Here is a 144,179-nt window from a genome sequence, read left to right on the forward strand (position 1 = left end):
CAATTCGCAGAACTGCCAAATAATAGAACTGTAAAGGAGTCAATGTCCGATCATTAATTCTTGTTTTGGGGCGTTATTTTTATTTTGTTCTTTTCTTTTTCTTGGTTCCTTTTTTTTTGTTGTTACGGACAAACTCCCAAGCACCAATGACCAAAAGAACAAAAAAACGAAAATTTTTAACTTAGTTTGCATCGTTGCCCGATCCTGGAACATCATCCTATGTAAATTAGACAGTGCGGAGCTACACTGGATGAACAATTAAAAGCGGAACAGCCAGGACCAAAAGGAGAGAGAGCTTCAGGTGACCAAGGTGGTAAACGTCAGTGATAAGTTCGAGGAAAGTGTGTTTGGCTGTACACTATTTTTAGCTTGAGGAGGAGATAAAACGTTTTCTTTATTATGAGAAAGCTGTACAAGATTTTGATATTGTCTGTGGTTTGTGGAAATTATTAGTTTTAAATAAAGTCCTGGTCTGGTACTTGCCTCATTATTAGAACCTAGTTCGATTGACATTCAATTCGCAGAACTGCCAAATAATAGAACGAGCAATTTATTAAAAATTGTTTCTTGCAAATTGCAAATTTTATAGCAACGCCGCGTAACAAAAAGACAAGGAACAACAGGAAACGGTGACGAGAAAACAATTGATTTGTTTTTTTATTGTAGCGAAAATGCCACCCACTTTGGTTATTAAATTAACACATTCCTTGCCTCGAGTTACCACCAGTTACATTTATTATATGGCACAACACGGCAATTTTCTCATAAAAAGTTCTCTCGGGAGAAAGCTAACATCTAACTAGAAGCTAGTTTCCCGAGGCACTCATGTATAAGGCAATGCAATACGTGGGCAATATATCAAGAATTTCCAATTTCTCCCAGGAAGCACTCGTGTATGAAGCTACGCAACACAGGGATCGGACAAGGGTTCTTCTTGACAGATCGCTATTTTTTTGTGTTGCCTTATATCATCAATGCAATCACACTCTCGCCGTATAACGTGCAAACAGCTGCTGTGTTTGGTTGTATTATTGATTAATTAATAAATAAGTAATTAATTCGCTTGTGCCACTAACTATAGGTGGCGTATGAATCGACTAAGATGGCTGCCATAAAGGGTATAGCGTGCCTGTCAACATAGAAATTACAAATGCGAGTCACTTGTGTGTTAACTTTTCTCTCTATAGTGAAAACGTTTTATCCGCATTCTTGTCCGATATAAACAACTACGAAATCAACTAGGATTAATACCATAATGATTTCACTTTGTGACATTTTAGAATATGTGGGTGATAGAAAAAGATGTCTTATAGAAGGAGAGGAAATGCTAAAACAGATAATTTGCTGTGGCATTAAAGAAAAAATATATAAGACAGATGACGACGATGGTTGCCCAGTCGAAATAGAAGTTTTCGCTCTCTGCTTATCTAGTATTGTTTCAAAGAAACCTCACGAAATTACGTTAAATATCAAATGGAGTTCAGAACTCAATAAATATTTGATGACATCTATAAAGTGTACTTGCATAGCAGGAGAAGCAGGATACTGTAAGCATTCAATAGGGACACTGCTTCATGTAAACAGGTAAAACACTCAAATATTTAACTAATAGGTTAGTTGTATTGGCATGAAGATATAAATAAGTACTTTTCTCTTGCAGGTATGGTAATACTTTGGAAGATCTGAGTTGTACTGATCTTGAGCAGTATTGGAGCAAAATGTCAAGCAGGTCTGATGGGAGATATGGAGCTTGTAAAGTTGAAAATTTGTGCCATGTCCAGACAAAGGAAACAGAAATTCTTTCATTAAATGAAAGCCAAAGAGATGCTATCAGAGAACGATTTTTTCAAGAGTTGCCTGATTCTGCTTTAGCAAAGCATTCAATTGGAAGAAAATGCTTAGTAGCCAAAGCTGTACAAAGTTCAGCTGATAATATTGCACCACATTGGTCAATATTAAAAGTAATTGAACACTGTATGGACTGTAATAAATATTTGCCTAATATAAGTGATCATCTTATGCCTATTCAGGATTCAATGTACTACAGAGAAAATATATACAAAAATAAGAGAGAGATAGAAAACATTTGCCACTTGACAATGGAACAAAATAATGATTTATGGAAGAAAGAAAGAAGTATTAGAGTGACAGGATCAGTGTGCTATGAACTATATACTTATGGAAGGAGGAAAAATGCAGACTGGGAAAAGAAGTTAACAAATATATTTAGAAGCAAATTTAAGGGAAATGAAAATACAGAGTATGGTAAAAAGTGGGAAAAAACAGCACTCACATTGTATGGAACACTCTATGGTTGTGATGTCAAACAGTTTGGTTTGATAATTTCACCATTACTGACATGTTTTGCATTTTCTCCTGATGGGATTGTATTTAACGATGAAAAACCTATCAAGCTGCTTGAAGTAAAGTGCCCCAAAATTGGTGCAGAAAAATCTGCAGAAGAAATGGTGCAATTTCTTAAGTATATAGTACACGATGGGCATGGCAATTACAGCTTAAAAAAAAATCACAAGTATTATGGACAGGTACAATTAGGTTTGGCTATATTAAATTTAAATTCATGTGATTTTGTAATATTCAGTAGTAAAGACCAAACCCTTAAAACCCTTGAAGTTTTAGCAGACTATAGTTTTATTTATAAATTGACAGAAAAGCTACTAAATGATTTTACCAAAATTATTTTTCCTTACCTATGCAGTCATAATTCTTAAATACAATCTTGCTTTTTCCATCAGAAATCACTTTTAGAAGAAAATACACATTACTTTGAATTTTATTAACTTATAACAATATTAGCACCCAATTAAACAAATTAAAACAAAGTCATTTTCTTTTATTCAGTATTTTATTCATAATTTGCAAAAAAAGATATTTTCTTACAGATTTATGCAAAATAATTATAGAGAGTTAAGTACTAATAATTTTATAAAACATGTTATGTTTTGTTTTGGAATAAAATATTTTGTCCTAACTAGTGTTTGAGTTCTTTATCATACAAAAATTGAAAAACAAAAATGAGTAAGCCTTATTAACTATAAGATTATAAAAACAGTATTAAATTGCTGTTTAATACTGCTTCATTATATAGGGTCAAAATGAAAATGCTCACACCACTCTTCAAAATTTGTCATCACCCAATATTGGTCTAGATAAATTTACCACACCACAAATAATGGTTAGAATTTTGTCAATATGTGGCAGTAAAGTCCAGTCTAATTTTTGTTTTAAAACAGCAAATAGTTTCATTCTCTGAATAGCACGTTCAACGTGTACCCTGGCCTTTGCTATTTCTGCAGTCTCCAGTGCATCATGCTTACTTAACTGATTTTGCTTTCTTACAAACGGTGGACGTACTAAACCAATAGCTCTAGCAGAACAAGCATCTTCTATGTGAAAACCTTTATCTGTCATTACTTGATCTGCATAAGGATCCAGTAAATTTAACAAATTTGATTCCTCAAATATGGCTTTGTCAGATGCCCTACCTCCATATGCTTTACTTAAATAGGTGATAAGACCAGATGGGGCAATTCCAACTAATACTTTAACAGTATGCTTACCATAGTAATGGGAATAAGTTAATATTCTGCAACTAATACACTTTGGTTTTTCAACCAAAACTTCAGTGCAGTCCAAAATCACACGAACTTTGCTGTATTTTTGAAAGCACAAAGGTAAGTTTTTCATTATCTCTTCTTTGGAAGGCCACACAATTGCAGCACCTAATACTTGACTCAGATAAGCAATAATATTGAAAAATATTCTTCTACATGTTGTCATGGAAATTTGAAATAAAACTGAAACACAAGCAAAGGGCAAGGCCAGTTTTAACTTCATCATAACAAGAACAATTTGGACTTTAGTAGATATTGTAGTAGGCTTATAAGCAGTATTGTTGGACTGCAACTCACTAACACAGGCAGAGATGGTATCAAGCATTTTAAAACTGTTTAAACCTGTGAGAATATTCAATTCATTGTCTGATTTTATTAAGTCAAACACAGTAAATTTTAAGGTTGAATCTAAAAGTGTATTCACTTGAATTCCTTTTTCCATCAAAATATCCCTCTCCTCCTGAATGTTGGATTTTTCACTTAAATTTAAGAGTGCTGTAGCTGCATCTTTTTCTGCTTGTGATACTGATGTCATATCTTCATCCTCCTCTATTTGTGATGTCATTTGTTGATCTGTGCATGCACAGCAGTCAATAGATGATTTAGACCAGGATGTACTGGGCTGTGACAATTCCAAAATGTTGGTGTCATTATTAGATTGATACGTAGATTTTTCCTTGATAGTTTTCTTATTTGCCGGTTCCAAACCTAAAAATTTAGTGATTTCAATCATTATAAGATCTTGTTTTGGTATAGCGTTATTAAAGAAATGCATCTGACAAAATTAAGAAACAAACCTTTATTCCGTATTTCTTGTCTTTTTTGGGCACGAATGGACCTTTGCTCAGCAATCTGTTTTGAGGTGGTTGTATCAAACTTCCTTATCGGTATGTTTTTAGTCGGATACGAATTAGGTTTTAAATAATGCCGAGCACATGGTAAACCTATGAAAACGTAAGTACCATATGTGATAACAGTTAAAATATACTTATAAGAAATGTTTTTATTACCTGGCAAATAGTAATCGTCTTTGTCAAAATGCAAACTGCAAACGTACATAGATTTCGTTGATTGCTTTCCTAACTTTAGTTTTATTTCCCACTTTTTTCTCAGTAATTTATCTTTTGGGAATGTGTGCATATGTACTGAGTTTGATGTACCTTTAGACTTGCATCCAAATACACAGCAATACTTATTATTTACCATTGTAGGTTAAATACTTTCTAATTCTTACTGTCCACAGACATACATTATACCCATAGTAGTCGCCATTATGTAGTTCGCGCTAACACCGGTAGATGTCAGATCGATCGTTGGCACAAGCGAATAAAACGAAACTTAAAGTTAAATTAATTAATGCTTGTCATATTTTCCGACCACTAGATGACGCTTCTACAAGTGCGTGCAGGAAGCGACTAACACTTTACTTCATGCATTCCTTGTCAACATTATAACTCTAGAATGAGTTGTCCGATCTTGATGAAATTTTCTAGGACGACTCACCATCATTCAAGAATGAACTGATTAAAATTTCAACTCTCAAAAATGATCCATACTGAAGAAAAACGCGATATTCTTTTTGACCCCTATCTCCAGTTCTACAAAAATGGATCATTTTTGAAAGTTGAAATTTTAATCAGTTCATTCTTGAGTGATGATGAGTCGTCCTAGAAAATTTCATCAAGATCGGACAACTCATTCTAGAGTTATAATGTTGACAAGGAATGCATGAAGTCAAGTATTAGTCGTCACTTCGTTCCGACAATTAATAAAATCATTCGGTCACGCAATCAATGGCCAATTAGTACAGATTGCACGCGATAGATGGGCACTTTTCCATCTAAATTCTCCAATTGTCCATCTTGCATTAAAGTGCCCCGAAAGTGACGATGTCCATCGGAGAGAAAAGCTGCAGTTGTCTCCAAGAAGAAACAACTTGATCCCTGGTAGAACACGTGTTTTACAGTAACGAATACACGTATTATATATTTGAATTTTTGAACATTTTTCGTTTTTAAGGTATTAGGTTCACTTTTCCTAAATATGTCGAAAGCAATGAGTCCAGTACTCGTAATGACAGTGACAGATGTACGACGACGTATGCAAACTCACATTAACGTAGACATTTTTTTACACGTAAAATAAATAAACAGTTTATCAGTAAAACACAACCAAAAGATTATAAAAAGTTTCAAGTTTGGCATAGGTGTAGTAAGAAAAAGTCACGGCGTTGACCATTTTCGTCAATTTTTATAAATTTTTTGTTTACTGTTTATTTCTTTTGTTAGTTTCTTTAAAATGTCAACAAAAGAAGAAGAAGAAAAAAAAAAGATCCGCCGAGCGCCTCTAGTGGCGAGTATTCTTTCCGGCAAGTGGCACGTGATACGAAGAGATGGCGGCTGCCGTAGGTTCCAGGGAGATGAAAGTCGTTCCTGTGTTGAGAGGAATTTTCAGAGAATTGAGAAGAGCTACTAAAAAGGTGAGTGAAACTTTACCTTTCCTTACGTAAGATTTTCTAACTACAACGACCGAACTATCGCAGAGTTCTTATTAATTAAAATACTTAAATACTTAAAACCCACCAAGGGAAACTATAGAACTTTCTGCAAAAGGAATATTTTATAAAACTCATAAAATTAGAAAACAGTTTCAAAAATACAGAAAAGCTTGAAACATTTTTAACCAGAATTTTGCCTTTAACTTGGTTAGCGAAATCTCAAAACTCTTAAATCAGTACCTCAATTCACAATCACTTTCTGCATCTCACAATTAGTTTCTGCACCTTGCAAATAGTTTCATCACTTACTCTGCTCGGTTAATGTTACCCATGGTTCCAAGATGGCGGCTCGTCTCCGATTCCAGCAAATAGAAGAAGGGAAACAGTGGGGATGCACATTCTAACCTTACACTAACCTATTCTAAGGTAGAAGTTTATTTTATCGACACCAACGTTTTTCTTCTTAATTATATTTATAATAGAGACATACATGCTAGACATGTTTAAAACACATCGAATATATGAAGGGCAACTCATTTAAAAAACGCTATAAACAAAAAATCATAGGACTACTTACCGACTGTGCACCGCCATCGCTTTAGCTTGTTTTGGTCGTGGAGCTACACATTGGAGGGCGGACGCGCACACAGCGTGTCACGTGACCTGGATTCGACGTCAGTCGCTCACGTGACTACAGCTCTGACGCGTTTCCGGACAACTTTTTCTTGTGGCGGAAGAATTCGTTCTGTTTGCACTATACCTCGCAGGCGTCACGTGATAGAGTAAAGACACCCTACGGTGCCCACATTAATAGCGGTGCTTCGCTGGGCTGCTGTTTGTAGACATTTGCGAACGACGGTGAAAAAAAAGAGACGCCCGTAATATCGTAATCTATAATTTTAAAATATGCGTTTTTAGAGAGAAAATTTAAAAGATGGGTTCCAATAGCATCCAAAGTAACTGCGAAAAAAACTCGAGATGACACTTATATATATTGACGCGCGTTTTCACAACTTGTAAATTTTCATTCATAAAACTACATAATGGACACAAAAACCCGCGTGGACAGCCCGCGGACCAGTTTGACGAACTTTGCTTAGTTACGCTTCCGTAACACCGTAACATTCTATAACGAAATTCACAAGCTAAGGTTTGACAACGACGATTTATTTTTCGAGATTAACTTGTTAAAAAGAGAACAATCAAATTACTTTAAAATTCAGATTAAATGTTTATAACTATAAATTTATAAACACGTATGTTTTACATAGCCTAACTAATCCTTTAAATTTAAAAATGTAAAGTTATATAACAATAATTTATATGTAAGATGTGGATCAATAGGCTACTACATAAAGACTTTTCTGTTTGGTAATGTTTTACTTAAAAACAACAGACGCAACACGCGTCAGAGCGAAGTTCTCGCACCCAGTTTTTTTTTTTTTCATTCCAATACCTTGCGGACCAATACTTTTGTGAATTAAAATAAAAGTAATGATAAGGCGGATCACAGTTTGAGTACGTCCAGTTAGACCGCCAGCGACTTTCTTTTAATTTCTTTTATGAATCGCATATTATAAAATAAGTTATAGTTATCATAAACAAATCAATTTATGATTGATAATGTTAAAATTAAAGATGTATAAATGAAATAAAAAATGACGACTTCCTGAATATCGTGTAATTCCTATTCGACTGATATAATAAATCTAGTTTAGAACGTGGATAAGAATATGCCGACAATAAAACTATTTCGTTACTAAACAGTACACGTTTATATTTCACCTAAAAAAGATAAAAGTAATAGGAATTAAAAAATCTAAACATGGACTAGCCCAATGAATATTGTAATTAATATCTTAGTTTGGTAAGATACAACTTCACTCACGGGAACAATGCGTAACGAAATTTCATATCGGTGATCGAAAAAATTACAATTTTGGCTAGGAAAAGGTGGAAGGAGTAAAACTCACATTTTTATTTAAATATCGTAAATAGGCAAAGTAATTAAAAACTGATTCAAACATGTATTAAGTGGCAGACAATACACGACTCGAACGTAAGAAGTTACACGATACTGTTTGTTATAATCGTGCCGTCAAACCAAGAAAGCCAAATCAAGATGCCTTTCCTATTAGTTCAAAATCAAAATACGTATATGATACTTTTTTTATTTCAAAGGATGACAATGACGAAGAGAAATGACTCGTCAACACAGAATTATTTTTAAAAGAGCGTCTTTTTAAAAACACGTTATTTTATAAAGTTTAGTTATTTAAAATGCGCAATGTAGATCTTTCTCGCTAGACTTATTATACCATCAATTAGAAACAGGACAAGCTTTAGAAAATCACATTTTTTCCCCTAGAGTATGCATTTTTCGAACTTCGAGTCCCTTATCAACTCTGTCATGTAACTGTTTAGTTGCACTGTTACAAAATTTGTAAAATTTTTTAACTTACATGGTTATGAGAAGCACAGAAATGGTGACGATTGATAAAATACAGATGATAATTATTAATTTATAGGTATTTGCTATCGCAATAGTTAAAATGTTAATGATTTACAAGAACAAACATGCGCACGAGAATTACGTTTTTCTGTTATTCAGAGGTTAACTAAAATCCCATTCGAGGTCTTGCCTAATCGCATTCCTAAGCTTGTAAATAAAATTATTTTTATAAAATTTGACCATACGGGAAGTGTTTAATGTGAACGTTATATTGTAATTTATCTTCGATCGTTACGTATACAGTATTTGTTGTCAGTTAATTCTTTGATGAAATTGGTATCAGAATATTGCGGGTGTAACTCGTAATAATAATATCGTCTGCTTGGATTAATTAAAATATTTTCTTTTGAAATTATTTGGAAAAATAACTTGTTTTCTTACACCCCATAGCTACCTGTCAATCTTCATTACAGACTCTTTATAACGTTTGAGTGGAATCCTTTGAAGGTCCACTGACAGTTTTACAAGTTTTGGGAATTTGAACTCGACTAATTAGACGCCTAAAATGTGTAAAATATTTGAATAAATACATCAATTTCCCAGCTTAAGGAAGTATGCAGCAAAAATTCCAACGTTATTTTCTACATAAAGCAGATACTAGCTCAGCCAATAATTAGTCTAATTCACAAAACAACACCTGCCACTTTTTTAAAAAAGTATCACCAGTGGAATCATTTTTATTTTCGTTTTTTTTACTTCTTATTCCCACTATAACGATTTTATTGTATATTTATTTATTTATATTACCATGTTCTTTCTTTTTGTTTTTATTTTTTATTTTTGTCCGTTACTAATGGTTTGAATTTTTTCAAATAATTGTATTCTTTTAATGGAATGATAATGTTCCTTTTTTCGAAAGTTAAAACCTGAAGATGGCTTCTTGAGTAAGCCGAAAACGTTAGTTTTCTCAATAAAATTGTCTCAGCTATAAGTAAATGTGTTGTTTTGTGAATTAGATTATTTTCTACAACTTTTTCATGTGAATAGTTTTTCGTAATGAATTTAGTAAGAATTAAAACAAGAAACCGGCTAGCAGACACATCGAAAATAATTTAAAACTAGCAGTGACTAATATTTAACCAAACATTTCTGATATATAACGTTTACATCATTTCTAGAAGCTAAATTAAGTACAGTATATGTTTATTTATTTGTTTATTTGACTAAACGACATTATGGCCATTGGCTTTTTCCAAGTGTCGACAAAAATACATATACAGAAAATAAACAATCAACAAACAAAAAAAGAACAACAAAAATAAATAATACACAAAATTAGACATCGTTCAATTTTTTAACAACTTGTTTAAATTGCCCATAAGTTCTCAGATCTTTATATGCTTTTAAAGAATTCCAGTTATACATCAGTCGGTAGATCGGTGCATCTCGCCAAAACAGTGCTAAACTCTTGGTAGAATCAAATTTTTTTTTTTCATTGACAGTTATAGTTAGAGGTCCTAAGGTGTTTATTTAACTTATCACTTATTATATAAGTGATGAGTTAAGATTAAGAATAATATTAGCTAGAATCTTATACTAAGCTTAAGATTAAGAATAATTACTAATAACTAAGCTTCTGAACTATAATATAAGCCAAACATTCATTTAAACTTCAAAAAAATGTTTGAAATATGAATATATATAAGATTTTTTCCTGCCAGCCAGAAGCTGTATCCCATATGGAAATACCATATCGAAGTTTGGTTCCATACAAGCGTGATATAAACGCAAAAGAGTCTCAAAATTTATGAAACTCAGTATTCTTTTTAATATTCCAATAAATCTAGATAAAGACAATGTTAGATTATTTATATGATTGTTCCATCGTAATTTATCATCAATTTCAATACCGGAATGTTTTACGGTATTAACTCTTTGAATACGTTTATTATTAATTCTTACTTGTATATCATCTAAGTTGACTTTTTTGTTCTTATTTGATAAATAAACATATTTTGTTTTATTCTCATGTATTCTAAAGTTATTATTCACCATATATTTAATTAATTTAGCCAACAATAAATTCATGTTATTTTTAATTAATTGAAGATTCCAACCCGCATAGGTTATAACAATATCTTCTGCCAACAATATATTATTATTTTCGGGAATGGTTTCTATAATGTCGTTTATATAAATATTAAAAAGCAGCTATGCTAATTTATGATTACATATTAATAAATAATTGCGATTTACTGGCATTTCTTTTTTCTCTTTTCTCTCGTTTGGAGCCCGCGTTAGTTCAAAAGTTTTTAAATACGGCCGTTACATAGAAAAAGGTTGCCCATCCCTGATTATACTAAATGATTAAGTATAAGAAGCGCGTATAAACGTATTAAAGTACGAACTTAGTTTTATTTTATTTCATTCATTTAGAAAATATTACATTTACTGCAGAAGGAGAAATCTTATTTCAGATAGAAAATAGTTAAGAAAATTTATTGAAACATCAAATAAATACATTTTAAAACAGTTTTAGACGTTACTAGTAAAATTTCATTTCATAATATAATACTGTAAATATTCTTCGATACAATTATGTAAAATTTTAGATTAACACTGTTTTATTTACAAGTTTAATAAGGGCGCTTTCGTGGATATCTGATTAATCACAATTAAGTGTTGAGACTTTGAAAGCCATATTATGTGTGAAATATAATTTAAACTCTTGCGAAAAATTTAATGACATTTTAAACGACAGCAATCTACTAAAAAATTCACTCGACTGAGAAATATGCGAAAAAAAAGAGTTTTTAAAGATTTATAATAGTATCTAAATTTATTATATTTGTAAATTTTACATACATTGAAATTTAAAAAAATATAACAATACAATTTTTGCGTTCTTTGATAATAAAATTTTGATCTAGAACAAGTTTTTTCAAGAAGACAACAACTTCCTACTCCCCCGTCAATTTTGTCCCGCTTCACAAATCTTAAAATCTGGTCACCTTAAAGAAAATAGAACTTAAATTTCATTACTTTATACTCCATTTACACTCATTCTGAAATGGATCCCCTGCTGAACTGTAAATGGTCAGCTACTTCTACCTAAAGAGAGAATTACTGTCACGTGTGTCATATGTACTGTACAGCTAGAATAGTGATAGTTGAAGAAAATACTTTAATTAATCCAAGCAGACGATATTGTTCCTTGTTCATTTAGTATAAGGCCTACAAGTTTACTAACATCAGTAGTATTAGGGAGAGAGACTTTGGGATAATTTGTTAAACTTTTAAGACTTTATAACTTTTATTCCAGTATCGCTCAACATTTCGGGGGAAAGACGTCCACCAGGGGCTAAAAATGGCAAAAACCGTTGAATCGTTCGAGCGTTTCTAGGATATTTGTATTCCAAAAGCTCTCGTAGACATTAAAACCACGCCCATTTTTGCTGCCCCTTCGGATATACTTCACTGCGAAATGTGAGCGAGCGTTTTTAGAATACGCCGCGCCGCGCCGAGTCTTAACGATGTTTTCTCTCTTTACGATCTCTCTCTTAAGAGAATCAATATTATTTTCTTTATTTAAGAGAATTAATATTATTATATATATATAACTTTAATATTTTTTTTCTCTTTCTTTTATTTATTTTTATATTTTTATTTTTTTATATTTATATATTTTTTTATTTTTAAGTTTTGGTTTTGTTTTTCCTCTTTCTTTTATTTATTTTTATATTTTTATATATTTTTTATTTTTTGGTTTGGTTTTTAAGTTTTGGTTTTGTTAAGCCGGCGCCATCTGTCGACAAATTAATTTGACACAATTTTTTCTTCTCCCTTGTTCTTTTTATTATGAATAAGAGCAAAAAGTTATAATAAAAATGATTACAGTAATAATAAAATGAGAGATACATTTTTCTTCATTACAAAAAATTATAATAAACATGATTACATTAACAATAAAAAAAGGGATACATTTTCATCATTACAATAATTAAAAAAAATCACTACATTTACAAAATAAAGGATTACAATAATATTTGTTTTTCTGATATTTCAAACATTCTCTCCCTAGAAATAAGAACAAAAAAAGTTATAATAAAAATTATTACAATAAAATGATTACATTTTTTTTCATTACAATAATTAAAAAAATAGCTACATATACGAAAATAAGGATTACAATAATACAAAAATGATTACATTTTTTCATTTTTAAAATAGAAATTATATGAATAATATTAAAAAGACGATAGAAAAGTAATCTAAATACCTAAGAAGAAATCGAATAATGTCCGTAGGATAGCATGTCTATTCCGTTACTTAAAATATATTTTTTATCATAAAAAGCTGAAAGAGAGATTTTATTTTGAAATTGTGTCGTAATTACATGGTTCTTACTTATTATTTGCGTTTGTGTATGTCGAAATTGTTTTTTCTTAAGTAGTGTTTCTTTATAAAGATCGTGGTAAAAAGTTTGTTTAACAACTGATTTACTTATACCTTTCGCTGTTTTTTTTTTCAATACATTCTCCCGAAATTGAATACATTTTAGCTTTTAGACCGATAAATTCCGAAATAGCCAGGGAGTTCGCCTCATCTTTGAAATAACCTAATTTATTTTTATTTTCTTCGGAGAATAACGGATGATCCGATGGATAGTTACTAAAATCGAATATGTTGGCCAGATTGTGTTTAAAATCAACATAGACATCATCCGTATGAATTTCTAATACTAAAGAATCGGTGTCCGTATACAAGAGCCTAACCCTATCTTTATAATAATTTTTAAATATTTCGTAATATGTATAATACATATGCAATTTACTTAACTCTAAAACACAAAAGCCTATATATAGTGGCTTATTCAGTAATAAATTTGTTCTCTTTAATCTGAAAATGCCACACTCTTCGTTTATTATTTGGAAACTCTCTAGCGCGGGATCGTTTACATATTTTTTACATTGCTTTTTATCCAATCCCGCTTTTAAATTTATTTGTTTACGAACGTTTTGCATACATTTTCCATAAAAACTGTTATTCATTAATTTAAAAAAATTTTTGTCAAACTGGCTTTTACTGGCTTTTCGTTTTTCATTATTAAAATAAATATATGGTTTTAAATATGGGGATTGTTTAAATGAAAGTATTCTATAGATTTTTTTTAAAATTAATCCTTCTTTTAGGTAATATTTTAAGTTTCTATAATGTATAATATAATGAAATTTTTTTACTTGTATTTTTTTAAAAGTATTTGCTAATTTTTCAGAAATAGCAATTCCCATTCAAAATATTTATCACGTGCGGCCAAGAATTTCTCCGGCAATAAATATCCCATCAAAATTATCCATAGAAGTTTTCAAAAAAGAATCCATTTATTTTCAAGGAAAAATATATTCAAAAATTTTAAATTTAAACGCTTCCTTTCAAAAGGATGTGATTATATTACAAGAATGTTTTAAAAAACTAATTATTTTAATGGGTGGAAAAAAAATAATTTTATTTGAAGAATAAATGGTAAGTTTTTTCAAAAACTTTATATAAATTTTAAATAATAGATGTAAGAATATTCCGCAAGATTTTTTCGAGGCGAACAAAGATGAATGTCTAGACATTAGGTCAATTTAAATTCTTTTAGTTTTTTAATATTTGAAATAAATTTAAGCTTTCTACGACTAACTTTTTTTATAATTTTTTAATACGCTTTTTTTATAATTTCAATCTTAAACTTCTTACCTTCGCGGTTGTTGGCGATACATCGGTTAATCCTATCGATCGTCTCTTATATTTAAAAAACAATTGTAAGTCTAAAAGCAACAGTTGCATTTTAGACACAATGACTAGACATCTTTCTTTGTTTGACAATCTTCTTTGTTTCGAAAAAGAAGAACGACTAACGCCCTCTGCTTTTTTTTTCTTGCAGATTTTCCTTACAATCTACTTTTAATTTTTAATTTAAACTATTTATAATAAAAATTTTTTTAAAAATAAATATACAACATAATATTTATTGTTTTTTTTAGACACATTCGACGGAGATCTCATCATTTTTTCATCTATTTTTATGTAACAATTTAAGCATTTGTTATATAATTTTGTAATATCATTTTTTTTTAATTATTATAATTCATTTTGTTTTTAATTATTATAATATCATTTGTTTTATTTTCAAATAAAAAAGAACAAGAGAGAAAATTGTGTTGTTTATTTAATCGTCGTCGCGACACATATTTGTTGACAGATGGCGCCCAACCAAAACAAAAACTTACAAAAATAAAAAAATATATAAAAATAAAAAAAATATATAAATATAAAAAAATAAAAATATAAAAATAAATAAAAGAAAGAGGAGAAAAAAATATATATATATCGTAAAAGTATCGATAAAAACCAAATAGCAAATGGCGCGATCCGATTAGCGACGGACGGTTCGCGCTGTTTGTTATTTTTTTAATCGGTTTCGAAATTTCGAAGGAAAAAAATAATTTAAAAAGAAAATGAAGTTTAATATTTTGCCAACAGATGGCACCTTCGAGACTTAACAATTTAATATTTTGCCAACAGATGGCATTGGCTTAACGAAAAGAAAAATATCTTAAAGTTATTATATATATAATAATATTAATTCTCTTAAATAAAGAAAAAAATATTGATTCTCTTAAGAGAGAGAGATCGTCGTATTGTAAAGAAATCTTAAAACATAACGAAAAGAAAAATATATTAAAGTTATATATATAATAATATATAATTCTCTTAAATAAAGAAAAAAATATTGATTCTCTTAAGAGAGAGAGATCGTCGTATTGTAAAGAGAGAAAAAAAATCTCTTAACAAAAAATATCGGCGGCGTATTCTAAAAACGCTCGCTCACATTTCGCGGTGAAGTATATCCGAAGGGGCAACAAAAATGGGCGTGGTTTTAATGTCTACGAGAGCTTTTGGAATACAAATATCGTAGAAACGCTCGAACGATTCAACGGTTTTTGCCATTTTTAGCCCCTGGTGGACGTCTTTCCCCCGAAATGTTGAGCGATACTGGAATAAAAGTTATAAAGTCTTAAAAGTTTAACAAATTATCCCAGAGTCTCTCTCCCTAATACTACTAACATCATTAAAAAAAACTATTTTTCCCTCAATGTATTCTCTATGTTTTGCTTACGAGCAATTCGTGAAAATGTGTCATTTTTGTTATTTCCTGAGTCTACACAGTACAAGAAAAATTTATCTGCGCAGTTTTCGAAATGGACTCGCATTATGGTGCTTGTATATGTAAATATTTATGTAAAAATGAATTATGTAACATAATACATGTTTTGCGTTACTTCATGCTGTGTTTGTATTCCTTTCTTAAACGTTTAACCGTTAACAGAAATATTAAAAATATACACTACTTTTTCTACAAAATCTCTTTTAAAAGAGTAATTCTCTAGAAAAGATTTAAGGATGCTACAACCACAAGTAAATGATAAGATTTTACTGTTTGTTTTAGGATTGATTGTCGCTTAACGCGTTCAGAAGTCTTTCATTTATCCGACTTTATTCGACTCTAAGCAGTAGGAAAAATTTCCAAGTTTAAAGATTTGTTTTTAAGCCGGCGTTACTAAAAAATGAATAACCAAACTTGTTTAGATATCGAGCACAACTTTTACCAGGAAAACGTTTTCGTTACATTAGGCATTAAGAATTCAGCCAAATATCTAGAAAGGTTACGTTATTCGTTCTTTAAATACATCCGGGTTGGCAATTTTCTGTCGACTACGTTACTTCCGATTTCTTTCAATATGGAATCATTTTTGTATACCTTTTGGTGTTAAAAGCTGCAGATATTTGCGTGTTTAATTGAAAAGTCTGATAAGAAATAAAATTTGTGCGATTCATAAAAGAAATTAAAAGAAAGTCGCTGGCGGTCTAACTGGACGTACTCAAACTGTGATCCGCCTTATCATTACTTTTATTTTAATTCACAAAAGTATTTGTCCGCGAGGTATTGGAATGAAAAAAAAAACTGGGTGTGAGAACTTCGCTCTGACGCGTGTTGCGTCTGTTGTTTTTAAGTAAAACATTACCAAACAGAAAAGTCTTTATGTAGTAGCCTATTGATCCACATCTTACATATAAATTATTGTTATATAACTTTACATTTTTAAATTTAAAGGATTAGTTAGGCTATGTAAAACATACGTGTTTATAAATTTATAGTTATAAACATTTAATCTGAATTTTAAAGTAATTTGATTGTTCTCTTTTTAACAAGTTAATCTCGAAAAATAAATCGTCGTTGTCAAACCTTAGCTTGTGAATTTCGTTATAGAATGTTACGGTGTTACGGAAGCGTAACTAAGCAAAGTTCGTCAAACTGGTCCGCGGGCTGTCCACGCGGGTTTTTGTGTCCATTATGTAGTTTTATGAATGAAAATTTACAAGTTGTGAAAACGCGCGTCAATATATATAAGTGTCATCTCGAGTTTTTTTCGCAGCTACTTTGGATGCTATTGGAACCCATCTTTTAAATTTTCTCTCTAAAAACGCATATTTTAAAATTATAGATCACGATATTACGGGCGTCTCTTTTTTTTCACCGTCGTTCGCAAATGTCTACAAACAGCAGCCCAGCGAAGCACCGCTATTAATGTGGGCACCGTAGGGTGTCTTTACTCTATCACGTGACGCCTGCGAGGTATAGTGCAAACAGAACGAATTCTTCCGCCACAAGAAAAAGTTGTCCGGAAACGCGTCAGAGCTGTAGTCACGTGAGCGACTGACGTCGAATCCAGGTCACGTGACACGCTGTGTGCGCGTCCGCCCTCCAATGTGTAGCTCCACGACCAAAACAAGCTAAAGCGATGGCGGTGCACAGTCGGTAAGTAGTCCTATGATTTTTTGTTTATAGCGTTTTTTAAATGAGTTGCCCTTCATATATTCGATGTGTTTTGGACATGTCTAGCATGTATGTCTCTATTATAAATATAATTAAGAAGAAAAACGTTGGTGTCGATAAAATAAACTTCTACCTATTCTAATAAATTACCATAATTATTGCCAACAAAATTATTAGAATAGGTTAGGTTAGGTTAGAACGTACAGTACGTCCCCACTGTTTCCTTGCTGGAATAAGACGAGCTGCCATCTTGGAACTATAGGTAACGTTAACCCTCTGCTCTATCAGCCAGCCAGAAGCATGGCGTAGCAAAGCACCAGGTTTGGTGTCGTCGTGGGAAAACTAAACCTCAAATGATAGGGGATAGTGTAGTGATATGCAGTTAATGTAAAATTGTAAAAGAAGCTGGTTACGAATTATTGTCAACCAGTTACTTGGTAGGAGCATGTTGCAGTCGGAAGGCAAACTTGAAACGTCGGCCTTCTACAGTTCATCAGAATTAAAAACATTAGTATCCGGATGCAGGGCCTGCTCCAGCGGTTACGTCGCCCCTGACAAAAAGACAAATTGCCGCCCCTTAACACGTTGACTGCCACGTGACTTTTTAGGATTCTGTTGTAAAACGCCAACTTAATTTAATTATATTATATTATTAAAAACTCTAATCAGAGTATATAGTAATAATCAAATAGCATATAAAATGTGTTTTTCTTAAAATAAAGGTATTACGAATTATCTCGTAGTTGGCTTATGTAACAGAAAGCTCTTCGCTAAAGCCAAACTACGAGTTAATTCGTGCACAGACACGATTCGTCCTGTCACTTCGCTACAGCCAATCGGAGATGTGCGTCTAAATTCATTAGTAATAAATCGGATATAGAGGCGAGCACATCACATTTACGTCTTTTTTGAGAGTGTTATTTTTTATTTATTTTTATAATCAAATTATAAATATCCCAAAATGGATAAGAAAAGACCACTGACTAAAAAACAACTTGATTACTACACTAATCTAAGTGATTCAGAATCTGACAAAATTTTTGGTGAGGATGGGGGAGTTTATTTGGCAGCGAAATGGTCCTGTTACTGTATGTAAATGGAAAGACAAACGAGAAGTCCTTACCATTTCAAACATGCACGTTGTTGAAATGGTAGAGGTGTTCAATCGCAATGGAAAATGTTCGATGAAACCGAATATAATTCGAGATTATAATCATGGAACGTCTGGCATTGACGATCAGATCAAATGCTATCGTACTACACAGCTCTAAGAAAGACTATTAGATGGCTCAAAAAGGTTGCATTACATATTATAGAAATATATATACATAATGCGCACAAACTCTTTCAAAAAGCAACTTCTTCTAAAATAAAACTTATGCTTCTCTATAAGCTAACTTATGCTTCTCTTTTTCTCTAAAATAAAACTTATGCTTCTCATTATGACGAATGCTTCTCTAAACTAAAAGTTTAGAGAAGCATTCGTCAAAGCGTTGATTGGAGAAGAGATTCAACCAGTTTCAAAAAAAATTAAATTGCAGAAGCTTCACTATTTACAGAGTATCCCATCTACTCAGAAAAAACAACATCCGACAAAGCCATGTCGAATTTGTACCAAAGCTAAAAAACGCCGAGAAACGCGTTATTTCTGTCCAATCTGTCTTGAGAAGCCAGCCCTTTGCGTAGAAGATTGTTTTAAAAATTATCACAAACAATAAAAATATCGTTTTGCTTTTGATTTTGAATAAACATTTTATAATATTTTCTGTTCGTTTAAATTTATATTTTTGTTTTATAAATTATCACAAACAATAAAAATATTGTTTTGCTTTCGATTTTGAATAAACTTTTTATGATTATATTTTCTGTTCATTAATTAATAAATGTTCTGTTCATGTAAGCCAAACTTGATTTTTTGTTCTTGCCCCTGAAGCTATCTATTCATATTTACACTGATATACTACGAATTACATCGTAGCTGCACAAATATGGCAAGGAAACAAACTACGATATAACTCGTAGGTGGCGTCCTAGGCAGAAACGGTAACTACGAGTCATCTCGTAGATGGCAGTCAACGTGTTAAGAATATACCATATATCTCGGCGGATAAGACGACCTTCAGATGAGATGAGGTATAAATTGTCGAAGTTTTATAGTTTTAGCTTATATCTGTGCTATAAGACGACCCCAAACTATCAACGGCTTATGAATTTAGTTTAGATCAGTGATCATCATCTGAATAATAATACTGTATAGTGTATATGGAATTATGTCCTATTTGTAATTTTTCAAATGAACAAATTTATTTTCTTGCATCTGGCAGCACTGCCTTACGATTGTTGCAAGTATTCGCACTGATTCGGCATTCGGGTAATGACCTTGACTCTCCACAAAAATGTCGTATGGGCTATTCTATTTTGTGTACATATCCTACTCTCTATTAGTAAGTAAATACAGTTTGTCCGTTTTTTTATAATGGTTTCAATTTATATAAATTTCGATCTAATTTTTGTATCTGTCCGATAAGACTACCCTGGATTTTCGGGGCCTTTTTTTAAGATTCAACTATCATCTTATCCGTCGAGATACATGGTGTATGTAATAATTATATATATATATATATATATATATATATATATATTTTTTTTTTTTTTAAATAAAGGTACATATTTTTTATTTTCAATAAAAATCAAATCATTTTATTTAGATTTTAATAAAAGCATATATTTGGAAAGAAACATATAACATAACATTGATAATTAAACAGTACAAAACAGTAGAAATTAATTAAGAAATATCTGTACCTAGCAACAAATTGTTAACCATATATTTTTTTACATTTTTAAATGCTATTAAAAATGTATTATTTCACAAACAATCAAAATGCCATTATTTTGAAAATAAAACAAGGTAACATCAACTCCGCTAAAATCACAAAAAACTTTTCTTTTCTTACTTTCAGTTCTGCAAGCTTTTTTATTGCATCTTTTAAATTTACTTGATCAGCAATTTCATGCTCAATTGCCAACATGGCCAAACCATTAAGACGATTTTGTGTAGTAGTCAAACATAAAAAGTTCTTAATTTTAACTTAGAGAAACTCCTTTTGCTACTTGCTACAGTTATTTTGTTAGCAGCACAGTTATATGTTAGCAATATTCTTAAAGCAATAGTAAGATTTGGGGCAAAATTTAACTTTGTAATTAAGCTCAGGCTTTTTTTTTTTGCCCAAAAGCACAGATACTGCTGAAATTTCCTCTGCTAATTCTACCCCATTTATGTCAACAGAATCACCATCAGTTAAAATGCATTCTAAATTCTTAGTGTTTTAGTAGCATTTCTTTGAACATGATATTTAAATCATATATATTATATAAGAATTGAAAATAGTTACTATGATTACTAAGTTGTTCAAATCTAGTATCTAGTGCATTTAGTGCTTGATTGATCGTAAAATAAAAAAAAATTATTTTATACTTTTCTTTTGGATCTTTGATGGGTTCTTTGCATCAATAATAGTTTCATTGAAGGACGAATCCGATCAAAGATTCTTAAAAAATATTTTGCAGTTTTGTAAAAGATCAAGTGCAAAGGCTAGATTAAAATCTTTTGTTTGCATCAACTTGCTTATTGGATTAATGGAATTTCGTATTTTATGCCAAATAACTAATGAAGACCAAAACTTAAATTGTTTAATACAATTTAATAAACCCGAGGCCTCGTCTCTTATTAAATTATCAATTTCTTGGTTTTCGTAAATGCTTAGCAAGGCGTCGTATACATCTCCCAAATGAAATCTCAAAGGCTTTAAGGTCTCTATCCTACTCTCCCATCTAGTGTCACTCAATGGTTTCAAAGTTAAACCTTGAACATGTTTTAAAAGTATTGCCCGTCGAAAAGTAGATGCTGAAAAAAATAAATATATTTTTTGGACCATGTTGAAGAAATTAGCAGCTTCCAAGGATGCTTTTGCCATATCATTAACAAGAAGATTGAGAGTGTGGCTACTACATGGAACATAGAATGCTGGCGAATTATATTGTTTAATTCTAGATTGCACTCCTGCTTTATCGCCCCTCATATTGGACCCATTGTCATATCCCTATCCTCTGATATCCTGCAGATTTAAACCCAAGTCATTAAGTTCACCAATTATAATATCAGACATTTGTTTTCCTGTGGATCTTTCGACTGGTAAGAAGCCTAAAAAGCTTTCATTAATTTTAACTTCAGGTCAAATTTATTGATTGAAACATATCTGATTACAAGAGTCATTTGCTCTACCTTACTAATGTCAGGAGTACAGTCTAAAATTATGGAAAAATATTTTGATTTTTTTATTTCATCAATAATATGAGACTTTCCACTTTGATGCAACAGATCTATTATCTCATTTTGTATATTTTTCGCGAGATAGTGAGCTTTAGTCTCTTCTTTTTTTAGCACTCTACGGATGTGCTCTTCCGTAATGGGATCAAATTGAGATAGCAACTCAACTATTTTTAAGAAATTATCGTTTTTATACTCGAACAACTTGTCGCTTGTACCTTGAAAAGCCAGACCACTTTTACCAAGCATTTTAGTAATTGCTACGATTCTTAGAAGCACCTCGTTCCAATGGTTTGTTTCGGCATTAATAATTCTTTGAGAGGCCGCATCTATAGTTTTACAACACTTTAATCTTAGGTTCATTTCTAGCCATGATTTTTGGAAATTTCATGCTCTTTTAAAGTTTTGCTGAGGTGCTTCCAACTTTTAAAACCCTCCCTTGGAAGAGAAGTTTGTAGAATGCTTTCTGTGGGAGTCACATGTCAATTTTTTCAATGCTTTCATCTAGTGATGATAGAGTCAGAGTGTCGTCAGTTCCAATTGATTTAGAAACTTCGTCCATTTGTTTGTCATCATCATCCTCTGATGATTTTGTGTTTTCTTTTATAACCAAACTTGATGTTGGATTCTCAGAGTCGTCATTTGTTTTGGTACACCTCTGGATATAATTTTTTAATGCGCCAGCTTGTTTTTGCCTTTCGGCTTCCTTTTCCAGCCTTCTTTTTTGTACTGGTAACCAGACTGTTTTCTTTGACCATTTTCTTTGACATTCTGGGAGAGACACGCACATAACTCAAATTAAACAATGTAAACTATAAAATAATAATTAAAAAAATAAAGATTTATCCTTGTTCAAAATAAGCTAAAACCGTAATTACCAACTTCAAAATTATATTCTGTCAATGGACATAAAAAATATTTGTGGCTTACACATAATATTTTTCGTATCTTGTGAATGTAAAGAAAGTCTAGTGTTTTTATATATGTATTTTATAATAACAAATATTTCAGCAAACCATACATAGTCATTAAAAACAATTTTATAATTTTTGATTTTGAGATTTTATTCAGTTCAATTATTCAAATATATTATTCTAAAACGAGTTTTATTGAAGCAACGAACTTAATAAATATCTTATATTATTGATGGACCACTGTTTGCCGATCGTTGATGTAGACCATTTAGTTCCACTAAAAACAAACTCGTTTTTGGAATTCTATAGCAAGTTTTTGGAGAAATATATTCTCCATTGTTTCTTTTAATCAATTTATGAAATTCTATAACGTTATTTGTCAATTCCTCATCATTGCCTATTAACTCAGAGATGATCATATTATTCTTTTTTAATTTGTTATGAAATGAATCTAACAAAAAAGATTGCATAGAAAAATTGTCTGTACATACTGTTTTAAACTTTGTTAACTCTGCAATTTTCTCTTCTATATGAGTCAAATGTTCTTTGTGCTCTTTATACAAATTATTTTACCAATTGAATTTTGATGACAGTTCATCCAACTTACACAAAATAGTTTTAAACTGTTCTTCAAAAAAGAGAAATTTCTCAGAGATTGGAGAACTCGCTTCCTGAGATGATAATCTTTGAGACAAGATGTCTTTAATACCAGTTCGCTTGGAGATCATCAACATGTACCAATGAATGACGAACCTTTACCATGGGGGAAGGAGGAGTACGAGACATTGGTTCAGGATTCTGTTCCACACCTCCCCTCTCCAATAAAATAAGAATTAACATTAATGATGATAAGTCAAAAAAATGCATTTTAAGCCAAAAATTAATTAATTCTTTCAAATTCTGACTAAATAATATAAGAACACCAAGTTCAAACCTTCAAACCTGATTTTAAAAAAATGCACCAGCAGCTTGGCTGAACACACCAAATTTAAAAATTTAGTCGCAAAGCAAATGAATATATGCACATAGATTTTATTATATGTACTGTACCCCTTTATAGATTCTTATATTTTATAGGAAAATGTCCACAAAAGTCAATTCCTGTACAGTTGAACACACAATTTTGATTCACACTCTCGTAAGGTAGATCTAAAAGTTGCTCAGAAATGACTGGTTTAGGCTTGAAGCAAGTAATACATTCATGAACAACCTTTCTACAGAGCGATCTTCCATTTAAAGGTGATAATTTTGCATTTGTCAGAAATTTTAGGCACCAAGCCATGATTCGTTAAAGTTTAATAAGTGATGATATTTCAGAAATAACAGGAAATTCTATGCTTATGCCAACACTATAAGTAGCATGTTTACGCTCCTCATTTAATGCTGCATTACAAATAGGTATATTATTGGTGAATGGGATGTCATTGCACAGTAGCCATTCCGGGCCATTCCACCATAAGTCATGTGCATAAATTTCAAAGGCTAGAAGTCCACGTGATGCACAATCTGCAGGATTTTTCTTTCTGTCAATGTGATTTTAATTTTCTGCAGTCAAAATAGATTGCATCTCTGATACTCTGTTGGTAATGAATACTTGCCATCTAGAAGGATCAACCTTTAACCAAGAGAGCACTATGGTTGAATCACTCCATGCAAATATGGAATTAATCTCAATCTGAAATGCACCTTGTATTGCTTGTACCAGATGAATCAATAAAACTGCTGCACACAGTTTCATTGTTGGAATTGAAATAGGTTTTAATGGTGCTACACAAGTCTTCGATGTTAGCAGTCTAACCCAAACGTCAGATTCGCCCGATTGCACATAAACAACTGCTCCATAGCCCTTCTCTAATGCATCACAAAATGCATGAAGATCAATGGTTGTGTAATCGGGTAACAGTGTTTTTCTAGGAATTTGAATGGACTTTAACTGGTCCTAATTCTTTACAAATAATCTTCCATTTATGATCAATAAACTGAGGCACAGGTTCATCCCAAGATATTTTAAGCCTCCAGATTTCTGTAATATTAACTAAGATGTTACATCTTGGTTAATATTACAAAGGGGGAAATCCATCCCAATGGGTGAAATAACCTTGCAATAGATGAGAAAATTGTTTGTTGAATTATACTGATGATGATTGAACTCAAAGTTACATACAGAAATATCCTCTTTGGGATGCTACTCTAGACCCAGAATTTTTATCACTTTAGTTCCACTAGTTGCATGAGACATGCCACCTAAAGAACCACAATACACATCCTTTAATATTGATGGTTCACTTGTAAACCATTTGTGGAACTCAAATCCACCTCTCCCTAATAATTGAATTAATTCATTAATCATTCTTAATATATTTGTCAACTTAGACATTAATTATTGATAGGACTGTTAAACTGGTGTTAGGTGTTTATGCAAAATTGAGTGAAAGTTCTTATAGAAAACAGACTTTCTTTATTGAGCCTCCTGTCACATATTTTCATTTACAACAGTGTTTCGGGCTATCACGCCCCTCTTCAGCAGGATTACAATGGCTATAAGTTTAAACTATAAATAACAAATGAATAATCAATAAATTTAACCACTAAAATACTAAAATTAATGTATACAATATAAAAAGCTTACGAAAAACAAGTATCCAGCTTCTGACAGTAATGGGCTTTTTGATGGTTTTTTTTTATAAAAAGGTTCATTATCCCAATATAATAATTAAAATTAAATTTTAAGAACTAAAAACAAATGTAAAATTTGTAAAATACGGTTAAAAGGAGATGTTTTACCTTTACAATGTTCTGCTATGATTTACAATACTTTCGTGTGTTGAATGCACCATCGTATTTACTTGCAGTCGTTATCAAGAATGGCTGTCCGTGATTGGTTAATTATTCTGCCTAAATTATTGTTTATTCTATTTTTTTTCCGTTTAATATTTATATGCTCATATAATTGCCTCTTAAAATTATTTGGTTCTTTTTTCTTTATGTTAATTGTACCTAATTTTATTTGGCAACCGTATTTATTAACATGTTCAGCTACGGAAGAATTTGCGTAATTTCCTTTTATGGCGCGTATGTGCTCCTTTATTCTTATTCCCAATTTACGTTTGGTCTTTCCTATATATGTTTTACTAAAGCTACAGCTGCAATTAAAGGAATAAACTACCTCTTTTTCATTCATTAAATCTAGTTTTTTGTCTGACTTAGAAATAATTTATTTAAAAGAAATCTATATTATATCAGGAACTAAATTTACTATATCTTTTACTCAATTTTGCATAAACACCTAACACCAGTTTAACAGTCCTATTAATAATTAATGTCTAAGTTGACAAATAGATTAAGAATATAAATAAGGACAATAAGGCAATAATAATAATTCATTAATCAGTTCATTACCCATTTCAGGATTGTTTACACCAGTTAACATGTCATCCACATAGAACTTTTGCAATACTATTTTTGCAGCTCTCGGAAACTACACTATCATCAATCACTAACTGCTTCAGAGCTCTTGTAGCCAAATATGGGGCTGATGTAGTTCCATAAGTAACAGTGTTAAGACAAAAGGTTTGTATTTGCATTTCTGAACACCCTCTTCAAACTATTCATTGAAAATCACAATCCTCAGATTTAACCTTTACCTGTCAATCCATCTGCTTTATGTCAGCTGCTGTTGCAATATTATGACAACGAAATCTTAAAAGAATACTAATCAAATCTTCCTGGGTTTTTGGACCAATCATTAAATTTGTACTGCCATCAAACACTATCAACTTGATTCCTTTATTATGTAATGGTGAAGGATATAATAATGTTGATTTTCTAAGTCTCTACAATTAAGTGAGATTAACTCCATGTGTCCTAAAGATAAATATTCCTGCATAAATTGTCGGTACTGATTGTAGATGTCTGGCATTGTAGCGAGTCTCCTTTCTAAACTGTAAAGTCTACAAAGGGCAGTAACATGAGAATTGCCTAATGCCTTTCTTATTGAGTTTAAAGGGTAAGGCAACATAATATCATTCGTGATCATCTCTCCAAACATTTTTCTCAAACTGAATTTCACACCACCTTTCCTTGCTACCTAATAATCGAGATGAGGGAATATTTTTGAGTTCCCAGAATGACCTTACTAACACATCTGTATTTACATATGAATGATTCACCACAACTCTGTTGGGCTCATAAGATTCAAAGATCGCCTTGCCTGAGATAATCCATCCCAATTAAAATTTAGAGCTTCTAACGATCGGATACACTCTGTAATTGAGTCAACAATATTTAAAATCTGTACCATATTTTCATAATTTAATATTAGCAAACTCGATATCTTCTTAATTAACAAGACTACCAATTCTCTTGGAAGGAAAGTAGTTCCTGAGCAATTTCGATCACAAATGGACAGGGATTGTATAAGTTTTAAAGCGTCTCCTCTTAACGAATACTTTAGATACTGTAGTTTCTGTGCACCTGACAATTTTCCATTGTTTGTAATAACTACTTGGAACAGGTCACTGAATGAAAGCATTCTTCAAAACTGCCACTAAATGACGGCAATGTCAATTTAGGTAATTCTAATCTGATATTTCACTAGCTTTATCAACACTGGATATACTATTACTATTCTTCAGTTTTAAATTTGTTCTATCACTAATATCAACTCCTCAATTGAATCTTGTGCTTCTGGTAAAAGAGAATTTGCCGAGTTTGGCGTTAAAATAGTTTCTTTAGTATTAACACAAGCAAAGGAACTATTTTAACGCCAAACTCAGCAAATTTTCTTTTACCAGAGCTATTTAAACCTTGGCGTGAGTTTTTAAATTTATTTTTGCTTGAATCTTGTGCTGTTTCACTTTCCTCTGTGGGATTCAAAGGTCACCTTGCCTGAGATAATCCATCCCAATTTTGAACTCCACTTAAGTTGTATTGAATATTAAAATGCCTAAAAGAAACATCACACTAAAAAATAAAAATTAAACAGATTTTAGATTGTTTTAAACGTAACTTTTCTGACATTTATTACGGAGCATGACCTTGCAATTTTGGAAAAAAGCTTGACTGTTTCTTTTTCTAACTTTAATTACATTCAGAAAGGTCTTAATTTGTATTTAGAAGTCGAGTTATATCATCAATTTTATATACATTTTGTATAAACTCAACCTGCTTTTAGTCTGAATCCTAACTGTGGTGCTCCTAGCAAGCAAAAGTGGCTCTACGCAGAAAATTCTGCTCTGCTTCCCAGCCAGTTTATCTAGTAACCGTGATAATATGAGATGGAGCATAACCACTTACCTTTAGACGAAATTACTTGATTAAACTAAGATTTTTTTTTTTTTTTTGTAAATTTTTATTTCAGAAACCATTATCCCAAGAACCCGCATACCGGTATTTAATGGAGTTTACTCGCCGTCATAAAGTCACCGATCAACGAATCTGCCGGGCCGAGATGGAATTACGTTACATGGCCTCTACATACCATAGTTATTTGAGCGGCATCAGGAAACATCAGGTAAATACATAATAATAATAGTTTTTGTCGATAGTGATGCAATAACCAAGTCAATCATTAATATATGGGGTGGGTGGAAATCTAGGTATCAAGAAATTGATATAATCTTTGTAATAATAATGCAACGATGATAAAATTCCGATGGTGGCGTGGATGGTACCCATGCCTACGTTGAATTTTAAGGTGTGCATCCATGTTTCCACTCAATGAGGTACATGTCAAATACTTCTCATCACCTTTGCATTAGAAATATAGAAATTACAGCAATTTCTCAATGTCGATACATCGAGAAATGATGTAACTTTCTTAAAACTCTGGAATTCGGATAATTTATTGGCCAAAGTGCACACTTCCATTAGATTTTATTTAATTAATGAATTGATTTTGTACTTGCATTGTTAATAGTAATATAAAAAATGTATGAATAAAAACTGAAATAGCGATAGTTTTGTATTATTTTGGTTGAAAAATGCCGAAATATTGACGTAACTTTTAAACCATATGAGCAAATCTGAGAAAGAAGTACTGTTACGGCATCTTTAAATTCTTGAGATGAGAAACCCATGGGAAAAGAACTACCTCTTGGCTTATCACTTACGTGACAACCCGATTTGATTTGTAGTGCCAAACTATCTACCAGATTATTTATTGGGCCATATTAAAGGCTAATTTAATAATTACATATAAAGCAATTTGGCTAGAGATAGGTGGTTAGGTCACCGTCTCATGATAAACTACGAGACAGCGCCCAAAAATAATCCGGTGGATTGCTCGGCACTCCAAATTTTTACAGATTCAAAACCATTTGCGCGATCTGCTGTTTTAAAAGTTGTTCAAATTAGCTGAGGACAAGCCTTGAAAATCTTTGTTTAGTGAAAAATGATTTTGACTCTAAAAGAATCGTTATTTCCATACTTTTAAGAATGAATTCGATGTGTGTTTCAAACCAACAGCTGGATTTCTTTATTGGGCCATTAAGGCTAAATAATTACTAAGTAAAGCCGGTTCGTACTGGCATACGAATTGCCGGTTCGTCTCCTTTTGGCAAGTGTTTGACCGGTTCATTAGGAGTCTAGAATATCCCGAATATAATTATAAATAAATAAAATTGCTGTGTAATTAGCCCAAGAAAGGGTTCCAGCTGCTTGTTTGATATTTGAAGTAAATTATTCAGTCGATTGTATTTACAATTTATACTGTTTTTAGGTAGTGTTTATCATTCATTTTTATACTTAATAAAAAACAACATTGTTGCAGGAACTTCTCGATCGTTATCACAGTCGAGGCGAAAGGAGTGTAGAAGAGACTGCTTCGATGGTGGGATTAGGATTGCCTTCCAAGGAAGACCCTCGCTAATTTGGATACAGGTATTATATTCCACTGATATTTCAAATATTGGATAATTTTAATGACATATAAATGATATTTTTAATATGGTAGAAACTGCTCGTAACCATTTCGAGATCCAAGTGATGGTAAACTGATAAAATTTAACAATTGTACAAATGTTTACCAATAAAGGACAATAAATTTGAAGTTAATTTACACATTACTTAAATACAAAAATATTTAAATTTATTGTCCATCATTAATTCAGAACATATTGTTAATAAAATTCTTGCTTGTGTCAAATGAATTTGCCTGATTTTGTGCTGCATACCATTTCAAAATTTGTAAACCTATTGATTTTACAGTTTTGTATATTCTGGATGTCGGTCCGACAGTTTGTGCAAAGAATTTTAATATTGTTGTGTTCTGGTTTCCTAATAGATTAATGCTTCTGATATTCTGTGTATGTATACTTGAAATGGTTAAAATTTGAATATTTGAGAACACGCACAAATAATAAGATGACGACGATAACTGAATTTCCGACTATGAGAAACGATCGTATTCCCTCTGTGTTTTTATAAAATCGATCGGGATCTAATAACGGCAATGCAAGAAATTGTCGTCTGTGACTGAGCGGCTCTGGTCATTTGATCGTTCTTCTGTTTGGCATACTGTATAATTCTTTTTCCGACTGCCTAGTCTGTTCTATTTTATGAGGATTTTTTCTAGAAATGGGCTCGGCATGTACCGATTGTGGTTATTTGTGTAAGTGGCGATGCTGTCAATTGTGGTTTCTGTGTACTGGGCAATCGAATAAAAGTAGAACCTGTGAAAAGTGGCACAAGGAGTCTAGTAACGCCACAAGTCGGTGGCAGCTATGACCAACATAGCTCTGTCACGGCATCCCAAACTTGGGCTGCATTTATATAAATATTTGAGTTTCTAACACAGAACAATGTTGCAATAGACAGTGTTTTATAAAATTGCAGTGTATTTTAGTATTGCTTTGCATACTAACGTTTTCGAGATTGTATTGAGAAGTCGAGACGTGACTTAAATTTCTTCTGGGGATATTGGATGTAAATTGGTTTCTTGGTTTTAGTTTTTCAGATTTCACTATTCAATAATTTTTAGCGCTAACTTTGAAGAAATGCATACTTGATGGCCACATCTCTCAACGAGATCGAGACAAGTTTTAATTGCTATTGTGTGCCGTTCTCTGTAGATTAATTATTATAGTTTTACCTGACTCCAAGAGTATTGCTTATTGTAATGTCGAATATTCAAAATACCATGTAAAAATGGATGAATGACTTTGTATATTTGCAATTTGTTTTTCTATCTTTGGCAGGATTTTTAATTAGTTTTGCCATCTGTCTTCTTTTGGCCATCTGAGAGAATATACCTTTTATATATAGTCTTAACAGAACACTAGCAATAAAGTCACGATACTCTAATGCCAGGTTAGATAGGGTTCGAGTGCTTAGTAAAAATAAATCGATCTGTGTATTTTAATCATTGTTAATGTAATTATTTTGCGCTATATTTTTTAGTAGTAATTTCATTATACCTACCGTCAAAAGTAGAACAGATTCCGCAGTGCACCGTACATCTTTAGATTTACAGTTAAGAAATGTCACCTGGCAGTGTTGGAGATGAGAGTGCGCGTGCCTTACAAAAGCTTCCGTCCATTTGCCTTAGAAAGGATGCACTAATTATTTTGTTCTGTGATTACTCAAGCATTTGTAAGATTAAATGTGAAACAATCAGACACACAAAAGTAAATTTTCTACATATATATATATATATATATTTATATATAAATACAAACAATCATAATGTACCTGTACAAATATTACATTGTTCTTAGGCGGGGGAACTAATCCTGTATCGTCGATGGGTTCTTGCCGCTCATGAAAAAAACAACAGAAACATGGCATGGTCTCTTCCGTCAAATTATTAGATGTGTCTTAGAAAATTTTGGATCAAGGATGCCAAATAAATTTACACTGGCAACAGAAGGATCCCGAATGCTACTGTTAACAAACTTGTTTTTGAATATGGATAATTATGTTTAAAAATGTAAATAAAATGAACTTTTAATAAATTAATGGCAGAAAAATAGATATATGAGCTGTACATTCTATACAGTTGGGGAGAGCTGTCGCGATATCTTCTAAATGATGCTGGCCGGTAGTTTGTCGAATGTCTCGACTGATTTTTTCGAAAGACTGCTCCTCCGTCTGGGCACTGTGCTCGACGCATGACAGAGGGCATCTGGGCATCCACTGTGCAGCAACAGGTCTTGAACTTCCTGCCATCCGGCATTCCGGGCATGTGCCAACGGCGTTCTTCCTTCTGAATCCGTCGCCCTGACATTTCCGTTATACTGCAAGAAACAATGCTGATAACCGTGTGAACAAAATTAAATCTTAATTCGAACTGAATCTTACCCATATTAAAAGCTGTGTTATCGCCAGATTTCCCAGGGAGGCTGCCAAATGTAGCGGTGTTCTCTGGTCGCGCGAACTGATCGTTGCGTTCACCTGTTCGGAATTGGTGGTGTGAGCCAGTATCGAGGCCACAGCTTTTGCGTCAGATTTACAAACGGCATCGATCAATTGCTAGAAACAAAATTAAATGTGAAAAATGTAAATGATTGCAAGCATATTTTGATATATGGGGTTATTCAAAGATCTCTGGGGTTTTAAAAAAGGTGGTACAAAGAAACTGAAAATCTTGTTTTTTAATGACACTGTTCCAGATGGTGGCCATTGCAAGAGAAAGCATTTTTCGTCCTCCAGTTCCACATGAGCAAATCAGCAACCATTGTTCCATGTCTTTTCTGAATATGGCATGCGAACAGAATAAGTCAATTTGTGCATGGTATATGCAATTGAAAGAATCTGACTGCCTTTGCAACAGGCATCCGTCTACCATTGACAGAGGTGGAGTCAAGGCAGTGGTGTTACTGACACTGCCCATCAAGATCTTTGAATGCCAAAAAATACTGCACGAAGGATTATTTACAAGTATTTACAATTGAATCTATACTGACTGTAGCTTCAAGCACCTGTGGATCACGACCTCCATATTGTTTTCCAGGGCCTGCTGGCTGATTGGTTTTAAGTGATGAATACTTTTCAGTTTGTTCTACTGCTCACATGGAAAGTGTAACCTTATATGACATGTTTAATTTTTTCAATGTGTTTTGTGCCATTTGCATAATGTGATTTACAGGCTATTGTTGTTTGTGGAAGCCACAGTAATTGAGATATCATATCAATCAGTGTCAACAGGTCAAGACATCACAGCTACAAGATAATTTATATTTCTTATTCCAACAAGACAAGTGCCTCTGCATTTTTGTCTTGAGGTATGCATCGAAGCAAGTGGGGATCTGTCGCAACACTGGATTGGACACGGGTGACTGACGGCAACCGATGGCTGTTGCACTGACCTCTACAAATGCCAGACCTAAATTCTTGCAACTGTTTCACTTGTAGGAACATTATGTACTGTCCATGGGCACTCACTGCAACATTTGCAGATTATTTTATGACCTTCAAATGTTGCAGTGCATATTTATTATATTTACCGAATAAACCAGAGAATAGAAAACTATGACTCTGGGAAATAATTATAAGGTTTCAATTTCCAAACCTCTTGCCCTTGGTTAGAAGGCCCAATCCGGTGGGAGAAAATGACCCTTCTGTGCCACAGTGGCTGTTTACTGCTGCTATCTTCTGACACAGAATGATCCAAAGACTTGTAGAATTGATACTGTCACATTACAACAGGTGTGGGACGAACTAGAAAAGGTCACACAACAGACATTGATGCAGTACAGATGTTCAAGTTCAACGTGCACTGTTAGAAGCCAAAAATCTTTTGCAGTTGCTGCTTTAATTGCTACTTTATTAAATGTACAGTATTTCGACACAATGTGTGTGTAGTTGTATTGTAAAGCCCAGAGGAGTTTCTTTTGACTAACCCTATATACCGCCCCATTATTATAGAGAGTTGGCGAACATTTGTAAAAAGTGGTCGAGCATCGTTGCATTAAACGAGTGCTGCCATGCCATCAACAAAATGGTTTTTCTCCTGACTATTTTGTAATGTAAGTAATGTCCCTGCTCTTGCTTTTCATGAATGTTTTGAAATTATCGCATAAAGCAGTTTAATATTATAAGTTTTGTCTTCGTTGCCATCCATGCTATTTGCAAATCTAGAATTATTTTATATAGATTAATATGAAGGGTCTTTTCTCTTTGTGGAAATGCAGTTATTGCAAAATATTGTTTCAGCTTTAAAGAAAAGAATTTGACATTGCTAAGATAATCTACATTAAAAAAATTCAAACTTAATTCTTACCTGAGAAATAGGAATGGAGGAATTGAGAGGTGCCAGAAACTCTTTGAATTCGTATTTAGCTCTAATCCATCTTTCCTTCTCTTCCCTAAAATGAAATTAAGTTTTATCACAAAAATATATTTAATAAAAATTCTGTTTGCACCGCGCGTGCTCGTCCATGGATAAATTTGATCCGAACGATCCAGAAGACGTGGAAATAGTTTGGAATATTGCTTTGTCCAAAGCAGAGATGCATAAAGACAAATTATATGCAGTGAACTACATAGAAGGGAGGGAAGAGCATTGAAGAACAAAATGGTGACATAATTTTCTAAAGAATAACTTATTATGGCTTTTAGCATTAAAAAAAACCTTAATGTTTTACAATATTTACAGATAAAGGTTTTTTTTTTTTTTTTGTCAGGGACTAGAAGATGCAATGGTCCAAAAGAATGCCCTCAACATTTTGTCATTTACCTGGAGTTTGAGGTACATCAAAAGAATGTGAGACCTCATTGGAATACTGGAAATATTTTTTCACAGATGAAATGTTAGAAATTATTATTATTCAAAAGACAAACAGGTACATTGACGAGATAAGAATTGTACAGATGCAACAGAAATGAAATCTCTTATTGGATTCTTTTTTTGACTGATTAGTTTGTTGTTTTTAGACAAACATAAAAGATTTATGGTCCATAGATGGCACGAGAGTCAAACTCTAGATTCATTATATCATTATTTTGGTTCCTTCTCGGACAGGAAACAATTCGTTTGAAGAGGAAAAAAGCCTGAAGAGCCTGTTTATGCAGCTCTGTTTGACTTCGACAAAAACTAAACAATCGTATTGTACTGTACATTCCAAAGAAGAAATGCATAATTTTGATATGGAGCATGCATTATGATGCCAGACTTGCAAAAAATGAGATTACTATCTATTATAACATTCATAAGGTGATGAGATGAGACAACCAAAAATTACATCATAGAAAGAATAACTAAAAGATGGCTGATGGTCACATTTTTTATTCAATATTGAACATATAATTTGATAAAATCTTTTATCTGTGCTCAATTCCTTCATAATCAAAAACAAAGAAATTAGCAAGGAGCATTTACATAAACATTTAAACACAATCTCTTTTTTGAAGTTTATCACAAGATCTACCTTCCAGTTTTCAGGTATCATGCACAACCTTATATTTATAATTGGTTGTTCATAAGCATGAGGTAGAGTCAAAAATAAACAAGAATTTTCAAATATCCTGGTAACAGCACAAAAAGATACAATTCCAAATGTTTTGCAAAGTATGCAAATGTGTTGGCATGCATACACTACCTGGTGCAGTAATGTACTGTACAGTACATGCATAAAACTCTGTGTCAGTTCAAACTTCTGAATTCTCAAACATTGTTTGCTTTTTTGTAATGGAACAATGAATTAACATAATTTTACTAAAAACTGGGTAAGACTGATAATGCTTAGGGAAGTACATAGTGACAGAACTGTTAAGAAGGTATAGGAAATCTACAGAAGATGATCCACATCCGGGCAGACCTACCATGGCATGAAACAAACTACTACCAATGATTGATCAGATTTGGAAAGAAATTAGATGCAAATAGTTCACTTTTTTGGCCGGATCATCATTTTCCATCATTTCACTCACAAAATCTATCACCATCTCAAAATACATCGTGTTTACTAGGCAGGCATACAGATGGACAATCACTTCTTTACAAATGAAGGATTATCACTGGGGATGAAATACGGTACTTTCTGTATGACTCACAAATAGGAAGGTGCCATCTCACCATGTCAAAATAAGTATCAATTGGACACAATATAAGAGCTCAAAGTTTTCGTGTATGAACTCGTCTTCAACAAGAGGGTCATCTCCTAAGGTTGCACAGTTAATAGACATAAATACTGTAGAATAGCAATCACAGGAAGAACTGTGGGCTTCAAAATCTCATGTGTTTCACCACAATAATGCACCCTTGAGTCAAGCCTCCCTTTTTGTACAGCTTGAAGTAAGTATCCCTTTGGATAACTTGAAATGAAGGAACATCATTTCAAGTTATCCAAAGAGGTGCAGCTTGCTTCATTGATGTGACCCAAGGAATGCAAATCCAATGAAAAGGCAAAAGAGAGTTTTGGAATCATTTCCAGGCACAATACGAGTAGTTGGCAGAAGATTGTTGCAGAATCAATTGTTACTGAGCTTATAATAAAACAACTCATTTTTCTCGTTTATTTTTGACTCTACCTCTTACTGTATATCATAATTCCATCCTCAATATGCAGAGCAGAAAAAACATCAAGAAACAAATGCAATTGCCATAGAGCTTTTGTCTTTTTCTTCAATTGATTTATATGCAATGGAATTGAAAATTATATGTCAAATCAGCTTTTGATTTTGAACTGAATAATAAATAAGACACTGTACATTCAAATCAGGAATACTTACAATTTCTTAAATAACCTAGAATACGGTGAAATAATACTCAATGTTTTAGGTATCTGAGCAATACGTTGTGCGCACTTCCGAGTTAAATAACAGGGAAAAACAAAGCAGTTTCAGAATGAATAAATGTTCGAGACAAGTAAGGCATTGGCCTGCCACTCCAGAAACCCAGGATTTAATCCTGTCAATCGAAAAATCTCAGGAACTTTTTATGGGCTTGGAAAAAGGCCATTGTAAGGTAGGAACAGAAAACCACAAGTTTCGGTCACTTTTCTCTGTCCTTTTTCATGAATGCTGATACATTAGATGCCACCGTGTCCGCTTTTCCCATATCATTTGAATTGTGCCAATTAACTTGTCATGTGCATAAACAGTCAAGTAACATTGAACTTTGGTTATGGCCCTCAATATGTCTAACACTTTGTCTAGTGTGTCCCTGGGCAGAAACAGTATCAGAAAATTTTGAAATTAGGGTCCACTGGAATAATTTTTTAGATTCCATAAACTGCAATAAATTCTTTAAAAGTTGTGTTATGCAAAGTGGATCTCAAGAACAGAACCTTAAATATTCCATCTATAATAAATTGCTAACAGAGATAGCTGAAATGGAACTGTCCAGTGAGTCATAAATACAAAATGGCCACCAAAGGACATTTTTTTGTTGTTTCATTTTGTGCCAAACGACTGCTGGATTAAATCGGCTACTTTATCACCAAAGTAGCTCGATTTAATCTGGCAGTCGTTTGACACATTACTGAAATATCGGGCTTTGGGATGTTTATATATGTTTTGTTTCATTTATCAAGTAATAATGTGTAATGACCAGTGTCAGTGCTACCATTTAGGTAAACTTGGCACTTGCCCAGGGCACAAAATTTCAATCTATGCTTTATTCATACTTCACTAAAATATTAAATTGTGATATATCATTTAGGTATAGAGAATTTTCAAATTAATTAAAAAGGCTCTGTTTTTAGAAGGATTACATATTGTATATTACTTTTAAAATGAAATTTTAAATAAAGCATGCCAAAATAATTTTTAAAGATCTCCAATTTGTGAAAAAAAGGGTGCAAAATAACCTGGTACTGTCACATGTTTAAACTCCAAAAGTTTCAATTATCAACATTATTAAAAGCTGATAAATTTCTGGCATAATTCCTAGAGAATTTAGAAACTGCATGATTGATGCATGAACTTGGATATAGTTTCAAGTAGGATGGGCAGGAATATAGTAGCATGGCAGTGTTTCCCATGCTAACACACTTTTGTCACTTCACTCGAGTTTAAAAGTAAATAGTGGAAAAAAAATAAAAAGAATGTCAAAAGCAATTGACCACTGGACGAAACAGAAAAATGAGCACATCAAACTTAAATACTACATTATGTGAATAGCCATGAGGTAAAGAACAAAAATTTAATGCTTGTTTTTGTTAAGCCTCTTTTTTTCTTCGTGCAGTGCATAAAGAGATGTAGATATGAGTAGTCATTGGCACTTTCCATCAATTAAGAAAAGCATGCTCCGCAATACAGAAGCAAACCTTCGTTAGGGATTCTCCCACCAATGAAGTTTCATAGATAGAATCAAAGTATTTTCAAATAACAAAACACTTAAATACCAAAATCCAGTGAAAAAGAAAAAACTTACAGTAAATTCTCCTTGCCAATCATAGATTTAACCACAGTTGAGAATATGTGGGAGCATCGGGCTTCTGCCAGTAAGTGGCTTATGACCACAACTCTAGCCACACATGTCACTGATTCCAATGTAATGGTCCACTTTGACTAAGCCTGCCTCCTACATCATACCGACAAGATGTAACTAGAAGAAATGTGGCAACTGACTTCAAAGAGATGGACTGCGTCCTCCCAGAGTGGAATAAGTTCTAGGATATCTACATCATACAACCACAAATTGAAAGTAGTTCTATTTTTTTGAACCTATCGTTCCAAGCTCTGTAGTCCAACAATAACCACTTGATGCAGGAGAAAACATTTGTCACTGTAAATTTTTTTCTTTTTTGCTGGATTTTGGTATTTAAATGTCTTGTTACTCAACATATCCAGTTTTATTGTTGTCAAACTGATGCATCTTCAAAAGTGAAGACTGGGAAAATGATAATGAAGAATCGATTACATCTGTTACATTATATTAAAATGAAATCAAAGTCCAAACACGCAATGATGGTGAAATACTTCTATTTGTTCTACTACCATTACTAATTTTTGATATTAAACGAATCTTACCTGCTAGAATTAGGTGTAGGTTTGGCTTTCCCTCGCGTATTTCCTTCCCAAATACCATTGGTAACAGAATTCCCAAGAGCCATCATGACGCTGACATGTTCAGGACTATTAAAATTTTAAGAACTTAAACAATGGCTTGAAAATTTGGACTAGAGAGCTAGTAAACCAAAAAGTAACTCACGGCCACTCATCGAGATCCAGGGACCTGACTCGAGAAATGTGTGAACCTAAATTTCTGTGAATTCCGGAACATTCTATACACATTAGAGCACCGATGTTCAGGCTGGCCCAGTCAGGATCTGTAAAATTTTAAATTTATGCGTAAATATTTGGTTAGTTTGTAAAATTATATAGAGACTGCAACAATTGCCAATAAGAAAACTATAATGCTATTACGCAGATATACATAGCGTAATTAAATAATATATGTAACGTAAAATACAAGGACCAGTCATTTAATTTGCAGAATAATGCATCATTCTCCTTGGTGTCATACACATCTATTTCAAACACGACAAATTGTCAGAAGATACTCTTATCCTGCCATCACATGATTTCCAGAATCCATTGTTTGTGGCAGGATTTGACTCGATTGTAATGGTGCCACAAACACTAGAAGTGCATGCTCTAGTGTGGTCTATTATTGTTTCAATAGAGAAACCACTTCATGTTAGCAAGTACTGGCTGATTAGCATGATAGTCTCCCCGAAAACCTTAGTGAGAGCCATTCCTCAAACAAATGAAACAAGGCCTGCTTCAAAACAATTGTCAATGACAGGCTATTAATAAAAAACTTAGAAACAGAAATCGATCGGTACCTATGGAGGCCATTCACAAGATTTCAGAGACAGCACAGCATATTTTCCCAGAAATTTATGTAGGGAAAAACATGGAAACGATTCCGTGAATTAAATGATCAGTCGTCGTATGAAACTTACTAGCGGAATCACAGTCGACACAATATCTGTTTCCCGATACGGCAGTTCTGATCGTCTGAATGGAAGCCACATCCACCGTGCTGTTCAACCGAGACTGAAATAAACAACACTTTTATTACTTGTGGAACAAAAATATTAAAATGTTTATTTATTTATTTAAGTTTAAGTTTGACTGTAATATAAAGCAATGATGTTGAATTGAAGTATGGTGCTAAACTCAAATAATAAGAATTATATGAGCTCCTTAAAGCCAAAGTGGTGTAAGTCCATTAAATGCTGTTTTGAGATATAAAGACTTTTAGTAGAATAGTAGTTGAAAATTCCAGAGTACTAGCAAACAAAAATTTTCCCACCCCATGTGTTCAAAACTGATTGTTTTAACCCATGTATATGTTTTTTGCCCTTATCCCCACTTTATAAGTAAGTTATAAGCACTTAAACTGACTTACACCACTTTGGCTTTACACAGATTGAGGGTATGGTTCAAGAATGAACTTGCATAATCAAAAAATTAAAATAAAAAATATATATTTAAAAAAAGTATATTACGTCAAAAATGATATAAATCAATTTCATCTAGTTAGATATCAGCCACAACAGTTTCTGCTATTCAACATCCCTAGTATCATCAGCAAGCAGTGGTCCATTGTCTTCAACAGAGTTAGAAGTGTGAAGGTTTAAATAGTATGTTTGATGGATAGGGGGAATGTAGCCAAAAGGTCTTGCATATCTTTTTTTTTCCTCTTCTGTCACAGACCTTGATCCATTGTAGAGTTGAGACAAAGGTACATTTGCCAGTGATAACGGCAGTCTTAGTATTCCTGTGGTTTGATGTTTAGCTTGAAAAATGCCTGCTCATCAGACATACAATCTTTTACAAGGAGAACATATGGATTGGATTTCTGATACCTAATCCATTGCATCCTTAGCCATGAAACTGGATGGTTTTCTTCATCAAGCTTTCTCTTGGTAATGGTTTTTTCCATATTTTGTGTAGCTAAAAACTCTTTGCCAGACATCACAGTAAGATGGAGAGGATTCTTTTTCCTTGCTTTTGTGATAACTCGATACCAGTCAGAAGGGCAAAAAATCTGTTGACTCTTACTGTACAGTTCAATTGAGCCAAAGTCTGAGTCATTTGGAAGGTAGGAATGACCACTGGTAATAAACTTTTGATCAATGGTTTCAATGTTGTTGTCTGCACTCAAAACTAGCCTCAATAAATTTAATGCCATCTTCCAGTTCTGGTTTTGTCCTGTGCATGTATCACTGTATAATACAATGTGCTCTACATTTTGTGTTTTTGACCACACATGCACTGATTTCCTGTGAGCCTCTAGATCCTACAGTTTCATCCCAACAATACATGTAGCCTAGTCCTGTTGATAACTCATGGCAACCTAAGTTATAGATGTATAAATTATGTTTATAATAAGCGATTTGGCATGTAAGTTTTGGGAATGGTAATGACTTTTCCAAATCAAATGAAAAACAGTAACAGGAGCTATCAGAAGCCAATTTTTCAGAGTCTTTTTTCATAGCATCTCTTACCTTCTCAACCTTTCATAGATGAAGTTCTCCAATTTAAGAAAGAATTTAAGTTCTCCAATTTCTTCAAGCTAAGAAAAATGCAATAAATAACGTTTTTATTGCGTGCCACATTTGTGTCAATTTAAAAACATTTTACACTGTTTAAAAGTAGAGAAAATAAAGAAAACAAAGATGTAATAATAATTTTTGAAGCAAAACCAGAAATTTTACAATTTCAAGATAAAAACTGGTGACTGAAATTAAATCGAAAAATCATGTGACTGCAGAAGGGATATACAATCAGTAGCATGTAGCATTCATGACACTAGAACAAAAACAGTAACTGGAATAGTGGTGTAACTCCCAGTTACACCACTTTGGCTATCAACAGATAGATAGCACTGCTGACTGCATAAACTTGTGCTGCCATTTGTGTAGCTGTTTGGGGAACTAGGAGCTACACCATTATTTCTGTAGGTAGTTTTACATATTTATAATTCATTTCTAGCATTAATGCAGATTTTTTCAAAAGTGGAGTTATATCACTTTGGCTTTAGGGAGCTCGTATATAGTAGTGGGATCTACAAACAAGGTTTAAATTTGAAAGTGGCACGACTAGGTGATGATAATTTACAGATAGCAAAGAATTCTCTAAGTCAATATTTATGGGGAGGATCTATTTATAAACATGCTATATTGTGATTTTGACTGTATTCTGTTTTAATTTATGTATGTTTTTGAACTCTGACAAACTTTTAAACAACAACAAAGCATTAAAATAACATACTCAACTTATTGTATGAGAGAGTCATGTTGGAAATCTCTTCTGTTTTAATACATTGAATAGCACAGAATTTTACATTTAAACATTTTCTGTTTTGTAAAAACGTGTGTTTTATTTATTTTTTGTGTAAATATATAATTTTTGTATTTAAGATGGGACTCTGCTCGTATGCATATAAATTAATGGGTCTTTTAACAGTGTGGGTGTGGGATTTGCTGCCCTCCAATTAACCTTTCCTTCATATTCTAGGTCAGTGTTGTTTTACAATTATCCCAAATCGGTACGGCATACAGAATGGGATTTATATTAACCAAATATAAAAATTATATATTTTTTACCTATTTTGACTGTTTATAAGTTTTGTTTCCTTCTGTCAAACTATGCTAATATCTATTTTATTTTGTTAGTATATTGTATGAAGAGTGATAGACGTAGAGATTTGCAAGACACATCTATGTAGAATTACCTGAAGTTCATGCATTTACACCGTATCAATCAAGTGAAGATCAACCAGAAAGATTCTATTGTAAAAATGAAGACTGGGCCAATTTGAGTTGGGAGGAAATCGATCCGGTAATTGGCCACCAAATTTAGGCATCACTTATAACGAATAGCCAAGTCACTACAATTTATAAGATTTTGAATGTGCCTCCATTTTGTTAGTGATTTTGATAAAATATAAAATATTTTGCATTTAATTAAAAGTTAGAATTTTATAGTAATGCTCGGTAAATATGTTTATATATTGAAAATGCCGGAATGTTTATAAATACCTTTGATTTGCTTGTTTCATTCGTTTGAAGACTGGTTAAAATTTGTTGTTCGATTGCACTGATCCAAGCTTCTCTGTCTTCGCTGCTAGATGCTTCGAAATGCCACTGCTTGTTGTCCAGAGAAACTACAATAAATTCGTAACCATCCGAATCTATTAAAAAATTGAAAAATTTCACAAATCAAACTAGCAAGGAGGAATTAATGACAAACAAAACAAGTTGTATGGGGCCTTCCAAAAAGAATTTTATCGTTTTAAATTATTGTAATTGTGTTAATTATTATCAGAGAACATCATAACATACATTAAAACCTTGGAAAACCATTCAAGTTTTAAATTTTCCAATGTGTGCACTTTACGTCAGACAGTACACATCCAACCAAAACTCAATTCTTCCTACGCTGGCTATGGCACATCAGCAGTCACAATTCTATGGCTCCTGCAACTTACTCTCACAATGACAAGCAATTCACACTTTGCAAATTGTACAGTGTCTTCTCTGTTGCAGAGTTGCCATTTTCGTTTATGGCCAGAGAAGGCAGATGGCAAGACGTTTGAATGCAGAATGGAAGATGAAACTCAATTGGTTTACATTGCACACTTCTCGGGTAATAATTAACACAATAGCATTCTTTTTGGTAGACCCTGCATTTTTAGTATAATGTTATGAAATTTAAGAATATTAACATGTTTTTCTTCCTATAGAAATTGTAAAATGGACATTAGCAGAAAATGTGTCATCAAGTTTCAGATACTAACATATCGAAAACTGCACATGCTCGGTTTATGCAATCTACCAAGGGGAATACCTCCCAAAAGATCTTTTAAGGGAAACTGGTCCCTATTTACATGTTACTAATGTAAAGAAAACCCGGAGAAAACTGCACACATAATAAGTAATCTCTAGCACATAGTCAACACAATCTGTGTAAAGTGTAATTTCGTTTTATCTGCATCGGAATGTGTTCCACCTTAATGAGAATGTTCAGCAATAAATAATTCGTGATTGACAATGACTTTCATCTAACTCAAAAGAAGAGACTACGTATGGGGAAGTGCCTACCTACCATTATACGTGCACTCCAAGTTCTGTCGTACATACTGCTCTAAAAAACTTCAGACTGTTTACAACACCACTGATTTTATTGATATGACATTTGACACCCATTTATCTCCTCAAACTCAGGACCTTTAACCACAAAAATTTAATAGCATCAATGCCCCTCGTATATGAGCCACCATGCCAAATTTCATTTCTTAATCTTTACCCCATCCCAAGATATTAAGCAAAATAGACTCCAATACACACACATCCATGGAATTTTTTCGACTTTCTTGGATTTGGGAGGTCTCAAAATATGGAGGATCAAATTTGACAAAATTTCAGTACTTCCCCTTATTATGCATACATAACTGACATAAATTTTACTTTCTCAGCTATCTGTTACATATTTGAATACTAATATTTGTAAGTAATTATCACTAGTTTATTTTATATATAAATATACTTACCATCCATCACTTCTAGATTTCTGATGCCTGTACTTTTCATTCTTCGGTGACGTTTCTTTACAATCGGAGTATCCAGTTTTGCCAACAGCGGATTGGTGCTCGGAACTGCAGGTATCAATTGGGTTTCGCTGCCATTTAATATTCCTATTTGGACAAAAAAAATTGCTGCTGTCAAAATTTAACAAAACAATTGGATATAATCTGAGTTTCTTATTTAAAATATTCTTTACGGTAGAGAAATTTACAGCATTTTGAGAAATAAAACTAAGCAAATCGTATCATAAATCTGTTTTCAAACCTTCAATTTTAGAAATTCTTAATGTGTAGAGGGAGGTCCAAAAGTCACTTAACCAAAACACAGAACCGGTTTGGAACACCTGAGTGTCATGAATGATGACACGCAGGTATTCCAAACTGGTTCTAGCCATTCTTAAAATATGTTTCAGTTGAGTGACTTTTGGCATCTCACTAACATCAATTCAATCTATATATATAGATTGGAGTGGAGAAAACGACAAGGAATAAGAAAAATTCCTCATTGTCAGGTTTTGAGTGAATGTAAAAAATAAGCCATAACTGTCTTGTACAGTACTCGTTTCTACATCTAATTTTTGTATGGTATAGAAACAAAATATGGTGGGAGGGGTGACATGTACCCTGTGATCCACTTGTATATTGCCTATTTTATCTTCCATTTCCAATGTAAAATTTAAAAAATTAGATGCTGTATCTCGGAGCATTTTACCGAAAAATATAACAACTCTACTATTGAAAAGTTTTCAATTTACCTTCATAAACAAATGTAAAATAACTCCATGTTAATCCTTCAGACTATTTTCCTTAATTCCCAGGTACTTTCAAGCCTTTTGGTTTGTTGAAAGGGATAGAAATTACAGAATTACACAAGTAATTTTCACCTGTGATAACGAGCTAAAGGACTGAAGATATTTGGTAATTAAGGAAAGTATTCAATAGGTCTACAAATAAAATGGGAAACTGGTTTTAACAATCAGAGAGTAAATTACTTAGAAACTTGACCTGGATAAAGCAGAAAATTAAGATTTCACTTGTAGAGAAAATAAGTAAAATAACTGCCAATAATAATTTCAAACCTTGTCAGATAAGCAAATGTTACATGACAAGGAGCCATGCAAGAACCAGGGGCAGAACCGAATGAATTTCCAAGAACAGAGTTCTCAAAAACAAGCAACAAATTAATTTGTCAAAACAACAAGAATAAGCAGTAATGCAGTGCTGCCAATTTGCCTAGTTAGTTTGTAACTAGTACAGAATATTCGAAAACAAATCGATCAGTATTTTGATAATCACAGAGATAGAAGTTAACGATTGATTGGAGTATTAAAATTCCTCCAGAAGCCAGATTACACAACTCAGTATCTGTATCGCCATAATGCCATTAGGATTTCTGACGGCAGAGAAAGACGCTAGTACGGTACTTGAATTGGCATGTTTACAAGTGTTCAAATACACAGCACAAAGTTGGGAATTACAAGAAGTTCTTGTGGTTCCCAACTTTGTGCTGGGTATTTGAACACTCCCATCCTACAAGAACTTCTTGTAGTTCTCGATTGCATTCGAATACTCTCATCCTAAAATTTGATTTGATTTGTAGTTAAGTTCCATTTCATATATTCTTTTTGTTTTAATTCAGCAAGTGTTCGCCCAAAATTGGACATTTAATACATCAAAAAACATTTGCATGCGACAAAAATCTTTCCAGAGAGAAGCGTGGACATATAATTAAAAAATGTAACTGCTCACACACAACCTTGAAAAGTTTATTCAACTCAAAAAAAAAAAACAGTTTTGATCACTTTTAACGATCTTTGTCACGTTTATGTTCCAAAATCAGACATAGAACATAAATAATTAAATGCAAAACATGCAAAAAAAAAAACAAAACAGTTGCTACATCTGTGATATGTAACACACTATTGGATGCTCAGAGGTCCACACAAAGTAATGCAATGCACATTTCTGCTGTTACTTTTTCGTCTTTTTTTAGGCTTATCACAGATGTGGCACATTGTAAGATTTGTTTTATATTTAAACACATCTTGCATTCGATTGTTCATGTTCATTAACATAGGTTTGTGTTCCAAAACCAAACTTTTCCAGACGAAGATCGTGGATTGTCGGGTCTGTGTTCATCAGACTCCGTCCACTCGACGTACACAAAGTTGGAAATCAACGTAGATTTTGGTCTTTTTTAAATAAATTTTGGCTTTATTTTTAAAGATCACAATGTAAATAAAAAAAGTTTTAGTAAATAAGTTAATGCTTTTACAAAATCTTTATGGATTTTCATATACAATCTTATCAAATGTCGTGCAATGCAAACCATATAAGAACAACACTAGCAGTCTAAATTAATATTTTGATAACAATTATATAATTCATAACAATATAATTTTGTTTTTATATTTCGAATTCCTACCTGTTGTTGCAGATGCATTGCAGACTACAATTGCATCTTCACTGTTAGAAGAACTCGATCTGTAGCACTGAATATCTCGAAACAAATCAAATGTCGAAGCCAGGAGGGCTTCCTTTTCATTGTCCTTACATTTATTAAATGTGGGTATGGGGAACTGGTGATGCGACCCTGGTGGTGGAGGGCAAAAATTCTTATGCCATACAGTAGATAAACCATTGGTAATCCCAATTAACAAAAATATTTATATATTATTAACATAATATAATTTTCTTACGTCTACATTACGATTAAGGTAAATATAATTTTAATATTTCATTTATATTAAATACTAAAAATTTTAAGAGAATTTTTGATATGTATTAATAATATAACAAAGAAACTACTGTTGCAAAAACCGAAAATCAGCAGAAATGGTAAAAACCTCACATTAGCGAACATTTTCCCTCATATTAATGAGCCTACGTACTTCAAATCGGGGTGATTTGGATTTAGAATGGTAAGAGCCTGAAGATATCCGTTTAATATGGAGGAAAACATTTGCCAACATGAGTTTATTTTACCATTTCTGCCAGTTTTCAGTCTCTGTGACAGTAATTTATTTAAAGTTAAGATTTTGCTAGTGTTTATTTGAATACAACAAAAATACTGTAAATAAACAAACAGAGAAGAGCTCATTTCTATGGTAACAAATTGGAAATTTTAATAAGTTTGCCATCTCCCATATGCTTTTTCATATCTACCTTAAACACAATAGTTCACATTTTTCTGTGTGTGTCAAAGGTTTTCTCGTGTAATTCTCTGTTTACTGCGTAACCTGTGTTCCTGTGTCCTTTAGTGGGGCTCTTGAGAGCACTCACTCCAGGGGCATGGATGGCAATTAGCTTTTCCTTGCTTTGTTTCTACTGTCGGCATTTAGCTGCCTTTCAACTTTGTATTTTCATTCTTTTTTCTGACTTCTTTTTCAGTCTAAATTCAGTTAGTCGTAATTGTAAGTTAGAGTAGGGACTCTTAGCTTTGTTTCCAGTTAGGATATGATAGGTTAGGGTTTGTCAGCTTTAGTCCTCTGGTTAAGTTCATCGTAGGTTATGGTAGGTTAGTTTAGTTAATAAGTAAGTTAATGTTTAAAAATAAAATAAAAATAAATAAATAAAAAAAATTGGGGTCTTGCCTGTTTGTCTCTGTCGGTCCGTTCGTCTTGTCTAGTTTGTCATTTTGTTTGTTTCCTTTTCACACTGTCTGTCTAGCTGTTAAGTACACTCAAACCTGTTTTTGTGTGGTCTTTTTTGTGCAATTTTTTTTTGTGCGGTATACCAATTTGATTGAAATTCATATACCACACAAATAAAAAATTGCACAAAAACAAGTTTGAGTGTAGTACAGTAGACCCCCTATAACATGGTAGATACGTTCCGTGTTATATGAATCCATGTTGTACAAGTCACTTAAATACATGAGCCAATCGCAGCCTGGCACATGTGCAGTTTAGGGGCTATGGCTGTTTGAAAGGTTTCCTTCCATAAAATTAATCGATTCTAATTTAACTCAACATTTCCAAATCACATATAATTTTTTGGGAATAATCCATATAAATTAAGCTATAAACAAAAAATTGTAGGATTACTTACCGAGTGTGCACCGTTCGATGACGCCATTGCTTAAGCTTGTTTTTGTCGTGGAGCAGCTCATCGAATGGCAGGCGCATGTTTCCTGATCAGCGAATTTTTTACAGAAAAATAACTTAACTTTGGAGACATCATTAATAAAAATATAATTTTTATGGCCATTGAATAATAAATGTTTTTTAGTAGGTCCACTGCTCGTTTAAACTCAACGGTTTGTACAATATCCGCTATTGGTCCAGATTCAACCGATCCTGTTGCAACACGAGTCGGTGATGACTTTTACCGTGTTATACAAACACGATCGCAATTTTTTCGCCGTGTTATATGAATCCGTGTTATATGAACCTGTGTTATAGGGGAGTCTACTGTATTAGGATTTGCAATCGTGTTCAGTTTTATTCATATTAAGTAGATATGTCTTCATACTAACAGCTACTTGGCACTAACTTCTACACTTAGCTATTCATGGCAGCATTCAATTATTAGTGTTTGCCACACTCAGGTTTTCTTTTAGACCCTTCAGGGACTACGGCCTTGCAGCATAAAAACTGCACGCCAACATCAAACATAGAGGGTACTGTAGCCATATGTACGCTGTTCAGAGGGATCCTATCTTTCTCTACTGTCTATCTCCTCTCCCTCCTTCTGCCCCCCTTTCCCTTACCCTCTTTTCTGCTGGCTAAACACTTCGTGTATAACCGATGTCTTTCTTGTATGTATGTATGAGTAACCATTTGTATATTTTCACAAAGCCATTTAGCTCTACACTGACATATTCATTATGCCATGTCCACAATGAATGTTTTAGCGATACAGTTGCTCCACTAAAGCATTTGTTGCCTTCTTAAGCCAGATTTAAGTTCTCGAGTGTGGCATCTGATTATATATGAGTATTATCTGTTCGCAGGAGTCGCGATCCTATGTGTGTGTGGTGTATTCGGCTCCGTTTTTCATCGATGTTTTCTACGGTTCTGCTTATCGGATCTTTGAAATTTAACCACCGCTGGATAGATCTTTTTACCAGCTCTCCGTAAGTGTTTTACTTTTTAATTTTGGTTAACGCTTTTTTGTTTTATAAGCGTTTTTGTTTTCGGCTTTTGTCGGCCCGCATCGGGCTCGTTATTTAGTTTCCGCTCGGTCCGGTGACGGTTTTAGGGGGCCCGCGTGCTCTTCTACGCGCCACCCAATTTTGGTTGCCATAGTATCTTTTTTTGCCGAGTTATTCGGTTTTTTCTTTGTCACCGTTAGACAAAGATCCTCGTGGTCGCCGCTCGGTCGTCTTAGCCACTCGGTGTGTTTCAGCCGCTGCGGCGTTTCTTCTGCGCCGGGCTTCGTCTATCTTTACCGGACATTTTCGAGACGGCGTTGGTGTTACTCTCACCCGCTGTCAGTCGTGTAATTTTCTTTTTTAATTTCTTTTATTTTTCCTTGTGCTAGTCGTGTTTCGCCGTTCAGCGTGTTACAGCCGCTTCGGCGTTTCTTCAGTGTCGGGCTACGGCACGTTAGTAGGCTTGGTTCGTGTCATCTGTGGTGCTTGTCTTGCGCATCCTCGGCCCACGCTGTCGTGTTTTGCTTTATTTTCTTTTTTTCTCATCACCGGACGTCATTCGCCGTTTGGCTTATCTTGTAGCCGTTCGGCGTAGCTAATCTTGTCGGCGGGGCTCAGCTTATCGGCGTAGCTATTCAAGTCGGCAGGGCTCAGCTAATCGGCGTAGTTTTAGCCGATCGGCGTTTCCTCTGTTTTATTGTTTTTTCGGGGTCTATTCTTATTCGCATCTTCAATGGAGGACCCGAAGGTTATCCTCGAGTCGCTGGGGGACTGTTCTTCTCAACCACCCGCCAGTACATCGGCAGATAGTGAAAATGAAGAAGACACACCCTGTACCTGGGATTCTGATGAAGATATTCTCAAGGAAGCTAATGTTAGTCTAGGGAGGATCATGGAGCTTGTCCCAGAGTCCACCAACTCCACTGTGCGAAAACACGAAAGGGCTGAAGTCAGGAAACGAGCTGCACGAATGTTCGCAGCTATTCATCAGATGTATGGAATGCTCAAAGAACTGAGATCCAAAACTTCTCAAATTTTAACACCAGCTACTGTCTCCAAAACCTACGCAGATATCGTCAGCTCAGGAGCTAAGCAAAGTAACACCACTAAAACAATTACTAGATCTCTATCTTCTAAGATACAGCAGGAAGGCAGTGGGGGGACACACGCTGTTTTGGTGTACCCCAAAGCAGAAGACCAAGATACAAACGAAAACCCGGATAAATTAATCAACACTCTGAAAGAAGCCATCCAACCACACGAGTTGGGGATTAGCATCAAACGAGTTTACAAAGTTAAAAACCAAGGGATCTGTATAAGGGTTCAAAATAATAAAGATGGAGAAACACTTAGGGAAGCTATAGAAGGCATCCCTTCAATTAAAGAAAAAGTTAAATGCCATGTTACAGAGGGCCGTAGACCTCGAATCATTCTCTTAAACGTCCCAAATTCGGTCGAAGAGCAATATCTAATACAGACTCTATATAAACAAAACAACATATGGATGGGCCACACCTTAGAAAGTTTCACTCAACAATGCCGCATTAGTACGGTGTTCAATAAGGGACGTACAAAAGAAAACTGCAGACACATGGTGTTATCGGTTACTCCAGCAATACGTAGCCTTATCATAAATAACCGTCACCTCTCGTTGTCTTGGGCCACGGTGCGGGCCGATGACTTTATCCCGGTCACCAGATGCTACCGCTGCTGCGGCTTTAATCACCTAGCAAAGGACTGCCAAGAACTAACTCGATGTAGCCACTGTGCCAAGTCGCACAAATTCAACGAGTGCACAAAGAGACACAGCACCCCTTGCTGCACTAACTGCAACAATTACAACAAAGAAGTAACTGCAAACAAAAGGGTTCCAGCAAATCATAACGCTTTTAGTCAGGATTGCACTATTCTACAAAAAATAAAAACGCAACGAATTCAACAAACTGATTATGGGGTGTAATCAAACCAACATTAAAACTCAGCCTTCTATCAACACCCTGACTCATACCGGTAGCCCAAGCATGCATTCAACTGCTATGTGCAACTTCCGTCTCACACTCCTCACCATCAACACTCAGAGGTCCAAGGCCGCTTCTTCGTTCGTTAAAAAAATGGTGGACGATCATAAAGCCGACATCGTTCTCATACAGGAACCCTACCTTGTCAACAACTCAATTGTCCGGTTTGGGAAATGGAGAGTTCACCCCCCCTCAGAACTTCTGTAGCACTATCAAAGCGGGAATACTCATTTGCAGCAAAAACATCATAGCCAACTTCTGCCCAGACCTCAGCACCGATCACATCACTACCGTTCTGCTTACTCACGGCAATAACCGCCTTTATCTCTCATCAGTCTACTGTTCACCAAACGATGACATACACCATCTGATTGATGAAATGCAGTACATACACCCCAAAATTAGTGCTTTCCCCTGGGTTACTTCTGGGGATTTCAATGCAAAATCCCCAGTCTGGCACAGCCCAGAAGAAGACCCCCGCGGTTTTTCTATTTGCGAGTATATGTCAAGGAACCAAATTGTTTCCTGCAATACCAGCCCACTCCCGATCTTCTGCACTCGTGGGAAAAGTTGGGTCGATCTGTGCCTAGCTAATGACAAGGCCCACAAGCTCGTCACCTATTGTAGCACTCTGGAAGAAAATAGCTTGAGTGACCATAGGTACATTAAGACTTACATTAAAACCAGCAACCCTATAAATATCAATAACAACATCACAATCAGGAAGACTAACTGGACCACTTTTCAAGATCTCTTCAAGCAGTTCTGGGCAACCCCAATTCAGGGGATCCTCTCGGACATTACCAACGTTGAGGAGCTAGCCGACCATTTAACCACTTCTATATTGAACTCTTACCACTACTCTACCACCATAAAAGAGATAAATCATAGTAATGCACCATGGTGGAACAACACGCTTAATAGACGAAGACGCAATGTCAGGCGCCTTTATAGGCTTTTTAAAAGAGAAAACAACCCAACGCTCAAAGAGATCAAAAAGACAAACTACCTTGAAGAGTTTCGCATCTATAAAACCGAAATTAACACAGCGAGGACGCAGGCATGGAAAAAGTACTGCAGCGAGATTGGCAATAAGAGCGCATGGAGTGATCCCTATCACACGGTGCTTAAGCCAAGAAAAGCTACAAGTATCCCTGTTAATATCAAAAGGGAGGATGGTACATTTACATCAGAGCTTTCAGAAGCCTATAAACACCTTCTCGACACACATTTTCCTTTGGATGATTCCAGCAAAGACAACTACACTCAAACTAGCATCAGGAATAGTGTCTTAACTCATCCAAACTCTAACAACGATGTCCCTTTCACTTTTGCCGAAGTCCGTGCAGCAATTTTCACCATGCGCAACAAGAAGGCCCCAGGTGTTGATGGGATTACACCCCTCATGGCTAAAAAGGCATACGAAGCAGTTCCTATCGCCTTTGTTTACACTTACAACAAATGCCTTGAAAACCAACAATTCCCCACCTCCTGGAAAAACGCTGCAATCAAGTTCATCCCTAAAGTCGGCAAAGCAACACCAGATAAGGCGACCGACTTTAGGCCGATTAGTCTTTTACCAGTCTTGGGCAAAGCCCTAGACGGGCTCATAATCAACCGTATTAACCACTACCTCTACTGCAATAACCTCCTCCATAATAACCAGTTCGGCTTCGTCCCAAAAAAGTCCACCTACCACGCCCTACATCATGCCATGCAATTCATCGCTAAGGCCTGGGACATCAATCACCATGTGCTCATGGTTTCTATTGATTACAGTAATGCTTTTAATTCACTCTGGTGGCCATCACTTCTAAGCTCTCTCAAGCGGCACAAATGCCCTAGCAACCTTTATAACATCCTGAAAGACTATCTCAACAACAGGTCTGTAGGAAGTTATGACCTAGACCCACCGATTATACAAAATATGACGCGCGGCTGCCCGCAGGGCTCTAGGTCGGGCCCAGGGCTATGGAACATTATGTATGACGAGCTTCTTCGAATCAATCCAAGCAACATCAGCGTGCCCTGGGTCCTTCAGGGCTATGCGGATGACACCCTTCTGATGCTCTCGGGCAGAAATAGTGAAAAGCTTCAGGAGGAAGCTAACAAACTTTTAAACGTCATTCACACTTGGAGCGACAACAACAAGCTTACAATCAATACAGACAAGTCAATCTGTATGCTAATGTCACGGGGGCGCCAGCTACAGAAACCCCCCTCCTTAAAGATAAACGGCATAAAAATCAAGCACACGAACGAACTAAAGTATCTCGGCTTAATTCTAGATCAAGGCCTCAAATGGAATTATCACATTGACCATGTCTGCAGTAAAGCGGCCAAATTAGCGAACCTTTTGTGCTATCTAGCTGGTAAAAACTGGGGGCTTAATGTTAACAACCTAATCCACATTTACAAGCAGGCCATAGAGCCTATTATCCTGTATGGCACGCCGATCTGGGGAACAGCTGCTTCCCGGGCTCATATCAAACGCGCCCTTGACAAAGTCCAACGAATCTGCTTACTTCGCATATCCGGCGCTTATAGGACATCACCAACGGCATCGCTGCAAGTTATTACTGGTCTCCCTCCGCTCTTCCTCAGGGCCCAAGCCATCATGGCTTTGTGGAGGTTAACCCACCTCAACATGACCACTCAAAAAAAGAAAGATTTCATCAACTACCTCCGCATTGGCCTCTTGCCAAACCTTGATATGGACTCGCTCTTTAACCTAAATTGTAAAACCCGAACTAAAACTTTTTATCCATCACCTCTTCACCCGGCCAAGCAGCCCATCATCTACATCAACAACGACCTCGGCACGTCCTTCTCCACTCAAATCGTCTATACTGACGGTTCTAGGTCCAAGGACGGTGTGGGAGCCGGCCTGGCCCACTACTCTACCCACAACAATACATTTATCCACCGTGAAAGCTTCCACCTTGCCGGCCACTGCACTATAATGCAAGCCGAGCTTTATGCAATCTACAGAGCCCTTCAGTACGTCAACACCTCCCGCAACCTCAGGAACAGCCGCATTGTCATCTGCTCTGATAGTCGTGCTGCTCTCCTTAGCCTCAACACCAACAAAAGTGGCGGCAATCTCCAGAGGCTCATCATCCAAGAATTGATCAAATGCAACAACAGGGTCATTTTCCTATGGACCCGATCCCACGCCGGCGTCATAGGAAATGAAGAAGCAGACCGCCTTGCAAAAGAGGGGGCCTCCAACTCATCTATACTCGCCTACGATGACATTCCTTTAATAGCAACAAAACACCTAATTCAAGACACGGCCTTTGGCATCTGGCAACGCCTGTGGGATGAAGGTAATACAGGCAGAACCACCTACAGCTTTTTTCCGAACATCCATAACAGACTAAAACTAAACTACGTCACAGTTAACTTTATCACCAGCCAGCTGTTCACCAATCATGGCAACTTTCAAGGATATCTACACCGGTTCGGCCACAGTGACACCCCCCACTGCCAGTGCGACAACACTGTCTGTTCAAGACAACGAACATCTAATATTCAAGTGCAGCAAGTTCGACCATCTGAGGTATAACCTATTCAGGACGGTCATACAGGAAGGCCATAACTGGCCATGTGAACTCAGTGAACTAGTGCACAATAAGAACACTTATAAGGAACTCATGGCTTTTATCGAAGCCACAAAAGCTCTGGACTTACGTTTAAACTCCTAGCACTTCTCGCGTTTATTACTGTTTACACTTTATTTCTGTTAGTACTCATCTACTGTTACGAGTTCTCTAATGTCACGTGTCCTTATATTTACTGTAAATTTTGCATGTATTTTATTTTATGTTACTGGTATTAATCTTATTTTTTTTTTTTTTTTTTTTTTTTTTTGTATTATTCGACCCGCGATTTAATTTTTCGCAGACTCACACTCTGCGTCTTTATGTATACTTTTTTATTATATTATTCATTAATATTGTCATAATTTTCTCAACTCGGCAAATGTTAGCCGCAGTTTCTGTACGCATGGAAAATGTCCATGTTTTGTAAATATGTATATAATTGCTTTTTAAATAAACACTCGGTGCGGCTCATGACCTCCCCTTCCTCTTATCACTTCTTTTCAAACTCTTCACCCCCTTTCGGCCTCTGCCAAAGCAACTTTCTCTTAAACTAACTCCTTCTCATTTCTTTTCATCCCCTTCGAGGATATACCTATGAGTAATGCCTCCTATCACCTTTATAATAATCAATAATCTATAACCTATATATGAGTATTAAATTATACAAACATGTATATTTAAACAGGGTGAGTCAAAAGTCCCTTCCTTTGCACCCTTTCATTCCAGAAGTACTGAAGACATATTAATTTTGTTAATGTAGTGACATAGAAAATCATGCATGGAGAATCTGATGGAACCTTTCTTGTTGACCTTAATGATTTTCAAGGTCACTTACCGAATATAAATCACCACAGAGGAACCTTGAATTACATATTACATTCTAAAAATTGTCACATGTAATCTCGCATTCCATCTGTGCAATTTTTCATTGCAAACAATATCAAGCAACGTGATTTGGTGTTAACTTGCTTGTAGAATTGGTCCTCAGTTTAGTGCGATGCTTGATTTAATATCAATTATAAAAGCAAATGGACAGCGGCACTAAATTAAGGTTTGACCATATATCAAAATAATAAAGATATTGGCAAGAAATGTCCAAAACAGTTTTTAGAAGTATATGCATTAATAAATTAAGAAAATTTGTTAAAGAAATGTATACGAGAGTTAAACAGAAATTAGCAGTATTAATTTCATACTAAGTTAGTTTATTATGATTGGCATTTCAAGAAAGAAGATGAAACACTCCACCACCAGGAATAAATACAAAAGCACCACCATAAATGTTAATAAGTTGTATATTAAAAATATAGTGAAAGAAGATTGTATACAGTAACTTTTCCAGGTAAATTAAATGCAGAAAAGATTCAGAATTTAAAATCAAATACTTAGGTTCACAAACATAATGTTTGTACAAAAGTATTTGATGTTTGTGAACCTATTTGTTTTAACAATGTGTATGGACATGATTTTAAAAGGTCTTCTTAGTGCCCACAAGGCACTAAGAGGGCCTTTTAATTGTGGGTTTTTCCAGCCCACAATGGAGGCAACAAGCCAGAGAGATTCAATTATTCACCCAAGAAATTTATGAACCAACCCCAGCAAGAATCTCGGAGTGGCAGGCTAGTTCCTTTATTGTAACCTTGGCTATCTAGACGTCCACAAAGTGCATTTTTCACTGAAAAGAGTGTTAGTACATCTAAAAAGTTAAATATACAAATAAAATAAAATGCAATGTGACAAAATGAGTTGAGTGTTTAGTAAAAGCCAAGATAATGCATGAAATATTAATTTTTAGCAGTTAATAAAGCTATAACAACATTTAATAAAATATTTTGGAGCAGGGTATATACTGTATATTTCATTTATCAAGATTCAAAGAAGTTGATATATATTTTAATTCTTTATAACAGTGTTTTATCTTTATGAAAATAATTTAATACTGGAGCAAAGTTTTAATGAAATATGTTTTCGGATTTTTTGTCTTTTGGAACACCACTTAACAAAAATTTAGAATTTGATTTAAAAATATAAAATACAAAGCACTTACATCTACAGCATAATACTCAGACAGTATAATGTCAAACATGAATGGAAAATGGTGTTAACTTTAACTAATATGCAAAATAAGAAAGAATAGTAAGGGAAACCAATATTGACTAAAACCTGTGGCCTTTTGTGGTTTTTACTGTGGCTTGGCAAAATACGGGGTCTTCCAAGAAGAATTTTACCATTTTAAATTGCTCTAATTATGTTAATAACAGTGTATGATGCTGGGTGGTGTTATATTGATTGGTGTACAATGCATACTTCATGGGTACATGAGAAGTAGACACTATATGCCAATTGATAGAGTAATCATTCAAGTTTCATTTACCATCTGCATTCGAATGTCTTTTGTGTTCTGCAGTTTGCCAAGTTGCATTTCATAATGACGAACAATTCCGAGTAATCTGCAGGGGCCATGAAAGGAGTAACAACAGACATGCCATAGCGAGCGTGGGAAGAATTTCAGTACGGGTTGGACGTGTGCCATGAGACACGAGGTGCATGCATTGAGAAACTGTAATGGACAAATGTGAAACTAGACAGTTTTCTGATATTTTAATGTACATTAGAACATTCTCGGATCATAATTAACATAATTACGTTAATTTAAAATGGCAGCATTCTTTTTGGAAGACCTGTAAAATGAATTGAAATTTTTTTTTTTAAATTTATTTTCATACAATACACTTGAAATTGATAACATGCCTAACTGTTCACTATAAATCACAGTAACAAGCATTTTCATTCTACAGTTAGTGACAACGAATCTATGAAGCGAAGCTGCAATAACAAATTACGGTAGATAACAAAAATCAAACAAATGTCAAGTTTCATATGAATAATGATTTACAATTTGTACTGGTCTTTCCTGTGACAGATTCTGAAAATTAGAGACATTCTATGCATAATATTTAATAAATTATGATAAACCTTAATTAAAATTTGACATTGCTGATAATTATAATAATCAGTTATTCATAATTTAATTTTGTATCCTCACTTTGCCATTAAAAAGGAATCACAAATGAAAACATGCAACTATGCCAAACTGGTCTAAAAGTAACCTTAGTTAACTCAGTTATGGGCCATCTTAAGTATATAAAAATATGAAATTATAAAAATGTATATGCATAATTTATTTAATTTTAAATATATGCTATCAAATTAGTAGAGTCTTTCCCCCATATATCATACTTTTCTCAATAGCAACAGAGTCATACTGGTCATCTATGTCAGTGATTCTTAATGGGGGCCGCGGCCCCAGCCCCTGGGGGTCCGTAAGAAGTTTGCCAGGGGCCACAAAATTATTCAAAATTTCCTTCAGAATATAATTAAAAAAATATTGATGTATAACCGAATATCGTATTGAAAAGTGAAATAACAAAGATAAAGTTTTCCTATTTAGTTTTTTTTATTTATTTTTTATTTCTTCCTACATACAACTTTGTTAGTACAGAAGAAATAAATGTAAATATGCTACTTACACTAAGCTGTGTGGTGTGAACTCATTATTCAGGGGGGGAGTCAACTTATCAGAATTCTAAAAAGTGTGAAACAGAAAAAGTGTGTTGATTTATCCAGTGGTGACGAGTTAAATGATGTTGAGTAAACCGAGGTTTTTAAGGTTAATAACATTAATGTCTATGTAAGTTGGCCGGGACCACAAAAAATTGACTACGTAACCAACAAGTGATGAGTTATCTGGGTGTCGACTTATGCAGAGTTGACTGTAATTATGAAAAATAGTAGGCTTTGAAAATTTAAATATTTTTGCAAAAGATATGCAAAATCTTTACACAAGTTGTGGGTGTTTTAGTTTTAGTTTAGTTTTAGCATTGACTTTGGATCGATTTATCGACATGTTTCTTATTTTATTTTCTGTTAAAAATTAATGAGTTTTCATGTTTAATTGTGAAGTTTGAATGTTATTTAAATAGATAATGAAATAATAAAGTTATGATTTACATTTATTATATAAAAAATTAAGCAATAATAAAAAAATTAATTTATTATAGATAATTTAACAAATATAAATTATTATTAAAAAAATGGGGGTCACAAAAAAATTATGAAATATTTGGTGGGCCATGAGTATAAAAAGGTTAAGAACCACTGATCTATGTAACTCCATTCTGGGAAAAAAATTTTTGAATTGAAATCACATGACCTCTAGTCTAGATCGGAAGTTCGTATATAGTTAATCAGGGCCTCCTGCCCCTAAGCTTTCAATATCTGGTCTCCACTTCCATCTATCTAACTCTGTTTTCAAGATTAAGGAAGGACAGACAGAAAACAGTGGGAATTTATAGGTTTACAATTTTTTTATATTGCAGCCCAATGATGATAAAGCTCCTACTTAGCTATTTAATCAAGACAATTTGGAAAAAGTTTTCAAGTGCAGTTTATTAAGTTGTGAATTTTTTGTGTGGAAAATGAGTGAATATTTTGTTTTATGTTAAGCCAACACAAAATTTCACCCATTAAATGGTGTCAGAGTTTTGAAATAAAAATGGATTTTTGGTCTCGAGAATGGTGTTAGATGAAAGTCAAGACTGGATACGGAAAGCTTACGGGCAAGAGGACCCAATTAACTATATATAAACTTCTGCTTTGGGATGGAAGACATATTATTTCAATTCAAAAATTTTTTCCCTAAAGGATTTAGATACATGACCGGCATGACTTCGTTGTTAATGGAGAAAGTATGATGTACAGGGGCAAGACAATACCCTGTACAAGTGCAATGTGACAATGTTTTTGCATTTTGGCAAATTTTTCCAATTGAAATCTAAGGCTTAGCCAAGACACTACTCCATTTTATTGTAATAGCCATAGTAGTAATTTTCTGCTGAAAATTTAATTTCCTTGAAATCTTGTTTGTACCATCAAGTTGGTTGGAGTTTTTTGGCACGAGAGCAATATAAGCTATGCCGTGCCATGTCAATTGTACGATTGATGTGGCACGGTATTCTGCATCTCTGAAATGTTCTAATCACAATATATGTCTATTTATTTAAACTCATTCTATTAACTCTGTCCTGTGTGCACAAAAGCAGTCTTTATAATCATACTCATTGTAGGTCTGTAGGTCCGGGCCCATAATGGCCAGATGTATACAGACTCGAACCCGGGTTCTTTGGAGTTCTAGGCTTACACCTTTATTGGCTCGGTAATAATTTATAATTTTACAGTAATTTTCTGACACTTTCAAATAATGTAAAATTTATTTATTGAGACAGACTGAATTTCAGGAATATAATACAAAATGTAAGAAATTATAATACAATTTCTATCTAGGATCATGTATTACTTAAGTCTTATAGTGTATTAAATACAAAAAATGATACAATGTAATTATCAAAGATTTCATTAATGTTATCATTCATTTATAAAATAAATGAAGCATATTACATACCTCCAGCTATTGATAAACTGCTGACATCAGAAACTAATTCATTGACCTGTTGCGAAGAAGGGCTAGGAGTAGCTCCTTGTGGTCTCATACTTCGGGGCTTTTGACCGGGAATTTTCACAGTAGTGTGCATCAGAGGAATTTCTTTTCCGTGAACGTCGTCCATGTAATCCTGTAAAATAGAATAGTAATAAATATTATCAATCATAAAACAATCCAAAAATGTTTGAGTTCCTGTAACCTACTTTATTGAATTTCTGCATTATGTATTTTTCATCCCGAGTATTTTCAAACTGCCAAAGTCTGTTTTTGGGAGCACCAAACCTCAAAGAACAAACAATTCTCTTGTTTTGTTTTTCGAGGTTTGGTGCCTTGGACTTTGGCAGTCTGAAAGTGCTCAGGATAAAAGTAAATTAAGGATTACTATAATGAAGTAAGTTTTTAGTATTACACTATCAATTATAAACTAAATAATAAAAAATCTGGCAATGAGTTGCTTAACTTTCCCAGGAACATTTACTGTGTGACACCATCTATTATGATATTTTATTAAAAAAGACTTTTTGCCATTTTATAATAATTAAAAATATAAAAAGCTAAATTTTGAGAGTAGCGATGACTTTTATAGAAAACTGTAAATGTTAATAACAATGAAATTTTCCTCAAGTCTGACCCTACTCAAGATACAACATGCAACCCACCTCTATCTCCCCAACCATGCTCCATGCTCCAAAATTTAATAGCAACAATGTACAAGTTACAAGTTACCATGCCAAATTTTGTTTCTTAATCTTCATCCCCTCCTGAGATATTACATGAAATAGATGCTCACCTACACACACACACACAAGGGTCAAATCTCATACGATTACAACACTCTCATGTAATGTTATAACGGCAGGGAAAGTAAAATGGGAAATTGTTTGAAAATTCTTATAAATTACAGTTATAAAAGAATATTTCAAATGCTAAAAGACAGTTACAGAATATTAAATATAGCAATTAACTTTGCTTCTAATCTAAATTCTGAAGTGGTTCTTATGCTTTTATGATTAATGGAATTTATAAACATCATTTTTCCAAATTACTGCCAAATCATCTTTGTACTCAAACTTAGTTTAATGTAGTTCACCACAAAAATAAAATAAATCCTATAAGTACAGAGTGGACCTAAAATCACTGAACCAAGACATATTTCAAGAAGTAATAGTAGTCCAAAGTGCATGGCTGCAGGAGTATTTGATTATGACAACACAAATACAATATTTGTATTTGCAATATATATTTTGTGTACAGCTACCATCATAGGAAGTACCTTTACACTTTACAGAATATATTACATAAAAAACAGTAAAAACTTATTAGTATAGAACTGAAATTAATAAAGACAGTGTAAAAATGAGTGAACAAACATGGCTCTAACAAAATATATATACAACTAGTTGTATTCAGTTCAATATCTGATGTTAAATTACAAGTAAACAGGGAAGATAAAAATAGCAAATAAATTTTTTTACATAAAATTTATTAATATAAGATAGACAATATCGTCACAAGATTTGGCCACTCCTATCGGGTGAGAGTAAACTTGTGAAAGTAATACATACCAAGCTTATAAAGGAAATTGTATGAGTGTAACAGAACCACAGTAAAGGTCTAGAAGATCCACAGTTTGGCCATCACAGATATAAGATGTAAAATTTCTTGGTACGTAACATTTTTTATGTAAATATCTTCACGGGTATTCGTTTCTGCATTAGTTTGCATGCAGAAATGAATAGTTAGTAACAAATTAGTCAACGATATTTAATCAAACATTTTCATTTTTTTCTCGTCTACCCATAGGAGTTCGTCTTCACTTAAGTACCGTTTAATTTTAATTAATGGCATCAGTTTTCCGAACCAAAATTTAATTTAGAATAATCTTTCTCTAAATAATAAAATTGAAAATCAATAAAAGAATGTCAACTCGAAAACTTATAATATACCAGAAGGGAGCAAGTTCAACGACTGGAATGGAGGGAAGAGCACCACTAAGGCAACGGCAAAACTGGGCATATTTTTGTTTCTAATTATTTTAAATGAAATTAAACAGTGAAATAAATACAACAAGGCTACTCTAAATTAAATACACTTCAAAATGATGTATGAAATGCAAGCATAATTTGTATGCAAGTACTTTAACAAAGTGGAAATAGATTTTGCCTTAGCATATTCTGTACAGCAGGGATGAGCAACACGCGGCCCACGGGCCGCTTGCGGCCCGTTAAACATGTTTATGCGGCCCGCCAAGCATTTCTAAAATTGAATTTATTTTATCAACTTTCTCCCATCAATATATTGTTATAAAATTAATTATAACAAAATGGTAGTACATACTAAACCGAAACAATTTTTTGTGACGAGTTACCCACTTGTCGGCGACTTGTTCAACCATGCAATACGAACGCGCCACGTCTGCGTGATTTTTTGTGACAAGATACACACTTGTTGGCGACTTGTTCAAACATGCAATACAAACGTGCCGCGTCTGCGTGATTTTTTGTGACAAGATACACACTTGTCGGCGACTTTTAAACATGCAATACAAATGTGCTGCGTCTGTGCTTGTTTGTGTTTGCTTCTGTCACACAATCAGTCAGACTGGTAAGCTGTTAACTAGCAATTTTAGCAATTCTTGTGTTTCTTGAAAGGCGTGAGTGCAATATTATTGTCAAAAAGGTAATATTAGAGTTTTTTTTATTCAAAATTAAGTTTTCCTAAAAATTTTTTTAACTTTCAAATTTTTAATCCATAATAGCATGTCGGAAAAGCAAACAAAAAAACGGAAGGTTGCGGATGAGCACAGGCATTTCCAAGAAAAGTGGAAATTTGATTATTTTTTCACTTTCGTCAAAGATAAAGCTGTATGCTTAATATGCTCAGAGACTGTGTCGACATTAAAAGAATATAACATAAAAAGGCATTACGATACAAAACATGAACAACAATATAAAAACTTAACAGGACACTCCGGATAGATAAGTTTAATCAAATGGAGAAAAACTTGGAAAACCAACATGCTATTTTTAAAAATCAAGCTATTTTATCAAATATGGCAGTAAAGGCTAGTTTTGTTGTCAGTCAAATACTGGCAAAAAAAAATGAAACCCTTTGTAAATGGAGAGATGATAAAAGAATGTCTGACTGCTGTTGCAGAAATAGCATTTCCTGATAAAATAAATATTATTTCAAACATTAGTTTATCAAGATTCACCATTGCAAGGAGAATCGAAGACTTGTCCGAGAACATAGCAACCAGGCTTCGTGAACGCATTTGCAAAATTCGAATACTGTTCTTTGGCACTTGATGAGAGCTGCGATATTAGCCATACAGCACAACTGGCTATATTTTTACGTGGTATTGACACCAAATTTAATATTACCGAAGAATTATGTTCACTGATTCCAATGCAAGGGACTACAACCGGCAAAGACCTGTAGGATGAAATAAAGTCTGTGTTAGAAAATTTTTTAATTTCATTAGAAAAGATTATTGGTATATCGACAGATGGAGCACGAGCAATGTCAAGCATGGAGGTAGGAGTATCGGGAAGGCTATTTCAAGACATTAAGGTCACAGGAAGGGAAATATTCGTTAACCACTGCATAATTCACCAGGAAAATTTGTGTGCGAAAAGATTGAGTTTGCCAAATGTCACAGTACCAATAATTAAACTAATCAATTTTATAAAGTCGCGTCGCATTAAAATCACCATGAATTTAAAGAATTCCTGAAAGATTTAGAAACTGAATATGGCGACATGGTTTTTAATACCGAAGTATGTTGGCTTAGTAGAGGTGCAATGCTAAAAAGAGTATACAACTTAAAAAGCGAAATACAATTGTTCTTGGATATGAAGGGATATGCCTTTCCTCATTTTGGTAATAAACAATGGATGTGCGATTTTGGGTTTCTTATCGACATGACTCAGCATCTCAATGATCTTAATGTGGAACTTCAAGGCAAAGGACAGTTTATTCACAATTTGTATGATAAAATTCAGGGCTTTGAGCACAAATTAAAATTGTGGAAACAGCATCTTTTGCAGAATAATGTGTCTCACTTTCCACATTTAGAAAAAAAAACGTTACTACTTCTCAAAAATACGCACAATATATAGACATTTTAATCAACGAATTTCAATTACGATTCCAAATGTTCAAAGCTGAGAAGACAGCGGTTTCCATGAAAATGTTTTCCTCACCATTTAATATCGATGTGGATACAGTTCCCGAAGACTTTCAAATGGAAGTGATTGACATGCAGAATAATACCGATTTAAAAAATGTATTTTTCTCAGTAAACATCGAAAATTTTTATAAATCTTATGTGAGCCCTGAGAAATTTCGGCTTTTGACAAAAAATGCAAATCAAATGATGTCTCTGTTCGGAAGTACGTATGTTTGCGAACAATTATCTTCAACCATGAAATTAATCAAAAATGACCACCGATCAAGACTGAGTGATGCACAATTAGAAAGCTGCATATGTGTAGTTACCTCATCAATTCCGGCTGATATTAATCAGCTTGTATCAAAAAAACAGTGCCAAATTTCTCATTAAAAATTTCAAGTAAATTCGTTTTTCTGTTCTTTTCTTGTTTGTTTTTATTTTGCATTAAAATTTGTATATGAAATCTTTACTTTTTTTTAAATTTTATATTTTTTTATTCTAATGTTTATTATAAATAAAGTTTTGTAAATTATTAATAAGTGTTACTTTATGTGCTGCCCGCCAAAAAATTTTAAAATTTAAATTGGCCCGTTGATTAAAAAGGTTGCTCACCCCTGCTGTACAGTAATAACTCGAGTTATGTAACACATGACTTACGTAAAGTTCTACGGTCCACATTACTTACATAACTCAGGGAATTACTGTATATATACTGTAGATAAATGGGAAGAAAAAGCAGGTTAGAAATTAACCCTTTCCATGCGGTTAGCTACCGATCGGTATGTATCACGTGACTTCTTCGTTTATCGGTGATGCGAAACTTACCGATCGGTAACAATTAAAAAATTCGATTAATTTGCGCTATATTCGAGTTTTCCAGAGATCTTAGCTTTGATTCGCTCTTCTGTATGTCGATTCACTTTGTTTAAGCCAATAAACGTTTTGTTACCACCCCTGGGCCATAAATATTTTGGTAAATACATCCCCTACTATTCTACAGTAAATCTTCGCAGTTAACTACACAGTTGGCTGAAAACAATCAAAGGGAAACTCCTTCTACAGTTTTATTGAGTCTCTTCTGTCTTTGTTGACGTTACTTTAACTAATCACAGACTTATGAAACGAAAAAATTGCCGCGAAAAGCCCCGCCTCCAACCTTCGAAGTAAAATGTAAACAATCACTGTAAATTCGCTTTTTAAATCGATTTTTAATTCTAATTAACTAATTTAATGCACTTAGACATTAAATTAGCTAATTCGACAATATTTAGGCGAGTAAATATGTTTTTAAAACTATCTAGCGATAAATATTCCCGGGAAACTCCACCTTCCTATAGTAAGTCTATGGAAGGTGTTCGCGCTGTTAATTTGGCTTTAAAATTTTTGTCAAATGAATTCATATATATTTTGAATACATTTAATTATTTTACAAAAGTAAGAGCAAAGCTCTACGACTGACACAGTCGTACAGCTGACTAATCGGTGTCGCTTCACGATAACAATCGACTACTCTCCCAGCTAAGTAATTAGAGACATAGTGTGAATAATGGCAATAACTTCTCCCCCGCTCTAGGTAGAAAGCTGCGGTTTGTTTTGTTTAATAGAGGACAGATGTTTCTATCTAACAGATGTACAAAGTTCAGCGATTCTCTGTAAATTAATTTTTTTTTTTTGTTCGTAACCTTCAAATTTGTTCGTAAACTTCATATTATTTTAAATATGTATAAAACTAAAAATTATACAATCGTAAACTGTAATATGTTTTTAATCAAACACAAAAAACAGATTGAATATAGCGCGATATTGAAGCGAAATATCGCGATTTAAAAAATTACCCAAAAAACGCAAAAATGCGCCGCATAACGAATTCCACCTATTTACTTAATGCTAAAGGTTTTCCGCATGGAAAGGGTTAAGAATAATTTCTTTAAGTAAAAGAATATATCTTTAATACCGTAATTAAGAAAGTAAGGTGATAAATTAGACTGTTTGCAAATTAGAAAAGTGGCAACAATTTTAATAAATATTATTATTAGGGAATAATCAGTACTAATTTCACATATAGTAGAATACAATCAAAGATTTCCCACATCTGTAGATAACGAACACCACAAAAAACTTAATAAAAATACAAGTTTGTGCAATCAAGGCATTAAAACCAAAAAATTAAAAAAGCTCAACTTATACTCAAAAAAATAATGTAACTTGTGCTCTGAAAGTTATTTATTAAATGATTTAGAAAATATTAAAATAAGCATAAAGCCTTTTATATGTTTCTTATAAATAAATGAATAGGTATATTTATTATATTAGAAGCTATTATTAACTTCTCTCCTTATTATGTAATTACAGGAAGAGGTTCTTTGATTTCTGGTGACCAATGACGATGAAAGGAGGGGATCAAAACAGGGCAAATTTCTGTCAATGTATTAATAATACCTAAGTGATTTTGGGGATAATCAGAATTAAATGTAAAAGATAGATCAATCGGCAGTCAACAAACAAAATAATTTATAAATATTCTAAACATGAGATGATTAGAATGTGTTAAATTCCAGGGGTATACAGAGTATTCCATTTGGCAATCAGCACTTAAGATTAGATTTGGAATATATTGGTGGCATGTCAAAATCACTCCAAGAAAAAATTAGGGAGCATGAGTGGTCTATTAAGAGAAAGTCTGTGACAGATTTAGCTGCATACGCAATGAGGCAGAGGTGCAGGTAGACATCTAAGCAGTCCTGCTTATAATCTTTTGGAGTTAAAAATTCCATAATAGAGGAATTAGAGCCACATAAAGCTAAGAAATGCTTGATGTAACAATGCAAAGAACATTGAGAATATTTCCATCTCTTGGCAATCTTGGTACGAGATTCCTAAACCAGCAGTTCCCAAAATGATCCAATTCGTAGACTGCCTAAATTGAGTTGTAGATGAATCGTGGAATCATTGAATCGAGTCACAGACAAACCACAGACCATCTATGTCCTCATACACTTCTTATCCTGTAAATGTCATCTTATATATATGACAGCATGTTTTATCTTTCAGGTAACCTAACAAAAGAGCTATGTAATGCACAAAAAACGTTTTTCCTCTAGCTAAACAGCATAAATTGTATTTTAGAAAAATGACTAAGTTGGTCAACAAACCATACTTGGAGAACCACTGCTCTAAATAAAAGGGGGGGGCCCCCCCCCCCCACTTCAGGATGTCACACACATGAAGGCAGTATCCATAAGGAGCATAACACAACAGCAGTTAAATCCAATTTGGAACTGGAATATATTTATATTTAGACATTAAAAATTAAATATAAAGTTTTAGATACTAATATAAATTGATACCTAAATATGTATTCTGTGTACAGTGGGTAATAATTGGCATTGGAGGTTTTTGTATTTGATTTTTAAAATACATAGTTAAATGTTTGAACGTATTTTTTTCGTTCTATATTTTGAACTTTGTTCTATTTTATGCATTCTTTTAATGGTTATTCTATGCTATTTGCAGTTACCTGAAGATGGCTATTAAAAAGATATAGACATGCTGCCAGAGACATATGGTTGTTTTATTTTATATTATACAACCACATTTAAAGTAAATTTATTTTGTCAGAATAAATGTAATTTTTACATCAATACAATGTCATTCTTACATTTATATTATGAAAATTTATAATAATAATGTTAGTTTGAAATATGTGTAGGTTAGTAAAACCTAAATTGCAACTAGTTTCCCATAAAAGACCTCCCAGGAGGCATTTCCTCTATGCTACTCTGACAAAACAAATATACTTTCGGTACGAATGCTTTTTCAAAAACAAGAAAGTGGTTTGCCTGGGGGAACCTTTTCAGGTGGTCTGTCCGGATTTGTTGGGTCACGTCTCTCGCCAGCCAACTCCGGTATTGTGGGCCTGCCGAAGTCATATTGGGCTTGTTAAAAGGGAGGTCCTCTTAGTGTCCTCAGGCTTTATTTTAAAAAAAGGTATTAAAATGAGTAAATGTAAAATTTGTTATCAATTTACATTAAAGCTCAATAACCTCTGTGTCAATGAAATTGCATTATGAAAAATTGTTATACATCTTGATTGAAATGAAATTACCAGATTTTATGGCATATAAGACAACCCCATTTCAGCGCAAAATATTTAAGAGAAAAGTATTTAGTGTATTTAAGCCAACCCACATAATAAACTGCGGCAAGGTATGACATAAACAGATAGTAACACATACCATAAATGTGGTGAAAAAAGGTTACTGCTTAACTCTGAAGAGTTGGATGTGTATGACAAATGATCAAATCTCACATTCTCTGACTAATATTTATAATAATTCCATTTTAAATAATTAAAATTCATAATAATAACATTTTTATTCAACAGTTGGGCTGGGTAGACGCTACACCGTAGCCCATTGAAGGTCATTTGGGGAATTCATTAGCCTGTGGGAGATTGCAACTTCACATACTGTATGAGATAATGGGGCACATTTTTGTGCCCTTTTTTGGAAAAAGTTGTGGCTTATATGCCGTAAAATACAATACATAACAAAAACGTTAAAGATTACGGCAATAATGATGATAATGAATTACTAAAAGTAATTTTTTAGAAATTATTGAGTTATTAATGCCTAGAATTTGTTTATATGTTTGAAGTGTTTTAACATTACTTTGCCAGAGTTTTCAAGCACAAACTAAGATTAATATAGTTTTCATTTGGTGACAACTCTAGAGAAATTTAACTTTGACCTCTCCATTATGCTTTACAGGTATAAGATTTATTGTCTTGGCAATACATCTGTCAGAATACAACTCAGCCAGCTTAAGGCACCTGGATACATTGGGTCCCACGACTATCCAATCACTTCCATCATGGATCCAGTCAAACCCACAACGAAGACGATCAAAAAAGATCCCGTGTCTATGGGGCAGAAAGGGTCAAGAACAAAGATATAAAAATATGACACTACAAATTGAGCTTTTAGATTTGTACAAATAATTCCCGATCCATTGTTTTTGACAAATTGGAAAAAGCTTTGTCATTTTAATGATATTTTGGTAATTGTTTTGACATCTCTCGTTAATATCATCAAAACTTTTGAATTACTGTGTTCAAATCTAAGATACACCTTAATTTCTAAATGCTCAAAGATTTTTTAAAATAGATAACAAATGAGACTACAAATACTGAACAAACAGGCTTTTTGTACAGTATTTATTATAACTAAAGTAAGTTATATATCACTGTTTTCCGCAGTATTGAAGTTAGAAACCTCTTTACTTGCCTCTTAATGCCTTCTGAATCAACACTAACATTATTTTAGTTACATTTCCAAGTTTTAGTTTTAGTAAGCTAAAACTGAGCTAATCAATAGGAATTTCAGGTTCGCATCTCCCCACACGATCATACTCAATGCTATTTCAAGCACTGGAGATGCAATATTTCTCGAGTGCCGCACAACTTTTCCAGGAATTTTCATCCGTGTACTTAAGACATTGCCGTAACAGACTAACGACATTGAGTTAAGTTGACCGCTTAAATATTTTCTATTATGAATATTGGTGAATTTTAATTGCCTTAAGCCTATTTTATACTAAGTAGAACACATCTGATTCTTCTTTCAAGAATACAACAAGAAAATATCTTACGTGAAGACTGGGATGATAGGTGAGCCTTCCGTCATTAGTAAGGGTCACATATTTCTTCTTCCATTCTTTGTTCAATGCCTTACAACTTCTTTTGTAAAGATACCCCTAAAATATAAATAAATAAATACTTTATTTATTCTAAATTGAAAGATTGTACAATAAAACACAGACCAGACATGTCCAATTTGATATAAGACAAGTGAGTGTAACTAGTTTTACAATTTCTTTTAAAAATTTATTCGCTCATTCATTAAAACTACTTTATTTGTGATGCCAAAGGTTTGTTTTTCCCCCATCACATTTAGGGTTTTTAGAATAATAATACATTACAGAAATACAAAGCAAAGGTTGGTTAGCTACTTCGTCAGAAGCCAACGAATCATAAATAACAATACACAGCCATCACAAAACGGTTTTGACGTTCTCAAAACAATCTTAACCCTCCACTAACGAAGAGCAGTTTAAAAGACTATTAAAGAATTTAATTTTCCTGTTGGCAGAGAAAATTGTCTTTCCCTGTAGCTTTAAACAAGCTTACACCTGTCAGTTTAAAAGCAACACAGAATAATCTGTAGTAGTACTCTTCAATGGTCTCAATATGATCAATAACAAAGGAAATAAAGCTCCTTTACTAACGAATATTCTTATCTTTCAATTCAAATAAACCTAAATGCAAATTAAACAAAGCAGTCTGTAGACTGCACCATGTTAAGGGTTAATTAAACTAATTTTTAAGATTCCCTAGTGTACAGTTTCCAAAATACAACAGAAACAGTTCTTACATTACTAGGTTGGCAAGTAATCATTATGATGCATTATGAGGGGAATGTCACAATGCCAGGGTATTAAATCAACCGGTGTTATTTCTTAAATATTATATGGATATATTTTAATTTTAATGAAATATAACACAGTTGTCCCTTGAAAATCTGACAGGTATGGGACCAAAGGGGTGTCAGATTACCAAAAGTGTCCAGATTACCAAAAGTGATTACATATTTGGCATTGTTTTGCTAGCAGTAGCCTACAATATTCCTACATTTTACAAGTAAAATGCTGCCTAGGTTAATATGGAAATGAAACACCCATTTTGGTTAACTAAAACATGTTTATTAAAAGAAATATGGAAGCCAATAAATGTAACATACAGTATGTATAGGCATAAATAATACAGTATGTACAGAACTGCTCACGGAAAACACAAGATATGTGTCATCGTGTAAGAATTGGGTGGGGAGATTCATGTCGCAACATGCTTCTGTGCAAGCAGACACATAACAGGGACAGGGACTACGGTGACCTTGACAGGAGGTGTGTTGGACTACTGAGCATGTCGGACTATCAAGGAACAACTGTAGTCTAATTAACAGCCGCTAGCTATCCTGGTGAATCTGAGACACGCCCAGATTTTGACAAAACCTTTTAAATTTCCCCAATTTCCAAATCAAGGTCTATTCCTCCTCTATTTATTTGACTTTCAGGGAGTATCTCGAAACAGATTAAATAAGCAACATCATTTTAATATCGTGGGGAATAAAAACTTCTGGGATGTTTAATGTTTTTTACTCTCGGAACCAATCATTAAACCTCCCAAAAGTTTTTACTCCCACAATCAACAAGCGTAGTCTCATTTTAGAAAACAGCATTAAGTAATTTGATATTTTTAAATCGTCGGGCCTACTAGTAAAAGCCAATTCAGGATATACTATAGATTACTCCCCATGGAATTTCAGGATTTTGAGTATATATTTGAACTGAGGGGACCGAGACGAGTTCGACGATATCCTACTTTTGGACCGGAAATGAAAAATAAAGTTATCATACTTTTTTCGCCGACCACGTCGCTCTCTCCGCTAAGCTTATGACGTGTTTAATATCGTCTACCTCAAAACCATCGATAACTGGACCTAGTGAATTACGAGATTGGATACATCAGTGGTTCAAACAGGATTTGCGTGGAGTGTAAGTATGAGTTTAAGCCTATGGTAAAGTGACCAGATATGTTAGGTTGAAATGCGGGACACTTCCGTGTTATGGAAGCTAAAAATGGAGTGGACCTCTTTTTTTTTTTTTTTTTTTTTTTAACTCTTTCCGCCCTGTGGGCACTAAGAGGGCCTCTTTTAGTAGGCCCATTATGGGTTCGGCCAGGCCCACAATGGGGCAACCGGGTGGTGACGGACGGGGCCCGACATATCTGAACGGACCACCCCCTGAAAAATTCCTGGGGATTTTTCGACCCGTTTGGATTCGATCCCGGGTCCCCCAGAGCGGTAGGCTGCCACCTTGACCGCTCGGCCATCCGGCCGCTAAAGGGGTGGACCTCCAACATACATATATATAATAATAATAACTAATTCATTAATAAATAATTTAGTAGAAAAATATATAAATACGTAAATGCATAAATAAACTTAGAAATAACTCTTTATAGAGGAAAAAAAAAATTTTTTTTTTACAACTTGATGGCGCTGTTTGTATATCTGTCATGGTATGCCTAGAACGGCCACTAGAGGCGCCCCTAAATATTATTTAAATTAATAATAAATTCAGTATATTATTATTGCAATAGGAATTTATTATTGAATTATTGATATGAATTTATTATTTATACCACAGAATGACATCATTGCTGCTAGAACGCCCACTAGGGGCGTCCCGGCTACTAACAGTAAAAGAAAACGACAACTTGCGAACATGTCGAAAATGTTACATGACCAAATGCGGGACACTTTCCGGGACGGTGTTCAATGCGGGACTAAACCCAAATCCGGGACGTCTGGTCACCTTAGCCTATGGGGAACTGCAGCCTCGCGGCTCGCTTCAGCTGCGAGAGGCAGCGTCTCCTCGGCGGTCGGCACCTGCGGTACTCGCCCAGCCCGTCGTCGCTGCTTCGGCCGCGCGGCCTCGGAATACACAAGAAACATCACCTAGGTTATGAACAGTAAAGGATGAATCACTAACCTCCGAGAGGTTCGTCGGGAGCACGGACAATCTTGCCTTTCACAGTGCTTTTTTAACGGTTTGCAGACTTTACCGCAAGATGGCGGTACTAGCAATTATGGTGCCGTCTGCATGTAGCATTAAAAAAGTATAACAACTTTCTTCCAAAAGTAGAGCACCGTTGAACTCGTCTCGGTCCCGAGTTCAAATATATACTCAAAGTCCCAAAATTCCATAGGGAGTAATCTATAGTACAGCCCCTGTGTGTCCAGTGTGTATACACTAGCGGCAATATTATGACAGCAACAAACGTCAGCGACAGAATTAACTAATCACCTTTGTCGATCGTCAACGTCAAAAGAAACGATTGATATGATCTCCACGCTGATTGGCCTCTTAGTACAAAGCCCTAGGACCAGAGTTCTAAGCAAAACAAGCAACGATATTTAGGATTTTTCTATCTCGAAACTCGCATTAAGTTCCGTCGAGTTTATACGTTTTGCTCCCTTTTTAGGACAAATGAAATACGCAGAAGTATTTTTATTAATAAAAAAGATGCCCTTCCAAATATCAGACCTCTTTTTTGTTCTGTGAGGACAAAAAGATTTCTTAAAAGATTTTATTTTCTGTTATTTTTACTAATATTAATTATATAAAAATCCCTAGCTTCTTCCTCTCAGCGGCCCTTCTGGTATCGTAAATTGCCGATTGCCGAGCGATACTTTGCGATAAAAATTATTACCTTTTAATATCCCCCCATATCCTTCTTACATAAATCTCTCATACCCAGAACTAGTTATTTGCATTTTCGATTAAATTAGTCTAAACATAGCCATTACCCGCCATCTTGAATTTACCGTCTCTCTCCTCCCCCCCCCACATTTCGACGATTTGATAAAATAACGTGGTAAATGCCGATTGGTCAGACGAACCCTCGTTGAGTCACCTGACCGATACGTACGGTTTTCAAGAAGATTACGAACTGCCAGTTCATATGCGTCTGGTAGCGGTTCGTAAACCAGTTTTATATAAAACTTGAAATAGAATCTGAGTGTCGCTAATTGTATGCGGGAACAGAAAGAACGTAACGCTTGGAGCGTTGCCTAAGGCGCGCGCTTAACACTATATTCTCGGTGAATTCGGTTATTTTCGACCCCAAACGAAATAAAAGCGGGCCATGCTACTCACTTGTCGAAGAGGAATGACTCTGCCGCTTCCCACTTCGCCATTTTTCAATTTCTTATCGTCGTCAGCTTTTTTCAGCGGCTAAAAAAAAACGGGAGATGGGGTGAGCGGCGAATAGGTCAAAGGTGAAGGATCAATGGCGAGTCTTACCGGAAACAAATTGGATCTCCTTCGAGTCTTCCGGGAAGCGGTGGGAGTAGAACAGGGAGTCGGCAGATTCTCTTTGTAACCGCAAGAGGCGGGTACCATTTTTTCCGGTTTGTTTTCGCGGGCCGCGTTGTCCACCTCCTCCATTTTGTCGTTCCTTTCTCGATCGCGAAACGTCGAGTCCTAAAAAGAAAAAATAAAAAAATGCATTCGTTTCTTATTTTAGAAAACCCGACGCAATCCTTCTGCCTACTCCTTACACGCGGAAAAATTACTCCACTTTCGTCCATAGATCGATATTAAACGAGTACGCGCATAACCTTAGGGGACGATTACCTTCGCCTAAATCATCCCAAAAACAAAAAGTAGATTCTTTTAAATAAACGACATGGAATGTTTCTTCTGTTAACACAGGAATTTTTTTTAACGCTCGCGCGCGTAGAAAGGGAAAATCCTTAAATATGAGAGGAATGAAGACGTCCTCTTCAAAACACTTCTCCTTTTCTTCCTTTCATTTTTAAGTAAATTAAATGAATATAACGATTGCTCAAAACACGAGAGTTGTGTAAATTCTTCTTCCAAAACCGATATTCGGGCCCATATTTAGACAATTATGAGGGGCTGATTTTGCCCTCCGATACCGATAGTTCGTGCAATATGCCACTCAAGAAGGTTGACTCTTCTTCCCCTATTCTCTTCGTCCCTCGTTGCCCCTTCTTCATACAACAGTATTTAATTCCGAAAAATTACGCGGTTATTTTTGGTGGCGCGACTTTGCCCACTTGGGGCGAGGCGCCCCTCAACCCGCCGAGTTTTGCTCCTCTGTTCTATGCTTAGTTTATTTTTTCCCAGACTTAATGCGTAGCGCGGGCGTTCTGATAAAACAAGATCTGACACGGCGCGCTCGCGTCAGATCTTGCAATCCGCGGAATTCCGACCGGAAAGGAACCACTGTTTTTACCTTAAACGTGTTTTGGTCGCGTCCGGCGCGACCGGGCGACGAAGAGGCCGGGTCGGCGGGAGTACGGTCACCGGCGGCGTGAGCGTCGCATCGAACGGGTCGAGCGTCGGGTCCGGAACCGTTCGGTGTCAAACCCGCCATCTTGGACCGAACCACTTTCTGGCAAGCTGAAAAATAAAACAGCAAAAATTTCCCGTAAGAAACGGCAAAAAAAAAAAAAAATCCAATTCGAGCTTCAACGCGCCACACTCGCGGTATTTACCAGATTTCGCGCTACAATGCGGTGTTCCGGATGACCAGAAATACCAGAAAAGACTAGACAATGGGCACACTGCCTCGGGGGTAAGACAAATGAGCAGCTGAGTAAGTAAACCAATGGCGTAATCCGTTTCATAGAGACGAACTACATCACTAGTTTGCTTAGTTAGCTGCTCATTTCTCGAACTCTCCCTGGTAAAGCGGCTTTGATACGTCCGGATAAGCGAGCCAACGACTTGGCCCGTTTCAAACGGAACGGGGTGTCGCAAAGCTGCTTAAAATTAAGAGAAAATTACCGCATCAGACATTCACCCTAAGGTGCGTACCAACATAATTCCGAAGGGAATTGCATCGGACAAGGCTTCAACGAGGTAAACTTGTGGGTTTAGTATACGGCAACGCGACGCACGGGCGATCTATCGAGGGGGGTGCCACCCGGGAGTCTTTTATGGAAAAGTGGCCCCTATTTAGGCGTTACTAACTTCGAGAAAATCTGGGAAACTCCACGTGGCCAGGCGCGAACACGTGACCACCAGTGTTCCGTGGTGTTATCCGTGGGAGCGGAGGATCGATTACGGTATGGACTGTTTTGACTACTTGGGCAAGACCAATATTGCTTTCGTACGCGGTAAAGCGGAACCTATACGATTGCCAACACATGCAGGTAAAGCATTTAGCCTACTTGTATTTAGAGAGAAATGAGTGGTCCATTTTGGAAGCCGCGACAACGTAACGCTACCCAACACACTGCCAAATCTGCTTGGGAATTCTTTTTGGAAAATTAAGTACATTAGCCACGTCGCTCGTTCGGATATACCGCAAATACAAAGCCAATAATGGAGACGGCCGGATGGCCCAGTATTTAAGATGGCACCGTACTGCTCCGAGAAATCTGGAATCTGACAGTTCGAAAATCCTCAGGAATTTTTCGGGGATAATGCGTTAAGATATGAACCCATAACGGGTTTGCTAAAAAAGACCTTTCTAGTGCCCACAGGACGAAAAAACCAATAATGGATAAATACAATGATTATATCGCACCGTCTGATATAGCGCTAGTTTTATTCGTCTCCCAACGCGAGTGTTATAACGGGGGATTATTGTAATTCCTCGAGCAGCTCTCGCCCCAAATTGCAACCCAATGGAATACGTTTGGGCACTATTAACAAGAAAATTATACGAGTATTATTGGGGTAAGCTATGTAGCGTATATTGTAAAGTATACGCTACATCGGGAGGTAAATCGAAACTGGCAATCGATTGAAAAGTGGGAAGAAATTAGCCAACTCTACCATAAAAACCTCGCGAAAACGATGCCCGAGGTCATAAATAAAAATGGAAGTTCGATCGATTATTAGTTTTAAAAAGCATTATTCGAAATCCATTCTTTATGCGTCGTTTCTAAATTTAGAAACAAATATAACTGGCATTTATGAAGCGAAACGACCACAGCAATCACCGCATCACGACGGCCATACCTTGTAAGTGGTAAAATGATAAATTACGGATCCGGGAAAATAGGGACTGTTTCTAAATATATCTGCCCCACCTTATTTATATAGGGTGCGTTCGATTGGTCGGAACAGTGCACGGTTTTACGTAAATTTGACGTCACGACTTCGGTATCGCCACGAAAAATGTTCGGGAATGACGTCGAATTTACGTGGAAACGTGCACTTATCCCAACCAATCGAACGGACCTATAATCTCTACCTCGAAACGTAGACCGACGACGCTTTCCGCCAATCAAATAGTTCGACGCATATTCGAATACCGACGCCGCTAGAGAAAGGGGGAAATCCGCGGAAATGACATCACGACGACGCGCAATTCCTCGCCAATCGTTCCCTCCGCTCGGGCCAAGCTTAATGCCTCGCCAATTAAAAGTATATACTAATTACGGTCATAAAAATAATTAATTGCGCGCTTTTAGAACCCTTCCGCGCCGAATTTCTCCCTGGCGCAGTCCTTAATCGCGCGTTTTCTCGCTCGACGTTCTTAAAATAGAACGGGGCGGACGGAAATAATTCGAGCGCTATCGATTTCTCGCCGAGAACGAAAACGAATTTTCGTGTCGCGAGCGGAGCGCGCGGGACAAAATCCTTTTTTTTTTTTCTTCTTCTTCTTTTTTTCTTCGTTTGGCGAAAAGACGACGCGACGAACTTTCCGGGAAAGAGGATAAAAGTCGACGCTGCTTCCGAGAGAAAAGGCGCGCGCGTATCGATCGGCGTTGCGATTTTAACGGGGAAACGGCGCGGCGATTAAAAACAGTCGCGCGAGAACTCTGGCCTGGCCTTACAGTCGGAAGGGCACTCACCGTCCTGGAAGACCCTGTCCACGTTGAGTCCGTAGGTGGCGCACGTCTCGTAGTAGGAGCATCCGCGCAGGTCAGCGGCCAATTTCCTGGCCCTTCCGTCGTCCACGATCCGCGGGTTGCTCTCGCTGATGGCGTCTGAAACGCGAAAGAAAAAAAAATCCTTTCAGCCTATACCGGATCCGAACTCCAAATCGGTGGCGCGTCGCGGCGTGGCTGAAAGCGTCCGGGGCCACGCGCTAGAGTTTCGTTTCCGCTTTCCGCATCGGAAAATAAAAAGCGTTTCCCTCCGACACTCGGCGGACCGCGTCCACTTCCGGGTCGACCCTCTCCAAAGTCCGTTCGAAAAACGGGAAACCCTTCGCTTCCGGAGCGTTTAATCGGACTTCCGGAAACGGCGAATAACTTACCAAAATATTGAAGTAGAAAGGGATTCCGGTCAGACCGGAAGGGGGCGCCGGTCTTCAACGTCGGCGACGGGACGGGCGGGACGATGGCCGCGTCGCTTTTCTTGTCCGCGTCTGAGATTGGCGTAGGAAAAGGGGGCGATTCGAACCGCCGACCACCCGAAAGTGGCGGTCTTCCCGCCGGGTGTCGGCGGAGGAGAGGCGCGTTTCGGGGCGCTCCCCTTTTTTCCCCGGGTGAAGACCCGCCGGGGCCACCGCAGACGAAACGCCACCCTGCCGAACCAGAGCGCGCGTCCCGTTCCGGAACCGCGGGACACCGAAGAGGGCCCTACCCGCAGCGGAAGGGGGCCCGACCCGCGGCGGGAGGGGGTCCTGGGGCCCGGGCGAAGCGCGGAGCCGAGGACGGAGCAAGCGGGTACTTACCGGCCGGGGCCGCGGCAGCCACTGAGGCCGGGAAGGGCGGCCGGCGGCGCCGCCGGGTCGAGTCGGGAGCCGATCGATCGGCGTCTCCGCGGCGCGCGCATCCGGCCGGCGCGATCGATGGACGCGGGTCGGACCGCCGGCGCGCCGCTCTCACCTTGAGTGCCGACCAGGACGACGGGCAGGTCCGCCGGATTGCGGTAGTGCGACATCTTGGCGTAGTAGGCGCGCACCGCCTCGAACGACGCCTCGTTCTCCAGGCTGAAGACCAGAACAGCGGCGTCGGCCCAGCAACAGAACTGCGGAAAGAGACGACGTCAGCCGCGTCGGGTGGCGGGACCCCCGCTCCGCCCCCTCCGCCGCTTACCTGGATTTCGGGGGGTCCGCCCTCGTCGCGGACCAGAAGCAGGTAGCTCCGTCCGTCCACCACCACTTCCTTCTTGAACCTGCCACCTGCCGAGAGAAGATGGAGACTGGGAAGAGCGCAGCGGGAGGAAGAAAGGGGAGGAAAACACTTACCTTCGGGAGACTCGTCCGGCACGTAGGATCCGGTCAGGTAGCGATGCACCAGCGCCGACTTGCCGCTGTTTGGACTGCCGACGATTCCCTGGGGGAGAGAAAAGGTAGAGCGTGGGGAAGGTCAAGAGAGGGCCTCCTTCCCCGCACTTACCAGTCGGATGTCGGGCACCGATCCGCTCAGCGTCCACTCCTGGCTGTTGACGAAGGAATCTGCCGAAAGAAAATTGGTGGGTAACAGCGGGGGCAGGCAACGCCCGACCACCTTCAGCCGGGGGGGAAGGTCCGAGCGGCCCTTCGTCCCTTCCGGCGGCCAGAATGTTAATCTGGCAGGAATTTCCGCCCGGAGCGGGAAAGGCCGCCGCCGACGGGGAGAGGCGCATCCCGTCGGCGGCGGCTCCTGGAAACGTTTCGGACGTGGAAAGGGAAAAATTGCTCATATTCGTTTCGTCGGACCCCTTGGGCGAGAACGGAACGGAACAGAACGGTTCCGAGATCCGGATCCTTCGACAGAAGGGGAGGAGTCGCGCGCGTTGAGCCGGCGCCGCCCCTTTTCTCCGGTATGCGCCCGCGCCTCCGGGAAGAAAGAGGAGAGGCAAAAACTTTACGCCAGCAAACAAGAGGCGCTCCGCCCAGGAATTCCGGCGTTTAAAGTTTCGCAAGGGGCAAAGACTAGGATTTTTAACAGCCGACAACACTTCCTTTAAATAACGCGCGTCGACCGCTGTAAACAAGAACGTCTTCGCGCATCGCATCGCGCTTACACTAGCGAAAATATTAAGGCACGCATCCGCGCGCAGAAAGTGGGGCGGGGTTCATAAGATGGCGCGCGGGTCGAATGGCCGCGATAGAGGTCGCTCCCGTCGAAAGCGTCCGAAATTCCTCCGGAGGATGACGCCCGAACGCTGGAAGGGGGGGGCGGAAGTGTCCGACCCGAAAGCGGAGGAGGAGGAGGGCGCCGCCGTCGGAGGCGGGCCCGGCCCGGGGACCGCCCGCGTCCAGAGGGGGAGGGCGCCTTCCCGGACGGGAGGAGGAGGGGGCGGCGGCGGCGCGGAGCGGAGAGAAGAGAATGGACGTACCCTCGACGCCAACGACGTGTTCGCGGATCCGTCGGGCCAGCGGCGGGTCGGGCACCAGCTCCAAGAGGTCGTAGACGGCGTAGATGCTGGGGTGGACGCTCTCGAAGCGCCGGATCTCCCTCCGGATGGCCGGCGAGTGACCATGGAAGGGACGCCGTCCCCGACTCCGGCCGTTCATCTCCCGCCGCCGTTCTTCCTTTCTCCCGGCGACGCCTCCATCGGCCTCGCGCCGCCTCCGGGAGCGAGAGTAGCGGCGCCGCGCCTGCGCCCTGGCCCGGCGGAACCGGAAGCGGAGAGGCCGCCTTCTCTTCCGGCGCAACGCCGTGGGCGGAGCCTCTCGGACCGCGTGACTCGATAACGCTCGAATTTCCCGTCGCCTCGAGTATCGACCGGCAACTATCGACTCTGTTTACAATACAGCGGAGACACACAAGGGTGAAGCGTTTGGAAAAACAAGGCATTTACAAACATTGTTTAATAGTCTGCTGCTTACTGCGTGCTGTTCTAATGAATGTTCCTTGTGTATTCTTTTCCAAGCTTGATTCCACGTTATCCATACAGTGCGCGCGGGGGAGAGGATCGATTTTGTTCACCCTCTTTCAAGCTTAACTCCCTGTGTTTTTTGTCGAAAATTTCTGAAATTTTGTTTATTAGGGGGTCGATACTATTAAATTTTAACCATTAAAGGTCCGGGGGTGGGGAGATAAAGGGGATCGTGTGTATCTCGAGTAGGGTCGGACTTAATAACGATTTTACTGGTTATTAGCATCAGTGCGCTGCAGCAGATCGACCACATATCCTGTAACTAAGCCAGCACACGTTGGAGTTCTGTATTGCGATCGCTGGCAACACTCCTCCATACCTCGTTGGAAAAACGCATTGCATTCGGAACGTTCGTTGGTGGACTTTGCAGTGATTCTAACTCGCGGATCACGCGAGGAACCATCACTTCTCTAAGATTTTGAAGTTGCAGAAGGACTGACGTAGTGTTGGCAGGCGAGAACGTCGAATCGACGTAACTGAGGTTTTCAATTAACCGTAATTGTTAATTGCAATATTCTTGCGGGGAGGCGTGGAGATAACCTTTTTACTACTACATTTTCTTCCTTTTGTCTCCACATTTATATAAGATCGTATTCCTCTGTTTATCGACGTAACGCCAAACCTCCCCTGGCGCTTTTGCGCTTCTTAATAGTAAAAGGAGAAATTTTCCAATGGGGCTGACGTACTACTGTATCCTCCAGGAAGATACATGTTTAAGAATGAAATTATTTCTTAATTATTATACTTTTCCATCTCTAGCGAATTCTCAATGTAGGGAACGATTCGGCTCAGTCCTTTAAGAGTTCGCTGTATCGAGGGTCCACCGTATATATGCTGTATAACGGCAAAGTAACATTCCCGGCTGTTACGTATACATATCAAAGTGTTGGAATCGTGTCAAATTTGATCCTCCACGTTTTGAGACCTCCCGAATCAGTCAGAAAAATTCCATGGATGTGTGTGTATATTGGGCGTGTATTTCGCTTAATATCTCAAGATGGGGTGAAGATTAAGTAACGAAATTTGGCACGGTGGCTTGTATACGAAGGGCATTGATGCTATTCAATTTTGATGGTTAAAGGTCGAGAGGTTGAGGAGATACACGGTGTCACGTATCACGTCTCGAGAAGGGTGGGGCTTAATGAAATTTTATTCGGTATTAACATTTATAAGTTTTCATAAAACTCGTTCCTACCCTCAAAATTAAGCTTTTAGCTATTTTATAGTAATTAAAACTATAAAAAGGTTTTTATAACAAAATCTCGTAGCAGATGGCGCCACGTAAAATTTTATTTATTTTGCTTAATAATATAATTTTTTTTTTTACATTAAAATTCATAACAGCCGGGAAAGTTACACAACTCTCGTTACTAGATTTTTAAGAGGAGACCCAAATTACTTTTGGCTGCAGGTCCCCGAAATGCACGAGCGGTGGCGGATTACCCAACAGGCGCACTAGGGCCTCGTCGTCCCGAGGGGCCTAAAAATTGTATATATAAATATATATACGTAAGTATATAATTAGGTTATTTGTTTAATGAATATTTTAATTATGATTCTTTTACTTTCTCGGCTGTTATATATAATAGAGGGAAAGTAAAAGAATAAGGAACAATTATTTATTGTGACATCGTCACAATGCCGGGCTGCAATTTTTAATTTATTAATTTTAAATATGCACTATCCACCCCAAATTAGTACTAGTGTCTTGCCCCCGTACAATATACTTTTCCTTTAACAATAGAGCGGTGCGGGTCATCTATTAACTGCTTTCGGTGGGGATTTTTGAATTTCAATAACGTGACTTCCGGTTTGCATCGGAAGTTCATATATAGTTAGTCGGGTCTCCTGCCCTAAGGTTTTCATATCTGGTATCGGATTTCATCTAACTCCGTTCTCGAGATTATAACAGAATTACGCCTAGGGCCTCGAAGGAACATAATCCGCTACTACACCCGAACGTAACTATTCATCTTTTGTGATTCTTTATTGAAGTGATGAGTCGAAATTCGTGCAAAATTGAAAACACTGCACCTTGCGATATGCCTGTGGCCTCAACTATTTCGCGCACTTTGATTCGTCGACCACTCAAAACCATATCATGGATTTTGTTAATCATTTCGGGAGTAGTTACTTCCACTGGACGTCCCGAACGACGTTTATCTTTTGTGGATGTACGGCCACGTTTAAATTAATTTACCCAATTGTAAACAGTTGCAAACACAGGAGCAGATGTGCCATGAACTTCATCCAACTCAGCTTTGATCTCTTTCGGTGTTAAGCCTTTTAAATATGTGTTTAATCACCGCTCGAAACTCACTTTTTTCCATTTTCCTAACTAAACACAAGTTTCTTGCTTCAATCGACAATAAAAATGAAACCATGTGATGGATAAGACTTTCACAGCTGTCTAGTGAGTTATAATGCTTACTAAAAACAAGCCATTTTCGATGCTACGAGCGCCATCTATTGGATTTTGAACGACCCAAGTATCACACGTGGCATCATCAGTCGCTTCAGGCCTTGAGCGACGGGTACCACAGGGACGAGTTGGTACAGGAGATCAGAGGTAGGGTACTGAGAGCGAGGCATGAACGACACGTTGCCCTGAGGTGGATCTGAGGCCACATCGGGATCCCAGGCAACGAACATGCCGACCAACTGGCCAAGGCGGGGGCCAGGGGCCAATTTGTAACGACAGTCAAACCCTTGACTACATACATAAAAGGTACTCTACTGCAACGATCAATGACAAACTGGCAAGAGTGCTGGACTCAAAGTACAGTAGGTAGGTCAATCTATGCCCTCGTGCCTGAAGTTGGCCTTACCCCAGTGTGTTGTAACTGGTTGATGACGCAAATACTAACCAGACACGGGAAGTTTCCCTCCTTCAAGTCCAAGTTTGGACAAGGGAGATGGTTGCTGCTCCTGTGGATGTCCTCGAGGGAACACGAAACACTATGTACTTGACTGTTCTCTCACAGAGGATTTCCGCCGAGGGGCTGGCCAAGTCGACTGGACCAAGTCGCCGGAACAAGTAGTTCAAACGCTAGCAGCAAGTAAAGGAAACCTAAAGAAACTAAAGGAATTGATGGAAAGGGTCATAGATCTTCTTGATCTTTAGACCTAGTGGACGCACTAGGCTGGGTTCCCCTTCTTGTAGAGGAGGGGACCCCACTGTCCGATATTATTATTTATAAGTTAAAGTTTAATGAGCTGTGATTAGTTTGTGGATTTAAGTGCAGAACAGGCTGCACATCAAACAAAAGTTATGCCAGAGTTAGTGAGTTGGACCTAAGAGAATGGATGGGAGCCTGAAAGAAGTACTCGGTGGTCCAACTAAAAAGAGTCAGAGATTACCCACTGGGTATGAGATCATATGACCCATGATTAAGGCATAGTCTCTATAACCCTGTGATGCCATAAGGCGGGGCAGGGCAGAGTTGGCTTTATGAGGTGACGTCATCTAATCAGTGGCATGTTGTCTCGGAGGCTCAAAGGAAAATAAATTTTAGAAATCCCCTTGATAATAGTACCTATGATTTACTTGTAGGCAGTACAATCTTGGGGGAAACTGGGCAGGCATATATTACATACTGCACAGTATTTTCCACCCTTACCTACACCGGAATTCCACTATCTACTGTCCATGCCTGAAGATGGACCGTTAAATTTTAGGAGCACGAAGCACTTAACAGGTATCAACCCAAGTGAAGGGTTATGTATTTCACTGTATACCGAGCTGTACCTAGGCAGGTGTCACTGTAGTGTCTGGTACCTTCAGGAAAAAATCAGGTGCTTCATACCGTTAACTATATCCAATTTCTACACAGTATCCAGTAATCCGGCACTTTGGGGTCATAATAAAGACAAACTGTTAGATATGCCAACTATGATGCGGTATAAGTGGGTTTTATCTAATATATCCAGGGTGTATTTATGACGCTTATACTTGTAAATGAATGAGAGTTTCAACAGCAAAAGAAAATGGAAAACAGAGGAAGTGGCACATTTGTAATGTTGCCTTTTCTCTTTTTTCTTGAGACACCCAGCATGTAACAAGTTGTAAATAACTCATGTTCCTTTTGTCAAAAATTTTTGAAATTTTGCAGGAATATTTATGTATTAGGGGCATCGATGCTATTAAATTTTGGTGGTTAAAGGTTGAGAATGGGAAGATACGGGGGTCTGACTTCATGAAGATTTACTTGTTATTAGCATTTACAATAATTAATAATATAAAATGTTTCTCAATAAAATCTCATAACAGATCGACACACAATTTTAAGTTTTGTCGAGAAAGTTATGCAACTCGTTGCTGAAAAAAATATTTATTTTTGTCATGGATTCTGTGTACTCCACTGCTATTGTGATACTCTAATAAAATTTTAATATTTTGTCAATAAATTTCTATTCGTTATTCATTTACATGGTAAATTTTATTACTACTTCATTTGTTATTACACTTGTAGTTGTGGTCATCCCATATACAAAATAAATGTCTAGATAACAAAATGACAAAATTCACTATCGGCTACACCGACAATCTACGTATTACAATTCTACAGACAGCAAGGGAAAGAGAAATATTTAATAGTAGTAACTATTTACCATTAAAGTATTGGCATAATTGGCATGGCATAATTGAGACTATGTCTCCCTCTAGATATGTCAATTCCAGTTCTTGTAGCAGTTCTCCTAATAATATGACCATGACTAAATTGTGCGCCACTGCAAGAGACTTCTCTGGCTGATCATAAATTCTCCCCAGTGTAAAAAGTAGAAATTCAGTAAATTTTCAGATGTTTTTACACTGTTTCCACCCCAATTATGATTTCATTTCACACGTGTCCGTATAAAGATTAAAAAATATACAAATTATAGAATAAATGATAAAAAGGAAAGAAGGAAAGGTTTCCAAACTTAATTTTCGGTGATAAAATTCTGTGCAAATCAAAGGATATTATTCTCTAAGCAATTCAATTCAATTGTTTTAATTGAATTCCTTTTAAACTTACTTTAATGAAGGACTAAAGGATGATGGCACATGGATGGCATAATTGAGACTAAGCTCAAACTGTCTATTGTCGGGGTCAGAGGGAACGACTGACCGAACAGTTCTTGGATTGTGTTGACAAGTGTTGGTTTGGTCTTAATTTTGCTGCTGGTGTGCATCATCAGCTTTAACTAGAAAAAATGGACCTCCGTGCTAACCTTTCACCTGTGCCAGGTGACTATTCCATGAGTGTGCAGACGGTTTACTCTTCCAAAGGACTGTCATACAGGTTTTCATTTTGCCGAAAGTACTGCACGTCTATTCGACTGACCAATTTCAGAAGATTTTCGAAGTTTCTGACAATGGATGCCAGTCCGTTGTCTGGAAGGGCCGTGGTCAGGATGCCCATTAAATGGCCGTAAACCAGGGCATCCAGCTCAGTTGGTCTGAAACAAAAAACAAAGATCTCAAAATAATCTCTTCCTTATCACACAGAAGCTCTACAAGGTGTTGAAATATGCGACAACAACATTAAGTAAAATTAGATATTCAATTTAAAAAGTGTTGAAATTAACTTTCTGCTTTGAGTATTTAGGCAGATACAACTGTATTTACGTATTTTGGAATATGCAAGATCTTGTTAAAAATATCGCTTGAACAGGTCTGTTCAAGCCATTTTTTTCTATAATTCTAGTTCTATAATTTGAAAATATAAGAACTGACAAAGTTCCTAAAGGTGAATGAAACAGTTAAATAAAAACAAAAGTATATTTTTTTTTATTTAACTGTTTTTTTTATTTTATTTATTTTAATTTTTTATTTTTATTTTTTATTTTTTTTATTTAGTTCACCTGAACTAAATAAAAAATATTATTTCTGATCTGTAAGACTAAATATCTGCATCCATAATTTTCCAGTATAATAAGTCCTGTTAATTGATAAATGTACTAGTATACAAAGATAAATTTAAGTAGAGAAAACATGTCGATTCTATTAAAAAGGTATTGGAAAGGTTGAGAAGTAATCGGTAAAAAATTTATCAGACTACTTTATCTGATCATTTTTAATTACAGTAAGCACATTACTGCTCTCTCATCAAAGTTCTGCAGTTCTATGACCAGGAGCTATCCACTCTTAAACTGGAGTGTAGTTCTATTGTACTATGACTCTGGACTCAAGAGTATTCCACAGTGAGATACTGGGTCTATTATTCTAGAATTAAGAAAAAAAAAATTATATAATTTGTAAGGAAATTCCAAATACTATTGGGCATGTTCTTGTTTGAATTAAGTGTTTTTTTTTTGGTATCTATGAAATTAAATAATGGCAGAGGATAATGGTAATACTAATTGGCAAATTACAACTAAATTCATTTCTGTAAATTATAGCTCACAATCATCTGGCAAGAATAATATCAAAACGCTGGATGCAAGAACAAAAGCATACATTTGCCAATCTCGTAACCTAAAAGTTGAGTGTCCGTGAAATATTTCGAAACGTGCTTTCTGGCACTTTAAATCTTTATCTTAATCTTTGTACTGCATAGATTAAGATTAAATCACACTGTCTGGTCAAAAACTTGATATTTTTAAGATAATTCAGAATTCAAATTTTATAAATGACTGCATTCTTCCAAGTTGTCAAAATATCATAGGATTAAAGAACATAAATGCATTTTGAATAATCTTACTGTTACTTTTTAATTCTAGCAAAATATTCAATCAGTTTTCTAATACAGTAGAGAACCGAAAATTGGAATCAATTGGGGACTGGGGTTGTTCAGATTAGTGATTTGTTCCAATTACCAATTATGTATGAATAAATATATTAACCTGTCCGATGTTCAAATTTTTCTCCGTTGCGTGTCGCTTCGTGTTGATTTTTTCTCGTTGCGTGTCGCTTCGTGTTGAATTTTCGTCGATTTTAAGCCTAACGAAAATTTTTATAATAATAATCGAGGCTATCGTATTGTTAAAAATTATTTCTGCAATTTGTACAAACAAAATAAATATATTGAAGAATATAAAAACATGAAAATTATACTTTAGAAGTAAATTTAGTATCAAAAACGTTCGATTCAGCACGACACAGTCCGACTGAAAATCATTCCGATTACCGGAGTTCTGATTAACGAGTCTCTACTGTATTCAAGTAATAGTCGATCCCATAAATTTGACCATAAAAAATGGTATAAAAAAATTCGACTTTTACATAAGTTTATAAGGTATTTCTTTCAATTTCAGCAGAATTCCATTTTGAATAGGTCTTAATATTTTTGTGTTTTATCTTTAAACTACACCAGATAAATGTCACACAGTTACATTCATTCTTTTATAGTAAAATCACTTTTAGGTACATAAAAATAATACAAATTAGTATTGAGCCTAGTAAAAAAATTGATTCAGTGATTCTGACTAAAGATGAGAATATTTAAATGCAAGAATTGGAAACTATTTAATTGCAAAAACTTTTCATTGTGTTATGAGAATTTGTGTTAGGTATTCAAACACTTCTTCAATGCAATCCTTATGAGCACACATGACAGCAAACAAGTGCCATTTAAGTGCCAAAACCTAGTGTTTTTCTCTGTCAGCAGAAATTCTGATTGCATTAGAGCAGTGGTTCTCAAAGTGGGTTCCATGAAGCAAGGTCAGCGGTTCCATAAAGCTACATTGAAAAGTAACATTTAATCATAACATAAGAAATCGGTACATATCATATCTTATGACGTTATGATTCCCACTGACAGCAAGTGTTGCCAGACTAGATTATTCAGAGTTGGCAACACTGGTGATGGCTGGCTTTGTCAGTTAGTTGTGCACCAATTCTTGTGCAGGAAGGTTGTGCTGCTCTACTGTTAACACAAGATTTTCTTCTACTCAACAAATTATTTTTACTATTTTTAAAGCCCTACAATGGATTGATGGTTAAAAAAGATTAGTAAAGCAACAACATCCAAAGAAGATACAGAAATAGGTGAACTTGCAAAGGAACAATCTGCAACTACTAGTTCAAAAAACATGGAATATGTCCCCTCTTGTTCTGAACGGCAGCCAGGCAAAAAGAAACGCAAGTATGATCCTCAGTATTTGTCATATGGCTTTACTAGTACTGGTGATGAAGAAGCCCCAGACGCCATTTGTATATTTTGTCACACAAGATTAGCTAACAGTTCGTTGGCACCAGCAAAGTTGCAAAGACACATGGAGACCAGGCATAGTGTCTATAAAAATAAGGATAAATCTTTTTTGAAAGGAAACTTGAAAGTTTCAATAAAACTACAAATTTCATGGTGAAGAAATGCAGAACAGACAATGAAAATGCAAGTGAAGCGTCATATAAAGCATCTTACCATATTTCTCTTCATGGCAAAGCACACACTATTGATGAATCTTTGATAAAACCTATATTAAAAGATTTAGTTTTATGTGTATTTAATGAAAAGTCTGCTCAAAAGTTTGAATCTATATCTCTATCTAATGATACAGTGTCGAGGCGTATTGCTGATATTTCTGATTATATTGAAACCAAACTTATTTCACGATTGCATGCATGTGATACTTATACGTTGCAAATGGATGAGTCTAAAGATGTGGCTAAACTGGCAGTTCTACTTGTGTTTGTTAGATATGACTTCAATAAAATAATTGAGGACAATTTGCTTTTCTGTAAAAGTTTAGAGCTTCATACCACAGAAAAAGATATATTTGATTGTATTGATAATTATATAACAAATCATGGTAGTGGTTGGGATAAATGCATTTCAGCATGCACTGATGGAGCGAAGGCTATGATGGGAAAATTATCTGGCGCTGTAACTAGAATAAAAAATGTTGCGAAAAACTGCAGCAGTAATCACTATATTCTTCACAGATAAGCATTAGTGACAAAAAGAATTTCTGCTTCATTAAAGGTGGTTTTGGACGAAGCCGTGTAAATTATCAATTTTATTAAGACTCGGCCATTACAATCAAGAGTATTTAAAGCTTTATGCGAAGATATGGGTAGCCATCAAATGACTCTTCTTTTACATACAGAAGTAAGGTGGCTTTCAAGAGGAAATGTGCTGGTGAGAATGGTTGAATTGATAAAAGAATTGCAATTTTACTTTCTTGAACATAAATTTAATTTGTCTGACAGATTAAGAAATAATGTATGGCATGCAAAACTTACATATTTAGCAGATGTTTTTTCAAAGTTGAATGAAACACGCCTATCTCTACAAAGAAAGGAAACAAACATTTTTCGAACTCAAGATAATATGATATCTTTATCTCGTAAATTACAGTACTAGATTTCAGAAGTAGAGCATGGTAATTGTGACTGTTTTCCACTTCTTACTAAATTTCTACAAGAGTCTGAAATGGAATTGGATGCAGAGACACTCGATGAAATTAAAGATCATCTCTTATCGAGTATTTTCCTAACTTGGAGTACAAAGAATATTATTGGGTACAAAATCCATTCACAGTAACAAAAAAACCAATAGGATTTCTGTCATTGGATTATGCGAAATTAATAGAAATTACATCCGATACTCAGTTAAAGGCTAAATTTGAAGAAGTGCCATTAGATGTATTCTGGGGGAATCTACTTGAAGAATATCCTGAAATATCCAAACAGGCCATAAAAAGACTTTTGCCCTTTACAACAACATATTGGTGTGAATCAGGATTTTCAAGATATGCTAGCATGAAAACTAAGTATCAAAGCAGACTGGATGCTGCCCCAGATATGAGAATCCAGTTATCAAGTATAAAACCAAATTTCCAGAGGATACTTATGTCAAGTATTAAATGTTAAGAAACTTAAACTGAAAAATATAAAACTTTATTTTAAGTTAAAAGTTTTGCCACTGTTTTAAAAAATTCTATAATTAATTGCAAATTTCCTTCCATTTCCCACAAAGTGTAGGTATGTAGGGTAATGATTGCATCACTAAGAATCCTTGGGCAAAGGCAACACAATCACACTAAGTGGAGAACCAGCATAAATTAATCATTAAAATGAAACATATAAGCTCTCTGATTTTGAAAATGGGTGATGTTCAAATCTACTATTTGATGATAACAATCATATTATAATGATGATATATCAATGGTTTTATTATTATTATTATCATCAATTATATAATATCTATGTTGATACTGATTTTAAACCAAACAAGAACCATAATTAATTAGGCTATTATTTTGCTATTATTAATAATTAGATATTAAGTAATTTTGTATTAGAGGTAGAAATTAGGTGCCATCGCTTATCTAAATTAATAATTATAATAATTTAATAATTTTATTAAATAATTTAAAACAATCTGGAATAAAAGAACTAGCCCAACACCTAACATCTTTATCTAATACCAAATTACTTGATGTCTAATTATTAATAATAGCAAAAATAACAGCCCGATTAATTACAGCAATCGTTTCTTTTAGTATCAATGCACTGGGCTTCAGGAAGTTTATTATATTGATACTGATTTAATGAGTTTGGAACAATATTTATCATTAATAATTAAATCTAATTATCTACTTTCCTAATAATAAATTAAAATGTTTCATGCTAGCAATGAAACAGTTATTTAGAGAACTTAAATCTGTTATAGTGATTAAAATTATACTTACTTTGTGCCAAAAAAATATGTTTGTTTTCCTAATCTTTCTGATAAAGCATGACAACAACTTGTTACTTCTTCATAAACCTGATAGTAAATAATAATTCAATAAGACTGTCTAATATCAAAATTTAATGTAATTAAGGAAAATTTACCTCATCCAAAGTTTTATCCAGCCAATGATTTGAAGCTAATTTTGACTTCATCACAGATTTCTTTTGCCAATATAAAAAATAATTCAGTGGCCATGAATAAACAGATAAACATCTAGGCTTCGTTTTCTAAAAAAAATACACATATATATATATCTTATAATTATTGTTAATTTAATAAAAAATATACTTAACTCACTAATCTAAATTTCAAAAAACAAAAAATAATGTAGCACTGAAAATTTATTATAAACTGTAATCCATAATTTCTATAATATAAAACATAAAACAACATAATCACGATTTATCTCTGTATAACAGCTACTGTATAATACAAAGATAAATTATACTCTTATTCCTATAAGATTTCTTACTGAACTTATTTTCTTAGTACTGTAAAAAATATACAATAGAATAAATAAACAACTAAATAAAATATATGTTCTTTTAATCTAAGCATTCACATTGTCATTAAAACTGGTTAATAACTTACAGTAGCACTTTCTGCAGTAAACAATTTTAGACTGGCAAAATTATTAGCGTATTTGCAAACAAATTTTAAGAAAGAGTAATACAGTAAAACCCTCACACTGAGGCCACCCCTAAAATTCCCTGGTAAAATTGTAAGTTTTAATATAAATCAAACTCCATCTTGGTGAAACTGACATTTATCCCAATTAACAGAATAGGAAAATCCCAAGTTCCTAAACTCAACATATTGTTTAAAGCATTTTAAATGGAACCAAGCATTCCTGCTATAGTTTTTGAACGGTTTGCCAGATCCTCTGACAGACTACATTCAAACCAAATAAATCTTCATTTACACTAAACAAATTAAATTTATGTTCAGAACTTAGTAAAAAGAAAGACTTCAGAGGGTTGATTGTGTTACATAATGCCAAATTAAGAGGTCTATAAAGTAACCTAAATACCATAGCGCCAGTTTCGATTATGCTTGATCTGATGGCCATGCTATGAAACTATAACCCTACATTGAAGTTTCCACTGTAGAAGACTTCTTTACAGAACATTCATGTCCAAACGGTCCCATTCCTCCTTACAGGCTTTCCATAAGCCTGCCATTGTTTTTGGACGATGGCTTCCCAGAGCTTGTTTCAATAGATCAAACACACAGTAGTCCATTGGAGCTGCGTTGGGAGACTTCATGGGAATGTCATCAAAAGAGATGATATGGATTCCAGTTTCCTGTTCCAGTATATGGATGAAATCTCAGGGTCGATTTAGAAGTATGACTGAAAGCTTTGTCTTGATGCACCCATACATTTGTTTGGTCATTTCTGTACAAAGCAGGGATCTCTTCATGGTATAGAGGTTCCAGAACGTTAGTCTGGTAGTATGTCAAATTAATTTTAACATTTTTTTTCCAACTTTTCTGAAATTTAGTTTACCACGATAACAATAACCCGCAATGACCATAAAGCCTGATGGAAAACTTTTGCGACATTCCTTGAACCATTTTTGGTATGGTCTCCCATCTGATGGTCTGTAATAAATTGCCCGCAATTTGTTACAATTGTTCATGTATACCCATGCTTCATCTAGTGTGACTACAAACTGCCACTTGTTTACCGAAATATACTTTTCATACAGTTTTTGGCAGTTGGTCTTTTGTTCTTGGATGTGATGAGACAGCAGCTTGTGAACTCGACCTTTATGGCATTTCTCCAGTTTCAAATTATTGTGAATGATGACATGAACTGTGGACTGGACTATTCCAACACTCTGAGCAATACTTCATTGGGCTTTTGGATTTGAACCACTGATCAGTCTTCGCACTTTTGCTATCACCTCCGGTGTGCAGCTTAGGGTGTTCCTTTTTCTGGGCCAAATTGAAACACTTGACAATGGTCCTGGCTCTTGCAAATCATTTCTTTTGAGAACTGACTGTATCCCATATCGTGAAATATTAAAATCACAATTTTTGCACATTTTAATAATTTGAGTTTGCAAATATTTTGCATCAAAAAGCACAGTTACATAACCTTCCCAAAAGTCTGAAATTTTAGGTGGCATATTTGCAATAGATAAACCTTACTTATCAAAAGTAAAACTCAGAATATACAGCAGCACATGGGTCAGTTGCTTTTATTCTACTTCCTACAACTGGAACTATGGGTAATATGCAAATTGGCATTATGGAATGCAATACACCTTCTGTATTATATATTTGTCTAATAATTTTACACAAAACCTGATTGTATTTTGTAAAAATACAACTATGTAAATCAGTCTATGTCACTGATACTCGACGAAGAAAAATATTGTCGAGCCCAATATAAAAGCTGGTTTCTTTATTAATAATTTTCTTTGCTACTTAGACACTTTTGCATATTTAATCATTTCTATTTAATAATTCTTTTTGAATTATTCCGTTAATATATATTATTTAAATAAAATCTTTGCCACCATTTCATAGACATATTGATTCAGTCTAAACAATTACTGTACAACGCTTGAACAAAATTTACTGCAAACATCTTGCATTCATTGTAAAAATACATTATATTTCAATACTGTATTATTCAGTGTTAATACATTACTCTACATGAACATTATAATTACTGTATATTAAAATGTACAGTATTATGTGAAATTATTATTGTTTACTTTTCTAATCCATATTAAACTTTTAGTGGGATTCAGTACAGTACTCTATTTACAGCTCTGTATATTAATTTATCATAACACTACTGGGTGATCACCTCACAAGAATTGTATACCCCAAAGGTGGCTACATAAATGAGGTTTAACTGTAAATATAAAGTTTGTATTAAATGAATTCAATGAATTATTTCATCTTTTTCTTTTTGGAAAATATTTTCAATACTGGCAGCTTGTTTCTTAATTTTCTTATTTATTATTTTATTTTAATATTTATTATTATTATTATTATTATTATGTTGGGTTAAGTGAGATATACTCGGTTAACATCCGGTGGCTGTGTACTATGCCGGACCAAAGTCAAGGCATAGTAACCAAAACAGAAATTAAAGAAGTGTATCAGTGTGTGTGTCTGTATTCAGGAATTTTCTCACAATATGACATGTATTCAATATAGTGGCCTTCTGTAGTGTGATGTATGTGTTTCTATTCAATTCTAATGTGCCCAGGCTTTTGTGTAGTGTGTGTGGTATGACACCTGTAGAGGAGAGAACAACAGGTACAATAAGCACCCTATCCATCTTTCCACAGATGCCTTATTTCCTGGGCGAGTTCTGTGTACTTGCTAATTTTTTCAGCACATGCGTTTTGTATATTGTGAGTGTTTGGAATGGATATGTCTATAATGTATGTGATTTTATTGTGTTTGTCAATGAGTGTGATGTCTGGTCTGTTGTGGTAAATTGTTTTATCTGTGATTATGGCTCTGTCGTAGTACATTTTGTGCGTGTTGTTTTCCAATACTGTCTGTGGAATGTATTTGTAGTATGGTTCGTGGATGTCTACTAATTTGTGTTTCTTTGCAAGCTCTTGGTGTATTATATTTGCTACTTGATTATGTCTGCGTAAATAATCTGTCTGTGCCAAGAGCTTGCAACCAGAGGTGATGTGTTGTATAGTTTCTGGCATGATGTGACATTTTCTGCATGTGTCATTTGTGAGTGTTGCATCTTTGAGTATGTGTTTTCTGTAGTTTTTAGTATTTATGACCTGATCCTGTATGGCGATCATGAATCCTTCCGTCTCCCCAAAGAGGCATCCCCGAGCTAACCAGCTGTTTGACGCAGTTTTGTCAACAAAATCCTGGGCCAGGTCATAAGGATGCCTGCCATGGAGTGCCTTTCGAGCCCACGATTGCTTAATGGTGTCTATGCTTTTTATATGTTGTGTTGTGTCCATTTGATGTGAGAGTAAGTTTAATGGTGTGTTATTTGAGTCTGCTAGAGTTACTGCTTTATGTAATTGTGATGTTTCTTGTTTTCTTGTAGAAAAACTCTCGCAGTGACTGTATTTGTTTGTAGTGAAGGTTAACTATGTCAATCAGGCCACGTCCACCATCTTTACGTGGAAGGGTTAATCTTTCTGTGGCGGATTTAGGATGATGATGTTTATGCTTAGTAAGTGTTGTTCTTGTTTTCCTTTGGAGTTGCTCAAGATCTGTGTGAGTCCAATGTATAACTCCAAAAGAATATGTGAGTACTGGGATGACATATGTGTTTATTGCTTTAACTGTGTGTTTTGCATTTAACAGTGTTCTGAGAATAGCATTTAACCTACTTTGGTATTCTTTAATTAATCTTTGCTTTATTTGTGCATGTTCTGTTAGTTTGGCCTGTTGGAATCCTAAATACTTGTAGAACTCGCCCTCTTCCATGGATTCAATAATGTCTCCATTTCCAAGTGCAAAATCTTCTTTCTTCAGGATTCCTTTTTCTATGTGAAGTGTTTTGCATTTATCTAGGCCAAATTCCATTTGTATGTCCTTGGTGTATGAATGTGTGATTTGTAGGAGTTGATGAAGTTGTTTTTGTGTGGATGCATAAAGTTTTATGTCATCCATGTACATGAGATGTGACAGTGTATACTGTGTTGTTTTTTCGTGTCTGATATTGTAACCATATTGCATGTTGTTTAACATGTTGGATAATGGATTCAGGGCTAGGCAGAACCAGAGAGGACTCAAGGAATCTCCTTGAAAAATTCCTCGCCTAATAAAAATTTGCTTTGTTTGTATGGAAGTGTTACTAACCCTGAGATGTAGTGTTGTTCTCCAGTGCTGCATAGTGTTTTGAAAGAATGCAATGAGTGATGGATGTATTTTGTACATGTGTAGGATATGTAGCAGCCAACTGTGTGGAACACTGTCGAATGCTTTTCTGTAGTCTATATATGCCATGTGTATGTTTCTGTGTTGTTTGTGTGCTTGCCGTAGAATGACTGAATCTATGAGTAACTGTTCTTTGCATCCCCTGTGATTTCTACGGCAACCTTTTTGTTGTTCCGTTAGAATGTCGTGTTCTTCAACATGTTTGTATATTTTGTTTGCGATACAGGATGTCAATAATTTGTAGAGTGTTGGAAGACATGTAATTGGTCTGTATTGTGTGGGGTCTGTGGTATTGTTGTTTTTGGTTTCATGTAGGTGATGCCCTGAGTAAGAAAATTTGGCATGTCTTGTGGATTGATGATGATGTGTGTTAGATGTTTAGCTAGTTCCTGGTGCAGTGATGTAAACTTTTTGTACCAGAAATTGTGAATGTTGTCTACACCAGGTGTCTTCCAGTTGTGTGCTCTGTTAACAGTGTATTGGAAATCATGTATGTTTATTTCAGCACAGGGCATAGTTGGTATGTTGTGCAAGTTTCTGTTCTCCTCCTCGATCCAGCCTGCATCAGCATTGTGCGTGACAGCACTGGACCAAAGAGAAGACCAATATGTTGTGAGTTCTTCTTCTGTTGGTGTGCCACTGTGCTGTGTATCAGTGTTTGCTTTGTTATTAATTTGTCTGTAAAAGAGTTTTTCATTGTTTGTAAATAATTTATTTTGTTGTTTTCGTAGTGTACATGTTTTGTATCGTTTGAGTCTACGTGCTTTGGCAGCAAGTTTTTGTTTTAGTGTATCAATGTATTCTGTAATGCGTGTGTTGTGATGTTCGTGTTTTGTGTGTGTTTTTATTTTCTTGAAAATGTTTTTGAGCTGTTTCCTTAATTTGGGTGTTATGTTGCTTTTAGTGTATTGTGTCAGCCTGCCTAATTGCTGTCTAATGTCATTTATTTGTATTTCTATTCTTCTCTGCCAGGCAGGCTTGTGATAGTATTGTGTTTTCTGTGTATTTGTCTGTGACTGTACTTTCAGTCCATGGTGTGTCACTACTGTGACTGCCCCAGCATAAACTAATGTATGAATGTCTGCGAGTGTAGAAATTGAATGAATGTAGTGTGGTAGTAAGTGAGTGTTTACGTAATTTAGTGTTTTTCCTACTTCCTTTGACGTGTTGATTTTTGGTATTCGTGGTCGTTGTGTGGGATCTGTGCCTGTATATTTAGTGAGTGTTTCCTGAAATATAAGTGAGAGCGTATTAACTAAATCCATGTCTATGTTATCAGTGATGGACGAGGAAGTGTCTGTAGTATCATTAGTGGTAATTGTTGTATGTGTGTTATTATCAATGCTTGTTGCTGGATTATCCTGACAGGTTACATGATCTTCATTAATGTTAGATGTTTCTGTCTGTTGATGTATTTGATCAGCAACCTGTTGTTTGATAAGTTCAAGTGTTGTTTGTGGAATAAGGTTGTTGTGTATAATTGTTCTTTTTTGATCAACAACCCTTTGTTCAGTGACAGTGAGGTGAGGATATTGTTGTGTGAATTTATGGTGTAGTTGTTGTCTGTATGCTGTCGTGTTTGTTTCGAGTTTTGTGATGGTGTAATAAGTACGGATGATAAACTTGTTCATTTCCGTTGTCCATTTCATCCGTTGGCGTGGTTTTCCAGCCTTTGTGGTTTGTGGATGCATTGCCACAGAAACACCAAGGCTGGGTTGGTTCCTCACATCTGTTGAGGGCATTGCAGTAGCCATGCTTGGGCCGGTGCTGCTTTCATCACCGGTAACCAAGGGAGACTGTGGCCTATTTTTCGAACGTGAGCCTCTGCCTAACCCACGAACGCGGACCTTGTTAACCCGGGCGACGTCCGAGCCGGTATCACACTTTGATCTAGTTATTACCATAATAAATATCACCACAGAATGTGGGTGTGGTCACTCTTAGCTTCATTTCTCCCCATAGACCTTACTGGCATGGGTGTCCCTACCAGGAGCTTGTGCTCCAGCCTGCATTGCCCTATGGATCAGTAAAATTACTGGGCTCTCCCACCACGACCAGGTAGTGACCACGGGAGAGTTATTATTATTATTATTATTATTATTATTTTATATGTTTTATATGTTTGTATCTCTTACTTTTAAAACTTTCTATGCATTTTCCTCTCTTCTATCTGACTTTTGATAAGTGTTTGTGTATTTTATTTTACATTAATTTGTAATAACTAAAAGTAATAATATACCAGAAAAATATCATATTTCATCCAATTACCAGATGGAGAATCATTTTCACATTTCTTTTTTTGAGAATAATGTTGGAAAAAGTTATTATATTAAAATTTATTTTTCAATGTTCTGATAGTAAGTCTAAATTACTTATATAACTCCTAACATGAAAATAATTGTCACCAGAAGATGTAATTAGTGAAACTTTTTCTTGATGTTAACAAGTTGTGTCAAATCAAATTAAAGAAGTATGGGAAAAATAACTGATCTGTACACTTGAGGAAAAACTACAATAAAAGAATTCAAACTTTAACTCTTTCTGCCTTGTGGAAACTAAGAGGGCCCACAAAAAGCAGGGTTCAACCAAACCTACAACGGACTGGCCAGGTGTTGAAAGACTGCAATTTTTTTGGAGACCACCTCTAAAAAAAAATTTCTGGAGTTTTTAAACCTGTTGGGATTCAATTCAGGTCTCCCAGAGTAACTCCCAGTGCAACCTTAGTCACTCAGTCATCCATCCAGCTGTCAAAGAATTCATACTAGACATAATTTCACTTATTAGCAAGGTTGAGGGCGAAGTTTTAAATGCAAAAACATGTACGTCAGATGTTCAGCACCGCTTTCTTATAAGCCTAGAAGTTTGACAATGGCATTTGGAATGTCAAGCATGATTCCACTGACTTTCCAAACACCATTGCCAAACTTCTAGGCTTACAGGAAAGTGGCGCTGAACATCTGATGTACACGCTTTCACGTTTTAAACTTTGGCCTCAACCTCGCTATTATGAAACTTTCAAATGAAAAACTACTGGTCACAAAACATGCTAATGAAAAAATTTTACTTGGCATACCAACTAAAAAGTTAAAATTTTAATTTATAAAACTTACTATAGCTTTTAAAAACTATATATATATATGTCTAAATTATTGATTTCATAAAGACATTTTTGAACTTCATAGTACACTTTCATGTTTTATCTTATATAAGATTTTGAAATAACTATAAGGGCTGATTTATACTTCCAGTGTCTAGAGAGCAAGTGAGCAAATTACTCAATTATTAATCAATGTAATTCTAACTGTCATTTATACTGCTAGCAAATAGTGAGCAAGCAAATGAATGTTCACAGCTGAGCCAGAACAGCAGATCAAACAAATTCGTGGCATGTACATGCCCACTACAGCACCCTCTTTACAACTACCTAATAACATGTGCTCTGATTTAAAAGCTTAATGTCCTGGGTTGTATTAATGTCTTCTATGTGAGCATAAAATTGCTATAACGGACTTATTGTACAAGAAAAATGGCAAAATGGTGTAAAAATAGGCTTTAATTGAACAGAATAAGCATTTCGGATATTATATCCCTCTTCAATCATTTATGGCGTATCTGGTAGTACAAAACATAGACTTAAATTATGCTATTTTAACAGTTTTATAGATTTAGAACAATAACAACATTTATAATTAGAATAGTATAATCGTATGATGTAATAATTACTTGATATTTAAAACAAAAAATTGTTTGCTATTTTAAAGTATTGCAGAATAACAACATGTTTATTTATATATATACATATATATGACTGGGAGTAAAGTACATGCATATCTCCACTGTAGTGTTGTTACAGACAAACTGCTTAGAAAACAAGGAGATTTACATTGTTTTCTAAGCAGTGTGTTTGTAACAACACTACAGTGAAGATATACCTGTACTTTACTCCCAATCATATATATATTCTTTCCAACAATAATAGAACATACAGTGATTGCCTAAAAACTCTTTATTATTTTCATGTAACTTTGATGAAATTTTCTAGTATATTTGATAACAAAATATCAACAATTATTTCACAAGTTTTGAGAAAAATGATTAATAAACAAAAGAGTTAGATATTATCATCAAAACTAGCATGTCCAACATTAATAGAACATGTACTAATTGGAATTAATTACAAAGAAAGTAATGATTGGAATCCATGAAATTTGCGTAAAAATACGACAAAGTGAAAAGAAAGATTTAGTAAATTTCATACTACCCTTACTATTAAAAATGGGACATGTTACGGACCTAACTGTAGATGAGAAGGTGAAATTGGATGTAATTCATCAGAAAGGGAGAAAAGTAACTTGAATTGCTAAAAATTTGGAAAGACCTCATTCAACAATCTCAAAATATCTCAATAATTAGGAGCAACAAACAGGAAAACAAAACAGTGGGTGCAAGAGTTCATGGAACAAAAGCATTCTTCGAATTTTTGTGATGGAGAAAGAAGTCGCTAAAGCCGGAAGCTCTTCGAATTTTTCCAAAGCCCGAATGGCTCCATTTATGCATCAATCTGGAAAAGGTGCAAAGCTGAAACGTCCAGAGAATGTGGAAATTGGAGAATCGCAGAAGAAGAAACATAAACGAGCAAGAGTTCAACAACATATAGAGAATGACATGCAATTGTTTGACATGCACTGCAAGGAAACACATTCATTTAAAAAATCAAAAATAAATTGAAGCTGAGCTGCAGTAAATCAACAGACAATGTTTCTTCCATCAAAATGAAGACAGGCAACAAGCTCAAGGAGAAACACAAACAACTTCAATTACAGCTTGCCAGAAATAATTTTGAAAGAAGGAAAGGATGGCAAAAAGTAATCTTCTCGGATAAGAAAAAGTGGAATCTTGACGGACCTGATGGTTTTCAGTATTACTGGGCAGACAAAAACTAGATCAAAAGCAGTACTCAAAGAGAGTAGCTGGTGGTGGTATACTTCTGACCTGAGTGGAGATTGGATGCAATGGAAAGACAGATGTAGTATTCATTGAAGGTCAAAACAACTCCAAAATTTATCAGGAGCTTGTATGGAGGCAGTTCCAAACTTATGGACAGAAAATTGCCGGACAGATCTTTGAATTCCTGCAGGATAATGCAAGCTTCTGTGAATCAAAATCAATATTATCTTTTTTTCAGAGCAAAAACATCCGATTTCTGGACTGGCCACTCCTCAGTGCAGATTTAAACCAAACTGAAAATCTTTGGGGTGACTTTGACTTGGTTTTCCAAATGTTTAGCAATGGAAAGCAATACAAGACCATCACTGAACTAAAGACCGATCTCACTAAAGCATGGGAAGATATTCCACAAGAACAACTGCAATCTTTGATTAATTCAATGTCTAATTGTATTTTATTTATCTTGTTTCCAAAAATGGTAGCAAAATCAGATACTAATTTTAATTTAAAGATATCATAAGTCAAGATGTTCTATTAATGTTGGACATTCTATTTTTGCTAATAGTACCTAGCTCTTTTCTTTATTAATCATTTTTCTCCAACTTAGTGCAATAATTATTGATTTGTTACTATAAGATATACTAGAAAATTTCATTAAAGATACAAGAAAATAATAAAAAGTTTCTAGGCAATCAGTGTATGTTCTATTATTGTTGGAAGGACTGTATGTATATATAAGTAAACATGTTATTCCGCAATACTTTAAAATAGCAAACAATTTTTCGTTTTAAATATCAGGTAACTATTACTTCTTAAGATTATACTCTTCTAATTATAAATGTTGTTCTACCATAATTATTAAATAAAATAAAGAACTTACTGGAATTGGTAAAATAAAATGAAAACAACACCTTTCACAAATTTCCAGCAATTTGCTGGAAATTTGTGAAAGGTGTTGTCTTCATTTTACCATAATTATTGTTCTAAATGTATAAAACTGTTAAAATAGCATAATTTAAGTCTATATTTTGTACTACCAGATACACCGTAAACAAAACTGAAGAAGTGTATAATACCCAAAATGCATATTCTGTTCGATTAAAGTCTATTTTTACACAATTTTGCTATTTTTATTATAGCATTATGACATTTTGATGCTTGTTTCCAAGCTTCATATTCACTTGCAAGTTGCTGTAAATATAAATAAGTGTTAAAACTCAAACTATTTGAAGAAACAATAAGTTAATTAGGCTTTATACATAGCTATTTTTAAAAAGCTAATATATATATATATTGTTATAAAATATTTGGAATATGATATATTGTATTCTGGAAAGGAACAAAATCCAAGTTTCTTGTTAACTTTTGCATGTGTTCTAACTACTTAATTTATTAAGAAAAATTATCTCCAGATTTAAATAAAATTTCAAATTTAATCTGACAACAATTTAAATTAAGTTATATATTCATAAATTGCATAGTAATGCTTCTGAACTTTATAAAAAAGAAATTAATGAAATTGTGCAAATAATTAAATTTAATATATTACTAATTAGTAAAAATATATGTTTTTTTAAGCAATGATCAAAGTATGAATACATTGTAGAGTAGCATAAGTAGACAAAATAAATATAGTTGTTTACAAAAAACCATTTATATTTATTGTGTAGTTATATATAACATCCTATATAAAAACTACATCTATATAGGTTGAAAGGTGGGCATATATTAAACCTACAACAACTCACAAAAGTGTTGTGTAAGTCACACTAACTACTACTCTTTCACTCAACTTTATCATCTGTTTATATTTATCACACTTTATATTTATTGTCTAGCAACATATAACATTTTATATAAATGCTAATTATGGAAAAAATCTATGTAAACCTTACCTCGTTTACAGTAGCATTGTGGCACCAACTTACATACAACTGAAATAAATAAAAAAGCCTTTATTTATTACAAAAATATAACTGATTTTAAAATTCTACTCTATAATTAATATAATGTTTAAATTTCATTTTTCATGATTTAAAGGAGACAAAACTCAATATTTTGCTCCTTAAAATCAATTCATTAATCATAGAACTGCATTTAAAAGTGCATATTCATAAATTCCTTCTCAAATTGTTGTTACTTTTAAATGATTACTGATCATCTACAGCAGGATTCCAAATCTGTTCATTAGCAACCCCTAGGGATCAGTTGATTTAGCTGAAGCATCAATAAGCTGCAGGAATCATTCAAGAGTTGATGGACAAAATTAAGTTTATTATATTTAAAATTAAAAACTGAAATTGAAGACACAGTCTGCAGAAGACTTATAAGACAACTACACTCAGACAGGAAATTTGCAAATTAATAAATCGCATTTAAATGATTTCTCTGAATTATCTCCATTAAACAGCTAAATTGAAATTTTATCATCATTTTATAAGCATTATTTTCCTTTATTTTTCATATCTTTTGTATATTTATTATAAAATGAAAAATATTATCGTTTTAAATCATTATAAAAAACATGGCTACCTTTTCAAATAAATAAAATGAATAATAAATAATAATGAAATAGTTAGTCAAGAACTCAAAAAGTTTAACTTTTTGCAAAAAATCAATACATTTCTTAAATCATTTTTCAGAAAAAAACTGCACAAACATCATTGTCATAAATAAATTTTGCATTTTTGGACATTAAAAAGTCCATTGGTGCTGTGTTAAAAATAGTTCGTTCATTGTGTTGGTGATGACTTCAATTTTATTTCTATCAATTGATGTATCACATCAAATTTAATTTGTATGTGTTATCCTTGGTAAAACTAATGAATTAGATAAAATGCATCAGATGATGCTTGAATGTTCTAAAATGTGCTATGAAAAAGGCTCTCATATAACTAGTATTATGGCAAGCAAAATAATGGATTATATGACTGAAACACAGTAAATAGTGCAAGGTTTAGTGATTGAGAAAGATGCGCTTAAAGTGCAAATAAGATCGATAAACAAGGTAAGACATGAGCTGGAAAAAGACTATAAAGATAAGCCTAGTTATTCTCAGGTGGCTAAGGCTAATATCCCAATTACTGGTAAAATTCAGAGACCTAGAGGTGGTCTGGTTACAGACAAAGCTGTGTTGCTCGTCAAAGATAATAAAAATGAGATGAACAGTGATATAATAAAAGAAAATTTTTTGAAAAATATTGATCCACAGAAAGACAAGGTAAGAATAAGCAGTATTCGTAAGATGTGTACTTCTGGTATTGGGTCACCTTGGCTTCTAAGGTAGACCTTGATAAAGTAATTAGTAATAAAAAATTGCAGGACAGTAATTTAAAAATAGAGCAGCTGGCCAAAAGGCGGCCAAGGATGGTAATTAAGATGTACCAAAGAATATGACTATAGATGAGATTATGGTACACATTGGTGAGTTAAACAGTGAGACGCTCTGTGGTGAGGATAATTGCCTAAAGGTCTTTGGTAAAGAGTTTAGATTGGTTTATAGAACAGGTCGTAAGAGGGACGGCCTTACTGATTGGGTAGTCAAAGTGGCACCCAGTTTAAGATTAAGACTTCTTCAATCCGGTAGAGTGTGTATCAGCTGTAGAAGCTGTGTGGTTAGGGATTACCACGAGGTGACCCTATGTTATAAGTGCCAAAAATTGGGCATGTGGCTAAGCACTGCGGTGCAGCAGATGTAATCTGTAGTATTTGTGATAAGACCGGGCACAAAGGCCTGGAATGTAAATCAGAGGTGTCAGAGAAAGCATGTATAACATGCAAACAAATGGGAAAACCCCATAAGCACAGGCTTAAGGACAAAGACAGTCTCTCCTACAAGATGGCATTGGAAAGATATCTCGCCAAAATAGATTATAGACAGTAGTCCTAATACTGATTTTAAAATAAAGGTAGCGCAATTAAATATGGATCAAAGTCGATCTGTTCCGGGCGAACTAAGCAAGGTGGTAGCAATGAAAGGGGTTGATATTGCCCTTGTTCAAGAGCCCTATGCAACTCCAGGTCATGTGCTTGGGTTAGGTACTAAGGTGAAAATCATCCACAGTCAGTGTGCCCAGACACACCCCTGGGAAGCTGTTATTATTTATAACAGGAAGTGGGCAATATTAGATATTAATAGCCTAACATCCCCAACGTGTGCTGTAGCACAGGTTATGGGAGATGGTTTCAAGGTGTATTTAATAAGCATGTACTGTACATGTCACCTAGTACTGATATCAGTAATGGTATAAATGAATTAGAAGGTATCCTGGAGAAGTTGCAGGGCAAGAACATTATTATAAGTATGGATGGTAATGCTAAGGCTACTCTCTGGGGCAGTGAGAATACCGATGAGCATGGTACTATTCTTTTAGAGACTATTTTTAAATGGGACTTGGTATGTTTCAATGATCCAGAAGCAGGTCCTACGTTTGTGTCCAGCAGGGGTAGTTCTTATATTGATTTGACCCTCGCTACACATGGTGTGGTTATTGATAATTGGTCTATGGTACATGATACCACTAGTGAGCATGGCTTAATAATTTATGAGTACAATGTAGGTAAGGTGTACAGTCCTTAGTATTCTTTAGGCACGTTTGGCATTGGCAGTGCTAATTGGCACAAGTTTCGGCAAAAATTGAGGCAAAATTTACTATCAAAAAACTTTGAAATTATAGAAGACAAGTATGAGGTGATAAGGTACTGCACCCATATACAGTGTAGTATCAAAGATGCTATGGTGTGTGCTATCCCTAAGGTTGAGAGGAAGCACAAAGCTCCTAAGTGGTGGTGTGGTAAATTAGATAGCCTTAAAAAGCAGGTGAATAAAAGTAGGAGGGCTTTTCAAAGGTGTTCTGATCCAGAGAGATAGAATGATCTAAAAGGTGTTTACATGGCAACAAGAAAGATATATAAAGATAAGTTGAAAGCCATAAGAGAAAAAAGCTGGACAAGGTATGTTAATGCTAAAACTAAAGGTGACCCCTGGGGCACCCCTTATAAAATTCTGATGAAAAGGCTCAAGACTAATCAGGTATTGGTGAATATGAGGTATGGTGATAGGGAGTTACTCAATTGGACCGAGGTAGTCGAGTTTCTTTTGGGCTCCCTGTTTCCAAATGATAACGAGCAGGAAGATGATAGTACCCATAGGGTACAAAGGGTTATGGTGCATGAGTACAATGGTTCTGGGCATGTCGACGATATCAGTGATAATGATGTTGACATAGCCATTAAGGCTTTGCGGGGATGTAAGGCCCCTGGTGCCGATGGTATTACGTACGAGGTAATTAAGAATGGTTATGATATTTTAAAGCCTCATATGAGGTTCCTGTATCAGGCATGTCTGGTGCTTGGTGTCTTCCCGAATTGTTGGAAACAGGAGAAGGTGGTTATTATTTATAAAGGTAGCAATAAAAATAAGACTAATTCGAGGTCACATAGGCCCATATGTTTAATTCCCTTATTGGGCAAAATTTTTGAGCATATTATTAAAAACAGGCTTGAGTCTGTTATTAAGGTGTATAATAATAAATACCAATATGGTTGTAAGAAAGGTTGTTCTACGGAGGATGTGCTTATGTGTCTCCGGGACCTGGTTGAAGTCTTGTAGCAAATGCATATTAGGTATATTCTTTGATATTAAAGGTGCTTTTGATCACCTATGGTGCCCTCAATAATGAATGAGTTAAGGTATAGGAATTGTCCCAAGCCAACCTAAAGGTGGTAAAGAAGGTGAACAGGGGATGTCCTCAGGGGTCGGTTCTCAGACCTGTCCTCTGAAATCTGGTTTTTGATAGTGTCCTAAGGATTTTTAATGAGCATTGAGTATATTGTTTACATGGATGACTTAGTTTTAATAATATCTGGTAAATCGAGGAGTGAGCTGGAGTCCTACAGTGAAAGGTGGGTGATGATGCTTCAGAAATGGCTTGTGGCTAATAAATTAGAGCTGTCGGTTGATAAGACGGTGGCGATTTTACTGAAAGGTACTTTGAGCAAGGAACGGCCACCAAGAGTCAGGCTTGATAATAAGGTAATTACGGTAGCCAACTCTGTTAAATATTTAGGTATTAATTTTGGGGCCGGTATAAGTATTACGCCGCATGTCACATCTATCACCAAATGGTGTATTAAGGTATATGTTGAAGCAAAGTATCAGGTATGAGTGGGGCTCCAGTTTTACGACTCTCTGTGTTTTATATAAAAGTTTATTTTTAAATACTTTACTATATGGTATTTTAGCATGGCATGACCTCCTGAAAGGGTAAAATTAAGAATAAGAATAAGAATAAGGTAAAATTAGAAAGAGCCCAAAGGACTGTCTTACTGATCTTAACTAAAGAGTAAAATACAGTTTCTACTGTAGCCCTTCAGGTGATTGCAGGGCTTTTACCTATTGATCTTGAGATTAATAAAAGGTATTTTAATATTTTAATTAATAAACGCATTGCTTTTAATTTTGGTGGTGTGGTGTACGACGGCACCGCACCTAATATTAATAAAGTTAAAAATAAGGTGGCTAAGTTCTTAAATGGTATGTGGCAAGACCAATGAAACAGGTGTAATAAAGGGAGGATAACCTATGGGTTCTTACCATGTATTAATAATAGGTTAAAGGCTAAGTGGTTTGAGCCAAATTATTATACCACTCAAATTGTAAGTGGTCATGGTGATTTTAAAAATAAGCTTAAGTCGTTCCACCTGGTCGAGGATGACCATTGTGAGCACAGTGCCGTCGACACCTTCCAGCATTTTATGTTGGATTGTGTAATATTTTATAATGATATTATTGAGTTAAAGGAAATATTAAATATTGACCCCTCTCATGGTTATGATTTTAATGTGGTCTGCACCAACTTGGTGGCCACCAAGAATAATTGGTATGGTGCATACAGGATTTTAAAGTGTATGTTATGTAAGCGTATGGTTTTAGGGTCAGTGTATGACCTATGTTTTTATTTATATTGATTTTATGGTTTTAATGGTGCATATCAGTGGCGTGCCGTCATTGGAAGCGATGGAAGCACCGATTCCACCTTCCAATGACCTTCCCTTGAATTTTATAAAATATAACTTTTCATATTTTAATGTACTTTGCATTAATTAAAATTAATATTTTATTATAACTGCATTATGTAACTTTTACAAATTTCTATACTACATGTGAAAAAAATGATAAGATTGCTATTGTATATTCGAATAATTCAATGGCGGAAGGAGTGTCGAAACCGGGTCAGTTTTCAATCAGCCAGATTATATAGGCATTGGCACATGCGGTTTACAGAGCACCAACCTCACCCGGTTTAGCTGGTAGAAGCGACACACGCATAAAGCATCTAATTTTATATCCCGGACTGGTTCTGAGCTGTTAGCCGCCTGCCTGTCAACTTCCAAGCAGCCAGATTATATAGGCATTGGCACATGCGCTTTACAGAGCACCAACGTCACCCGGTTTAGCTGGTGGATGCTTCACACAAAGCTTCTAATTTTATATCCCCGACCGGTTGTGGGCTGTTAGCTGCCTGCCTGCTAGATATTCGGCTGCCCTCGCCCGATTATGTGAATCGTGAGTAGACTAGATCAACAGCAGGCAATCCCCCGGCCTGCAGGCCAGCTACGGCTCACGAAAAGTTTCTACCCGGCCCACGAAATCTTTAATATATTATTAAATTGGAAAAATAGTTATTTTTCCAATTCTTTGTAATTTTCAAAAACGATAAGAGAAATAAATGTAGTAATTAACTTTTTATTTATTTATTTCATATTTGCAGACTAAAAAAATTACAAGTCACAAGAAGGCGTCAATTAACTACTACAGCGCGGAAAAAAACGTAAAATTTATTCTGGCCCATGTTATAAAAAGGGTTGCCCACCCAAGACTAGATTTATAACTTAACCCAACCGATAGGAGTTTACTGGCACGTTTTTATGATAGTTCTGTATAGTTGACAGGAGTTTTTTAAAAAACCCATTAAAATATTTGATATATTTATTCTGCGTTTATTCTGCTCTCCCATCTTATATTACTTACGGATTTCAATGTTAAACCGGTGATATTACGATTTAGTATGTCCCATCTGTAAGGGAATGCAGAAAAAACGTGTACAATTATAGTACAGTGTTAAAAAATTAACTGTTACTTTGGCAGCATCATTTACAACCAAATTTAATGAATGAGACGTACAATGGTACAAAAAAAGCTCTAGAATTTACTTTCCTTAAATTTACGATTTATGTATCCGTTGTCATAAAAATTTCTTTCCACTTCTTTCCCAAGACTACAGATATTCGAGTACAAAGTAACCGGTTTCGACTTATTTCTACTTAAGTAGTAGTTAAATAATTAAGCGATTAGGGAATTAGAAACATAAATAAAACCCTGATGAGAGCCGAAATTTTACTTAAACAGAAGTTTAACCGAACCAATCTCTTGCCGAGTACAGTGGGATCTGTTCTCTTCATAATATTAGATGTAATAAAGACAGAAATTTTTCCAGTTCAATGAGAGTGACCCGAAAAGTCGTAAATTTTGGAAATTTCCGTGAACACTTGGTCCTAAAACGAATTAGTTAGAAAACGAACGACGGACAATCTGTTAAGTTTAACACATTTAGATTTTTACAGCTATGGTGAGAAACGTTTAAAATCTACAACAACCCCGTCGCGTCCTTTGATATATACTAGTGATGCGACAAAAGAGGCATTTGACATCAACCGGTATCGGCACCCTCGGGATTTGGCACGCACACACCTACCTGGACCGTCTCCGATTCCATTCGTTAGCCACTCGTAGGGAGCTATTTCACTAAGTGGATTGTTTTAAGATTTAAAAAGTAAAGAATATTTTGTTATTTTTATGTACGTTTCTTCACAAAGTTATATTTAATTATAAGTTTCTTTAAAAGTATATTCGTACAATTGAAGAATTTTTTATACTAGGCATGTATATTCATCACACATTTTGTTTTACCAAGTAAGTTTTTCTGATAATTTTAATTTTAGCCCTCATATCGTGGCTAGTGATTCAAAAATTTATTTTAAAAAAGTTTTGGCTCGAGACCGTATAATGAAAAAGAAAACATTATTAAAAGAGAAAGACCAATGTCTAAATTAAATATAAATACGTCGACAAAAAATTTCGACATTTTGACAATAAAATTTATGACGAATGACGATTCTTTCGTAAAATTGAAGCAATTTGGAAATCAAAGCGGAATAGAATTTAACATTGGTAGACAATATAAAATAAATATTGAAAATTATAACAAGATAATTACGATTAATAGATATATCTAAATTAATAGACGTTATATGTTTTTTCTCAAAGCAAGAATTGGCATTTAGAGGGCATAGGGAATTTATTGAATCTAATAACGGAAGTAATTATATTGAACTTTCTTATTTATTAAGTACATCGGATAATCTATTAAAAATACATTTAAAGATGTATACGGTTTTTACTGGCTTATCGAACAAACAAATACGAACGGGCCCTGACGCGCAATTAATTGATTGCCCCTGTAAGTCGGCTTCTTACAGAAACACAGCTTCCCTATCATCAAATGTCACGGCACGCCACTGGTGCATATATATTTTATTGTATTATTTGGTATAAGGGATGTATTGTACTTTTACTGATGTATGGTCCCTAGGTTTTAATACTAACATGGTTTTAATACTAACAGGGGTATCTACTATATCCTATTGTATAGTTTTTACTGGGGCAGTATCTTTTATTTTATTGGTATATGGTGCATGGTTTATATATTTTATATTGTTATATATAGTTATATTTGTTTTTAATAGGGTATACAAGGTTTATGGGTTATTTTATGGTTTTATTATATTATATAGTTATATTGGTTTTTATGGTTTGTCTGGGAGCACTGGCTAGATATAAGGTTTTATCATAGTTTATAAGCAGTATTTTATTATATATTATTTTATTTATATAGTTTTTATAGTTTTAATTATATATATTATATTTCAGGTATTTTTGTTCCCCTCCTGCTTGGGGAAAGAACGGTGCATTTTACCAGCAGTGATGTCCATAAACATCCTGCTGCATTTTTAACTACTATTATGGTGCATACATGGTGTTGGCATGACCATACTATGCCAATAAAAATCTACTTTGGTAACCTTATGTGTATGGTGCATAGGTCTAGTAGATAGAGGATGGTGTTCTAAGTCTAAGGGACTTGCTGTTACGCTCACGCAAGTACAGCAAGGGATGGTGCTGGGACCTTTGGGACGGGATGTATGTGTTATCCTATAATGATGACATATGCTTAAATTAAAGCATTCTTTTAATTTTAAAATGTTTTACAATCATTTATTGATTTTGTGTAATTTGGCAAATTATACAAGGTGTCTATTTAATTATTTGTATGATTTAATTTGAATTTTCAAACTATGTAACAATAATTGTTAATTGGTTTGCAAATTGTTTTATTTTGTGTGCAATAAGTGTCCAATAATTCTAAGGAAAATTTTGGATCCTAAAAATATTCTGCATTCCTGTTGAAATTGTGAGATTCTGGGGGCAATTAAGTAATTAGATTAATTATAACATGGGAACAATCTTCACTAGTGACTACTGGTACATATAAGATCCCATACAGCCTCTCCAACCTATAACATGGGAAAAACCCAATCTCCACCTGGCACTTCTGTCTCCCTCGGGTCAGATAAACAAGAGATGATCAAATATCCTAGCAAGATCAACAATTTCACTTCCTTTGTTTTGGAAAGGTTCTAAGATAAATCCCAACACTTAATTGTTGATGTGTGGGAACGTTGATATTGTTTAAATTATATGGTAATAAGAGTCACCTAACCTTGCAGAGAACATTAACAATCCACCCAAGTTGTCAATTTCTTACGGCCCTCGTCGGCCAAGCTGACGACACATCTCAAAATTATTATAACAACGTAAATCACCTGATCAAATTCCCACACCCAATGGAGATATAATGGGCTTGCACCCAAGATTCAGAGTGGACACACCTCAAAGAGTGGACCAAAGTTCGTCTTGCCAACTCTCATCTCCCATCTTCTCTGACCAAAAGGATTCCCAACCAAGAAGACAGTGAACCAAGTTAAAGGTATTATACTCAAACAATTCATGTAAACTCTCTCTCAGTCACCTTAGATATAAGTAGCTAATTTGTCAATTTAGATATATTTATCCTTTTGTATTTTAACCTTACGTTATTTTGATTCATAAAACTTTTGTTATTTGTTAACCTGTCTGGACCCTGTTGACTTACTCATAATTCCACCGCTCGATTGGGTTCTGCATTTAGATATTAGACGATCAAATCGCGAGTTAAGATGCATAAATTTATCTTAACTGGTGTCAGACCTGACAGGAGAAAAAAATTACACAATTTTCCCACCTCATACAGAAAATTTTCCATCCAGTGACCAACTGAACAGACTTCACGAGTCCAACGCTGGAAAAGGGGTTAGATTATTCACCTCTAACCCCCAGATTCTCACAAAATTATGTAGCTAAATAAATATGTTTACGCAATATAATTGAACATCGTCACTCTCCATTGAGACCTGTGACACACTGATTTTTTATCAAGGCATGTCTTCATATAACATTGAGGTTCTGCAAAAACCTCACATTGTTACTTTTATGAATGAAATTTTGAGAGATTAATTCTTACTTCAAACTTTTGAAAAAATTAAGATGCTTTACAAATAGTCCTTAATTTAACATTAAAACAATTTATGTTATTGTTAAATTACATAAATATCAAACTTTACACAACAGCCAATGTAAATTTTGATATTTATGTGATCCCGATAAACAGTTTTCCTCCCAAACTGTGTAAGTATTTTCAAGAGAGCAGTAAATGTTTCAAAAATGCATTATATTCCGATTCTTATAAAAAATAAACTATTATATTTTATGATATTCAAATTGATAAAAAGACCTTAAAAATTTATTTTTATACCTAAATAAAAAATAAAAATTCTTTTAGTTAAACTTCATTAAACTGTGATAGTTATATTTTAATAAACTATCAAGTTTTATATATGCAACTTAATATAAACTTACTTCTGCATTACCAAGAACAACGTTAATCAGAGCCATATACGCTCTCATATCTGCTTTTTGAGCACCATCAAGATGTTGACTCAGATGAATACCCTACAAAACATTAAAAATATAAATAAATTTCAGCAAAACCTTCCTGAATAGATTAGATTTATCTATTTTAAATTAGTTAAATCAAAAATATAACTTTTTTTTAATTTTCACAAATTTAATTATATTTGTGCATTACAATGTTAAATGCGTAGAAGTAATCACAAAAGTGTCTTCTTTTAAATCTTAATGTCCTTTTCACACTTCGCAAACTAACTGTCTTTTTAACCATGTTTTACATATTGAGGCAAAAGAGTAGCCTAAAAAGGAAGGTCAACTCCACTGTAAAGACAGTTCCTGAAGTGTGAAAAAGACAAAGATTTAAAAGAAGACACTTTTGTGATTACTTCTAGGCATTTAATATTGTAATGTATGAGTTTTGTCCTGGCATGTTTTAATTATATTTTTTTAATTGTTAATAACATTTGGCCTGAATTAACTCAAAATGTACCAGTTTTCTTAGTTACCGTATTATAATAAAAATTGAATCTTAAAAACTGTATTTGATATATTCTTTTGAGGAAAATTTGTTATGTTTATTTTAGTGATTAATTTTTAAATGATAATTGATAAAATAAAAAAATTTGACACATTAAAAAACAATCTTTTTTTGCAGCCCTCCAACGATTCTTACTCATGCTATGTTTGGTTAAATATTCAGAAATGTAATGTTTCACATGATTAAAATAGGGGCATCATTGTCACCATTAATAATTTCAATAAACTGTCACGATCTGAACAAATGCCAACTACATGTATAAAGCTTTAAATATAATTATGGTCATCAGAAGAATGTTTCTTGTAATGATCCACTTTGCCATGCAGCATCTTATGGTTGCCAGGGCAGAGTTTCTGACAAGGAACAGAATATAGACACAACATGTCATGTTACCATGTTTAATTTTCTATTAAAAACTGTAGACTGAGATGTTTTTCTTCCTCCTATGTAACTATGGTGCATGGAACAATTTGGGATGGCCAGACCTGATATAGAACATTCTAAGCTCTTAGAATGTTCTGAATGAAATTACAGCTAAAATATATTTTATTAGAATATTTTGTAAATGTTCTATTAGAAATAACAAAAATTCATTATTCATTGAATATTTTCACTTCCAAAATAAGGTGCGCACACACACACACACACATTTATATATATATATATAACTATATTTGTCAAAATACAATAAACCAAACTGGAATTTAAGATTAAACAGTCATATTTACACACCTCTTCCAGTAACCAATTTAAATTCAACAAACATTTTCAGCCTTCCTTAGAGGCCTTCATCAGGCTACACTTTCAAGAAGAGAATGTTTCTTTTAACATTTGAAAGAACATTCCAAAAAGAATTTGCATGGTTTAAAAATTCAAATTACATCTAATTCATAACTTTTGGAGCAAATGAATAAATGCAAATCTACTCATACAACAAATAAGTGGAAAAATAAACACACACACCAAAAACTAAAAAGTTCCAGCAGCAAAAGAATACTTTAATATGTAAAGAAATATTCTTGTTCATATATGTAATCATGTGTGTCACAGAGGACCATAAGGCTTCAGCCATATATGTCTCTGCATAGAGATGCATACAGCTGCAGCAATAAACTAATGTTCCAATTTCTTTTTTTTTAAATTATGCTGTAACTACATTCTCTTATCAAATTTATTGTATTTAAAACCTAAGGGTGACCAATTATGATGGCCAAAAATGTTTGCTTACTTATTAAACAGTGGCATGCCATCCAGGAAGCTGTGGAAGCACCACTTCCCTTGTATTTTCTAAAATATAAATACATATTGTGCAATTATTTTCATATTTTAACATACTTTGAATTACTTAAAATTAGTATTTTATTATAACCACATTATGTAATTTATTACAAATTTCTATACATGTGAAAAACAATGATAAGACTGCTATTCGCTTGTGCCAACGATCGATCTGACATCTACTGGTGTTAGCGCGAACTACATAATGGCGACTACTATGGGTATAATGTATGTCTGTGGTCAGTAAGAATTAGAAAGTATTTAACCTACAATGGTAAATAATAAGTATTGCTGTGTATTTGGATGTAAGTCTAAAGGTACATCAAACTCAGTACATATGCACACATTCCCAAAAGATAAATTACTGAGAAAAAAGTGGGAAATAAAACTAAAGTTAGGAAAGCAATCAACGAAATCTATGTACGTTTGCAGTTTGCATTTTGACAAAGACGATTACTATTTGCCAGGTAATAAAAACATTTCTTATAAGTATATTTTAACTGTTATCACATATGGTACTTACGTTTTCATAGGTTTACCATGTGCTCGTCATTATTTAAAACCTAATTCGTATCCAACTAAAAACATACCGATAAGGAAGTTTGATACAACCACCTCAAAACAGATTGCTGAGCAAAGGTCCATTCGTGCCCAAAAAAGACAAGAAATACGGAATAAAGGTTTGTTTCTTAATTTTGTCAGATGCATTTCTTTAATAACGCTATGCCAAAACAAGATCTTATAATGATTGAAATCACTAAATTTTTAGGTTTGGAACCGGCAAATAAGAAAACTTGTATCAAGGAAAAATCTACATATCAACTCTAATAATGACACCAACATTTTGGAATTGTCACAGCCCAGTACATCCTGGTCTAAATCATCTATTGACTGCTGTGCATGCACAGATCAACAAATGACATCACAAATAGAGGAGGATGAAGATATGACATCAGTATCACAAGCAGAAAAAGATGCAGCTACAGCACTCTTAAATTTAAGTGAAAAATCCAACATTCAGGAGGAGAGGGATATTTTGATGGAAAAAGGAATTCAAGTGAATACACTTTTAGATTCAACCTTAAAATTTACTGTGTTTGACTTAATAAAATCAGACAATGAATTGAATATTCTCACAGGTTTAAACAGTTTTAAAATGCTTGATACCATCTCTGCCTGTGTTAGTGAGTTGCAGTCCAACAATACTGCTTATAAGCCTACTACAATATCTACTAAAGTCAAAATTGTTCTTGTTATGATGAAGTTAAAACTGGCCTTGCCCTTTGCTTGTGTTTCAGTTTTATTTCAAATTTCCATGACAACATGTAGAAGAATATTTTTCAATATTATTGCTTATCTGAGTCAAGTATTAGGTGCTGCAATTGTGTGGCCTTCCAAAGAAGAGATAATGAAAAACTTACCTTTGTGCTTTCAAAAATACAGCAAAGTTCGTGTGATTTTGGACTGCACTGAAGTTTTGGTTGAAAAACCAAAGTGTATTAGTTGCAGAATATTAACTTATTCCCATTACTATGGTAAGCATACTGTTAAAGTATTAGTTGGAATTGCCCCATCTGGTCTTATCACCTATTTAAGTAAAGCATATGGAGGTAGGGCATCTGACAAAGCCATATTTGAGGAATCAAATTTGTTAAATTTACTGGATCCTTATGCAGATCAAGTAATGACGGATAAAGGTTTTCATATAGAAGATGCTTGTTCTGCTAGAGCTATTGGTTTAGTACGCCCACCGTTTGTAAGAAAGCAAAATCAGTTAAGTAAGCATGATGCACTGGAAACTGCAGAAATAGCAAAGGCCAGGGTACATGTTGAACGTGCTATTCAGAGAATGAAACTATTTGCTGTTTTAAAACAAAAATTAGACTGGACTTTACTGCCACATATTGACAAAATTCTAACCATTATTTGTGGTGTGGTAAATTTATCTAGACCAATATTGGGTGATGACAAATTTTAAAGAGTGGTGTGAGCATTTTCATTTTGACCCTATATAAAGAAGCAGTATTAAACAGCAATTTAATACTGTTTTTATAATCTCATAGTTAATAAGGCTTACTCATTTTTGTTTTTCAATTTTTGTATGATAAAGAACTCAAACACTAGTTAGGACAAAACATTTTATTCCAAAACAAACATAACATAACATGTTTTATAAAATTATTAGTACTTAACTCTCTATAATTATTTTGCATAAATCTGTAAGAAAATATCTTTCTTTGCAAATTATGAATAAAATACTGAATAAAAGAAAATGACTTTATTTTAATTTGTTGTATTTGTTTAATTGGGTGCTAATATTGTTATAAGTTAATAAAATTCAAAGTAATGTGTATTTTCTTCTAAAAGTGATTTCTGATGGAAAAAGCAAGATTGTATTTAAGAATTATGTCTGCATAGGTAAGGAAAAATAATTTTGGTAAAATCATTTAGTAGCTTTTCTGTCAATTTATGAATAAAACTATAATCTGCTAAAACTTCAAGGGTTTTAAGGGTTTGGTCTTTGCTACTGAATATTACAAAATCACATGAATTTAAATTTAATATAGCCAAACCTAATTGTACCTGCCCATAATACTTGTGATTTTTTTTAAGCTGTAATTGCCATGCCCATCGTGTACTATATACTTAAGAGATTGCACCATTTCTTCTGCAGATTTTTCTGCACCAATTTTGGGGCACTTTACTTCAAGCAGCTTGATAGGTTTTTCATCGTTGAATACAATCCCATCAGGAGAAAATGCAAAACATGTCAGTAATGGTGAAATTATCAAACCAAACTGTTTGACATCACAACCATAGAGGGTTCCATACAATGTGAGTGCTGTTTTTTCCCACTTTTTACCATACTCTGTATTTTCATTTCCCTTAAATTTGCTTCTAAATATATTTGTTAACTTCTTTTCCCAGTCTGCATTTTTCCTCCTTCCATAAGTATATAGTTCATAGCACACTGATCCTGTCACTCTAATACTTCTTTCTTTCTTCCACAAATCATTGTTTTGTTCCATTGTCAAGTGGCAAATGTTTTCTATCTCTCTTTTATTTTTGTATATATTTTCTCTGTAGTACATTGAATCCTGAATAGGCATAAGATGATCACTTATATTAGGCAAATATTTATTACAGTCCATACAGTGTTCAATTACTTTCAATATTGACCAATGTGGTGCAATATTACCAGCTGAACTTTGTACAGCTTTGGCTACTAAGCATTTTCTTCCAATTGAATGCTTTGCTAAAGCAGAATCAGGCAACTCTTGAAAAAATCGTTCTGTGATAGCATCTCATTGGCTTTCATTTAATGAAAGAATTTCTGTTTCCTTTGTCTGGACATGGCACAAATTTTCAACTTTACAAGCTCCATATCTCCCATCAGACCTGCTTGACATTTTGCTCCAATACTGCTCAAGATCAGTACAACTCAGATCTTCCAAAGTATTACCATACCTGCAAGAGAAAAGTACTTATTTATATCTTCATGCCAATACAACTAACCTATTAGTTAAATATTTGAGTGTTTTACCTGTTTACATGAAGCAGTGTCCCTATTGAATGCTTACAGTATCCTGCTTCTCCTGCTATGCAAGTACACTTTATAGATGTCATCAAATATTTATTGAGTTCTGAACTCCATTTTATATTTAACGTGATTTCGTGAGGTTTCTTTGAAACATTACTAGATAAGCAGAGAGCGAAAATTTTTATTTCGACTGGGCAACCATCCTCGTCATCTGTCTTATATATGTTTTCTTTAATGCCACAGCAAATTATCTGTTTTAGCATTTCCTCTCCTTCTATAAGACATCTTTTTCTATCACCCACATATTCTAAAATGTCACAAAGTGAAATCATTATAGTATTAATCCTAGTTGATTTCGTAGTTGTTTATGTCGGACAAGAATGCGGATAAAACGTTTTCACTATAGAGAGATAAGTTAACACACAAGTGACTCGCATTTGTAATTTCTATGTTGACAGGCACGCTATACCCTTTGTGGCAGCCATTTTAGTCGACTCATACGTCACCTATAGTTAGTGGCACAAGCGAATTGTATATTCGAATATAAATTCGTGTATGCATGTTCTCAATGGAAGTGCCATATTGTTGAATACAGGACATCTTCCACTGCCAAAATATTTGAATGGTGTAAAGCAGCCAGATTATATGCATTCGCACATGTGCTTTACAGAGCACCAACCTCATGCGATTTACCTGGTGGATGCTACACACCAAAATATCGTATAACGCTTCCAATGATTCTTTCCAGGGCTGGCATAGCTTCCCAATCATCAAATGTCACCGCACACCACTGATATTAAAGTATTCTTGTGTTTGTTTATTTACTGCATGCTTATTAGCTACATATTGATCTATATAATTCTGTCTAATGTCTTACCTTTGTATTTACAAATGCTATAATAGGATCTATTTCAGAAACGACAAAAGCTCCACATTTTAAAAAAGGTACATGTCCTGAAAAATAAACAAGTAAAATATTTAGTTATAATTAATAAATAATTTAATTATAAATTCTGATGGCTTTAGAATTAAAGAAAATAATATAACACTTATTTATTTATATATATACTAGTGTATATAGTTTATCCTTACAAAATATCTCAGTCAATTAGTTAGAAACAACAAAGTCTTGTTTTTAAATACTTCAGAAGCATATGATTTGATATCACTAATTACCCTCTCTTAATTTGAATATAAAATTTATAAAAATCATTCAAATCATTGTCATCAGGAATACATTAATACACAGTATCTAAATACAAGCAAACACTCAACTTGATTAGGCCTACGAGTTTTCAGAGTATGCATTCCTGACAACAATGATGCGGAAAAAAATCCAAAAATGAAAGCACTTTCATCTATTTTTTCACATGTAGAACACAGATTTATCTTTCAAATGTATAATAATCATATGCCGCCACCAATTTTTCTACACAGAAATGTATTTCAATATGATCCCTTCATTAACATTATTGTTTTAGCTCACTTTCACATATTCTATACTCTTCTACCTCTCATTCTGTAAATAATAAACTCTATATCATCTCTCATTTAACAAAACAAGTAGCAAAACATTAAAGACATGCATTATATGTATTTCTAGCATAAAGGCACAATGTAAAATAAACAAGTATCATAAAACAAATCAGATATATATTCAAGTTTAATTTTTAATATAATCAGTCATCTGTTTTTATGCAAAAATAAACTTTTGTTGCGTATGCTTCTTTCTACATTTTGAACCATTTGATGCACTTTGATTGTATAATTTTGCCTTAATTATGGCTAAATTTTGCAACTTCGTTTTCCTTGCCTTCACACTCTTTTCTGGTTATTACATTTCACATTAGTTCATCACTTAAAAATTGAATAAGGAGAAATAATCATATTATGCTGTTACTATTGTATGACTTTTCAGACAATTACTGCACTGTAGAGACAATATCAATAAAGATAAAAAAATATATTGTAACAGTTTATTCTGAAAGAAAATTATAAAAATTGGTTTAAAAAGAACACTGATATTTCAAGATAAATATCTTTTTAATGAAATCACTCCAAAGCAAAACAAAAAAAAACTCTTTCAGCATTAAACCTCTTTAATAAAGACAATAATGCACCATTGAAAGTACTTTTGTACATATTTTACCTTTATTAAAGAGTTTTAATGCCAAGAGACAATTGTTTTTTGAATTGCTTATGTAATTTGATGTGAAGTGTGTGTTCAATCTTTTGTAAATCACTCCAAACTGATCATCTACCTATTAATTGAAAGAAGGTTTCAGTTTGTCTGACTTAGTTTGAGTAAAAAACTGGGGCTAGAAATATGGTTTGGGTATCAAATTAAAGCTCTTATCCCATATCCTGTAGATGATGCCAGTGAAGAGAGATTTGAGAAAGGTGCAATGGTTCAGGCATGGTAAAGTGACAAAGATGCAATGTTAAGTCTACAGGGCAAACATGTCGGGTCCCAATACCTGTAACTTTAACCCAAGCAATTTTTTTGCATTTTACAGTTTAATTCTTATAAATACTGAGGTCAATAAATGTACATTTTAGTTACCAAGACCATTGTTTTGATCACCCTCTCTGATCCCCACCCCCTCAAAAGCCTAAACAATGCCAGGCATACACAGCTAGATTTCTATCATTTCACAAAAACATATTCAGTTCATTCGTTACTTTTTCATACAATAGCTTTGACAGTAAAATATTTCGGTAGTAATACCAAAATTACACTTTGTAATACAAAGTACACTATTAAATATAATTATATATTAAATATTAAATATAATTATAGAAATTAATACATTTGACTAAGTAGTGTATTATGAAATTAAACAAATTTTGATAATATATATTGAAGAGACTTTCTCAAATATATTAACATTCCTATTAAATTCATGTTTTAAATTTATCACCTTTCTAAATGCACTTTCAAATCACAGTTTTATATAAAACTAATGAGTAAATACAGTAACACAAAGTTGAGTAGAGAAAATTTATATAATTTATAACTTTACACACAAGTATTTTGTATATATATCTAATCAAAATATTTTTGATACCTGAAGGAGACATGTGTTCGGCATTTTTTCTCATTACAACTCTATATTTCAAACAGCACATTCTAAGAAATGCTTGTATGCTCAGGCAATTGGTGTAATCGGGCAATAAAATCTGCATATCTAATTTAAAAAATATATATGATTTATTTTTAGAAATGATATAAATTATAAACTAGATATATTAATCAGTAAAGTAGAATAATATTTCGAACCTAATAAATAAATAAACAATTGTATTAATAATTCTATTATATGAATTCTAATACAGTAGACTCCGCTTATTGCGATCACTTTGGTCTCTTGCCTACTCCGATAGTGATGATTGGTCAATAACATAGAGGGTAAATAATAAGACTAATTGGTAGCAACCCTGGTTTTATTGATTCCGACATTAAAAGAACATATTAAAACAATTAAAAATATACATAACTCAAATATTTATTAATTAAAATTATCCTTATTAATTAATAGTACATCCAGTGTTGTTCCATGGTCTTTTCGTAGTATTTTAAAGACGACAGCTAAGGTAAAATTAAAGAAATGCCAGAAATTTAAACTATTGTATTATGAATAAATAACGACTAAAAATAATTAAAATTTAATATTGAAGCATATATATCATATTTCCACAAATATAAAAGCATGCTGTTATAGATGAGACAAAATTAACAAGGGAAAACCTAACGTTCCCCAAAGAAAAGCTTAAGACCAAGACACTAGCATAAAAACGGGCATAAAACCCCTCACCGTAAAAGCCTTTAATCAATGACCATGATATTTTACGCCTGAGCAGGTCGTAAAATCAGCGTAAAAGTGAACTGAGCAGTGTTCAACTTTCGACGCAAATACAGCCGTAAAACAGTACCATCCACCAATCAAAAGTCAGTGAAATCTAGGTCATTGTGACACGGTGTGAAAATAGCAGAAAACAAGCTTTTATGTATGTTCTCTCATGGCTACTCTAGAATAGATCTGGAAAGATTTATCGAAAACATCTGAAAGTATTCATGTATCTACGACAAGAGGTATCCTGATTATAATAATGGATGCCTAAAACACATGATATGGATAGCCAAAGAAAAATCCTTCAATTTTGAGGAGTATATGATAAAAAAGCTAAGCTTATAATTGCTGTATATTATCTTAATAATACGATAAAAGTTAATATATGAAAGTAAAGATATTATTTTTACTACATTTGTAATTATAGTACAGAAAAACTCGTAAAATATAATCATTGTCTTTATATCGATATATCATGTATACAACCGTACAGGCGTAACTTCGACAGCACCATCGCCGTAAAAAGGCATCGCCTTCGTTAGCCGGACCTCTCACTGCAATCCGAGCATAAATGCAAATAGGTCACGTGATTAAAGGTTTTTACGGCAAAGGGTTTTACGCCCGTTTTTACTCTAGTGGAGTCTCGGCCTAAGTCAAAATGGAATGTGAAACCTCTAAGTTAAAACAAATGTTCCTGTTATGTAGATTACATAGATCATGTATGTATGCATAAAATCTGAGAATATCAAAAGTGAAATTTCAAAGTTAAAATTTGTTAAGTCTGATTGCAATATAAGTAGTCCTGCAAATATATTAAAATTAATTGATTATATTCACAAATCCTTTCCAAAACAAGTTCTAACAGAGATAAAAAATCACCAGTAAAATTTAAGACACAACCCAATTTGACACACTAAATAAATAATAGTTTCAATATGCTGGGCTTTGAGATGTTTATATATTAGCTAAAATTTTGTAATAATACAAATTACATATTTTACATGTCATACACACAATTTTAATACATATACTATATATCTTTAAACTGGTTTTCGTAACTGTATAAAAATCTTTACCAGCAAAACTATTTATTTTTTCAAATGTTTTCAGTTGTTCTAGCAGCCAGTCAAGATGCCTATACAAAACAAATATTGGAGTGTAGAATGTTTAAAGTTTAAATTTGCAGACATATAATAAAATGTTGGCAATTTCAACCTGAATACAAAAGCAATTATAAAAATATCAACAGAAATATAAGAATAACTAATTACCAATATAAAAGCCATCCCCTGTGTGTGTGTGTGTGAATTCTTTATAACTCCTGCAATCTTTGTCCAATCCAGATGAAATTTTGGTTATATTCATTTTATATTCTGGTGGAAAGTATAGGCTAGTTATTTTGCAGAAATATTAGCTAAAGAATAAATGTTTTATCAATTTCAGATTGGTGATCATACTATATTTCAGTGATGTTCATGCTTGACGAGGAAATTTCCCTTAACTTGCATTTTTAAATATTTTGATAAATGGAGTATTTTAAACTTACTTAATTAAATTTAAAATTTAAACTCTAAAAAAGATAGCCTCATCATGTCACTTCTATAACAATTTTTTTTTAAATATTTTTATAGTGACCATATGACGTTCTACTATCCAATCAGAAGTAACAATCTAACAAGCCCATTATTTAGAAAGTGTTATCGTTAATCTAACAGACAGGTTATATGACATATATCCTATATACTTACTAATTCTGTTTTCATTTCCTAAAGTGAATGGTACAGTACCTCATGTATGCTGGGAGTAGTAATCATATCCAACAGATCTTATGCATTACAGATGAGATTCACATTGTTTTGGAAGGATTTGTAACCACATAGCTATGTTTGTATACTAATTTCTGCACTCCCCCTCAATTTTCTTCTTTGTGTTGTCTATTAGTTTATTATATATCATCACAGCACTTCCACTGAGGTGTATAGGTTTTTGAACTGGGAAGTTTATTGTGTATGTAAGCAAGTTAGATACAAGGTTGTCAATACTGTATCTATGCAGTGACAATGTATCTCTTACACCACTCCTGGCATAATGGATACATGGAAGAAATTTAATACACAGTGTATATATATGCGGGGATTAGATGAGTCAAATTCCTAAACTGTTAAGAAAATAAACAGGTGTGGAGGAGATGAGGGAGAAAGGGGGTGAGAGGCAAGTAAGGGGAGACATCAGTTGGAGAAAGTGCAAAGGGGACTGAAGATGGTTACGAAGGCTAGATAATTGTCCTTTCTATTACTATTCCTACATATAAACACAATATCTATAAAAAGTTCAAAGAACTTATATAAATATATACAATTTTCAGCTAAGTTCTTGTCAAATATTTTATGAAAGGTATAATTTGATCCAAAAATATGATGAAATCTTAGTTTGACATTAATAGTCTAATTTAAAATCTGAATAAATTCTAAGTTTCATTGAACAAAATAATAACTGTATATAAAGTAGATATACATGACAAATATATGAATATAATGTTCAAAAACATATTTTGTAAACTCACATTCACTTGGCTGATAAAGTCTTGCATCTTCTGGCCATGGTTCCATAGCTGAAAAATTTAGTTTCAATTACTAAATGAATTAAAACAAATTTTAATTCACAAAAATATCCTATATAGAAATTTGGTATGTAAATTTTTAATATCTAAAAAGTATTCTGACATTCTTTCTAAAACCTTTCTAAACATACATCAGTTATAATAAATTTAATTCTACAAATTTTTGTTTTCTCAATGACTGACTGTTCAATTATCAATAAGCAACAATATATGATCAATTAATAATATAAAAGGACAGTTATCAAGTTCCCAGAGTTGTGATATAACACTGTATGGTAGGATATATGGAAATGCTTACTTAGTCACCTTCAAAATAAGATCCTTCAGCACACACACTTGTCCCATCGATCATGCCATTGTTGGAAGCACCATCGTCGGAAGGTTTCTTTTGGAATATTCACAAGTTCAGCCATCATACTTGTTGCATTCTTTGACGTGGATGGTGTGGTGCCCCACAAGTTATACCACACTGTCCAGGTGGTATACCTGGACAGTGTGTTACTGGTCATTTCTACATGCAAAATTTGCAAAGGTTGCAAGATGCAGTTTGGAGATAATGGCATGACAAGTGGCAGGAAGATTTCTGGATCACAAAAATACACTGAGTCACTCATCACTTGTTGTGCAACAATCCCATGCCAACAAAAGACTTCCTGTCATCATTCAATCATTGTACTCACTGGAACACAGTCTGAGTAACTTTTGGCTGTTCCCTATTCTGAAAATGAATCTCAAGGGAATACATTTCAAAACCATGGAGAATATAAAATCAAAAACAAAAGCCAAACTCCTGAATATTCCAAAAGAAGCCTTCCAATGGCCCTTCCAACAATGGCAGGATCAATGGGACAAGAATGAGTGTGAGTGTATGGGTATGTATGCACATGCACTAAAGGGTCCTACTTTGAAGGTAATTAGGTAAGTGTTTCCATATGTTGACACATGGAAACACTTATTACAGGCATTATAGTACAATTCCAAAAACTTTTGACTGCCCATGCACATATAGAAAATAAAAAAATAGTCACTTTATCAGCTGTTAATCATGTACCGGTACATAAAATATTTGGTCAGATTTCCTTGAGTACAAGAACATGAAATTTTCTGTCGGAGATTGTGAATCTTATCAGGTTTTTCACTTTCTTTTATTTTACCAAATTTTGATTGCCCACCCCTCTCTCAATACAGGATATAATATTTTATACGTAATTTGTTCCTCTTTCCCAATCTAACTTACTACAATATATGTAACAACAATGAACCAAAGAATAAAACAGATTAACAGTCAGTTCTGCTGCTATTAGAGATATCATGTGAATATGTAATGGTTTTAGTATGTATTTGTATATAAAATAGCTTTTATTGTTTACAAATAACCAATTTTGGGTAAGATTGCATAAGTGGATGATGCCGTTTGGACCTTAACACAGCCATAGAGCACGTCCATAGAAGCAAAAAAGTTAAAGGAATTGTATCTATAAATGCGACCCTTCACAAAATACAGCCCCCCCAAAATCAGCTTAAAGGCTATTTCCAGGCACTAAGAGGGATCACGATGCACGCTCTGCCAAGCCCATCACGCGTTTAACAGTCAGTACAGGGCAATTAGACATTCTAACGATATTCATCGATAAAGAATAAAGAAAAGTTTGATGGTTGACCACGTGCTAGATATCCATCTTCAAACACAAAATCAGACAACAGCAATTCTGGTCTCATCTCGCAGACGTCACATTTGCAAGTCACATTACAGGCATAACGATTGGTGCCTATAACAAATAATAAGTGCATTAACTTCTACAGACTAGTTTTTACCTCAAACTGGTACTACCACCTATTTTCTATGCTCTGCATCATCAAGGCAAGCTGTAGCGAGCCTCGACCAACACACCACACGTAGTCGTGCACTTTGGCACCGGCTATCGTTCGCACCTCGGCACCCGGTGGAAATGAGCCCTCACACCCTCTAAAACTATATAACATCAACTACTCCACAAATAGTCAAGTGGGTTACTCGAAGCCACATGGGCCAAATACACCAGCATGCAAAACTTAAGCAATGATTGCTTTTTAGTCATAACTCCTCAAGAAATCACTCGAGAATCATTCTACCACATCTAAAGTCGTCCAGAAAGTTTCTTCTAGCCATACCACACGTACAAATGCACTCAAACTCGCAGCAAACGTCTTTATTAGCGCCTTTCATTCTTTTTATCGTAGTCTTGCACCGTGTGCATCAACTGCATGCATTTTGCATATCCTCACATCACCCGCGATGTCTTCTTCCCAATATTTGCATACAAAGCACCTTTCTACCAAATTGAACGTTCATCATACTGATCGCAACAAGCCCTTTCCTACGATTTCACGGGCGTCTGCATAAAATTACATCATTGCTTAAGTTTTGCATGCCAACGTATAGTTAAATGCGACGACCTTAGCGGAGCACGCGGTGCGCGGCGCAACTCGCGTGCGGCTTTCTCGAGAAAGGTCACACTTAGAGGTATGGTTCCTTTGACTTTTATGCTTGTACAAGAAAGGTCGAAAACCCCTCATTCGGAGCTTAAATCGTGTCAACAGTTTTTTGTGTTATTTAAAACGAATTTAACGAGGCAAATTAACCAATTTCTTCCCTCGTAACTGTTAAGACGATACGAACTTCTAATCATACGCTCGACTCCAAAGAAAACGGTAATTTATAATCAAACTCGAAAATAACTATGCAAAGGTTATCGATTATAAAGCTTACCTCCCATTTCCACCGCAATGGATTCGGTCAAAAGCACTGAAGGCATGACTACACGATCACCACGCCAATGGAGACCTTTCGTGACGGAAAGATCGTCTGCCACCCGATTGGAAGTGTTGCCAACTCTTTAAAAAAGTCTACTATTTATGATTAAATTTCCATAATCGTTCTACATTCTATTTTAATTTCAAGTAAATTATTTTATTAAAAGAATAAATAAACTTAAAGCTTTTTGTGCTTCATTACACTTTAGAATAATATCGTTTATTTGTCTTCGCTAACGGGTATTTGGAATCTTTCCTTTCCTTTGGCTAATAGAGGAGTGTACTGCTATTCGCTTATACTCCGGAAGAACAGGAGGATGATCGCTCAGCGACCGAAGAGTCGGCCTTATAGAAGACGGCCAATCCGAGAAGAGAGGTCACGGACATGACCAAAGCCGGCCTTATCGGACACGGCCTCCGCGAGAAGGGGAGATAGGAATGCCTTCCAGGAGGACTTGGGGGGAGCAGGCCCCTATTCAGGCGTCATTGGCAAGGAGGAAAACCGGATAAACTCCCGCTGCCAGCTCGCCCGAGTGAGGCGCAAACCCCCAATCGAACTCCAGTGTCTAGAATCTGATCACCGCCAGTATGAGCGGAGACGGAGTCCACGGGTTCTTGGAACCGCACTCCCGAAAAAGCTTCGTACGTACCGTCACAGCCTACAATAAGAATTTTTATTGTAGGCTGTGGTACCGTACAGTACTTTAGCCTTGAATTGAATTGGTGCTTCTAGTTGACGAGCGGCTAATTATGTAAACCAATTCGTACGGTGTCGTTGGATCGCTGCTGTTTGAATATCGGCAGATGATTAATTGTTCGTGCATGGGCGTACTAGTTGGGGGAGCAGGAGAGCAACTTGTCTCACAAATTCAACAGTGAAAAAATTCGGTAAAAGCGAGGGGAAAAAAACACAAATATAAGAAGCAAAGAGTAAACAAATTATCGGTGACGGCAAATTAAAAATTATTACTTGTGTTTTTGTTTGTGCAAATCGATTTTCTCTGTCCTCTAATTAAAATGTCCCTGCATGCCCGTGTTCGTTGTTGGTTTAGGTGACTTCAAATGTGGTACCGCGAGAGTTTGTCAGTACATCGAGTTGTGCCTTATGTCTTTTCTCCCCCCCCCTTCGCCACGTGGTGGTCCGTCTCGGTGGAGAAAAGTTGTGTAATTCTGGGTGTGTAACTGAGGGTGGGAGTTTTATTGGAGAGTGTGTCTTGGGGAGATGTCAGAACGGAAGTGGAGAGAGGACGGAGAAGCAAAGTAATGGTGATGTGTGAAAGTGCGGGAAAAAATAGTCGGGAAGTGAAAAAGTAAAGACTGTGAAACCAAGTCAGTGTGGAAATTTTGAATTTCGAACTGTTTTCTGCCCAGTGCGAAGAAAAGGAAGAGGTGCACTTCGAACTCATTTGTCGGTATGTTTTATGTCCTCACGTTACGGGAATTTTGAGCAGTATATTGTCGGGAGATTTGATGTTAACGATATTCGGTACATTGAATTGTCGGGCTCTGTACATTCCTGTGTTTTTTTCCTAGAAGTACTGTATGTTCTCAGGAAAATTAAAGGGTTATCTTGTTAATTGGATAGTTGTCTTTGTCAAGTCCCTATTGAGATCAGTGGATTTCCCCTGCTAAGCGTCTGCTCTATCAAGCACGCTTGTTCTAAATTTGTCCCTTCGAAGAATCACTAAAGTTCTACGTGTCGACTCGTTCTCACGTTTTATACTCTCAGAGAACGTTATTCTCAGCTAGACGTCACGACGAATCGGAATAAGTGTTAATCGGAGAGTAAGACAGAAAGCCAAAATATCCTTATGAACTTAACAAAACACTGCAGTTTGCAATCCAGAAGCATTCAATATTTTGTCAATTAAATTTGATATTAATCGGAGTTCTATAAATAATTTATTATCGTGCGATTCTTATTGATCCATTATTCCCTTTTTGCTTGTACAATACAGATCGTAGGGAAGAAAAAGGCTAAGTCCAAGGCAGTGGCGTAGCGTGAGTGTCAGCCGCCCGGGGCAAAGGAAAATTTCGCCGCCCTCTTAAAATTTCGCCTCCTTAAATAAAATACGGGGAATCCCTACAAGTCAGTACAAACGGTGTTGTCAGTCGCTACAACGAGCAAGATGTCATTATTATACATTCATTTAAAGAAAGGGGATTCCCCAGTTTCGTCACAGAATAAGTAATGAAAAATTCCGTGCTCATTTCAATCGGTCTGAATCGTAGGTGCGACAAAAATATGAAATGAAATGGTTCAACGTTTTTACAAAATATTATTATTATTTATTGTGAAAAAATGCCGCCCGGGGGGCCGCCCCTGCCGCCCCCACTACGGTACGCCACTGGTCCAAGCTAGAGCGCAATAAACATCGGCTTGTCTACACTTCGTGGTAAATAAACTCAGCTTTGCAGTCGGACGGCCGGATGGCCGAGCTGTCAAGGTGACAGCCTATCGCTCTGGGAAACCCGGGTTCAAATGCAGACGGGCCAATAAATCCCTAGGAATTTTTCGTGATTGTCCGTCTAGATATGTCGGGCCCCGTCCCTCGCCACCCGGCCGCCCCATTGTGGGCCTGGCCAAACCCATAATGGGCTTGTTAATGGAGGCCCTCTTAGTGCCCAAAGGGCGGAAAGAGTTTAAAAAATAAAAAGTAGGACAAAGCCCCTGTACTTTGCGAACATCTAGGTTGAACTTTAGAGTATGTGCCCCACCAGAAAACTCAGAAAATAATTCTTGCAAATTTTTTTTTTTTGTGCTGATTACAAATACGTAAGTCATTTTTGCACCTTTAAGCCGTTTTGCAGATATTGCGCCGCAAAGTTACGCTTTTCCGATGCAAAACGCCATAGACCAGGGTTGGCATGATTTTAAAAAAAATATTTTAAAACATTTAAGACATGGTTTTTTTGGAAATAAAACACTGGGATCTAGTAAAATAGATCCGAATCTTAAGTCTTACACTTAACTTTTTCTGATTAAGAAAAAGTTAAGTGTAAGACTTAAGATTGTACATAATGTTTTATTTAATATAAAATACAGCATTTTAAAATGTTTATTTTGGAAATGGCATTTTTAAGATTTGCATGTACTGTACAAAACCAAAACAGGATTGACAGTAGTGGCTTCTTCAGCTTGAAACATTTCTTATTTTCAGAAATGTAAAACGCTCAGTAATGTTTGTTTAGATGCTTGAAAACTTTAACAAGCTTTGCTGCCTTTTCCTGCCCAAGTCGATTTCTAAGTTTTGAATGAACAAGTCCATAGGTAGAAAAAATTCTCTCAATTTCCGCTGAAGAAGCCACTGCTGTGTGCAGCTGTGTAACTAATTTTAAAAGAGGTTCATCAATTCTGTCACGTAGTGACTGCCACCATGTAAGAAAAGTGATATTAGTTAGCACAGACTCTGCAAACATGTGTTGCAGAAATGGGCTAGTTTTTGCAATCAAATGAACTGTTCCATTAGGATCAGTCACACAGACACAAATCACTGGTTCATTATGGATATTACTCCACCCGTCAATAGCCATACAGACTGTAATATCCTTTACTCAACAGCTGATTCATTCTCAATGAATTGTATACAGTGTCCAGCAAAGGTACCCCAATTTCCTTTCTATGTGGAGGGTCATATCCAGATCACAACATCTGACAAAATTTTATAAATTCGGGGTGTTCTACATGAGTAAAAGCTGAATTGGTGGCATATATAAATTTTGCTCATGGACATCCAATTGCATTTTTTGATTAGTTAATGTTTTCACAATAAATGAATCAATGCGTTGCAATTTTACTTTGCTTTGGAATGCAGTGCCAGTGCCACTAGTGGAGCTAGAAGTGATGGTGGAGCACTTCCCACTGGTCTGAGACTCGGGCTCCTGGCTTTCTGACTCTTGCCAATCTAAATAATAAATATAGAAACAATAAATTAATTACTAATTAGGTGTATGTTTTTAAAATTACTACTATATACAGACACGCGAAAATTATTAGATTCAAGTCGGACCAGTGCAATATAAAATGATACATTTTAGGATAAGAACCAAAAATAATACACCTTATGCACGAGTCTAATAATTTACACACTTCTGTATGTTCAGTTCACAATGATTACGATATGTAATTGTATACTATTCACTTTCGTTTCCGAGGCCTAATTAGTTTCCGCTCGGAAAATTTTTAATCTATTGATTTTTTTTATATATTAAATAATTATTTCCACGTAAAAGCGAATCTGACAGCCGAAATAATTGCCGGGGAATAAATACCCCCAAAAAACGTGTTTTTATAGAAAAACTATATAAAAAATTTAAAATAACCAAAAAATGCTTTTATTTGATAAATATAGCTGCAGGAATTGTTCTTTCATTTGACAGGCGTAAAAATTCACACATGCAGTCTACATTGTTTACAAACCAGTTGACAGTATAACACAAAATTTCTGATTTTTATGCTATTAAAATAGGGAAGAAACTGAAAAATGGTATATATAAAAAATTCTACTGAATAAAAAACAAATAAAACCTGCTGATAACATAAAAATCATCCAATAGTATTTTAAAAAATGTTACCGAAGTCAAAACGGTCCTATAGAAGTTTAGAACGATTTAATTAATTCGATTAAAAAAAACTCTCATAAAAAACAATGAGGCAATTAATATGCTAATTAATAAAACGTTATAAAAACTTTCGCGGCAAAAGTAATTAATAAAATTTTCATAGGTCATAGATAACGATGTATATGTACTAGGCCATATATTTTCGGAAAAGAACCGTTTTTTTTTTTTTTTTGTAACGCTATGTAAACTGCCCGAGAGGGCAGAACTATGTAACTCTGGCGAAGAACTTAAGAATATCTATATAGGTACAAATTGAGTTATGACTCAGGTAAAACTTTATAGCAAGCTATAGAAAAACTTAAAACTTATAATGGTTCAAAATACTCACCCAGCTGTTGCAATTCCTGTATATCATCCTGTAGATGGTTATCTTCAATATGTTTTTTCATACGAGCGACTAATCCAGCCATTTCTTTCCTACATATTTTGCATTGCACCCTTTCTTGGATTTCCAGAAATTAGTTTGTACTGGTTCCAGATATTATCAAGCTTTCTTTCTGCACTCATTTTTTACTTAACAAGTAACAACGATAATAATAATGTCTTTTTCCATCCAAGTAATATTACAATACGTTAGCTGTGTTGCTAACAGTATTAACTGGCATGTGCTGTCAGGAAATTCCTCTTAGTGACAAAAGTCGGCGTGTCATGTGCTTTTATGACCCATGACAGTGAGAAAAATTTCCCATTCCCAAGTTCACGTTTAGCTCACAAGTCAGAAAAAGTTTATTTACTAAATTTATGTAATAAAACATTTTTTAAAAATTTAAAATATTGTTTTAAAACAGTATTTTATAACGTAATATAAAACTGTTTTAAAACAAAAACAACGAAGGTTTCTAAATAAAACGTGTATTATTGTTTTATTTCAAAAAAAAAAAAAACATAAATTTGCCAACCCTGCCATAGACACTGGCGATTCAAACTCGGGGCATTGGTTAGAGCCCTGGCACTTTTTATTTACGATTACACTACTGAATAAAGTGTTAATTTAATTTATTTCACGGAGCTACACCTATGATGATCTATTCATTGAGACATATCTAGCGAAGCTTGATACAGATGTAACGGTACATAACTATGATAATTACTATAGCGACGATAGGCCGAGGCACCAGTCTATCGATTTGGGAATCCGTGTTCGTGTGAGTTCCCAGACGAAGCTCGAAATCGAGTAAATCGCGAAATTCTTGCGCTAAAAATTATAGCGATAAATTGTCAAGAGAGAGAAAAAACCTTTGATCTAAACAACGTAACACAAAAATGTAAACAACGAGACTCGGACTGCTCGAACACGTGTTAAACAATCTGTCAATGTCAAACCGGAAGGTAAACTCTAGCACGAGCGCTCATAAACAGGTAGATCTTTGACTCGAGTATCTATAAATTTTTGACCGGAATAAACCTTCTCGAAAAAGGGAAATTTTTGATAGATGAAAAACGATCATTAAAATTTCTAGACGCCAAAGAAATTACAAACAACGGCCTGAATTATGAGTGCAGGTGTTATTGTTCTATAAACAATCTCCGAGCAGAGTCGACAAAGAGGTATCAGATGGACACTTCGAATCGGACCTTTCCCGCGACCCGAGATGGTCTCGTTTTGCGCCTGGAGACAAGGGAGAGACCAATCGGAGAAAGAGAAAGGGGACGAGAAACAAATCACAAGTACGGATGACGGAAGAAAACGTATAAAAATTGGGACTTCAAGGTCGAAAGAGATTCTCTCTGACAGTCTGCTCTAACCGTTCCCTGGAGATAGCTCACCGTGTGTTAGTGTGGAAATTTGTGTCGCCTAGAGCGCCGCAGCGATTCTCATCCTGTCGACAACTCCCAAGGACTTCAACTCGTTCGCCCCGGGGCCTCTACAGGCGAAGGACCGAGGAAGTAGAACTATAGACCTGATGTAAGCTATGGACGTTCCAAAATAAATGGTTTTAAATTGTAAAACACTTGTTTTCATTTGCCTCCTTCGCCTCAGCTCATATACGTGGTTTCCATTGAACTCGTCCTGAAGCGAGATTGATTATGCCCGCTTTTAGTCGGCAAATCTTACATTCGGGTTTGGATCGCAGTGGCGTGCCGTCATTGGAAGCTATGGAAGCGTCGCTTCCACCTTCCAATGACCTTCCCTTGTATTTTATAAAATATAACTTTTCATATTTTAACGTACTTTGCATTAATTAAAAGTAATATTTTATTATAACTGCATTATGTATCTTTTACAAATTTCTATACTACATGTGAAAAAAAACGATAAGATTGCTATTGTATATTCGAATAATTCGGTGGCGGAAGGAATGTCGAAACCGGGTCAGTTTCTAATCAGCCAGATTATATAGGCATTAGCACATGCGGTTTACAGTGCACCAACCTCACCCGGTTTAGCTGGTAGAAGCAACACACGCGTAAAGAGTCCGACTTTATATCCCGGACCGGTTCTGAGCTGTTAGCCGCCTGCCTATCAACTTCCAAGCAGCCAGATTATAGGCATTGGCGCATGCGCTTTACAGAGCACCAACGTCACGGTTTAGCTGGTAGAAGCCAAGGTCCTAGAATATAAGGTTAGCCCTCTTGCACTCGTGTAGCGGGGTAGCTGTTTTACAGACCTGCACTAAAAGACTCGGGGCAGGTTGAAGGTCATTTGAGTGAATGTACTTGTATTATTTTAAAAATTCGTATAAAATCAAATATTATACAAACAAAAAAAGGTTACCAAAAACGAAAAGATATTTGTACTATCTGAAGATAACGAAAGAACCCCTAGATTAAATATTCAACTAAAAACTCATAAACAAAATGAAAAAGTACGACCAATTGTTGACTTTAAATTCACTGTATTGTATAACTTAGAGAAATATTTAAAAGAAAAACTTAGAGATTATGAAAACTCAATTTATTCTATTAGAAATATGGAAGGTTTTTTACAAGAACTAAAAAAAGTTCAGATAAACAAAACATTTAAGTTAGCTAGTATTGACGTTGTCGAAATGTATCCGTCAATTACATGGAAATTGATTAACAATCAGTTAAATAAAATGAATGTAGTACCTTATATTATAGATCTGATTGAGTTTGCCTATAAAAGTAACTATCTAGAATTAAATAATAAATACTACACACAAGAAGATGGCATTAGTATGGGGTCAGTTATAGGACCGAAACTAGCGGAATTAATAATGATCGAAATTGACACGAAAATAAAAAGCATTTTAGGTATAAATTTCTATAGAAGGTATGTAGATGACATACTAATAGTATATAATGAAGCTGAAATAGCAATAGACAAGATAGAAAAATTAATTAATGGTATCCATGATGAAATCAAGTTTACTATAGAAAAAGAAAAAACCGATAACAGCATAGCATACTTAGACGTAATGATTAAACGGAAAGATAGAAAATTGATACTTGAACCTTTTAGAAAACAATGTTCAGTTAACAAGACATTGAATTATCGTTCGAATATTCCTTTACATATTAAAAAGAATATTTTTTATATGGAATATACAAATATACTTAGTAGAACCAGTGAACAAGAAACAAATCAGAAATATATAAATGGTCTAAAAAAGAAATTTAGTTTGAATGGATACCCTACAAGATTAATTAACAATTGGCAAAAAAATATAGATAATAAAGGTTCTTTTTCTTCTAAAACAGATGCAGAAAAGAAAATTAAATACTTAAGCTTTCCATATATAAAATATGTACATGAAAAAATTAATAAAGAACTTAGGAAAAATAACATACAGCTTGCACCAAATTATACAAATTTAATAACCAGATTAAATAAGAAACAGTGTTCAACAAATAACATAGAGGATAAAAATGAAATTAAAAATGTTGTCTATAAAATACCCTGTACTTGTAAGAATAACAGTTTTTATATAGGTGAAACAAAAAGAGCATTAAAAATACGGGTTAAAGAACACATATCCGATTTAAAATATAGTCGTCTTAATTCTGCTTTTTATGATCATTGTGTAATCAATAATTGTAATATAAATCAGTCCAATATACAAATTTTACATAAAGAAAAACGGATTTATGATAGAAAATTTAAAGAAAGTGTTGAAATATTACGAAATAAAAACCAAGGCTGTATAAATAAAAACTTCAGTGTTAAAATTCATAACAATTGGTTGAAAATATTATAATGAAATGTATTGATTATTACAATTTATAATAATAGAATGGTAAAAAACAAATTATTTAATGAACAATGTTCTGTATTGCTGTCATATGTAAATTAGATAAAAAGAAAATATGCAGAGTAAATTTTAAGATAAATAGTGATCTATTGTAATTTTGAAAATTTTAAAAAATTTTTGTGATTTCCTTAATGTTTTTCAAATGGTTGCCGATTGGTTTGTCAATAGTGTAACTTACAGAACACAGCGCTATATGAGAATTGTCAGATTGGTAGATGAGGTGGTAAAACATCCTTTTGGAATTCGTAGGTTTTTTGGTTTTTAAAGTTTACAGAGTTTATTTTATTTAAGTAAGTAAATGTAGAAAAAGTTCTGTTTTAGACCTGTAGGGTTAAAATTATGATAAAAAACTGATATCGAGAATGTTAAAAGCCTAAGCGTCGTCTAATTTCTGCTGTGTGTGTAATATCCATGCTGAGGTGAGGTATGGTTTACAAAGAATTTATGTGAGTTTTCTGATTTTTATTTGTGTCCTGTAAAATATTTTATATATTTAGTTAGCTGAAGAGGGGCTGATGCCCGAAACGTTGATGTATGGAAAAAACGTTCTAACTAAATAAAAGATTCAACTAGCCTAGTGTTGAGAAAAATGTCACTTCAGTTGCCGTTATCAAGTTATTAAATAATTAATTTAAAACTGATAACAATTCAGAGGAATTTCGTTTTTATGTATCATTTTTCACTGAGCGAAGCGATGACTTTGACGTTTGTAACGTAACCACTTAACCGATTTAAATCATTTTTTGCATACACTTCAATCTAGCTCATGCATTTTAAAATTCGAGCTGCGAACTGAGATATACAATATCAAAGTTCACAATGTTAAACTTTTATGTCCACCAGTGGCCGAGTGTATAAAACCACTAAACACTCGTTGGTCGTGAGTGCGCGCTTCACCAACGTGTTGGTCACGCGAGTTTTCCAGAATTTCTTCGCGTGCCTAACACCGAAACGGGGGACCATTTTCTCCATAGGAAGTCCTCCCGAGAGGCACCTCCTGTTGCAGATTGCATTGCTTTTATTCCATCAATCCAATTCACATAAAGTAAATATACATAAATGCATAAAAAATGAATTTATTCGTTGAAATTATTTTCTACATTTTCTGAAGTAAATTAGTAGCGAGGTTAAGGCCGAAGTTTTAAACGCGAAAACGTGTACGTCGGACGTTCAGCGCCGCTTTCCTGTATGCCTAGCAGTTTGACAATGGTGTTTGGAAAGTCAGTGGAATCATGCTCGACATTCCAAACGCCATTGTCAAACTTGTAGGCTTACAGGAAAGCGGCGATGAACGTCCGACGTACACGTTTTCGCGTTTAAAACTTCGGCCTCAACCTTGCTAGTAACTACATCCTGCATTCATAATAGCAAAGAATTTACAGATTGATGCCAGGATACTGCTGTGTTCGACGACTTTCAAAAAGAATGGCAATACACGTGACAAACAGTGTGTATTGCCGTAAATTTATTGGGTTCGATACATTTCCGATAAAAAAAATCCATTTCGATTCTGAAAATAGATAAACAGAAAACTCGATTAAATAAAATATTTTAATATGAAGATTATTTTTCTTTATTTAGTTATTTATTTATTTAAGGTTATTTTCTTTTATTTAGTAGCACATTTTACGACATGTAAGACAAATTTTTGTTCAAAAAAAGGGGGCTCAAAAATTGCCCCTCGTCTTGTATTTGAGATTGCGATCTTCTGTAGGCGAACGAATTCCCCAAATGGCCTTCATGGGCTACAGTCGAACACACTGAATATTTTTTCCCTAAATATTCTGTGCAGAAGTGGAGAATGTCTAATATTCCGTAAAAAAGTTGTTATAAAAATGCACAGTATGGCTGATAATTTGATTACAAGATTTCACTTTCGCAATTTTTTTTGGCCAGGAAAATTTATCATGGAAGAATGATATAAAATTATTTAGACTTATTTTTGCTAATCTATCAATAGCTCGCGAGAGTACACCTTGTACTGAAACAACCTGTATATCTAGCTACGTAAAAAGCAACATAACTGTTTAAAGGGGCCCACACGCGTTCAGGAAATCCTTTGAGGAATAACTGCGCAGGCCTGGCCTTGAGGATTTCCTGAACGTGTGTGGCGGCCTTAACGGGCCAAAAAACTCACGTCCATGGAAATTAAAACAACATGAGTAATTATTAACAATATTTATTAATTCAAATTAGCTACAGATAAAGACAGATTTAGAATTTATTTTATTACCTTAACATTAATGAGAGGACTGAGTTTGCGTGTCTCTAACCAAGAAATCATAATTAGGTGTATATCCTGACAAAGATAATAATAATGAGTCTTCAGTATGGGAATCAGTCAGGACAGAATGTTGTTTAGTCTTCGCCAACTTTAAGTATGAAAATGCCAATTCACACAGGTATGTAGTTACGAAACAAGAATAAATATATTCGCTACATTTAGTGATACTGGGATATTTTCCTCGGTTGACGTATTTCCAAAAATCCAAAAATATAGAGGCTATTGCCGAAAACGCTCACTTATCAAGTAAATAGATAGGTAAGAAAAGCCACAATTTCACACTAGTGAGATTGTGGCAAAAAAGCCACAAGTTCACACTAGTGATAAATATTAATAACTTATCCTAGTAAGCTTAATTTTCTGTTGCGAGTATTTTCTCAAAATTGTCCCGGTTTGAGAAAAAAATATTATGGTAAGCCATCATTACAGAATTGGAGAAAATCCACAACACCGCAGCAACTAACTATGCTTATTAACGCTAGTTAGTTGCCATTTTAACGGAAGTAATTTCGCGCCCGCTCAAGCTACTCATGAGCAATGGCAAGCAATACCATCTATATGGTCTCTAGCAGACGGCTGGATGACAGAGCGATTAGGGTTGCAACTTACCGATCATCTGGAATTCAGGTCGAAAAACCTCAAGAAGTTTTCGGGTGTAATCCGTTTCGATATATTGGGCCTCGTCCCTCACCACTCGGCCGCCCCATTGCACGGCTGGCCGAACCCATAATGGGCTGACAAAAAATGCTTTCTAAACGTCCATAGGGCAGAGTTAGAGCGGTCGAGGTGGCAGCCTACCGTTCTGAGGAACCCGGTTTCGAATCCGGACTAGTCAATAAATTCCCAGGAATTTTTCGGGGGTGGTCCGTCCGAATACATCGAGCCCCCTCCCTCACCACCCGGCCGACCAATTGTAGGTCTGAGCCTGAACCCATAATGGGTTATCTATAAGAGGCCTTCTTAGTGCCCACAGGGTGGAGAGTTAAGGCCGGATGGCCGAGCGGTAAAGGTGGCAGCCTACCGCTCTGGGGGACCCGGGATCGAATCCGAACGGGTCGAATAATCCCCAGGAATTTTTCGGGGGGTGGTCCGTTCGGATATGTCGGGCCCCGTCCCTCACCACCCGGTCGCCCCATTGTGGGCCTGGCCGAACCCATAATGGGCCTACTAAAAGAGGCCCTCTTAGTGCCCACAGGGCGGAAAGAGTTAAAAAAAAAAAAAAAAAAAAGGTGGAGAGTTAAAATGAAAATGTTTATTTTCTGTAAACATAAATAATATATTTTTTTAAATATAAATGCAGTAGAGAAAAATCTAACATCTTTACACAATCAATGTTTATTTTAATAATTGAAATAATTTTTATTTAAAAAAATGAGGTAAAATCGTTTGTAAAAAAAGGCCACTAGAGGGCGTGGTAAATGACATTAATGGAGGTAAGTGTTGTTGACGTGTGCCGAGTTATTTGTATTCTTGTTTTAATTTAACGATTAACATGAAATAATGATCGAGTTTCATCGTCGGGCATCACCGTTTAGTAGCTGCGTTTTTTTAAACGTGCGTTTAACGTAATAAAGAGACGTGCATCAAAATGGATGCCAAATTGCAGTGTCCAATTCACCATAGCTTGGCCATAGAGGCCAGAAAGGCAATGGACGTTGGACCTCCCAGGAAGAAGAAAAAGAACTACCGCTTTCACGAGGAATGGGAATATAAATATTTGTTCACCGTAATTAACGAGAAGTGTACTTGCATGATATGCCGCGGAACTATTGCCATCAGTAAGAAGAGCAATCTAGAAAGACATTTCACCACTATGCACAAGCAGTTCCCCCTCGATTTCCCCGAAGGCAGCAACCTACGGTCCAAAGTAGTGAACGAACTGAAGAACTCTCTCCATTCCGTTCAGCCCGTGTCCAAGAAGCCCGTCGGGAAGTTGCGCAGGGTGGCCGAGGCCTCGTTCAAGATTGCACACCTCCTGGTGAAGCACAAGAAGCCATTCACTGATGGCGCCTTTGTGAAAGAAGCCATGCTTCTGGCGGCCGAGTCGCTGTTTGCCGACAGGGATGATGGAGACGAGCTGACGGAAATGATCAGGGGAATGCCCCTCAGTTCTTCCACAGTTACTAGGAGGGTGGAATCACTGGCTGAACACCTGCGTCGGAAGCTAGATGAGGACCTCCTGTCCTGCGAGTATTTCTCTCTCGGGGTAGACGAGGCGACGGACTCTGCCGATGCCACTCTGGTGGTGGTGTTTGTCAGGATGGCATTTCGAAACTTCGAGGCAAGGGAGGAAATGCTTACGCTGGTACCAGTGAAGGAAAAGTCGGCCGACGTGGACGTCTTTGGGGAATTTAAGAAATACGTCGCAGACGAACGGATTCCGATAAATAAAGTTGTTTCGGTGATGGAGTGTACTCCGTCCAAATTGGTGAAGCATTTCGTCGAATCCTGCGAGAGAGATCCGGACTTTCCGCCGTTTATTACTTACTGTTCCGTGGAGCGCCGAAAGACACTCTACGAAAAAAATGTGGACTTTGAACATGTTACAAGAGTTGTTACTAAAGTGGCAAATTATATACGAAGCAAGGCATTTAAAAGGTGTGAATTTAAAAGTCTTCTTGATGAACTAGATCCTAATTGTGAAGAAAGTTCTGATAATAGCTGGGTGAGTAAAGGAAAAGCTTTACAGAAATTTATAAATATTATTCCGGAGATAAAATTATTTTTGGACTCAAAGAGTGAACGATACGATGAGTTGGCCGATAAAATGTGGTTGTTAGATTTGGCATTTTTAACTGATCTTACACAAAAGTTAGATGAAATTAACAATGAATTACAAGAAAGAAATAAAACTATTACATCTTTAATTTATTCAATCAATTCTTTCAAAGTGAAAACTAATTTATGGATGTCTCAAATGAAGATAAATGATCTACAGCATTTTCAAAATATGAGGAATTTTATAAGAGCTTTCGAATGCAGCAATGAACATTCAAATTTCCAAGATCAATTCAGAATTAATACGTATGTTAACTATCTGAAAAAAATGAAAGATGAATTTGATAGGATATTCCAAGATTTAAAGAAAATAGAACCGATAGTCATGTTTGTCTCGAATCCTTTTATGGATATAAATGTAAGTGATTTTGCTGACAGAGTGGAAGATTTATTGCACATAGATAATAGTATATTTGAAATGGAAGTGATAACTTTACAAAGTGATCTCCATTTAAAAGCAAAAGGTAATGATTTTGAATTTTGGAAATTAGTGGATCAAAAGAAGTATCCATTATTGGTCGAAATCGCTTTAAAAGTGAAAGCATTCTTTGGTTCTACGCATTTCTGTGAGTCGGCTTTAACAGAAATAAAATTAATAAAGTCAAAGTGCCACTCTAATGTATCAAACAATTTATTAAATAGTTGCATTAGAGTTGGAGTCTCGAATTATGAACCAGATTTTTTAAAACTGGCTGAAAGCATGCAATGCCAAGTGTCACATTGATTTGGCATCAGGAGTTTTGTACCGTTTCTATTTTCTGTTATATTTTTAAATTACAAAAAAAAAACTACATGTCTATTAACAATTTTTGTGTTTAGACAATGTATTTTAAACAGAACTAAAATACAGTTTTTATCAAGTTCTCAGTTTTTTCAGATTCATGTGGAAATATACACATAAATCACTTTTTGATTCACAATATGATTTTTATTCAATCAACTGTTATTCTCGTAATCTATATTAGTCACTAATATAGGAATTATATTAATGTATCAAACTTATAGCCAGCATCTGAAATATAGGATGGTCAAGAAGTCAGTAAACTATTATAAAGATTAATTTTGCCTTGTTTATTAATAGGATTTACTATACTGGTGTAGTTTCTGATTAGCAAAGAGGAGTCAAAACAAAATATAAAATTATTTTCACCTGTTATTTTATATTTTGTTTTGATTTTTGACTAAGATCTCTCTTTGCTAATCAGAAACTATACCAGTTTAATAAGTCCTATTAATAAACAAGGTCCAAGTAGACAGTACATACAGTAAGGACATAGAAGTAAAAAGAATTATTATAAAAACTAAATTTCAATTAGTTAAATTAACACTGTCTGTTGGCATTACATAAAAAGAATTTATTATGGAAACTGCAAAGAAGCTGCTTTTTAAAATGCAATTCAATTGTATTTTTAATTGTCAAATCTAGTTTTTCATTTTTTGATGATTAAATACACACCGGTAACAGGTTTTTAGAGGTACATAATGTTTAATCTTGTTTAAATCTGTTTTTTTTTTTTTTTAAATTGTTTACCTGGTATAAAAACAAACTAAAGGTTCATTCTCCTCTTTGAACCAAGAATTTTCGATTTTCTAACTTCTCAATGACTGGCTTTGGATGTGACCTGTACTCAAGTTATATTCAGACCTTTGTTGACTTTAGTGCAAGTTTTACTGTTCTATCCTATAATCTTGCCTCCCTTTTTTCTACTCTCATAAGGAGAGATTAGAAGTTGGGCCACATTCTTCCAGGTCAAGCATCTGCTTTACCATAAGTTTTTTCCCATCAAACAAATTGTTGCATCACCTTTGTTCCCCATTTCTGGTAATGCTTTCCAATGATCAATATGGGGAGGTCTGTTAGGAAATTATACCTTCACACACAGTTACATGCAGGGTAACCCAAAAGTCAGTTATTTTTATTCGTCTCTTAAAACTTTTCTACGAAGTTAACATTTTATTAAAATATTCACAATATTCTGTAAAATAAATAAAATTCTTTTATAAAATGAATTGTGATCATACAATTGTGC

At 35.0% G+C, this 144,179-nt stretch overlaps 5 protein-coding genes across 8 annotated transcripts; 2 read left to right on the forward strand and 3 right to left on the reverse strand.

Annotated features, from left to right (window-relative positions):
- Positions 1–2,847: 2,847 nt before the first annotated feature.
- On the reverse strand, positions 2,848–4,941 carry LOC136983874 (uncharacterized). The gene is made up of 2 exons (XM_067280748.1): positions 4,433–4,941; positions 2,848–4,343 (listed from the first exon to the last, which is right to left on the reverse strand). The coding sequence occupies exons 1-2, from the start codon at positions 4,839–4,841 to the stop codon at positions 3,139–3,141; spliced, it is 1,614 nt and encodes a 537-aa protein (XP_067136849.1). The 5' UTR covers positions 4,842–4,941; the 3' UTR covers positions 2,848–3,138.
- Positions 4,942–5,993: 1,052 nt separating this feature from the next.
- Positions 5,994–42,598, forward strand: LOC136985025 (protein FMC1 homolog). 2 transcript variants are annotated; one of them, XM_067282217.1, is made up of 4 exons: positions 5,994–6,114; positions 28,072–28,224; positions 29,482–29,591; positions 42,284–42,598. In XM_067282217.1, the coding sequence occupies exons 1-3, from the start codon at positions 6,028–6,030 to the stop codon at positions 29,578–29,580; spliced, it is 339 nt and encodes a 112-aa protein (XP_067138318.1). In that variant the 5' UTR covers positions 5,994–6,027; the 3' UTR covers positions 29,581–29,591; positions 42,284–42,598. The 2 variants fall into 2 exon arrangements, with proteins under 2 accessions (XP_067138318.1, XP_067138326.1); XM_067282225.1 differs by lacking the exon at positions 42,284–42,598 and adding an exon at positions 34,334–34,554.
- Positions 31,338–80,742, reverse strand: LOC136984878 (centaurin-gamma-1A-like). Of its 3 annotated transcripts, XM_067282021.1 has the most exons (20): positions 80,462–80,742; positions 79,537–79,595; positions 79,386–79,473; positions 79,234–79,319; positions 79,024–79,165; positions 78,043–78,177; positions 75,468–75,634; positions 74,510–74,689; positions 74,363–74,440; positions 70,235–70,339; positions 60,373–60,541; positions 46,619–46,786; positions 44,161–44,304; positions 42,650–42,801; positions 39,563–39,656; positions 38,806–38,923; positions 38,625–38,729; positions 33,931–34,015; positions 32,010–32,180; positions 31,338–31,945 (listed from the first exon to the last, which is right to left on the reverse strand). In XM_067282021.1, the coding sequence occupies exons 1-20, from the start codon at positions 80,637–80,639 to the stop codon at positions 31,733–31,735; spliced, it is 2,637 nt and encodes an 878-aa protein (XP_067138122.1). In that variant the 5' UTR covers positions 80,640–80,742; the 3' UTR covers positions 31,338–31,732. The 3 variants fall into 3 exon arrangements, with proteins under 3 accessions (XP_067138122.1, XP_067138138.1, XP_067138130.1); XM_067282037.1 differs by lacking the exon at positions 46,619–46,786 and having other exon boundaries at positions 80,462–80,740; XM_067282029.1 differs by lacking the exon at positions 79,537–79,595 and having other exon boundaries at positions 80,462–80,727.
- A 4,679-nt stretch (positions 80,743–85,421) lies between these two features.
- LOC136984996 (metaxin-2-like) lies at positions 85,422–128,324 on the reverse strand. Its single transcript, XM_067282161.1, has 9 exons — positions 128,207–128,324; positions 125,401–125,448; positions 122,055–122,174; positions 119,864–119,940; positions 113,579–113,671; positions 103,398–103,436; positions 91,770–91,895; positions 91,625–91,701; positions 85,422–86,446 (listed from the first exon to the last, which is right to left on the reverse strand). Exons 1-9 carry the CDS (start codon positions 128,250–128,252, stop codon positions 86,263–86,265), a joined length of 810 nt encoding a protein of 269 aa, XP_067138262.1. The 5' UTR covers positions 128,253–128,324; the 3' UTR covers positions 85,422–86,262.
- LOC136984931 (uncharacterized) lies at positions 115,600–117,445 on the forward strand. The gene is made up of 2 exons (XM_067282076.1): positions 115,600–116,125; positions 116,215–117,445. Exon 2 carries the CDS (start codon positions 116,362–116,364, stop codon positions 117,421–117,423), a length of 1,062 nt encoding a protein of 353 aa, XP_067138177.1. The 5' UTR covers positions 115,600–116,125; positions 116,215–116,361; the 3' UTR covers positions 117,424–117,445.
- Positions 128,325–144,179: the final 15,855 nt, after the last annotated feature.

Source organism: Centruroides vittatus, unplaced genomic scaffold (assembly GCF_030686945.1).
Source record: "Centruroides vittatus isolate TY-2023 unplaced genomic scaffold, ASM3068694v2 contig_120, whole genome shotgun sequence".
Classification (NCBI taxonomy): Eukaryota; Metazoa; Arthropoda; class Arachnida; order Scorpiones; family Buthidae; genus Centruroides; species Centruroides vittatus.

Coding starts and splice junctions, on each gene's coding strand:
- LOC136983874 (XM_067280748.1), bottom strand. CDS start 4,841: ATGGTAAATAATAAGTATTGCTGTGTATTTGGATGCAAGTCTAAAGGT. Junction 4,344..4,432: donor ACAAGAAATACGGAATAAAG/GTTTGTTTCTTA, acceptor CTAAATTTTTAG/GTTTGGAACCGGCAAATAAG.
- LOC136985025 (XM_067282217.1), top strand. CDS start 6,028: ATGGCGGCTGCCGTAGGTTCCAGGGAGATGAAAGTCGTTCCTGTGTTG. Junction 6,115..28,071: donor TGAGAAGAGCTACTAAAAAG/GTGAGTGAAACT, acceptor TTTTTATTTCAG/AAACCATTATCCCAAGAACC. Junction 28,225..29,481: donor GCGGCATCAGGAAACATCAG/GTAAATACATAA, acceptor ACATTGTTGCAG/GAACTTCTCGATCGTTATCA.
- LOC136984878 (XM_067282021.1), bottom strand. CDS start 80,639: ATGAACGGCCGGAGTCGGGGACGGCGTCCCTTCCATGGTCACTCGCCG. Junction 75,635..78,042: donor GGACAGGGTCTTCCAGGACG/GTGAGTGCCCTT, acceptor TTTATTTTTCAG/CTTGCCAGAAAGTGGTTCGG. Junction 38,924..39,562: donor TGTCGACTGTGATTCCGCTA/GTAAGTTTCATA, acceptor AAAATTTTACAG/ATCCTGACTGGGCCAGCCTG.
- LOC136984931 (XM_067282076.1), top strand. CDS start 116,362: ATGACATCACAAATAGAGGAGGATGAAGATATGACATCAGTATCACAA.
- LOC136984996 (XM_067282161.1), bottom strand. CDS start 128,252: ATGCCTTCAGTGCTTTTGACCGAATCCATTGCGGTGGAAATGGGAG. Junction 113,672..119,863: donor TAGCATTTGTAAATACAAAG/GTAAGACATTAG, acceptor AATGTTTTGTAG/GGTATTCATCTGAGTCAACA. Junction 91,702..91,769: donor TGGATAAAACTTTGGATGAG/GTAAATTTTCCT, acceptor ATTTACTATCAG/GTTTATGAAGAAGTAACAAG.